At 40.8% G+C, this 106,415-nt stretch overlaps 1 protein-coding gene and 1 non-coding gene across 2 annotated transcripts; both read left to right on the top strand.

The window, feature by feature from the left end:
• The first annotated feature begins 6,306 nt into the window (after positions 1 to 6,306).
• On the top strand, positions 6,307 to 105,801 carry Wdr64 (WD repeat domain 64). The gene is made up of 28 exons (XM_052737720.1): positions 6,307 to 6,451; positions 11,528 to 11,658; positions 21,315 to 21,417; positions 23,009 to 23,112; positions 24,589 to 24,618; positions 26,245 to 26,355; positions 28,603 to 28,817; positions 31,256 to 31,390; positions 40,201 to 40,280; positions 49,868 to 50,007; positions 53,158 to 53,284; positions 56,257 to 56,405; positions 58,843 to 58,966; positions 61,436 to 61,611; positions 63,695 to 63,874; positions 74,358 to 74,488; positions 77,876 to 77,977; positions 79,377 to 79,446; positions 80,313 to 80,349; positions 81,352 to 81,488; positions 83,833 to 83,938; positions 86,574 to 86,632; positions 87,674 to 87,783; positions 92,681 to 92,869; positions 96,834 to 96,939; positions 98,825 to 98,905; positions 100,575 to 100,688; positions 105,050 to 105,801. Exons 1-28 carry the CDS (start codon positions 6,307 to 6,309, stop codon positions 105,128 to 105,130), a joined length of 3,273 nt encoding a protein of 1,090 aa, XP_052593680.1. The 3' UTR covers positions 105,131 to 105,801.
• LOC128110219 (U2 spliceosomal RNA) lies at positions 87,887 to 88,075 on the top strand. Its single transcript, XR_008218171.1, has one exon. It is a non-coding gene; the product is annotated as a U2 spliceosomal RNA (small nuclear RNA).
• Positions 105,802 to 106,415: the final 614 nt, after the last annotated feature.

Here is a 106,415-nt window from a genome sequence, read left to right on the forward strand (position 1 = left end):
CTCTGTCCTCAAAATCTTCATCGTATCTTTAAGGCTTCTAACCTGGTGTCAGCATCGATGACAAAAACCTTTGAACTTACCTGTCCTGAAAAACGTTGTAAATTTTGTATTTTAGACTTATATGATCATTTAACGAGTTCTTTTTATCCACTGTGTTTTCATAATCTACAGTAACATTTCAATGTTAGTTGAATGAAGGAAAAATGGTTTTTTTTTCCCCCAAAGCATTCATTCTTTGGTGAAGAGTCTTTTTCTCATAGAGCTCACTTTCTAGTGGTATTGGGAGAGAAGATAATAATAATCCAGTTGGTTCATATGTAAGATGTCAGATGCCATAAATGATTATAAGGCAGGTAAAATTGAACTGTATGAATACATTTTGCCCCTTTGGAGGGCCCCAAGCCCACCTTGGCACATATGTCCTGTTCATACAGTTCAATGCAGAGCTGTCTAAAAGGGACACATTTCTTTTCTCTTTCCTAATTTATCTGCCTTATGAAAATTACCCATAGTATTGTGTACTTTGATATTTGGTCCCTATCTGCTGACACTTTTATAAGAGCTTATGGAATCTTTGGACATGAGTCCCAAAATAAATCAGGCAGTATTCCCCAGTAGAACATCTCCAAAGTGACCCAGCCAGGCCTTGCTAGTCAAGCCCTGTCTGGTCAATCAAGTCTGTGCACTGTCAAGAATTCAATCGCTGCCACAGGCATCAGATGCCAACACTCATTCTTCCCTGGGAGAGTTCTTCATTGACTTATTCCTGGAGCTGATTTTGGCCATGGTAAATGAGATGTAAAACAACCTGCTGCTACCATGCCCTCACCCACCTTAGTTGTCTTTGTTGCTGTTGTTGTTGTTGTTGTTTTCAACTTAACACAAGCTTGAGTCTTCTGGGAACAAGGAACATCTGTTGAGAAAATACTTCTACTAGATTGCCTGTAGGAAAACCTGTGGAACATTTTTATTATTATTATTAGTGATGGATGTGGGAGTGTAGCTGAAAGGTTTCCAGGTCCCACCTGGCTCCCGTGGCCTCTCAGTCCCACAGCCGCTCAGACCCAAATGAACACACAGAGGCTTATATTAATTACAAACTTACAAACTGTATGGCCTACTGGCTGAGGCTTCTCACTACCTAGATCTTACATTTTAAATTAACCCATTTCTATAAGTCTACACTTTGCCATGTGGCTCATGGCTTACTGGTGTCTTTACATCTTGCTTCTCATGGCAGCAGCTGGCAGCAGCTCCCCCACTCTCCTTTCTTCTCCCACTATCTCTCTTGGATTTTTTCCACTTGGCTCCATCCTGCTCTGCCATAGGCCAAAACAGCTTTATTTATTGACCAATCAGAGTGCCATATATTCACAGCATACAGAAAGACATTCCCCCATCACTTCCCATTTTCTTCCTAAACAAAAGGAAAATTTTAACTTTAACCTAGTAAAATTACACATATCAAGCAAGAATTACAGTTACATTATCTAGACTATTTGTATTTTGCAAAATTAAAGAAGATATCCTATCTATCCTATATTTGTGAGTCTAAGGTTTCATATCTTGCTTATCTCTTATCATAACCAAGGAAAACCATAATTATAACTATCTAGTTTTCAACTACATCAAAGACCTCAGAAGGATACAGTATTATCTAAGTGAACAGGAAGAGCATTGTAAGCAACTTCCAAAAATTCTGGAATGGCAGACACAGCTGCCTGCCTAGACAGTCATCCAAAGTTCCTCTGCAATGTGGGGGTATCCATCTTCAGCCTATAGGCCTAGAGTCTCTTGGTCACGTCTCTGTGTCCTGTAGAATATCTGGCAGTCTCCTCTGCAAAGCAGGAACCTAAAGAACCATCTCATCTTGCAAAGTTCAATGGTCACCTTCCTATGGGTCCTGCATGTCCAGTTTATACAACATACTGTTAATCAATTGATGCAAGGGCATTTTTTTACCCAGTGGTTAACTTTTGCCATGAAGAAGATAAACTCCATATGGAGCGTCTTTAGTGCCCATCATCTTCCTTGAAGTAATTGGTGCTGCCAGGAGCAAATGTGTCTCATTGTCCAGAAAAGTCTAAGTTTTTAAAACATTTTAAATGCCATATTCTGTAGGTCTTCGAAGTGTTTGAAGATTACCTATCTAATTGAATTATATCTATGTATACCTAGAAAATTTAACATGACTATAAGTTTGACTATCATAGAAGACTAATTATTAATCTGTATTTCTTAATTATCCATTACAATTTCAAATGAGCTGCACAAACATAATACCTTAAACAAGAGTAGAAATATACATACAATATAACAAAATTAACTATAAATTTGTATCAATAAACTAAAATTCATAGCATTGTAAAACATTTCAAGCAAGTTGTTGCTCCTTAAAAGTAGATTCAATAACCTATCTTTTCATCCTATCATATCTATACTGTTCCCTTTTCTTCTTTAGAAAGAGATTGGTTTTATAATCAACCCCCTTTAAAAAATAAACATTTATAAACAATATTTTGGGAGTTTGGGCATAGCTTCTCATACTACTTCCTGCTAATTGTGGGTGCTGGTAATCTTATGGGGATCCTGAGAAAATTAAGATAAAATAAATAAAATAAAATTATAAAATAAATTATTGTCAAGTCCTCACTAGAGTAGTCTATGATGCTGTGTTGTCTGAGCCAGTTGTCTTGAAGCTGATTTTGGATGTTGGATCATCTGGAGACCTGTCAGGGTCAGCGGCTCTTCCTTGATCAAACCATATGAGCCTGGAAGCAATGGGAGGATCCAGTCTTGAGTTATATAAGAAAGTATACAAAACAATACACAAAAAGCAAGCCAGTAAGCAGCCTTCTTCAATGGATTCTGCTTCAGTTCCTGCCTCCAAGTTCCTGCATTGAATTCCTGCCCTGACTTCCTTCAATAATGAACTGTGATGTGGAAGTCTAAGATGAATTAAACCCTTTCTTCCCCAAGTTGTTATGGTACTTTATCATAGCAAATATCCTTCCAGCGTGTAGAATGAATAGAAAATGCCCCATATAAGGAATGGGCACTTACTAGCTACTGACTCTTCCGGAGCCTTACATTGTTCCCAGTCTTCAGAACAATAAGAAATGAAGTACTAATGCTTGCAAATTACTCAGTGTGACAGCAGGAATGGACTAAGACCAATGCAACAGAAGGTATAACATATAATATAGTGAGTGACAGTTTAACTTGAAAACATTTTTTTTAATTCATATGTTCATGTGTATGCAGGTGCCCATGGAAGACAGAAGGTGGCATTGGATTCCCTGGAGCTGGAATTATAGGCAGTTGTGAGCTACCTGATGTTGAGTGCTAGCCCTCTGGAAGAGGAGTATCTACTCTTAACCACTCCCACCAATAATGTCTTAGTATCACCCAATAATCTTGGCAGCATTCTGATTTCTAACCATTTCGTAAGATTTGTAATGTTTTAACTTGATTGTAGGAAACCTAACTACAGTCCACATACCTTCTGAACTTCTGCCATCCCTTGCTTGGATTATTAAAAAACACAACCATATGGTGATATTTTATTTGTGCTGAAATGTGGTCTTATTTGTATGTTAATAAAGTTACCTGGAGATCAGAGCTAAGAGCAAGCCACTTAGCAGAAGTCCGGCGGTGGTGGCACACGCCCTTAATCCAATCACATGGCAGCGACCTGAACCTTTAATCTCAGTACAAACCATAGAGACCTGAAGGTCTGTATAGACAGGCAGTGATGAGAAAGTCTTGTGGTTGGGTTTGGAAAAAAATGAGAAGGCAGAACAGAAAGGCAATAAAAAGAGAGGACACAGGTCTCTCTCTCAGGGGAAGGATAGCAGTGAGTGGTAAGATAAGGTGGTCTTAGCTTTTGGCTACTGCTTGATCTCTGGGCTTTTAACTCTTTATTTGTCTCTGTGTTTCTTATTTAATAAGACCATTTAGAATTACATCTACATGACCACTCATTGGCCTCTTAGCTTCTCTCACTTCCCCTTTCTCGGTTTATTTTTCACAAATATCTGGAAGAACCCTTTTCATGTACAAGTCAGAACGTGGCAGTGTTCTGCTCAGGATCTTTCCATGTCTCTCAGAGAAAAAGCCAAAGTCTTTATAATAACTCTGTGGTCTCCCTGGATCTGGCCACCACCCTGTGGATCTCTTTCTCTTCCTACACATCTTTTTGCTGCTGGAGTCTTTGTTGTTTCTTGGGTGGGTCAAGTACATGCTAATGTCAGGACATGATTCCTGTGGTTCCCTGGAACCCTCTTGCCATTTAACCACATGGCTTGCTACTTTCCCTGCAGGATTCTGCCAAATATCTTTTTGTTAGTATAATTTCTTTTCCCTGGGCTCTCTCGTACACCCCAGTGTAACCCACCTTTACTCTGTCTTCAGAGCATTTACCACTTTCTGACATACTATCTATGTGCCTGTTTTCTCTGTTAGGCTGTAAGTTCAAGACACTATTTTGCTCACTATGGAACCATTACTGCCTAAAACATCCCCTAGCATAAAGTAGGTGCTCTATAAGTACTTGCTGAATGAATGGGTGGGTGAATATAAGAATTCATGGATGAGAAATGTAGGAAGGATGGGTCCTTGGATGTTACCAAATAGTATTTTGAGAGCTTTAAAGGAGAAAACGAAGAAAGAATAAACAGTGAGGAGATCCTCTATGTAACGTGTTTATAGAGATTTACTCCCCTAATAGCTCATAGTCTGAGATGGATACCAAGGATAGACACCTAGTACTTGAAACCGAAGTGCCCCCCTAATGTCATTTGATTCAATTCTGAACTCAGAATTTCACAAGATGATTTAAAAGATAGACTACCAAGGAAGAGACCTCATCTGTCTCACCTAAACTTCCATAAGTTAACTGGTGATGAGCAGACCGAAAGGACTCTTATAAAAAGTTGGAGAGCTATCTCAGTTGATAAAGTATTTGCTGCACAAGCATAAGGACCTGAGTGGAGATCCCCAGAGCCCACATAAAAAGATAGGCACAGTGGGATAGACACCTGTAATACTAATGCTGAGCATGCAGTGACAGGTGAATCCTTAAGACTTGTTGGCCAGCCAATACAGTGAATACAGCTCCAGGTTCAGGGAGAGATCCTAAATCAAAAATTAAGATGGAGAGTGATTAACGAAAATGTCCAGCAGCATCTTTAGGCCTCCTTGTGCACACATACCAGCAAACACATCCACAGCAGCAAACACATGTGCACACACACATACACACACACACACACACACACACACACACACACACACACACAAGAAGGAGAGAGGGGGGAGGGAGGGAGATTGGAAAACTTGAGTCAGAAGTAAACAGTTGGAGTTGGTGGAACTAGATGAATTAGATATATTGAAGGAAAAGACAGTCGGAAAGCCTCCTCTCCTTCAACTGACTCCTCTTGAAAAACTCTCCCCACAAGGATGCCTTCCTCATCCATGGCTCCTTTTAGTATGTTAATTCGAGGTAAATGAATAAAGAGAAAAGAAACACAACTTCTAAAAATATCTTTATTTGTGCCAAATAAGACAGGTGATGAAGCCGGGCGGTGGTGGCGCACGCCTTTAATCCCAGCACTCGGGAGGCAGAGCCAGGCGGATCTCTGTGAGTTCGAGGCCAGCCTGGGCTACCAAGTGAGTTCCAGGAAAGGCGCAAAGCTACACAGAGAAACCCTGTCTCGAAAAACCAAAAAAAAAAAAAAAAGACAGGTGATGAAATACATTTTCATCCTCACAAATTAGAATTTCCATATCCAGGAGAACTGTAGGAACAAATGTGAACTTTATCCTCCCTAGTACCATGAGGGAGACAGGAGGTTTTGAGTGAGAAGAGACATTCATTCCGAGGAAAGTCATTGGTCTTTACCCATCCATCTTCTCAATGCATGCGCGCGCACACACACACACACACACACACACACACACACACACACACTGCAGGAGGTGGATTTCAATCTGCTGCGGGACTTACAGAGATACTGTGATGTAATTAGGTCCACATGAAGGACAATGCTCACATTATGAGGTCAGGGACCCCCACTAACCCCTCTGTCTCTCTGAAATGCAGCAGTCCTCAGCTTTCCTTCTGCTAACATCCTAGGGGCAACTCTTACTCCTTATTCCCATGGAATGGGAATTTAAAATCAAAGGAATGAGACCTAGGGCAAAAGTTGAGACAGCAGAGTGGCATCGTAAAAACTAGAAGCTTTTCCACATTGACAAATTCGCCGCATTATTTCCGTGCAGAAATAAGAGAGTCCTTATGTCTGTATGGATTCCATAGAAGACAAGGAGTTCAGCCTTGCACTGCAGATTAACAATTTCAAAGCAGCCTTGGTGGAGTTCAATAAATTGGTTGAACAGACAACAGCCCAAAAAAAGGATGAAAGAGCAGGCTTGTTTATCCCAAAAGAAGGTAAGATGGGTGATTACAAGGAAGTCCATCTGGAGTTGCTGATTAGAACTGGGAGATGCTTTAGGTCATCAGAGAAAAGTAGTCTGGTTTAAAAGCTAAGACACTGAATGGGGGCAGGGGCCCTGAATTCTTTCTCTGTCTCTAACGTATCTAGCTGCATTTGAGGAAGTCTTTTCTATCTATCTGTAATATAGAAAAGTAGATTAAATGGCATTAAGGGGTTCTTCTGCAGACACTATCAGTCACTGGCTGACCTGAGACTCTGTATAGCATAGCGACCTCATGGGAGACCTTCTGTGTCTCCGTGTTTCCCAGCTTTTGGGCACTGTAAAATGCCCTAAATAATCAAGAAGAAAAAAGTATTTTGGAGGTTCCCATATATGGTCGTATGGCCTGCTACAATGAGGCCTATGGTAAGAGTACCTTATGATGGGGCCATGTAATGTAAGTACATCTATGACAGCTGGGAGAGACAGGAAGAAACCAGGGTCCCAATAGCTCCTTCAAGGGCATATACCAAATAATCTTAACTTCCTTCCACTAGCCCTGCCTTCAAAAGGTTCCTTCTCTACCCAATAATGTTAAAGTATGTTGACCAAGCTTTTAGTACAAATGAGTCTTTAGGGACTGTTTCCAAGCCAAGGTAGACACCCTCTCATCTCTTTATCTGAGAGCATCATGAGACCTTAAGGACTTTTCTAGACAACTCAAAGTTTCCTGTTTCACTATGATCTCACTGTCTGGGACACTCGGTAGGCAGGAGTGATTTGAATGTGCTGAAGGAAGGGGAATATGGAGGATGTAGTCTTTCAGGAGTTTTAGAAGAAGGGTAAAGTTTAAAGTGTGTCCTAGCCAAGAGGAGCAGTAGGCTGTATAGTTGGAGTGTTAAGACAACATTGAAGAGTAAAGCTATATAACAATAAAATGAATCCAACAGAATAAGTCTAGTTGTTGTAATAAAAGAAGGATCCATATACCAACTACATAGACAGCTTGTAGGTGCTGGGTTGTACAGTCATGTGTAATCGAAACTCTCAACTGTTCAGACTCAAACAGGTATTGCTTGAACAGTATTTGCTAATCTGCAGGTCAGTTGAATAAGCATAAGTTCATTTGATTTGTGTGACAATGTGAACAGATAATATTATTGTTCAGTCTGCTCTGCTTGGGAAGACAATGGGCGGTAGAGAGGGGTCAGTCACTTGCCCATGTCACTTAAATGGAGGGCTCAGTCGTTTTAGGATGTTCTCCAGATCTCCAGTCTTGGCTGGGCCCTCTAAACTGCTCAACAAAGCTTTCATTCCCTGCAGGCAGCTTGCTTTTCCTCTTGCTATAATTGATTCTCCAAACTCTCATCATGGTTCCGAATCCTTGATGGGATTTCTGCTCCTCTCAGGCGAGTTTCCTATCACAGGAGAAAGCCAGGTACAAAGTCCAGAATCTGCTCACTCTCCCTTTTCTTCTGGTCCATACTTCCCAAAGCCACACCCATCCTCCCTCCTCTCCACCACTATCAATGCACTGCAACAATCTCAAAAATCTCTCTTCCCACTGGCTTTGTCCTTTGAATCTAAAAATAAACCCTGGCATCATGGCCTTGACTGTCTCTTCCCTTACACTATCACTCCATGTCTCCTCTTTGACTTTTTGCTAAATTTCCCCCAGCATCTCTGTCTCTTTCCTCATCTACTCCAGTCATGCTTCCTTCATTTTGCTGAAAATATATTCAGTACCTAGTATGGCTGCCAAATCCAGTAAATTGAGTTTCTTTTCCTTCTCTTCTTTAAGAGGTTCTCACTATGTAGCCCAGGCTAGCCTGGAACTCAATATCCTTTAATCCCAGCCTCTACAGTGCTGGGGGTTCTAGGTGTGCTTCACCATGTCTGGCTTTGTTTGCCCCCTTTTGCATCAAACACGACCATTTCACCGCAGCATTAACACTGGGCTCTGCCTCTGCTGTGAGAAGTGCCTCTTCCTCCTCCCGTGTGGCTCCTTGCCACTCTCTTCTGCCTTTGTACATTTCTCATTCTGCTTTTTCTTCTTTCTTTCTTTCTGAGTTTTTGCCTAGTATGTCCTTGCCCAAGTCTTAAGGCATGAATGCTGGCCGCCCAGTCTCCTAAGCCGTGTATCTTAGTATCTTTGAGTACGTCGTGATAGGTCTCTCAGGTTATTACAGCACCTACTGTGAGTCTTCCTGCCAAAGACTTATTCCTTCCTGTATATTTCTACAGAGGTTTTTTTCTTTAAAAACAAAAAACAAATGGGTCTGTCATATTCCTGATTTACTAACCCATCTTTAAAATCCATACGGATTGACTTGGTGTGCAGAGCCATTCACCAGTCATGCCTCAATCGACCTTTCCAGTGTCAGCTTCTGGCACCTTCAATCCTGTCAGACTCTTGCCAGCATTTCTAAATAGGTCACAGTTTTAAAAATTGTTTACTTATTTACTTTGTGAACTGAAACTGTAGCAAGTGAAGTGCATCCTCAGTCCTGAACTGAATTTCTCAAAGAAAGAAAAAAGGCAAATCTATGTTACAAATTCCACAAGGCTGGGTGACTGACTTGCTGACCACCCACCTCTGAGTCAGCATCCTTCCATCTATCACACAAAACCTTTGGGTTGTATTAGCAGGGCACTGACTTTCCCCAACCCAAAGCTAAGAACGTCAGCGGATGGCATCTAAGCCTGCAGCCAAGCTCTGCCCACTTTGATATTCCCACCCGTGTGTTTGAAAAATGCCTCGATTTATGACTTTCTTTTGTTCTGTGACTACGAAAGCTGACCACTTCCACATTGGAACATGTTATTTAGGGCAACTTGAATCAGATCCCAAGCTATAGTCACCTATACCTAGCTAAAAACAAGCTTTTATTCCCTTTGGGATAAGAGCTATTATTTACAACAACAGTTATCAAATTGTTTCTTTTGCTGTACTTTGAATGACTAATATTATATATGTCATTCTCCCAATTTGAACAACTCTCCAGTCTCTACTTTCTTTTTCAAGAGAACGGAGTGCTCTCTCTCTGCCAACACTCCCAAACTTCCCCCAAGCAAAGCCATCCTCAGCATTCTTTCTACATTTATTGCTGTCTCCGGGAGTTTGCCTGCTTTATTTAGCTTGCTGACATTGATATGTACTCCCTCCTTGACCATTGGCTTGTAAGTGTTTTGAAGGGTTTGTTTGCAAAGGTAAGGCCAGCTCAAAACCTGGTGTCAGGAGGTGTGCCTTAAACATGTGTTAAACAAACAAGTTAGCTTTGCTTTCTTTCCAAAGCTTGCAAACCCAGATCTGGGGTGCAAAGTTCCTTTCCCTGGAGTTCTTAAGATTAGATAAAATCTAATCACCTGGACAATGGCCTTCTGTGTCTGAGGGACAAGGTCTAAGGATTGAGGAGATAGAAAAGATGTAACCCTAACTTGCACCAAGCTGCTAATACTATCCAAATATGTTTGTATTTATTAATAGATATTGGAAGATAAGGGTTAACTCTTTACTAAGTTAAGAATGTTTCAATGAAGAGGTGTCTGCCTCCAAGGGAGGTGAAGTAGATAGACTACAGAGATTTGTCCTGGTTACATTACTCTTAGATCTCCCCAATGACCTAATAGAATTTAGATCATCCCATGACCTAGTCCCACCCCTGTCCCCCATCCAGGTGCATTTAAGATAGAACATGTGTCTTTAAAATAATTACTTAATCACAGGAGATGGCCAGTTCAGGCTATGTATCTGCTATTGCTAGGAGCCTTAGCTGAGGTCATCCTTGAAGATTCCTAGGAGATTCCCTTGTGCCAAGGTTTTTACCTGACCCCAAAATGCCCCCTCTTTCCAGTAGTCTCTTTTAGTACTCTCCTGCTCTGTCTCCCCACAACTTGACCACTCATGTTCCCACCCACCCCTGCCCTCAGGCCACTCACTAAATCTCTTCTATTTCCCCTTCCCAGGGAGATCCAGACATCCCCCTATGAACTCTCCTTGTTACCTAGTCTCTCTGGGTCTGTGGATTGTAGCATAGTTATCCTTTACTTTAGAGCTAATATCCACTTATGAGTGAGTACATACATACCAAGTTTGTCTTTCTTGGTCTGGGTTACCTCACTCAGGATGATTTCTTTCTAGTTCCATCCATTTGCCTTCAAATTTCCTGGCATCTTTGTTTTTAACAGCAGAATAATACTCCATCGTATAAATGTACCACATTTTCTTTATCCATTCCTTGGTTGAAGGACATCTAAGTTGTTTCTAGGTTCTGACAATAAAGCTGCTTTGAGTCTTACAGATTGTTTAATGTAGTTCTCTCTCTCTCTCTCTCTCTCTCTCTCTCTCTCTCTCTCTCTCTCTCTCTGGTCTGGAAATGTCAGTAAACATTGCCTATATAGTTTTCCATTATATGTCCGATGTTTAGCTAAGTGCAGACACATAATTAAGCTAGACTATTACTCAATATATGTTTTTGTTAGTTAAATAAGGTAACAGGATTTTGTCTATATAGTTTGATGAATCCTGTTATTTAACTCTTTCTTGACTTGAGATTTAGTAATCCCACCCAAATGCATCAAAAACTTGGCAAAAATCAAGATTCAAGTAATGGTGTGTGTGTGTGTGTGTGCGTGTGCGTGTGCGTGTGCGTGTGTGTGTGTGTGTGTGTGTGTGTGTGTCTGTCTGTCTGTCTCTGTCTGTGTGTCTATCTGTGTGCATTTACATAATATCAGATAACCAATAATTGCTCTGTGCCCAGATCTAAGATAAATTCTAAGAAAGATTCCAACTGGTAAATGTGTTCACAGTAAGAAAAAAGTAATATTTTTATCTTTGTATTCATGCACAGGATTTCTAAAATAGCTGAAACAGAAGAGAATCCTGAATACCAAAATAAAAAATGATTTATTTTGGTTGAATAATATTCTAGCCAAGGCCTAGTTATTTTCCCAAAGACAGGATCTTTAAGGTACCATTATGGTTGGTTTTATAAGCTGAGAGGAGACCATAGGGTGGGAAATGTACATGAAGTGTGAAGCTCTGCCCTTGGAATGTGATGGAAATGTTACTGTCCTTTCCCCACTGCAGAGGCAATCGATTACGAGAAGTTTTATGCCACAGTGCAGCAGCTCTTTGGCCCTGAAGTGAAAAATCAAGATGTGAAATGTTTTTACAGGAAACTCTGCAACAACCCTGATGCATCTTTCGACTGGTGTGAGGTACTTGCTTGGCGTGCACATAATTTGGAGCCCAGGTCTTATTTGACTTTGTCCAGAGCAAGCAATTAAAACAATGTGACTCCCACCAAAGCAAAATATGCAATGTGTACACAGATTATTACTGTATCTACAGCCGTTAAGACTTAGCCATAGCCCACAAGAATGTGGAGAAAACAGCCGACTAATCAGCCATAGTATCCATGAATACCTTTTTTCTTTGTTTTTAGACAGAGTCTCACTGTGTAGCCCCAGCTGACTTAGCACTCACTATGTAGACCAGGCTGGCCTTGAACTCATAGAGGGTTTCCTGCCTCTGCCTCACAAGTGCTGAGATTAAAGGCCTGCTCAACCATGGCTTGGTCTCAATGAGTAACTTTTAAGTCTTTTAAATGAATCTAGCCACTTGAACTGTCAGTGCCACTTAACAACAATCAAGATTTTAAGTGCTTCTGTTGCATCTGACAATGAAGCATTTCTTTTCAGTGGCGTCAGTAGTATTTGTACATTTTCAGGGTGCTCAACTCATCGGCATAAGAGGTTAGTTCAATTGTTCTCTTCTGTCAGGTCTTGAAATGTTTTCTGATTGGCAGGATATTGATGCAAAAATTACAAACACGCAAGTCATTAAAACATCTGGCTCACTCTCAGCAAAGAGTAGATATCATAGACAAGAGGAAACATGGTGGTTTCGAGTATTTGACTGTCACGTTTAACGAAGTTACCAGAGTTGCTGGCATCAAAGCCTGGCTTCTAGCAGCCCTAAGAACCTATGGTCAACTACCCATCCCCAACCTGTCAGTTGAAGAGACAGTTGCTTATGAAAAACAGAGAAAGGAGCTTTATTCACAGTGGCCACACTAGAAAGAGGACTAAAGGGGTCCAGAGATTCCCCCCAAGTCTGTGGGGGTATTGATAAGAAGTTTAAGTCTCCAAAGAAGGCAAGAGGGACTTATAACGAAGCAGTTCTAACCAAGGTATGGTCCAGCCTACGACTGTCTAAGCCCCATCTGTCCTGTGAGGTGGTCCAACAAGTTACTCGAACTGTGGAATCTTCCTGGGAGGCAGGTGCCTATGGTTGGCACCAGGGGTCCAGCTTTTTCCTGTCCCCAGAGTAGGATTCCTGGGAAATTTCTCTCTTCATGATCAGTTGTTTCAATAGTCTGATAGCCGAAGGGAGGGGCACAGTGTCCCTTTTGACTGTCTCCTCTCCTGCCAAGGCAGCTGCAACAATCCGACAGACATTGTAAATGGAATTTTGATGAATGCCAGACTTATGAAAGATCTGTCTTGTGTTTAACTACATATAGACCATCACAAAATTGACCATATGTTTTGTTTTAAAAAGCAGATCAATAACCCAATGAAATAAAATTTAGAAGCTTATAATATAAGACAGCACAAATCCCAAAACCAGCCAAAGCAAAAATTACTATTAAACTTTAGGAAAAATTACAGACGAAAAGCTTCTATAACTCTTTGGAGAATATAATTCCTATGAATATTCTACTAATATGCTAAAAACTGATCAGCTATCCAAATCATTTTATGAGGCTAAAATAGCAGAGTTGAACAAAGAAACCAGAAGGCAAATATTGCTTATGAACAGAGATGCTAAAGTGTTAGATAACATTTAAAAGTTAATTCCAACCAGGCGGTGGTGGCACACGCCTTTAATCCCAGCACTCGGGAGGCAGAGGCAGGAGGGATCTCTGTGAGTTCGAGGCTAGCCTAGTCTACAAAGCGAGTTCCAGGAAAGGTGCAAAGCTACACAGAGAAACCCTGTCTCGAAAAAAAAAAAAAAAGTTAATTCCAGGAGTACACTAGAAAATTTTTGAGTAGAAAAGTGGGGATGGTTTAATATTAGAAAAGCCACAGATTTCTTTCAACTATTTAAGGGGGGAAGCAATGCTAATAGAGGACAACAAAACTAAAGTTATGGTCGTAGCTGGACACATGCAGATTTTATAGTCAGTTCATTGGGCACAGCGAGGCCCAAACACTTGCACACACTCTACAGGTGATCCTGACATAGGCTAGTGACAGACACATTAGCCTTGACAGACAGCTAATGGTCTATGAACCTTCACTATTTACTATCTGGTCCCTTCTCTGAAGGTTGCTGACTCCTAATCTTTAAGATTAATTAAATTAATTAAAAAGGAAGACGATAATTGATAACAAAAAATCCAGTAGCTGCCCCTACTTTTAAAAAGGATGACAAAACAGAGTAAAAATTTAAAGGGAATTAATTGAAAAAGGAGCTTTTTTAAATTTTTTTTCTTTTTCTCTCCCTTGTGTGTCTAGAACAAATGACTATACATTTAGCAATTTAAAAAAATCATACATTATGTCATAGTTTCCATTGACAAGGAATCTGGGAAATGGTCCTAGGAAATCCTCAAAGTCTCCTAAAGCTGCAGTCAGCAGTTAGCTAGGCTGTGGTCGAATCTGGAGGACCCTTTAGGAAAGAATGAGTGTAAGTTTGCAGGTTGTTGACAGGATTTACACCCTTGCTGTCCAAACAAACTATATCCCAACATTCTAGTAACTGAGTTTCAATGCATCTTACTTCTTTTTTCCTCATTCTTATAAATACTCTTGACCTATTAAGCAAAGGTTGAACAGGTTTCAGGTACTCAACCCGGCTTAGAAGGCTTAGGCAGAACCAGATAGCTACATTAAAATATTCAAAACACTAGTGAGAAAATTTGTATCTATCCTTAATGACCATGTAACAAATTGTACAGATTGGGAGACTTTCCCACGGACTACTCTGGAATACCTACAAAGCTTGGCTCACTACAGTCTTACCTACAAAGCTTGGCTAGCTACAGTCTAATGTAAAGATTCTGCCATGCTGTAAATTCCCAAAGTACGTTCAGTTTTCTTTTTTTTTTAAGAATTGAAATATAAATTTAACTTAGTTCTTTGCTCAGCTGTGACATCAAAAGGTCTCTTGCTTTTTCTGTTATTTGCAGGTAAAAACTCTGTCCTTGATGATCAGGAACAATTAGTTCTTTTTATACGTTGACATTCTCTGTGCTGTCCAGTAGAAATATGAGGGGTGAGGAGAAGGCTCAGTGAGTAAAGTACCCACTAGGCAAGCACTAGGCCCTGAGCTTATATACCCAGAATATACTTTGACATTGTGATTCCAACTGAAACAGTTCAGACGTGTCCAACCTTTTGACATGTAGAGACAACGCTATCATCTATAAAGCTTAGGGCACAGTGGGGTTACAAAAAATGGCAGGAAAATTCTCATGGTCGAAGTAAGTTTACAGTTTTGTGTGGGGCTGCATTTATAGCTATCCTTGGTTGCATACAGCTACATGCAGAGGTTGATATGCCTAGAGAATATATGAGAATACATAATCTAGCAGAAAATAGAAATGGGAAGGAATGCAAACCATACCATAAAGCTCAAGTATCAAAAATGAAGAATTCTGATGGTCAAGTTCCCCTCCCCTCTCTTTCTTCTCTCCTCTCACCTCCCCTCTCCACCTCTCCTTTTCCTGGGAATGACATTGCAGAGGCCACACTGTAGACTTTTTCATCCTGTGTTTGTGGCCAAGTTTCCAAGATGTCTTGAAATTGGAGATTGATTGATTAATTGGTAAAGATTTCAGCTTCATTAACTGAATTTTGTGCAGTGATGTTCTGTCTTTCTGTAACCCACTATTCATGATTATTGATATTGCTAAAATCACAGTGAATTCAGCTCAGGATACATTGAATGAAACTTCAAAGCACCTTTCATATATTACCAAGGACAAGAGACCCAGTCCACTGAGCACAGGTGGGCTGAGGTGTGCATGTGCTCTCTGCCTGGATGGTTCTGGCACAACCACATACCTACATCAGGACATTCAGAATAAGAATGGGAAACATTCGGCTCATCTTCAGTGAGTGTACGATATAATAAAACTGCATGATAAAAGAGCTCTGATAGGAAAGATACCATCTGGGAAATGAACCCTTAGATGCTCTAGACCTGCATGTTGAATAGCTGCCCTTTGCCACACGGGGCTGTCAAATGTTGGAAGTGTGATTTGTCTGAGTTAAGATGTACTGTGAGTGTAAAATACATACAATTTCAAAAGTATTCTATAAAAAGATGCAAAGCATTTCACAGTGACTTTTGATATTGATTATATGTTGAAATTATATTTTCAATATGCTGAGTTAAATAAAATACACAAAGTTGATTTAATTTTTACTCTGTTTCATGTAGCTGCTGTAAGATTTAACGTTATATATATTGCTTAGAATTCTATTGGACATCACAAAAAATGTCAAAATAGGAACAGAATGAATTCTTCCTGACTATCAAGGTCAGGCTTTTACTGGCACACAATGGAAAGACGAAGAACCTTGTCCAGCCACATATGTTAGAAGACTCCAACTTTGTATTTTGGGGTAGCACCTTGTTTTTTATGTAATTTTTATGAATTCTTTGAAAACTATATGCAATGTAGTTTGATCATATTCACTCCTCCCCTAAATCCTCCCAGATCTACTCCCACATCCCTGAGTCTCTGAAACTAAGCACCTAAAACAATATCAACAGACTTCTTTATTATATATTAGCACGAAGCATTTGTTTTACATTTTTACTGACCAACACTGCTGTCTTAGTAATACAGCTTCAAATCACATACTGTAAAGAGACCCAGGACTCTTAGGTTCCATATATGCCGAGTGATAAGACATAGTGCTAGCTGGTAGAAACAGAGAATCTCTGAGTGTAATGGAGTGTGATTGTAAAGTAAATCAGCATTTTCTTTTCAGTTGTGTAGGGGAGGAATTTGAGTCTCCTTTTCTGTGACATTTGCCCCTTCTAGTCTTACACAATCTTCTTACATTCCTAAAATCTCTTCTCGTTTTCATAAATCCCAGGTTCCCATTTAGTCCTCACAACAGATCCACATGCAGGTTGTAGGAAACCATGCTCCTGCCATAGTGAGGTTGAGAACAGAGAAACCCAGACCGGTAACTGACTTATCTAAAGCCACATAGAAAGTGGGCTTTGGTTTCCGTCTGCAATTCCAGATGCCATTATCCTGTCCCATCTTTTGACTTCCTATAAACCTTATAGCTTTGACAGACCAGCCTATGAGCAGCCTCTAATGCACTTGATGCATGCAGAAGTTGGCTGACGCTCGAGGAATCTATGCAGGATGCTCAGCCTCCATTGCACTACCATTTTCTCAGTAACCATGTGAGTCATCGCCCCTCAAGGGGTGTTGCTATTCAGAGTACTGCAACCTAATCTTTCTGGGCTTCTGATCTGTCATCTGTAAAATGGAAATTCAATACTAACCAATAGACTCACTTCATTTCAATACTGATCACCTGGTTTTTATAAAGTGTCTTTCAGTTAATAGTCATTGATCAGGCCATATGAGTTGGATTCATTCTTTAAAGATCAGGCAAAATTGCACAATCTGATTCCAAAATATAAATCTTTTTGTCACAGCAATGCTATAAAAAAGTTACAATTTCTTTTCCTGAGATTTAGATGCAAGTGCACTTGGAGATTTTTATACTATTAGACTAGTGAAATCTTAGAACTAATGGAAACATAATCTAGATCGGCCCCTGCAATATATGATGAGAAAAACTAGATGTAAAGAAATGTGAATGGTGGGATTGCCTTACACTTACAAAGCTAATCAGTGAAAAGACCTGGTCTACATTTTAAACACCACCACATTAGTCTGTGTTGCTAGCAGGCAGCTGTTGTAGTTTGTATATGAAATGTCTTGATCCTCACAGGGTGGGACTGTTGAGAAGGTTGTGGACTTCGGAGAGGAAGGGAGTCTCTGAAAAGGGGGTGGGGAGTCTTGTGTTTTTTAGCCTAGCCCAGCTTCTTGTTTAGTGTCTGCGTTTCTGAGTTTGGATGCAAGGTGACCAGCTGGCTTGGTGCTCTTAGCACCCGCTTCCCTGCCCATTGTCATATCTCCGTCACCATGACAGACTATATACTGCTGGAGACATAAGACAAAACAAGCCCCTTCTCTCTTCAATGGCTTCCTCAGAATATTTTATCATAGCGACAGGAAAGGAAACCAAGAGAGGAACACAGAAACAGATTTTTAGGAGCACACTGTGAACTAATTCAAACTCGAGTCATAATATATCACATAGGATGCCAATCATGGCCCCCAAGGTAAACTTAAAGTGAATTATTATAAAGTTAAAACTGTATTTGCTAACTTCAAAATGTTAAAAGAATGTTCTACAGTAGATTAAAAAATAAGCTACATGCAAGTTTTTATTCGATCTACCTGCTTTTCATTTTCTCCATATGTTCTACACTGAACATATGTTCCTTAAGTAATCAAATTTTTTTTAAATTTCTGGAAGTATGGGGAATCTCTGGAAATTGCATTGTTAAAAGAATATTAATGTTGGCCGGGCGGTGGTGGCGCATGCCTTTAATCCCAGCACTCGGGAGGCAGAGGCAGGCAGATCTCTGTGAGTTCGAGGCCAGCCTGGTCTCCAAAGCGAGTACCAGGAAAGGCGCAAAGCTACACAGAGAAACCCTGTCTCGAAAAACCAAAAAAAAAAAAAAAAAAAAAAAAAAAAGAATATTAATGTTGTTTGTTATAATATATTTGAGAGTCATAAAGTACTCAGGCCGGCAATGTGCTTAAATCATGTTACAGTTTCTAGCTTAAAATTTAAATTTTCAAGAAAGAAACTAGAGATTCTTGAGGCTACTGTTTATCGTAAGATGACAAGAGATGTATGTTTCCCTTTGATCATAAATTTTTCTCCTTGAAATATAACCTTTCAAAATCAGCTTTGCCACCTCTTCTGATTACCTACTATATCAAAAAATTTTCCTGAATAATTTTCAATTATTTGATGCACTTGGTTTCCTTGAGAAGTTATTAAGCAATGTGATAAAGTGTTTGTTATAAGTGAAAGTAGCAAAATCAATCAGCTTTTTAAAAATTGTATTAGCATATATTAATAATACATAATGGTTGGTTTCATTATGACGTTTCTCACATTTTTATAGTGTATTTAGATCATATTCACTCTACCATTACTGTCTCTTGCCCCCTCCCACTTTCTCTAATCCCCATCTTCTTCTCAACGGGTCACCTTTCTACTTCTTGCATATCTTGTCGAAATTGGTAATTTTGGCAGGAGCAGATGTAGCATGTACACCCACATGGCTATGACTCCAAGGGATATGTATGATAAAATGCATGACTGACATGTCTGCTCAGACAGGAAAGGTGCTTACTGGATGATTTTTAACTGGCAAGGAGTTAAAGGAACCTAAGTTCTATTTCCTATACTGTTCCCAGAAACCTAGGGCCCCATTCCTCACATGTTGACATCAACTGAGTTCCTATCCGGCGCTTGGTATAATCCAAGTACATTATACTCTTTCTAATTACTAAGAAATATAATTATCCACATCCTCATATCCTGGTGATCATTTTCCAGATGGGGAAATTTCAGGCACAGAGAACTCCTGACACTGGCTTGAGATCATGTGACTAGCTGACAATAGAATGAGGATTTGAACCCAGTCCAAATCCCGAAGTGTGTAAATCTGCCTGCAGGGGGGCATTGCTGCCACACCTCTTTACACATCTCTTCTCAGACACTGATCAGACACACTGTCACCATCTCCACGATGATTCTGCAGAAATGAGAAATCAGGGTGAATGGCTGTGTGTAAACTATTTGAGGTAGCTGTAAACATGGCGCCTGGTTTAGAATTAGCAGGACCGTGTAGAATTCTCCTACCTCGAGAAATACTGGAACTTCTTCAACAGGGAGCTGAGGAATCATGGTCCTCATTGTCATTTCACTTTCTGACCTGAACGTTATCATTTCACACCACTCTCTTAGGTTACACGGACTGCCAAACATTTATTAATTGTGCTGAAGAGTGCATATAAAATAAGGGCATATAAAAGTGCCCTCCTTCCCAAGAGTCCTGGTCTCCAGTTGTACAATCAGTCACCATCCTAGGTAATTGTGAAGGGAATTTGCTGATGGCTTTAAGGGACTGACCAGTGGAGCTTAATATGGGGGCATTATCCTAGATTATCTAAGCGCTTCAAAGTACTTCAAAACAAGATAGGGAGGGGAAGGATCCCAAACAGGAAAGTGACTTGGAACTCTGCTGCTGTTGCTGACAAGGATGGACTTAGGTCTTGGACTGAATAGAAATCCCTGGAATCTAGGCAGTGTCAGCCGACAGGAAATAGGCAGATGAACCTCATGCCGACAAGCCTGAATGATGGAAAACTGATTCTTCCCGAAGACTCCAGTAAACACACATTTCTACATCTCTTCAATTCGAGCCTGCTGAGACCCATTTTGGATTAAAATCGATGAAACTATGGTTTACAAAGAGGCTTTTAAAGTCAGGTTTGTGACCATTTGTTTTGGTAGCATTAGAAAAAAAAAAGGTAATGTGGGAAGGTAAGTGGTGGGGCTGGGGAGATGGCTCACTGGGTAAAGTGCTTTCTGCCCAAGCATGAAGACTTGACCTCAGAGTCTGCAGCATCCACACCGAAGTCAGCACAGCCGCAGAGCATGCAGTCAGCCCAGTGCTGGCTGGGCAGAAGCAGGTGGATCCCCAGAGCTCTTTGTCCAGAGCTGGATGGGTGAGCTCCAGCCTCAGTAAGAGATGCTGTCTCAGAAAATAGAGCTAGAAAAAGACACTGATAATGACAAGCACATGCACGCATACACACACACACACAAAAAAAAAAAAATTCAAAATTCCTAATTTCTTTGAAAATTCTCATTAATGGGTAAGAAAATTTATTTCTGCCCATTAATAAGTTAATAGGAGTTATTTTGTTGCTGGTGGGTTTTGAGATAGACTTTTCCTGTGTTGTCCAGGCTGGCTTCAAACTGGCCTCAAACATCTTACCTCAACCTTTCAATAACTGAGCTTACAGGTTTGTGTTACAGTGCCTGGCTTACAGCTGCTAACATTTTTTCAAGGGCCTCTGATTTTAAAACTTCCATAATTTAATAATTTATTTGAAAAGATCACTTTTTTTTCTTTTTGTCGGAGCTGAGGACCGAACCCAGGGCCTTGCACTTGCTAGGCGAGTGCTCTACCACTGAGCTAAATCCCCAACCTCAAGATCACTTTTTATACTCATAATATCTTCTTATAACAAAGTAGCTGATTTTCAATCAACGCTGGAAAGTGGGCAGCTAATCAAAAGAATCTAAAATCCTTTATATTCTGAAACTTCCCTCTGCCAGGATGAAAAATCTGACCCAGTAAGATTGATAGAGGATGGTTAGGAATAGTCATTCATGGTGAACGTGCATAGCTGAGGCCCTGTCCGATGAAGGTTGACTTTATTTTTGAACAAGGGTAAGATGATAATAGAGTGTTCATTCTGAGTAAGGATACCAACTTGGTGCATGGTTGCTCCACGGAAAAGATGTCAGTCTCTCCCCGGAAATCACTCATCATCAGTGTAAAGTGTGTTGAATGTCCAAGTGTCCCTTATTCCCGGGGGACTCTCTACTCTGACATCAGAAAACAAGGTGCATTTCATCTCCCTCAGACTTTGAATCCAGCCGATGCAGAATCTGTTCTTACTTGACAGCCAGCTCTGAGACACTGTTTGTGTTTACTCTGTTTGCGATTTTAGATCTTCGGCTATTTCTCCTCTGAAGAAGATCCTCTTGCTTCGCAGCTGGATGAAGAAAATTTGGTTTTCCTTGTGTCCAGAAAACAGCGAATTGTGATTTCAGGTGACTTTTACATTTCCTTTCCCAGTTAGTATGAATATTAATATTTTTTCTCAAAACTGAGCTCTGGGAACATACTATTTCCAAAGAATCACCTTTTATTTCATGTCCTCGCTCAGTTCCTCATCAGTAGCAGTTTGGGTTCAGTTTCCAGAGAAACTATCTGTAGTTGAAACTGGAAGGTCACCCTCACTCTGAAAGATGCTACCAAATGTGATCATGGAAAGAAGTCATGTGAAGAGGCTCAGACCTCTGGTTAAGTCTCTCTGATGACATCCTATCGGCACGTGTCCCAGTGGCACCAGAAGGAACTGTGTGTCTTTACAATATTCTCAAAGCGTTCCCAAGTGAAGCTCCTCCCAACCTGCTATCCTTGATTCTTCCGCAGACAGTTTCTCTGAAACTGAGTTTGAGCCGCCGGTCATGGACAGGCATTAGCTCATCTCAGGACCTTCCCAGTTTCCAGGGGTCATCTTTTGTTGTTGTTGTCCTGGGACTTGAGTACTTCCATCCTTCTGCACCCTTGACACTGGGTTTTCTTCCCTGTTCGTTCACCCAGGGTGGGAAAGGGTCGGAAGAGATAAAGCCTAGAGCCTCTTCCTGTGTGGTGTTCCTTTAACAAGTGCACCTCGGAGTGGGGACGCAGCTCAATTGGAACAGCATCTATGGTGCGTGTCAGGGACCTGAATGCTGGAGACACTGCAGTGAAGAAAGGGACACAGCTCCCCAGGCTCATCTGTTATTTGCTCTTATGTGTCCCCCTGCTGAATGGAATACAGAGTCTGTTCATGTCCGTTCTTCTCTAAGTGTTTGCAATGATAAAAAATTACATCACCATGAGCAGACTGTGGTGGTATACACCTGTAATCCCAGCACTGGGGACATTAAGGCAGGAGGAAAGCCTGGGCTACACACCAAACTAAAATCCAAGCAAACAAAAGTTAACTCGACCTGAGAAGGATTATGTATACAGCTTTGTCCTTCTGCCTGTGGGTGGGCACGGAAGCATCAAAGTATCTAGTGTTATTTCCCCAGATGCGCAAAATGTTTTTAGAAGTCTTAAAATAGCATTAAAGCAGTTTGATTATTTTATAATGGAAAGCCTGAGAGAGTGTTGGGACTTTAGTCTGTGTCTGCCACGATGGTGACACTTCAAAGAAAAGACCGCTAAGAGATGTGAAAAACCTCAAAGGAGAAATGATTCCAAATGATGCTTAGAAACCCCATTATCTGTGAAATGTGCCCATAGTGGGGTGTGTGTGTGTGTGTGTGTGTGTGTGTGTGTGTGTGTGTGCGCGCGCACACGCTGTGAGGGGTGTGGGTGGGTGTCAGAGTGTGGAGTTGCAAGTTGCTTTGGAACTCATGCACCATATTTAGCTGAAATATTCTATATTCATATTATATCTCTAAGGATAATTAAAAACCGAGCAGTAGTTGCACTTTTTTTTAATGGCTTTATTCTAAGTTTCAAGTAACTCGGGGCTTCTAGTAAAATGCTGGCTGCTTTCCTTTTCTTCCTTTTTCTTGTTTTAGACCAATAACAAATGAATTTTAGGACTTCTGGAAGTTGACACTAATCGCATGCTTTTTACAGGCAGTAGAAGACGAGATGTGATCAAATGCATTGTGAAGGTCCCACAGTTGGATTTATTGATAACGGCATCTCAGAAAGGATTGATAACAGTCTTTAACAGTCAGGTAATTTGAAATCTTGCTATCTCCCTCCCCTTTTCTCTTCTTGTGTTTTATCTATGCATTATCCAAATGCTTCAGAAAACACAACAACATTTCAGTATTATTTACAAAAAAAAAAAAAAATATGAGGATCACTGAGCCCTGAGGTGATTGCTGAGGTTTGATGGCTGCATTTGGTATTGTTTCTCAAGAGTGTCATAGTGAATCATGTGGCATCCAACATGTAAAGGGTTGATCTGGATAATTTCCCAGATAAAACTTTAAACACATGCCAGCCAAGTAATAGAAGATGCTATGAGGATAGTGGACTTGGTGTAGATGAAATGTCTAAGATGTCTCTGGTTTTCTGTGATGTTGAATAAGGAACTTCATGGGCATCATGTCTTCACATTGGGATAAATGGATAATATGATGATCAAATTCAGTGATGAAGTAGAAACATAAATATTTCAAAAGAATGTGTGGTGGTGTGTCCTATGTTCTTCAATGTGAAAAGGAAATATGCATTCTTGCTCTTAAATACACAGAGTAAAGATTCAAAGTTCATTTTTAACTGAAGACAATGATGGGCTCTTATTGTATAAGAAAACTGTAATTGAAATAATCATTTCCAAAGTCAGTTTTAGTCCTTCAGTAACACTCAACTCAGGGAGTTCTCCAGAAGATCACAGCTAGGGCAATGAAATTGTTAGGGAAGGGCCATGTGGGTACCGGACATTGGGTGTGTGGCCAGAGTCTGTGGCTTTGGGCATGTGGCCAGAGTCTGTGGCTTTGGGGTTTGTGGACAGATTCTGCTGTCTAGCTTACTACAGACATAGCTGGGTGTGATATTTAATGTCTCCAGGTCCCAGATCTTATCCAGAGCAGTAGGTGAGAGGGGTGAGAGACACTGCTACCTACTAGTTCTCTGCACAGGTCATATCTATGACCCTTAGCCCAGTGCCCAGGACACCATTAATGGATGCTTCTGTAGAGGGCCACTAGACAGAATGTTTTAAAGATATCAAGTAACTTGAAGAGAAGTCTCTCAGACGAAGCATGCTGTGGTTTTCTACATTGTCCCTCTGCTGCTATTGCTCTATTTGGCACTCTGGGAGTGTCTTTACTGTGCTATTTTGCATTTCTAACTTTCGATAACAAATGTTGCTCTGAATAGCTAAAAAAAAAAGAGAGAGAGAGAGAGAGGTTTTTGCATGTGGAAGGAACAAAATAATAATAATATAATAATAATAATAACAATAATAATAATATCAAGAGGAGAGTCACCTTGGCTAAGCACCAACCATAGAGGTGGAAGTCTTGCTCTCTGCAAACCGAGTTGTGTTACTTCACAGAGTTAGGTGAATCTGAGGAAGAAGTCAGGAGAAAATTCTCTCAGCAAGTAAGATGACAAAGGGGAGCAAACTAGAGGGATTGTGTGTAACCACAGCTTTCTTATTCTTACTGAAGATTCTAACTCCATTTCATCTTTACTCACAGATGAGAGTTCAGACCAGCACCAATGTTACAGTAAGTACATTAAAGGATTCTGAAGTCAAGGTTAGGGCTGCAGTGATGGTTCTTCCGCAGTTCCTCAAAACATCTCAATGAAGTGCCTGCTTAAACAGGCACTGCATGTGAAGGGTTGGAGAGATGACTCGGGGGGGGGGGGGCAGGCGACGTGATCACTATGTGAGTATGAGGTCTTGAGTTTGAATCCCCAGGACACCTGTAAATCTGGACACCATAGTGTGTATCTGTTACCCCGTGCTTATAAGAGGATAAGATGGGAGGTGGAAACAGGAAAACTCCAGGAAGCTTTCAGATCAGCTAGGCTGGTATATGCAGTGTCAAATAAGAGACTGTCTCTCCAACAAGAAGGAAGGTCAGGACTGACACTCGAGGCTGTTCTGTGTCTTCCACATGAGCATCAGGATACACACACACACACACAAACACACACCCTACGCAAAGATTTGTAAAACTTTTTAAAAATGATATTTGAAGATGGCGAATTTTACGTTTATTGACTAGGCTCAAAACTAAGCCTTGAATAATAGCAAAGACCCGAGGGTTACTTCCTGGAGCTCAGTTATCCGCAGAGAATTGCTGGGAAATTAGTTACTTCTTTGGACTTTAATTAAAAGCTTCTGAGTTTTAATTAAACATTGTTTTAAAAAATTGATACCCCAAGTTATGAGAACAACACGGAAATAATCTGAGAACATTTTCAGCTTGAAAAAATGCCATAAAAAATTTGAGTGCAATTTTGTCATTCTTATTGCATGAGATGAAAAGCTACGGGGGTTAGTTTTCTGAGCCACTCCCAGCCCCCACCCTGCAGATTTATGAGAGAGAGGGGAATGCTGGAGGTTTGGGGTTTTTTTTGTTTTGTTTTATCCCTGTTTGCATGGATGCAATGAATTCACTAAACTACCAAGAGATGACAGAGTACCCGATAAAAAAAAAGTCCGGTTCTTGTTAAACTTCTCAGCCTCCATTTCTGTAATGGAACAAACCCGTTGGATTCTTGGTGGGTTTAGGGAAGATTCACGTGCACACAAGTTTCTGACACTCCAGGCAATCCAGGCTGCCGTTTCTGCTGATGCTGTTAAAAACTTCCAAGCTTGAGTTCAGCCCCAAGAAAGAGCAGTAGGTCTCAGCTTATGATCAGCTAGATCACTGATGACTAAGGGTTTTTCCAGATGAAAGTGTTAGCAGGCAACAGGGTGGAGCACTTGCTTAATCAGAGCCCTGATTCTAGCTGCACATGTAAATAAATGGTCTCACTGATGTGAACAGTTCAAATGCTCGCCCGGCGGCCCTGCTCTTCTAAGGAGGAATTCCCACACTAACTCAGTCTCCAGCTAGTGGTCCTGAGAAACAAGGCAGATTGGAGGGAGCCTTTTCCTTTCCTTATGCCACTCCAAGAAGATGCACTGTAGGCTCCGCTGCCACGTGGGATTTCTAATGTCAATAACCTGCTTCCTGCTCTCCAGCACCTCGAGGTAGAGAGAAAAGCATTGTGATTCCCAATCCCCTCTATCTTATGGTACTGGAGACTAAACCTAGGGCCTGGTGCATGCTGGGCAAGTGCTCTACCACTTGGGCATTATCCTTAGCCTTAGAGCCTCCAACTCTATGCTTTTCTGTCAGGATACCTCCTGGATTACGGGCTGCGATTACTTGGGCCAGCTAAAGCGAATCGTTGCCACCACAGAGAGGACCATTATCGTCTGGGATTATAAAGCTCAAGGGAACAGCCAGGTACTGTACCAAGAGAGATGGTACAAAGAAACGAGACTGCCTGTTCAATCCCTGTAAGGATAGGAGCCCAGCCACTGTGTAATGATTACCACGAGAGAAGTAACTAAGTAACCACTTTAGATGGAGTCCAGCATCAATACCCGGTAATGAAAGCGGAATGCAGTTTCCTTTAAGTGTTTCATTCAGGTCTCGTTTTGCTTTCAGTTTTGAGAGGGAAAAGGTAATTCTTTCAGTTTCTGCTGTTGCTACTGGATTTTAGTATTAGGTTGTTTTCTGAGATTGAGCAGCCGTCTCCCCATACCACTCAGTCTGCTCTTGACTGGTACTCATCCCTCCTCCTGCCACCACATCAAACTCGTCCGCTCTTTTATATCCTTCTACAAATCCAAGCATCATCTTTTCCGTTACGCTTGTTATCACATGCAGAGCCTTTCTCCCCAGCCCAGCATCCTCAGGAAGAGCATACTTTATAAAGTCTCAGAGGATTGCAGCCAACTCAGAAGCCCATGTCTCAGAATGCTGAACCCCAGGCTCTGGACTTTGTGCTCTTCTTGTTCAGGCTCTCCTGTTTGCACAAGTGATTTTTAACTCAGAGGAGCCTCTTCTTTATCTCTGGGCCCTCATGATTCCCTCCTTCCTGACTGCACCCCAGGTGGGACATCTGGGCACCAAGGCCACCTTTGCCCCCTGCTGGCTTCCAGCTGTAAACTTCAACTTGGAAAGACATTGCTGCCCTTTCCTTGGCACACAGTGGCTGAGCCCGGCTGGGGAGACACAAACCACAGGACATCATCACAGAACAGAACCCGCAGGTTCAGCTGAGCTGTCTGTGGTTCCTGGGTTCCTGCTAACCTTCTTCATGGCCTCGTCAGCTTGTCCTCACCAGCTTGTCCTCATATTCCTCACAGTACTCCACCATTTCCCTATTCTCCTCAGGTCCACTCTCTTGCTGGGTCCTCGCTTCCTCTGCTTGCTTCTCTTCTCCCCTCCCCTTCCCTCCCTCCCTCTGTCCCTGTCTGAACACCCGTGTATCTAACACCCCCATCTCCTGTCTTGTAGAGACAAGGCTCCACAGTTTCTCCCCCTCTCTGCCCTTTTTACATTAGTCTAATCTGGACCTCCTTCCCCTCTACTTCCTCTTTATCTTTCTTTCCACCAGTTTAGGTCAACCCCTACCCTACCCCACTACCACCTCTGCCTGTGGAACATAAAGGAGCCTCATCTGTCCAGAGCTCTGGCCTAATATGTGCTCCATCTTACTCTGTCTTCCCTTCATGCAGGGTAGCTTCCACAGAGTGAGAAGCTTTTTTGAGCTCATCTAGTACAGCCATGCCTGGAGCAATGTTTGGCACCCGGTTAGTGCTCACTGCTCATTAGTTAGTGGCTCAGGGAACCTCTAACTATATAAACTCTCACTCATTCTAAGGAAATGTGACCAATAACAAAATTTTGAACCTACTTTTCTTCTATCTTAGGACAATGAGTTCTGGAAAACCAACAATAGCTGCCTAGCTTAGGGAACCCATTTAATAGTACAGAATCAGCTTACAAGTCCTTGTTGGATATTTATGGATACACTCGGATGTTAGAATACTTTTCTCCTGATAATTCTGTATAAAATTCAAGAGCATTGCCTAGCATGGATGAGACTCTTTGAGTTCAGCCTCCAGGATTCCATAAACCAGGCACGGTGATAACATACCTGGAATCCCAGCTCTTGGGAGGGAGAGATGTGGGGGTGGGGGGTATCAGGGGTTTAAGATTTCTCTAGAACACTTAGGGAGTTTGAAGCCAGTTCAGTATTTCTATACAAAGAGAAGGCAACTCCTAAGATCCCATAGTCACCCAGCCACAGAGAGTACTCTTTCTTACCCCAAGGAACAGCCAAAACACTGAGCTGGGCTCACAGCTTTGACTTTTATTTGGTTAATTTTTGCCTAGATTTTCCAAATTCCTGTATCACTGTTGGATCTAATATGAGAAACAGCACAGAAAAAAACATTAATAATGAAGATTTTTTTCTTTATCTGCTCTCCAACACGCCCCCCCCCCCCCCGTGTGTGTGTGTGTGTGTGTGTGTGTGTGTGTGTGTGTGTGTGTGTGTGTGTGTGTGTGTATGACACTGGAGATGGAACTCAGCACCTCATGCATGCTGAACAGGTGCTCTACTACTTGCTACTGAGTTAAAACCCCAACAGTGTGGGTCAGTTAGCACGTAACTAATTCACAACATTCCTATGCTTCCAGGAGCACTATTTTGTCATCAAGCCCATGGACCACTGCCTGCTGTGTGTGTGCGTGGTGCCCCTCCCTGACCAGCTCTGCAGGGATGACATCCTCCTGGGGGATGATGGTGGGTTTGTGAACAGGTTCACTGTAAACAGCGATGACTTCGGATTAAGGCAGGCAAAAACAAAGAAGAAATTACAAACCCAGGTCCTAGACTCTAAGAATTTTAAAAGGTAAGGACATCACATGAATAATACTCCCTTTGCTCTAACAATTATGGACATTGTTCAGTTCTATACACAAACAGTGAAATGAGATGCAAAGCCCACAGTACTTCTGAGAATCAAAGCAATGTCTAATCTAGCCTTGGAGATACACACCTGTCATCCCAGTCTCTGGGAGGGAAAGGCAGAGGAATCATGAGTTTGAGACTAGCCTAGACTATGTATGGAATTCCAGGCTAGCATGTGCTACATAGCAAGATTGTCTTTCAGTAAATTTAAAAACAGAAGAGGATATGCTTCTCATCTTAAGAAACTTCCAAGACAATAAGGAAAGCATAATTAACAACTGATATTCCGTTTAAGTGTTGTTGGCCATTAAAATCTGTAAGTATGTGATAGATTGAGTTAAACTAAAAAGTGACATCATGAAATAAGCTACAAAATATATGCTTTTGTGTATTTATGACTACTTCCTGGAAATTAAATAAGAAAGTTTCTAAACATAAAAGCAATAGATACAGATTTTTAAAGAAAATGATTTGATAGATTCGACTATCTGCCAAATTGTTTTTCAGACCTTAAAAGAATAAATTTAAAAAGTAAAATGGCCTGCAATAAATGTACAAATATGAGAAACAAGGAGTTGGTACTCCTTAATAGATCTCAGAGTTTAATTTAAAAACAAAAATTCTCCTGGGCTGAAGAGATGGCTCAGTAGTTAGGAGCATGTGCTGCTCTTGCAGAGGACCGTGATCAGTTTGCCAGTGTCTATGTTGGACAGCTCACAGATGCTTGAAATTTCAGCTCCAGAGGACCTGACACCCTCTTCTGGCCTCAGTTGACACTTGCACTCACGTGCACCTACACAAAGACACACACATTATCATTTTAGTACTTATTTATTTGTACTGTGTGTACACACGAATCATCTGTTCATGACCATTCCTCAGTGTAATTGTTGCTGTGTTGAATTAAGATTAGCCCTGTTGCTGGAACTCTAAGAATAACAAAGTCAGGAAGACTGCTCCATTTCCTGCCCTATCTATCTAGGCTGTGTTGTGTAGTCCCTGTGTGGCATGCTGCCCTGTACACTATGGGCCCCTTATTTCAGTCAAGATAGGCCCAGATAATAGAACCTTTTCCCCACTAAGAGGTGGGCCACTTGTCAGAAAGGTCCATAGTCCAGTGTCATTTCCTCCTCCCATTAGATAGATATATCAGATTGAGAATGGGGAATGGGGAGTAGGAGGGATTTGAGGATTCTAGATATGGTTGAATGAATGTGATCCTACCACTGCCTGAGGAGGATAATTTACACACAGACAGTCATTGTGTCATCTATTTAAATCTTTTAAGACTCAAGTGTAGACACAGGATGAGTGTTGAGGCATTTTCTTGCACCAAGAGATCCTAAAACCTGCTAGAAGGAAAAATTATAAGACGAGAAGGATAGTAAAATTTCATAACCACCATAAAAGTTGACATTCTCAGAATTTGTTCATTTTGAGTCAGTAAGGATGTGGCCAGAAAACACTGATAGGCCGGGCGGCGGTGGCGCATGCCTTTAATTCCAGCACTCAGGAGGCAGAGGCAAGTGGATCTCTGTGAGTTCGAGGCCAGCCTGGTCTACAAAGTGAGTTCCAGGAAAGGCGCAAAGCTACACAGAGAAGCCCTGTCTCGAAAAACAAAGACAAAAGAAAACACTGATAGATGGAACATTGTATACATTAGAGAATTAGCCGATATCAAGAGTTCAAAATTAAACAAAATCTGGGATGGGAAAACACAAAAGTCTCTCTTCTATTGTGCCCCCTTCCAAGCTGCACAACATTGATACCCAGAGTTACAAATGTGTCTGTTGTCCTAGTAGAGGCCATGTGATACCCAGAATCTTACGCCAATCATATGTGAATGCTTAGAATTCTTTCATTAAAGTAAGGATAAGATGGCCAATATTACACTGAGATCCTTCTAGATTACTCTTTTCTCATTAGTTTCTTGCTGTTTTTTTGTTGTTTTTTTTTGTTTTGTTTTGTTTTGTTTGTCACTGTAACAAAATACCTGGAAAGTTCCCTTAAGGAAGGAAGGGTCTTTTCTGTCTCTGGGCTTAGAAGGGATACGGTCCATCATGATGAGGCATGCATGGTGGCGGGATTGTGAGCTTGTCACATGTCTGCTGTCAAGAACAGAGGATGACGAATGCTGACATTTATGCTTTCATTCCTGGATTGCAGCCCATGGAATGGTGTCCCCCACATTCATGGTGGTCCCTCCTTCCTCAGCTAAACCTCTTTTCACAGCATGTCTGGTGTGGTGCATAGGGCTACAGTGTACCTGCGGGCATAGCTCAGTTCAGAGTTACAATTTGATTCAAACTGAATGAAATGCTGAGTAGGGAAAAAGTGCATGTGTATCTAACATAACACCCCCCCCCTTTTCATTCCCAGCGTTAAAAGGAAGCTGCATAATGATTGGGTTATGAAAATTAGATACATTCCAGCTCTCAATTGCTTTGGATCCTGCTCCTTGGACAGTGTCCATTCATTAGTTTTGGAATCCTTGAAGAGACTTGAGGACAATATGTAAGTACAACAGTGTATCTACATGAGCATTCTGGGACTCTCAGCATTTTTACAATGATAAGTCCATCACAACCTTATAATGTTCAGAGTGGTTTTCAGAAATATCAAAAATTAGCTGTTTCCTTAGTTTGGCAGGGCTAATGAGACTTTTGTGGAAAATGAAAGTCAGTCATATAAATCTAAATATGATATGCCCTCTTCACAGCAGTTGTACCCACTGGCTATTTGGTAGTGCCTGGGGGTATAGATCAGAGCTGCAGCATATGCCTGATATTTGTGAGACCCTGGGTTCCCTTCCCAGCACTACAAAGAATTGTTTACTGGTCTAGTACATTGTAAAAAGTCAATAGACCTGTATCTATATGTTAAGCATTTTTTTATTGGTAAAAGTTTATACTTCAGAATCATTTTAGGTAGCCAGCAAACTAGGCTTATGATCTGTACGTAGCCAATCATATTTTATCTATCATAACACACCAGCTAGTGTCCTTATAGAACTGTGAGTTGGAGTAATATCTGACTCATTTTCAATCTGGTTAAATATTTCCTAATAACTAGCTATGGCATTTGAATTTTTAAAGTCTTTAAGATATTTACTACAACAGATAAACTTCAAAAACATTCTAAGGGACAGAAGCTGGGTAAGAATTCTGTATATTGTATAACTCTGTTTATTTGACATGCCTCAAGGGACAGATTTCTAGAGACAAAATGTAGATCCCTGGTTGTCTCAGGCTGATAACAGGAGAGGAAATCTCCAACAGGAACATGGGAAATTTCTAAGGTACAGAAACTTGTCTTAGTCAGGGTTTCTATTGCTATGAAGAAACATCAGGACAAACCCTAGTTGCAGTGGGAAGGGTTTATTGAATCTTACAGCTTGCATCCATCATCCGAAAGCAATGATAGGAACCTGGAGGCAGAAACGGATGCAGAGGCCGTGGAGGAACACTGCTTACTGGTTTGTTCCACATAGCTTGCTCAGCCTGCTTTCTTATGCAACCACAGGACCACTTGCCACATCAATAACTAAAATAAGAAAGTGTCCCACAGACTAGGAGTTAGGCAGACTCTCCAATAAGCAGCCAGACAGAGAGAGGTGCTTTTACTATGTGAATGTATCATATAATTTTCACAGGTATATAACATACGATGCACCTGTGTTGAATAAGTTTTATGCTGGCTAGTTTCATGTCAACTTGACACAAATTAGAATCATTTGGGAAGAGGAAACTTCAACTGAGAAAATGCCCCGATATGATGGGCCTGTGAGTAAGTCTGTGGGACACTGTGTTCCTTCCTTCCTTCCTTCCTTCCTTCCTTCCTTCCTTCCTTCCTTCCTTCTGCAGTTGGAGAAAGGCTTTTATTAGGGGTGTTTTTTCACCCCTAATTTTTAAATTTGTGAGTTTGAGTAACGTCTGCCTAATATTCGATCCAATTAAATATTTCCTAATAACTTATAAGCAAGGAAGAACAGCACACACACACACACACACACACACACACACACACACACACACAAACACAATTTCCCAGAAATCATGCAAGCAAAAAAGTAGCATGAAATACTTATTGCTGAGAAGAGAAAAGCAAAACTATCCAAACAAAAACAACCAGCCTGGAATTCTGTGCCCTTTACTTTTAAAATCATTCCTCAAATATTAAGAACTCCAAGTGTAGTAGGAGGCATTTCTGCAATCCCAGCACTTTTGGTAGGAGGACCAGTAGTTCAAAGTGATGCTTGGCTACCAGCCAACTTCAGGTCAAGCTGGAATACAGGAGACCTTAGCTAATAAATAAATAAATAAATAAATAAATAAATAAATAAATAAATAAATAAATAAATAAATAAATAATAGAATTAAAAGTTTCTCAGACAAACAAAAGTCAAAAGACTTTGTTGTGAGCAGGCCTGCTTACCAGGAATCCTATGAGAGGTTCTTCAAAGCAAGAACATGACCTGGGTGAGAAATTCGTGTACATAAGAGGGAAAAGAATGAAAGGAAGAAAAAAATGAAGGTTAAAAAAAGACTTTATTTTCTTCATTTAAATTGACGTTATCAATTAGCATCTGTCACAACATCTTTGTCAACAGCAAAGATGTCAACAACATCTTTGAGCATGTGCACATATATATGCTTGTACATAAGTTACACAACAATGGGAGCAATAAATAAGGGATTAGAGAGGAAATTAGTATTGTTTTGTTATTATAAATTACTTATACTTCTGTAAATCCGTGGACTTTGTATGTCACAAACTCCAGGGCAACCTTAGGAAGAAGAGGAAGGATGGGACTAGCAGGAAATAGTTGATATTCAAAGAAACAAAACAAAAATCATAAACCTTAATGATGAGAAATGAGCCAGACACAGAAGTGCAAACATTCATAAATACAGAAATTAAACTAAACAAAGATTGAAAGCATAAAAAGTGCAAACACATAAGATGCTCAGTGAACACAAACAAACTAAAAGGTAGAAAAAGAATGGAATACAAAAATAGGAACGAACTATAAAGGCAATAAATAGAAAGTAATTAACATAGTAGATACAAATCTAATATTAGCAATCACTTCAACTGTCAATATTAAATGCCACAGCTGAGACATGGAGATTATCTGATGATAAAAAACAAGAACCAAATATATATATATATTGCTTACAAGAAACACCTTCTTAATATACGTGCTTAATATATGTGTATGTATTAATAAATATAAATAAAATTAACATACACATAATAGGTGGAAAAGGCAAGCCAAAACACAAAATACAAACAAAAACATTCTCTAAGCTAAGTTTCAGTAAAGGAAAAAGAATTAGAAATTTAATAGAATAGACTATCATATCTCTCAGATGACTGATGACCTTATATTTTCTGTAAAAAAATAATTGTAGACTTCATGAAAGACTCACATTTTGTATTCATTACTTAGAAGCTAAAAATGTTTATTTTGGTTTATAATGTTATCACACTGAGAAATGAATTTAAAAGCTTCATGGCATGTTAAAAACAATTTCACTCCCTGACACTGGCTCACGTTCCACAAATGTCATTTATATGATGCAATTAATTATAGAGTTTTATTTAGTTTCTGTAACATAATTAACTGCTAATGAGTGTCTGCTGGTGTTTTACAGAAGTACATTTCTGAAACACAAACTAATTAATAAATAGGTGCAGCTGTATATCCAATGTGATTTTATCCTATTCTGACAATTCACAGCATGGCCATAGCATGGGGAACAACCAGGGCTGTGCATTGTGAAGCATATGTGCCTCGACCCACAGGACTTGGGTCCTGGGACCCTGGCTAAGGGTGGTGAGGGAGTGAAGACAGGACCAGCATATAGGCACATGCACAACAAAGTTGGGATCAGGTAGGCTTCTCTAATATTACCACCACAATCTGGAACCTTAGCATGTTTATTAGTTACAGCACATGAAGAGGGATTCGCTAGTCTTGGTAGGGGTCTCTGTAGATGTTTACAGTCTTAGGCTGTAAACATCCAGGAGGAGGAAACTGCCTTTGCTAGTTTTGCACACACTGATCATTCATAAGTACTCATACATGGACTCCCAAGAAAAGTCACTTTGCCACTTCTTTTTATTCTGGGCCATATGTGTAATGGTTTTGCCCATTTCCCATGGGCCAATTGGTCTTGGAATCCTCAACAGGCCATGCCTGTGTCAAAATGCACATTCACTCAGTCCACTCACTCAAGATTTCCTTCTCTCCCTACACACATGGAACCATAACAGGCCCTTGTGGTCCTGTGGAAGATGTACTTGACCTCATCTAATTTTCATTTCCAAGGAGACCAAATTTGGAGCCACAATGGTAATATTGCTGATAATTACAGGACTCTTCAAGGATATTTATAACAAGTGATGTGGTAGCCAGAGGCATGCAGTGATCCTGTAGGTCAGTCTTTAAACCAGAAATATAGCCAACATTCAACAAGTATTTAGTCAACATGTTTAAGTCATGGCCTCTGCTTACTTAAGATCTAAGTGAAGAACCAACTATGGACATGAGATCCAGGGTATTCTATAGACCTAGCTCTCATCAGCTGAGAGTTCAGGAATTTAGCAAGCCTTCATCAAACACCGCCATGGCTAAAGGTTATATGATGCAAATTTGCAACCCAATTATATTAAAAACAAAGGTAAGACAAATCCCAAACCCAACCTATTGCCTCCCATTTATTTTACTATAACTTACAATTAACTTCTTGATATTTTTTCCATCTCTAGAAAATATAAATACTATACGATGTTATATAGTTCTGTATCTTTTACCAACTAGTACGCAAGGCTATCCCATTGGTAGTGTGGAATTAGCCATGGTGGGAACAAAATATTTTATGGAGACCTGCAAACACTAGTAAGGATTAGCTCTGTACTAACTTTGGCTCCAGGTGTAAAGTAAATGTTTACCAGCACACAGGCACACCAGCACATAGGTAGATAACCATCAATGCCAAGCAGTGTGTTCAGGACAACGGCATGGTTTAGGAATACACACAAAAGTTCAGAAATGGAAATGTTAAGTGCTAGATTTTTGCAAATCCCAGAGAGGTTAAGATTTCTTCCAGCATGAACTAGAATGAAATAATGAATAGATGAATATATATAGCCATAATTTTATCAACAAGAAAAGTTACAGCAGCCCAAACAAACCCATTGTATTTGGATCTAGAGTAATGAGCTATCCCATTGCTTCCTTCTTAAAGAACATCTTTAGGATATTCTGAGTATACAGGGTTGTTCCCTGTTGTCAATGAGAACAGCATATTGTAGAAATAAAATACTTCACGTTCTAGTTCCATTTCTGTTGCAGTGGCAAACATCCTGAGCAAAAGCAACTCTCTGTATTCCCATATAGAAAACCCCTGTAAATTGTGCCAGAGGTAGAATCTGAGACTCAAAGCTATGGGAAGACCACCCCTAAACACAGAGGAGAGAGAGAGAGAGAGAGAGGGAGAGAGAGAGAGAGAGAGGAGAGGAGAGAGGAGAGAGAATCACTTTTTAAGGTCACCCTATCCTCAAATTAGAGAATGGGTTAGAAAAAGGCAGGTGGACAATGGAAGATCAACTGAGAAAGATATGGAAATTTAAAAATAAATGATAAGGATTTGATTTTAACCAGTGGAAGGAGGTAAGGAGAGAACAGGTTTTTTTTTTTTCATCATTCTTCAGAACTGATAACCCACAGGATAAAAGGAATAAATGGGAGAGATCTATTTTATTTTCTAAATCCTTACCATTTACTGTATGTCTCTTATAGACCGTGCCCAATTGCAAGCACTAATGATACAAAAAACACTGCAGGCTGTGGCTTGCTGGTGTCCTTGGTCACCCCACAGGTGGAAGGTAAGTCCCTATTGCTGAAGACACCGTGCAGTGCAGAAACGGAGCCCAGATGCCTCTGAACTAAAACTGACCCGTAAGCTTCCTCCCTGAGGAACAGCTTTCAGGGTACCAGCAGGTGCTGTGCAAGCTTCCAAAGGAGAGAATCGAGTAACATTCTTACCCAGCTATGATACCTATGAACTACAGCAATGACCAGCAATGGTACTAGAACCCTAAGAGTGCAATGGTATAACCCTAAGAATGCAAAATACTGTGACAATAACCACAGCTCTTTAACTTAAAAGTCACTCAACAGGAACAAAACCACACCCAGTACTGGAAACCCAGCTAAAATACCCAGGGCTAGCAAAGTCATGGATCTTGGAAAAGAACCTACAGCCACCACCTTACTAAGCCAGCAAACCCCCTAACTTCTAAATATCTGTCCTTATACCCACAGGTAGGTATAGTCCTCACCTTTCATCAAGGAAAAAGTTCTTTTTGCAACAAACAGAAATCATCACAGAAAAAAAAAAATCACAACCAATCAAATTGTGGAGCCCAGTCTCAATGGATATATCTATAAAACAACTCTCACACCTAAGGCTCAGGGAACATTGCAGAAGAGGATGCAGAATGATTAAGAGCCAGAGGATCAGAAAATTTCCTGTGAGATTGTTTCTCCTAGGAATGTCAGAACCCATGAAGCCTCACCAACATGACTGCCTAAACATGAGCCAAACAAGAAAGATACCAATAACCATGTCAAAGTTGAGGGAGGAAAGCCCATGCGGCCTCAAGCCTATACCAAGAGCTAAAGGATGCTGAGAATAGGAGAAATAATACTCCCTGGGGACAAGGACATCAACTGGTTATCCAATACCAAATGGTCAGGCCCCAAAACATACAGACAAATAACATTGTACAGACTGAACAGGTTGTATTTAGAAATATTTTTGTGTGTGTGTGTGTGTGTGTATGTATATATATACACACACATATATATATACAATGTATGTATATATATATATATAAATGTATGTAATGACAATTAGTGTAAAAATAGGCCATGAATTTGAAAAAAGAGCAAAAGGGTTATATGGAGAGGGTTTGGAGGAAGGAGAGAAAAGGGAGAAATGATCAGATTATATTATAATCTCAAAAATAAAAGAAATACTTAAAAAAGACTAATTCTGTTATCATCGAGTTCATGCTCTAGTGGGAAAGGCAGACAATAAACAAACAATATGAGTTAACTGAAATGAAGTAGCATGCGCGGTGGAGGGTAGTGGGAGGCAGTGTTTTGATGGCTATTCATAGGAGATCATTGCTTAAGTAGAGATCTTCATGAATGGAGGACTGGCTTTTACAAAGATCCAGAGACAGAGGGTCTTTTATCTCAGATGTTGATGCTTTGTCAGAGAAAATATTACCATATAGCTAGCAGGATTCCAAGCAAAATTAATAGTGTGTTTTGTGTGTGGCACAGGAGTATGTGAAAACCTTATGAAAAGAATTGATTTAGTAATATTTTCATGTTCTTATTTTATTTTTTACCCTCATTTTCCATTCCATTCACACACACACACACACACACACACACACACACACACACACACACACACGCATGGGCACACAAACACAAACACAATCTGTTGCAGGAAACTTAAATTCCTATGCTGCATAATATCCCACAGACCTGGTCCTTAAAAGTCACAAACAGATGATCTGGAAGGTTTCACCCTCCAACCACCTGGTGCGTTGTGGTGTTTGCTGCAAAGAATGTCTATTTCACAATAGTCAGGAGTCTGTCTTCCAGATGAATCCTGGACTTCCCACTATTTACTGTCTCTCTTGGAATTTGGTAGGTAGTAATTACATCTTTGCTGATTACAGCTAGAATCAGGAGTCAGGGAGATAAAAATATTCAGACAACCTCAGCAAACAGTGCTCCTTTGTCCATCCGATGCTCCAGGAACCTCTCAGCTGCTTACTCTTCTCTTTCTCTCTCTCTCCTGGGCCACTCTTTCTAAATTTAGACACTGAAGAGATTTCTCAAGTGATACTTGTGATCCTGTTTTCCTGGACGACCATGGCCCCTGGAGAGCCATCATAAGGGCACAGTTGGTTTCCTCCACTCCTAATGCACCATATTCCTATTTCTGCAACTTCCTATAATGAGTCTTCAGATGAAACCGTATTTATACAAATACATAATTGGTCAGCTGTTAAAATAGGAGCCAGCACATCTCCCAAAAAGGCAGGAAAGGGAACTCTCCAGAAATTTTAATTTCAGAAATGATTAGCATAAAATTTTGTGCAGACTTTTCAGAATTAGAGCCATGTACCAGGAAGCTGATGAATGTCTGCAATTAATTGCCACATAGCATGCTGTCCTGTTGTAGCGTACAAGCTGAGCCTCTAACTCGGTCACAGCTTGACAGTTTCCCACAGGTGAGCAAGCAACTGCTTAGCCTTACCTTTTCTTAGCTGCTCGACTTAGAGGCAGAATATTACAGTGGAGAGATGACAGCGGCGTTCCATAAATTTCCTATGGAGTGGTACAATACCAGTTTCTGTCCCCGCACCTAGCCTATGACTATTTGTACAACTTAGCCTCAGTTTTCCCATCCACGAATGGGAATAAAGATGTTTACAGACTTCATAAATGTTTACATTTAAATGAACTGTTGTGAAGTGCCTGGTTTGATGCCTGGAGCTCTGAGTACTCAATAGATTTACATTCCTTTTTCTTGTTAACCTGAGAACTAAGGTACTAAAAAACATTTTTAAAGACAAAATTGAATACTATCATAGCCCTGCATGGCTTTGGGCTTCATGTTCCCATATCTCAAGCACGACTCAGAAAATAATGACCCAAGGACCAAATCCAGTGGGCCAGCAGTATTCGCAGCATCAGGAAACTAAGAACGGTCTTTACATTTTTAAATATTCAGTCTGTCTTCCATTGCTGTCATAAGAGATCAATCGATATAAAAGAAAAATGGGTTATTATGGCTCACAAGTTTCAAAGTTTCAGTCCCTGATGACTTGGCCCTGTTACTCCTGCTACCACATCATGGTGGCGGGGTTTGTGGGGGAAGACGGTGCATGGTGGAGTAAACTGTTCACTTACCTCATGGCAGTCATGAAGCAAAGCAAGGAAGAGGATTTAGACACCCCAACCTCAGGTATTAGGCCTTGCCTTTTACAGGTTCCACTACCTCTCAATGTACCACATCTTAGGGCTAAGTCTTTAGCCCATGGGCCTTTGGGAAATACCCAAACTAAAACAGGGAACATAGAGATTCTGTGGCTCGGAGAATATTCTGCCATTACTTATCATAGTCACTATGGACAAATAGATTTATAAGCAATTTAGAAATGAGCCCATTAAACATAATCTATTTCTAAGCTGCAATTAACAGTTCGCATCTAATTTTGTCTTCCAGGCCTGTCAGAGAATTTGCCATGCCTAGAGGAGCCAACACTTTCTGCTACTGCGTGAAAGCGAACGTAATTGTGACTGGAGGTAAGAGGACAGCTCCCATCATAGATAACTCTGGGTTTCTCACAGGACTCTCTTTGTGGTTTATGTCCAGAAATAACTTTCTAGAATGATTTAAACGTTGTCTATTCCTTTCACTTCAGCTTCGAGGTGTGACGGCACACTTTAACAAGCCTTCCTTCAAGGCTAGTGAAGTCATGAATCCTTGAGCAGAACCTACAACCACTGCTTCTCTAAAACAACATAATCTCTAAACTACATCCTAAACATTTGTCCTTGTACTAATAGACAGGATTAGTCCTCACTTTTTATCAAGGAAATTCTCTTTGCAAAGATGAAGCCCATTACAGAAAACTACAAAGTCAAAAAACAGAGTTGTGGAGCCTAGCGTCAGTGGATATATCTATATAACAGTCCCTCACCTAAGCTCAGGGAACATTGAGGAAGAGAAGGTGGAAAGGTTGTAAGACCCAGAGGACCAGGGAGTTTGCTGTGAGATGTGTCTCTTAGTAATGTCAGAAGCTACACCCATAAAGCCTCACCAACGTGACTGCCTCAACATGAACAAGGACAATAATAGACATGCCAGAGGGCATGAGGGAAAGTTCCCAAGGCCTCAACCCTACACGGAGAACTACAGCCAACTAGGGGATGCTGGGAGTGGGAGAAATCATCTTCTCTGGAGATGATCATACCAACTGGTTCTCCAATACCAAATGGTCAGCCCTCTAAAATCCATATGAGTAACATTACTTAGACTGAGCAGGTTATAGTTATAAATATGTATGTATAGACATATATGCATGTAACAACAATTAGTGAAAAAAGAGACCATGAATTTGAGAGACAACAAAAGGAGGTATATGGAAAGGTCTGGAGGAACAAATGCTAGACCTAGGTACTTTCTAGAAAGAAAATTGCATCATGATTTCTTAACCTCTGTAGCCTCTTCCTGAGTTGGTAACTGTCTTGGCTTCTCATCTTTGGTAGAAATGGGTACACTTCCAAGCCTAGACGACAAGCCACAAGGAAGTGGAGGGGCTCCAGTGACAACCACATTGTCTGGTAGATGGCACGTTGAGCATACAGTGTTCATCTGAATTCCATTAATTGGCAAAATACCTGAAGCGATCAGTTTAAACGGAGGGAAGTTTTATTTCAGCTCACACTTTCAGAAGTTTCAGTCCCGGTGATTTGGCTCTATTACTGTAGGCCTATGAAGAGGCAGACCGTCACGGCCAGGAAACATGACAGAAGTATCCAGTTTACTAGGAAGCAGAGAGAAACAGGAAGGACCATGTTCTCAGTATCTCTTTCAAAGGCATTCTCTTAACGACCTCATTTCTTCCTACTGGGCCCCACCTCCCAAAGCGTTCACCAGTTCTCAATAGCAGTACAAACTGCCCTCAAGAGGAACATTCCAGATCCAAGCTAAAGCAATGTCTGAGAATCAGACTAGATTCTGCCCCATCAAGGCATGTCTGCAGCCAGATAAAAATATTAGCCTTGCATCCTATCAAGCACAAACCCTTTGACTGAGCAGTATTCAAGTAGCTGGCAAAAGGAGTTGACTTCTAAAACATGAATGACACATTAATCTTAACCACCTCTTTGTGCTCACACACACACAAAAAAAAAAAAGCAAAATTTTATGCATATCAGTTTTAGAATTCTTTGTAAGCTTAGCTTTGTAATCAATTCTAGGGAAAAATATTTTGGGAAAGTTCCAGGAATCATATGACTTTACTGTTGTAGATAAAGGCGTTGACACCATTAACCTCAGTGTTATTCATAGTATAAAATGCTCAACTACAGCTCAGAAATACGATAAAGTATGGGGTTTGAGCTCTCATGAAAACCAGCAAATGTCAAGCAGCATGACTGACAAGCAGCGAGCGCTTTCCAGCATGCATGGCTTAATGAATTCCCCCAGATGTGGAGACTCTAATGGTGGAAAATGCAAATTCTCAGTAACCGCAAACATCCCCTCCTTGGGACAATACCCTTGTTGATGAGTGGCTCAGCCGTGAGCCTCTACACTGCATGTGCTGCTGCTGACTCCACACGTACGTACGAGGGCTGTTTTGCTCAGCACAGCTGCCTGGGTTGAGTGTACTAGGACACTTGATGAGCTTGGGAAAAACAGGAGTTCTTCAGGAAACAAACAAACAACATGTAAAACAAACAAATACCCCCCAAGACTGGGTGTTTACAGGTTGGTGGTGGCACACACCTTTAATCCCAGAGGCAGAGGCAGGTGGATCTCCATGAGTTCGAGGCCAGCCTGGTCTACAGAGCAAATTCCATGACAGCCTGGGCTACACAGAGAAACCCTGGCTCAAAAACCAACCTAACAAAACAAACGACAAAAAAAAAAAAAAACCCATGACTGGGAACTTACAAAAACCAACAACAATAACAAAAAACCTTTATATTTTCTAAGCATTATTTTTTGACTACCACAATTTTTTAACATAATATTGTCTTCATTTATTATTTTAAGAATTAAGCACCTCATTTGGATGTTCCAAGCATAAAAACCCAGGTCTCCATGATAGATGAGGACATCATGGGAATAGGAAGAGGCAGGGTGCTGGGGAGGCTCTCAGGAATCCACAAGGTTGACCCCACCTTGGTCTGCTGGCAGTGGTCCAGAGGGTGCCTGAATCGGTCTAATCTGGTGACCAGCCTAGCAAATAACCTAGCTGTCATCATAGAGCCTTTGTCCAGTGACTGATGGAGGCAGATACAGAGATCCATGGCCAGGCACCAGGCTGAGCTCCAGGAATCCAATTGATGAGAGAGAGGAGAGATACTGCAGGCGAAGGACGTCGAGATCATGATGGGAAGATGTGCAGAGATGACCAGCCACACTAGTGGAGGCCGATGAACTGTGGACTGGTGGCTGTGAAGCCCCCATGGGACTGGACTAGGCCCTCTGGATATGGAAGATGGTTGTTTGGCTCGAACTGTTTGGGGGGCACCCAGGCAAGGGGATCAGGATCTGTCCCTGGTCTATGGGCAGGATTCTGGAATCTGGTGCCTGTGGTGTGACACCTGGCACAGCCTTGGTGCAGTGGGAAGGGGCTTGGACCTGCCTAGGCTCAGTATGCTGGGCTCTGCTGACTCCCCATGGGAGACCTCGATTTGGGGGATGTGGGGATGCAGGCTTGGGAAAGAGGGCTGGGGGGTGGGAGGAGGGAGGAAGGGGGATCTGTGGATAGTATGTGGAGTTAGTAGAAAATTTCTTAATAAAGAAAAATGAAAAAAGAAAAAAGAAACCCAGGTCTCCCACCTATGATAACTCGGGAGCACTACACAAATTTTTTTCCATGATACATTCAACAAATATCTTTATGCAACTGTTAAGGACAAGGAGCTAGGGACCGACCCATCAGACTGTGATCCTAACCTTCAAGAATTCAAAATCTAATAACAGAAGTAAGACAATTCCAGACAGTTCTAATGCAAAACAGAGTCTGAGTCAAGAAACGATGGTGATGAAGATAATGCAGGATTAAGTGAAGCATTGTCTATCTCAAGAGCTCAGTATCTTGTGACCTCATATGGCCTTTCTGCTCATTCTGGTGGCATCACATACTGTATGAGGACTCTGTTGGTATCTACAGAAGCAATAGAGCCTGCTCTGGAGGAAGACAAGGAAGGCTGTTTCTCCACAGTGCACACAGGCAAAATCCTGGTCAAGAGGCTGCCATGAAAACAATCGAATGTGTTGCAATGTGATCAATGAGCAACTAATATTTTTCACCACGCATAATCGTTTGAATTGTTGTCGTTAATGAAGACTCTATTAGTAAAAAGTTCAAATTCTCAATAACTGCAAACATTGCCCCAGGGCAATACTCTTATTGACTGGTGACTCAGCCATGAGCCCTGCTACATGTACAGCATGTACTGTTGGTGACTCAGGCAGAAGTTCTCTTCTGTGCTCTTCTTCATGGAGAGCCTCAACTCCTCTGGGAGTAGAAACACCCACTTCAGGGATGTCACCGTCAGTGTTATCATTATGTGTCGGCCAGAGGGACAGATTTCTGAACATGCCTAGTAATATACTTCTTGGCTGTTGCTGGTGAAAGGCAAAGAGGGAGAAATAACTGAATTATTGGAATTATTACTTTGAAGCGTGTGACCGAACCCCTGAAGGCTTCCTCGTTGCTATAACAATGTTAGCTTGCTCTCTACTCTCACTAAAGTAACCTTGCCTTCCCAGAGCTCACTCACACTCATAAAATGGGGCTGAACTGAATCTTGAAGATCATCGTTTTACACAGGAGGAAACAAAGAAAACTATTTGCCACAAGCTGTGCAGCTAGTCAGCTGGTGGAGCTGAGGGTGAATCAACTGTCTTCGCCTTCAGCCTTGTTTTCTCTTTTCTGGACCACTGTGATCCTGTGCATCAGGGCGCTCTCCCACACCGTCCTCTGTGATCTGAGCCAGCTCATTTCATCAAAAGTGATGCGCGGGGACTGAGTGACGCACAGTCAAGAGGAGTTTGCTAAAAGAAAGGAAAGTCTGTCTTTGATGAGTAGCTTTGTTTAAATCCTGCCTTAGAAAAAGGGAATGAGAGAAGAGAGGAAAGAGAATGAGTTAAATAAAAAGTAACAACAGGGAATCAATAACTTATGAACCACAATTTATAATATAAATGGTTTAAATAATACATCATATTGATATCGTGATTTGATTATTCGTATTTGAACTTGTCTATGAATATTTTCTCTCTAAATAGTTCATACTTGCCTCATGGCTGTATTAGATTATAAATACTTCACATCAGGAACCATACTTTATGTGTCTGTGTAGAAGCTTCTTCCAATCTCTCCAAACATTTTGTAGAATGCATTATACAAAGCAGGGACTTAGAATAATCATACTAGTGGTTGTATCATCCAGTGAACAGTCAGGATCTATTCAGTTAGATATGTGTGAACTTGTTTATTCTCACAAGGAAACTATGGTATGATTTCATTGAACTAGTAGAGCAAGAAACTTGGTTATAGAGCTAATAAGTGATATACCAGATTTCAGATTGAAACACTTAAGAGTACTAACTCAGCAAGCAACAACTGTGTACCTGTTATTTGTCAAGAATCACCACAAATGATCGGTCCAAGGCTCATCATATAAACAACAGACAGACAGCTATAATTATAGGGCTAGTGCTGCAGAAGGCTGAGGCCTGGAGAGCATGGAAAATGACCTCTTACCTTCATCAGGGACCAGGAAAGGAGACTAGGGGAAGCACTGGAGAGGAATCCAGAATTCAGTCCAAAAGCACATGACTTCTTCTTTAAAAGTAGACTTTGGGTCAGATGGCTCATTAGGTAAAGGCACTTGCCTCCAAGCCTGCCAAACCTGAGTTCAACCCCTGGGACCCACATAATGGAAGGTGGGAACCAATTCTTACAAGTTGCCCTCTGACCACAACACAACACAAGGGGTATGTGGTACACCCATACCCCACCCCACATACACACATGTGCATGCAAAATAAATAAATACAAATTTTATAATTTTAAGTTGATATTAGGGAAGAATGATATCTAGAATCTTTGTATCCTCAAAAATCTAGCAAATTTCCATGCAGGTAGTAATTTCTCAGGAAAGTTTCATTCTTGCTCTTAATATTTAAATTTAAGAAATTCCTGGTTATCTAACTTCAAATAATGTGTTACTGCATTAATAATTGAGCTATCAAAACAAAGCACCATACATTAAATAGACTACCAAATTTCATTATCTTATAGTTCTGGAGGCTTCGGGTCCAAGATCAAAGCTTCAACATGGTCACCTCCTAATAAGGGCTTTCTTTGTGCTGTGTAGGTGGCCTCTTCATGTGGTAGGGAGATGAGAAGCAAGCTGCCTGATTTCTTTTCTTATGAGGACGCCATCCTTATGACCTTATTTAAAGCTAACTATCTCCCCACGGCCTTATCCCCAAGCACCCACACATTGATGCTTATGGCCTCAACCAGATTGAGAGGGCACAATCTAGTCCCCAGCAAGTAAGAGCCATCTGAGTCCTCATTTTTCAGCCTTCTCATACTACTCCAAGATCTGAGTACCTAAATGATATAATTGACCTTCACAAAGGGACTAGACAAACAATCACCCAAGGTTCCATTCTCAGGAGATGCATGTCCTCCCTACCCTTATCCCTTGGCAGTTCAACCTCTGAACTGTGACTCCTCATAGCAACCAATGTGATCAGCTCAATAACTACTGGATGAGCTCTCCCTGTATGTTACCTGGTAGGACACCACTGTAAATCAGAAGAGAATTCTGCCTCAAAGAGGAGCCTACTAGATTATTTATTATAAATTAATAGCGAATGATTATGAAGAGGAATTGTATATTGACAGGGCACTCAGTCTTGTTTTGTTTTGTTTTTAACTATGGAGGTATTCTGGTATATCCTTGAAGATTGGATTGGGAGCGAATGAAAAGAGTAGAGAAAATACTACAATCCTTTTCCTTGGGGTCCAAGAAGATAATAGAATTATTGGAGCATCTGAATCTATCACATTTGGCTAACCTATGAATATCTAACTTCCAAGTCACCCAGTTGTACCCTGTACATAACTGGTCTTTTAATCATGGATCTGTCTACTTATACAAAAGTATCTAGCATATAAAGGCAAGTCGGTCCTGTGGGTGGCAGAATGCATGCTAGCAGATTAAGCAAAATAGATAAGTTAAATAAGTTATACATAAGATTTATGTATAACTGTCCCTTGGTTATGAGAACCTGATTAGAAGGTAAAAAGGAAAGCGTGGCACCCAAAGGTCCTCCTCTGGCTTTCTCAAGCACCCAGAGGCTTGTGTGCACCCATACCGTGAAAACACAAGCATACACTTATAGATCACACACACACACACACATGCACACGTATGCAGAAGCTGGCTAGCTTTGCTCCACATGCAGAACTTCTCTTCCTGGGCAATTTAACTAGGCTATCTTCCCCAGACTCCTAGCACTTAGGTGTGGTCAGGTACTAACTTTCAGTGAATGAACTACAAGAGCCAAGATTTAAAATGACTCAGAAAGATATTTTCATTGTTTGTGTCATATGTATATGGAATTTATTTGTTATAAACAGCCTTTATTATTTGCACAAATGCACAGCTATAATTTATTTATGTTTTAAAAGGAGTAAGTTGTGCAATGATTTTTAAAATATAGATTATTTTTAAGATATTGGATTTTCTATTTCACAGATAACTCATTAAATATCATCCTGGAAGCTGAATCATAAAAATATTACAGAATTTCAAGATAATAGTCAAGAAATTATATGATCCAACATCCTTGTATTACAAGACACAAGCTCCTCAGGATTAAATGATTTAAAGTATTAAATTATTCAGCTTAGTGATTTAGATAGGATGTATTTGGAATAATATATCAGAAAGCGGAAAGAAGAGGTTTGGGGAATGGCTCCATGTAAGAGTGTTTGCTGCAGAAGCAAGGGCACCTGAATTTGCTCCCCAGCACTCATGCAAAGCAAAATGAAGTATCATTTTAGCTGCATTAAATACTTTAAATCACAGCGTCCACATGATGGTCAGACTGATAAAGCCAATGTCCTCATGGTTGGTAGAAGCATTTTGGAAAGCAACTTGGCAATGGGTCTTAAAGACATAAACATGATTTAACATAATGTTTCTACTTTTAGAAACTCACTGTTGGCAACTAATCTAAGAAACAAAAGTGAACACACAGATGGGCTGTTCCTTACAGCATTGCTGAATAAAATAAAACAGAAAATGCAGAGTCAGAGAACAGTATGCCATAGATGATGGTTAAGTAATTATGAACTATCAATGGAAAGGTATTCAACTATGAAAGAACAATGGTATTCCATCAATTCTTGCAACATGGACATCATGCTGATGATATAAGGCACACACAGAAAGACAAATACTACATGTTCTCTTTCTATGTGATCTTAAGTCAATCTTAAAGAAGAAAGTAGTATAGCAGTTACCAGAACCTGGGCAGGGGCTAGGGGAGGGAGGGATTCGAAGTGACAGTGCATGGTTAGAAGCACACAGTTGGGAAGGAGGAATTCCTTCCAACATTCTGCAGTTTAATGGGATAACTGTGGTTGAAGCAGTCAATTGACTAATTCACCATACCTAGTAGACAGGATTTTACAATGTTCCCATCACAGAGAAAAACATTTCTGGGATAAAAGGTATTATCCTGATCTAACTATTATATAGTGTATAAAAGTGTTGAAACTGTTACAACACACACTACAAATACATGCAGTTACAGTGTCAGTCAATGCTCTCCAGGCTCAGTGAGAGACCCTGTCTCAAAAAACAAGATGGAGCACACTTGCAGAAGATACCTGAACTTGACCTCTGCCATTCATTCATTCTCTCTCTCTCTCTCTCTCTCTCTCTCTCTCTCTCTCTCTCTCTCTCACACACACACACACACACACACACACACACACACACACACAAATAAACTGCAAAAAATGTTAACAGTGATTTCCTGTAGGGAATGGAACTAGAAATTGGAGCATAAGAGGGCAGGCTGGGAGAAAGCTTTATTTATTATTTATTTATTTATTTATTTATTTATTTATTTATTTTTACAAAGATGTCACCCTTCTATACTGTTTCACTATCTTACTATGTATCCAGATTATTTTAGCAATTGAAAGACAAAATCTATGCTATGATAGTAATTACATATAAATGTCTTGTGCTTGTGGTTCTGCTGCAGGAAAAAGGAAAATGGAAAAATAAAAGGCGGATGATTTGTTCATGCTGGATATTATGAGCAGTTTGCCTCTTCCCTTGATTTCTTTTATTATTACAATGTTTGCATAATTTAAGGCTGTAAAACAAAAGACCAGCTGCCTGAAATATGTTTTGGAAGTAAATAAAGTATAAATAATGTATTAATGCATGACAGAGTAGGGAAGTATTGAATCAAGAAAAGTACTCATGAAATATTTATGGGAATTCACATTTGTATGTGAAGATACGTTCATCACAGACAGATCCAAAACAAGGCTAATGCCTTACAAGTCAGTCACAGATGAAATGCCTCTGGGGAGCTGTGGGCTGTGGTTTGCTAGAAAAAAGACAAGGATCTCACTAAATGAGAGATGCTTTCTGTGATGGTGAATTTTTATCGTCAAGTTGCCACAGCCTAGAATGAGAAGATCTCAGTGAGGGGCTACCTAGTTCCCATTGGCCTGTGGGCATGCCTATGATAATTGTCTTGGTTGCGTTAATTGATGTGGGAAAATCCAGCCTGAAAGTGAATCATGTCATTCACTACTGTGAAGAGTAGAGACTGCTAGATGAGCAATAAGCATGCATGCATTCATTTTTCTCTGCTCTTGACGGTGGGTGTGTTGTGACTGCTTGTTTTAAATTCCTGCTGCCTTTACACTCCTGCTCTGATGGACTGGAACCTGAAATCATGAGTTAAAATGAACCCTTTCTCTCCTAAGTTACTTTTGGCCAAGGTGTTTTTATTACAGCAACAGCAATAAAAAGGGGGAGACTTTTTAACTTTCAAGCGCTTGAGAATGCAAGGCCTCTGTCACTGTCGTCCTTTCTAGGAGATGATAAAGTCCTCCGGCTGTGGCACCCCAATATCAGCACTAAGCCCGTTGGGAAGCTGGTGGGGCACATGTTCAGCATCACAGAGATCGTAAGCAACGAGAAAGAGCAACACGTCATCAGCCTTTCCTCCGCAAAGGTAACAAGAAAACAGTAGAACCAAAAGGAAGCTGCTCTTCAAGTCAACTAGAGGGAGGCCTTGCACATGTCTGCATACACACATGCGCACATGCGCACATGCACACATACACACTTGCATGCATACATACATGCATAATTTTTCTCTGGAGTAACTGATGGCTGCTGAGAAAAGTGACATCAGCATAGAGAAGAACAGCCATTGCACTGTTCCTTTTGACCGCAGCATGAGACGGGACATGTTGAAAGACAGGTGTAAAACTTCATATTGGGAAGAAAGATGGTATTTTCCTCTGTAGTAGAACACCAGAGGCTCCGAATCTAGCTAAGATCATCATCATTAAGGAAAGGAAAAAACAAAGACTTCCGTGTTTTTCTTTGTTATGAAACTGATTTAAATATTCTGGCTAAAGTAATACAGAAAGAAAAATAAGTTATAAATGTCAAAAATGAGAATCTTGAATATTTTGCAATATATTTGAAAAAACATATTTGTTTGATTGAATACAATTTATTTGAAAGTTTTAGGAAGAATAGTTCAATAAGGGTGGTTAGTTATAATAACAATTTCTTCTATCGTCTCTGAGATTCACTGCTACTTCCTTCCTCCTAACTTTCTTCTTTCTTTCTTTCTTTCTTTCTTTCTCTTTCTTTCTTTCTTTCTTTCTTTCTTTCTTTCTTTCTTTCTTTCTTCCTTTCTTGTTTTTCTTTCTTAATAATCTACTGAGTTCAGTCAGTGCTGACCATGTACTCCTAGGTATAGAACCAACCACTGGAGCCTGGTTGACCTACCAGGGCTACACACTCAAAACAAAACAAACAAACAAAAAGAACTCACTCCCTCTCCTAAAAGTCACCAATGGTCAGATTCTCTGCTAGGAGTGGGGATTTATGAGTCCCTCCCCCAAGCATTTGATGTTTAAATGATGTGTGTGCTGATGTCTTCACCTCATTTTTTTACTTGCCAATTATCACACAGGGGAAAAATGTGAGAGCAAGACAACAAAATTAGCAAGTCTTGTTCCACATTGCTAACTTTTTTTTTATATATCAACTTACTGGTAACAACTAAATAAGCACATTTTGCATTGAATTCCCTATAAGGACAATGTCAAATACTTACCATCCATTTGTAGTACAGCTGTACATAATCCATTTGTACTTCAGTTACATACCTCAGTTCTCAAATGTACCATCTGTCCATGATGATGAGTCTCAAAGGGGTTTTATCACCTCACACATGTCCAGGCTCCTTGCAATGTAAAATCATGTAATCCATTGAGTCAGCACCATTTGGTTCAGAAATTAACTTCTTGTGGCCATTGGGTAAAGTTTAGAAGGGCAGGTCAAATCCCAGACTCCCTTAATATATGATAGACTAATCTATTCCTAAATTGCTCACTCCATCTAAATGACACTGTTTCTAAAGATGGGCTCTAATGATGATGTTTTCACTATGTCTCAATGTTCATGTTTCCATTTAAAGAGTACTTATGGTGCAACATAATGACCCATCTCTTCCCTATTATCCATCTGAGCTTGGCTGCAGTCAGCAGCAAAGATATTGATAGCACTTTCACTGGTCATTACACTTGAGTGAAGTGCCTCTCCCAGTTCCCCAGTCACTGTGTGTTCATGGATTATGAATATCTTGTTAGTGTTGTACCTTTTCAGACTAGGATGTTCTCTTGTCTATAAATATGTCACCAACTCCTAAAACTCAGATATCACTCTACTCATATTATGACAAACACTCATCAAAGTGGGGGAAAAAGAGGTATTAATACCTTTGACTAATAGCAACTGACATGAAGCTTGCCAGAAGCCATTGCTGAATCTAAGCATGCATCCCTTGGTGTACAGAATGCTTAAATTTTTGATTTCCTTTATCATTACTTATTAGTTGTTCCTTACAGAAGGTTTTGGCCAAAGCCTTCTCTTGTCCTTTTCTATGAGATTTTGTGGCTAGCGACTTTAGCTCCCCTCCGCACCTTATTCTCAAAGTTAATCAGCCTCATAATTCAGTGTTTTTCCCAATGCCAAAATGATCCTTTTGTTTAATTCTTTCACTCCCAATTTGTTTGAAAAAAATCAGCATTTTAACTCTTACTGCTACAAGACTGTGAAATTTTTTTGTAATTTATGTTCACTTGTGCATATGCAAGATTTAATTATGACTTGTAAATATTCCATTCTGTCACCCCAAGACTTGTTTAGTGAAAGTGGAAATCTTGTATGCTTGTCCCTTATACCAACTCAGCCTCTTTCTGAAATGGTTTGTCCTTGTTTTCTTCCTAAGCCTCCCCAGGGCTGACTGACTTTAGGTAGGCTCTCCCAAGCTTTGACACCAACACCTTCGCTCAAACACTGCCAGCTCGAGCTTGGAGTTGTTGACAGAGAACAGCAAGCTCCCATAAAACCTCCTCAGTATCACTGCTCTTTTCTCTCAAAGGCACTAGCATATTACAAACACCTAAGAGTGGCATCTTTATGCATCTGTGCCATTATATTTTCTTCTCATTTATTTCTGCCTTTCTGTCCCCACAGCTGGTTCCTTATCTTCAGACAGCCTTCCTTTCTGTTACTTCCTCTAATTCCAACTTCCCTTAACATTTCTTCCTCCTCCCTCATGATCTCCTTTCTCGTTTGATGACTTGCATACACACACATAAATATGCATTCTCAATTTAAAGTCTAGTTTCCATATAAGAGGAGATATGAAGTACTTTTTCTTTCTGAGTCTGGCTTATTTCACTTAACATGATTTCCAGTTGCATCTATTTTCTTGTGATTGTCATAACTTCATTTTTCTTGATGGTGGTACAAAATTCTATTGTGTATATGTAGCACATTTTCTTTGTCCATTCATCTCTCAATAGATACCTTGATTAGTTCTGTTTCCTGGGCATCTTGAATAATGGAGGAAAATCCTGTGACAAAAGATAAACCCTTAAGCAACACTTTGCAGCCAGTTACTCATGTTGATAAAACAACATTGGAACTAAGAGCCAAGTTGAAACATAGCACCTGTGTGCTCACAATGTAAATCGCATTTCACTGCAAGTTTATAAGATGACAAATCACTTGAAGACTTAACTGTCCGGAGTGAGAACAACGGTGTGTAAATTGGTGAATTCTGCTCATTTTCCAGGTCTTCCGGGTGTGGGATATACAGACTCTATCAGTATTGCAAGTCTTCCATGACAGCCAAGGAGGGCCAGGAGACATGCAGATTTATTCTATGGTGTATGATGCCAACCATGGCATGCTCATTACAGGTATGTGTACCGAAAGCATGATAAATTAATTTCATGTCTTTTACATTTTAAAAAAAGATAGCTCTTGAGTATTTACTATGAAAACACACACAAAGAAAAGAAAATGACTAACCATGGTTCATGACAATATAAATATTTACTTCAATTTCTTATCGTACGTGAGTTGGTGAAATATGCAACCTCTTTTTTTATGAAAATACCAGGTCAGTTATATAAGATGATGAGCCCAGGTGAGGCAAAAAGGGATGAGAAAGCTCCCACTATGTCTAGGGCTCTGGTTTGCTTCTTGGATGCAATAAATTGGTATTTCATAGGGTAGTGATCCTAGCATGTACCAGCATGAACTTGTTTTCTGATGCAAGACAGTTCTGGTAAGCAGTTGGTCACTCTGTAAGATGGGTACAGACCTTCTCAACTGCCTTTGCTTCCAGATAAAGAGCAGTAGAGAGAGAGGCCAGAACCCATGAAGATAGGTCCTAAATACAATGCATTGGTTGCCAAATTTAATGGGTTTCTCTCTCTCTCTCTCTCTCTCTCTCTCTCTCTCTCTCTCTCTCTCTCTCTCTCTCTCTCTCTCTCTTTGACAGATACACTAAAAAGACAAAGAATCTTGTTAGGCATGTAGGTTGGCTACTGTTCACATATACAGTTTTCAGCATTTAGGAGACAAATGGTTATATTAATAGTAGCTCTGCCCTCTGGAACACTAAGCCAGAATTGCCTTTCCTAAGCGTATTACCACTGACCACCTGCTCTGAGTTCCTGGGGGATTAATTAAGGCAGGGAAGTGATTGGTGCTGTCTCTGTTAGGGAACATAATTATTTTTAATTTTGTGTTGTTTATTTTTCCTGGGTTAGAAGAGAACCATCACTTCATGCTCAATAAATAATTTTCCACCCTGTAAAATAGAACTTAGTTTCAGTTGTGAATGCCTGTCCTCTATCTGACCTCCTCTGAAATGAACATTTTAATGTCTATACACAAATGTCACCTCTTAATATCCAAACTTGCCTGCTTGATTATTGGGTTCAATTTCCATCCCAATTATCATCAGAGTAAGAAAAGGCTAAAATACCCAGACAAAGAAGAAGAAGGAGAATAGAAAAGCCAAGAATTCTGTCCACTCTTATACACTTTTGGTGGTGTTCCTATTTGCAAAAATACTGAGATCTGTATATTGCCTGATCATTAAAAGTACAGCCCTCACAACCTCACACAGACATACATGCAGGCAGTGCACCAATGCCCATAAAATAAAATAAAATATTTTAGAAAGCACAGTCATCAGCTTGATATCAGGATTTCATCAAGTGCATTAATTTGTGCTTAGATTCAAGTGACATCAGGTAGGGTAGTTTTATGAGCCATGTGGACAGCAACACTGCACTCAATGCTTGGTAGAACACATTGTTCCTGCCAGTGCCATCAATACGCTGGTGATGATGACAACAACTATCTGTTGCCCTTTTCACTTTTCATTTCATCTGCATAGTCACCCTTGGAGGCAAGAATTGGTCACTGAAGTTTTATAAATGGCCAAGCCAAACCTCAGACAGTTGAACTGACTAGTAAGATGTTGAAACAGACTCCTGAATCCTCATTTTTTCTTTTCCCTACAACAGGCCAAAAGGGTAGAAGAGTGTCAGTTCTTCACCTGCAAATCCAGCTATGTTAACTGTTAGTATCGTGTTTAAGGACTTATGGAAAAGTCTCCCCCCCCAACCCCCCCACCATGTGCCTTTGAGAGCCTGATGCCCATCCATCACATTTCCCAGCAGTGGTGTTTGGATTGAGTAGTATTACCTGATGAGCCATCTCAGTCCTTTACACATGGACAGACTGTATCACAGAATCTAAACACCTTAGTAACGGCTGCTATGACTTTGAGAGCTTCTGTGGAATGATTTGACAAAGTCACTGCAGGGTCCACAGTGGCAAATGGATGTCCACATCAATAAAGCTGGAAGAAGTCTCCTATTCTTAGAACTTTGGTTTTTGTTTCAACTACAGAATGTGCTGAGCTGTGGTGGCACAGGCCTTTAATCCCAGCACTTGGGGAAGCAGAAGCAGGCAGAGCTCTGAGTTCTAGGACAGCCTGGCCTACAGAATGAGTTCCAAGATAGCCGGGGCTACACATAGAAACCTGTCTTGGAGGGAAAAAAAACAAATAAATAAGCAAAATTAACTACAGAATGCTTTGATATGTTTATCAGTATTTCTAGACTTTACACTAAGCTAAAGCACACATGATTCTCATTTTGCAATTTAAGTCCTACACATAGAAAAATGCCCTGGCCTTGCTAACTACATCTTTTAGTATGGTTATTTGAAAATTACTTTTACTACTGATGTTGCAATCACTGGCCTGCAATCATTCTCATTCATTATATTTAATCAGACCATGTTCACAGCATGTGTTATCATTTGTTGGCTTGAAGAACTCTCTGACTCAATTTCAATCACCAGTGCAAGCAGAGGGCTGGTGGACAGCATCACCGACGTGCACACATTGGAGAGGCACACATTAGCGAGCAGGGAGCAGACTATAAAAACGGAGGTCAGAATGACCTGTGTTTGAAGGATAATGAAGTCTCTGATGAATCCTTTCCCCTGACTAAATCACATTTGCAGTGTTTGTCAGGGATAGGCAACAGTATTCTCACCTTATTAAATGTTAAGGGACAGAACTTTTATACTCTAATCTCACTGGCCAGCTAGCTCCACACGTAGTTGGTTGGATCAAATCCTCTATGAAATTCCAGACTTCTGGTAATGACAATTTAGGGGTGAGATGCTTTTGCAATTTTTTTCATTTTTTACTTCATTTCATTTTTAAGATGTGATGTTACTATGCAGCCCAGGTTGGCCCAGGACTCATGATATTCCCATTTCAGTCTCTAAAGTGTGGGATTACAAGGATGCATCATCAACCCAGCTTTGTGACATCCTTCCTACTTTCCTTCCTCTCCAGGATCGAGTGTTATAGACATGTATCCTTTGACCAGGATGATACAGGACACAAAGCAGGTTCCTCACACTCACGAACGAGAAATCAATGTCATGCTTTACAACAAATACTTCCACCAAGTGCTCACTATCTGCTCAGAGTCTATAATCAAGGTGAGCATGTAATGACTCCGTAGACAGGAAAAGGCAGAGTATGTGAAATATTATCTTCTTACAGATAAAACAGAATTTTATATGTAGTGATACATAGACTGAGACAATATATTGAAACTCTTTAAGTTTTCATGAATATATGATAAAGAAGTGTTTTAAGCCAGTTTGAGCCACATGTTTGATTAAATAAAGTCAAATTAAAAAATAGAAAATTTAATAATGTTACATTTATATATTGATTTTGTGTGGAAAGGGGTATGTGTCTATGGAGACCAGAGGACAACTTGTGGGTGTTGATTCTCTCCTCCTACAATGTGGGTTTCATGGATCAAACTCAGGTCATCAGGCTCAGTTGCAAGCATGTTTACCCCCTGAGCCAAATAGACATTTTAAAGGAAATACATTAAGGAGAAAGAACTAGCCTGTATTTAAATTTCACTAGAGGTTGTATGCTAAGAAGGAAAGGAAAGACGTTTAGTAGGCATGCACTGTAACTCTTACTGGTGCAGGTTATGTACCAAGACCACAAAGTCTATGATCTCCATTAAATCTCATGCAAGATCTTTGCAGATAGACAAAGCCTTCTCTTCTAGAGATGGGGAAGACAGGGCTCAGAGATAAGTGACCTGCCTCAGATCCTCTGTTCTCATAAAGGCTGGATATGAGCCCGAGTCTGACTGTGAGCAGCCATGGCCTTGGGCTCTGTACCTCTAGCCATGCCCACTGCTGTGTTGAGTGGCATAGAACTTAGCCATGATAACTATGCTTGTCGTTACAACCACTGAAACTCATCTACCAGTGATACCTAGGGGCGTTTCCATCCTGTTAGTTCATGAATGCACTAAGCAGAGGCCTATGGACCTGTAGACAGCATCCCTCTGGGAACCCATCAAATTCCTTATATTTTAACCTTCTGTGGTCAGCTGCTGGATATTTTCTCAAGTTTGAATCCCCTGAACTTGGTTAATTATCAGAGGACTTTTTATTTTCTGCTGCTACAGATAAAATAGACTAAAATAAACCCTGCCCTGCATTCACATAATAACATAAAATAAACCCTGCCCTACATTCACATAATAACGTGCTCTTAAGCATAGTCTGTCTTATCTTCGCCAATAGAAGATGGAGAGAATTGTCTAAGGGAATTTTTCTACACTATTAGATGGAGAGGGATTGTAGTTCAGACTCGGAGATGGGCAACTTCAAGACCCATTTATGCAGGGACCCACATTCCTCTCTCTGTCCTCTAAGAACACTGTCTACACACAACACTCAGAGACTGAGAACGTGGCCTCTGGGCCAGACTTACTTCGTGTGCATCATGCCTCTACTACTCCCCGAACAGTGGCCAGCATGCAGCCGTGAGCCATTTCTTCAGCTTCCACTCCCTCTCGCCTGGCTGTCACAACTTTCCTTCTGTTCCCTGGGAGAAAAGCACACCTACCTCTGGCCCGCAGGGTGTATTGCCCCACCCCCACCAGCCCCAGTGCTCACAGCTGCTTCACTGACCAGAACATTTACACCTGAACTTGGTGCAACCCTAATGTAGGAGAGATGCAGATCATAGCTCTATGGGTCTGTCCTCTGTGTGTTTCCAATGAGAGGGATTGATGAGCCATGATGTTTCTGGACTTTTCCCAATACTGCCAGCCTGTTTCACAGATGGTCTGTCTCACTCTTACTGCAAACCCTTTCTCTGTCACTGTGTCTCATATCTCTCGTCAGAGAACCATCTAAAATGACCAGGGAGCTCTTTCTTTACAATTTGCCCACATATTATGCTGTTCACCACACTTTTGTTCCGTGACCCTTGGTGTCACTGAGGACTTAACTGAGCACTGTTAATTACTGTATTTCTATCCTGCTGCCACCTTCATTTCACTCTTATAGTAAGAAGGGAAATTTTCCATTACTGTGACAAAATACCCGAGACAATCAACTTAAAAGGAGGAAATATTTGCTTTGGTGCATGGCTTTGGAGGTTTCAGTTGCATGGTGGATTAGCCCAGTTACTTTGGGGCATTTGATGAGGCAATGCATTGTGGTAGGATGTGAGCTAGACCAAGATCCTCACCTCCTAGTAGTCAGGGAGTGAAAGAGAAGAAGGGAAGGGGCTGAGGGCTAGCACCCCTTCAAAAGCATGCCCTCAGTTTTGTCTAAAGTTTCCATGGGACTACAACCAGACATTGCCTTGGCCAGTGTGATGCTCAACAAACACACTCAGGAATAGCACAGTCCCTAATAACAGGAGTCAACTTTCACAGCTTGCCTTTGAGCAAGCCAGCACTCAGGGCAGGGTCCTGGGGAAGGTGCTAGCTTGGTGTGTCACGTACTAGTTTGAAAATGGTAAAAAGAACTTTGTTCAGAAATGAAGGGCAGATATATGGAATACCTGTTTGTTTGTTTTGTTTTTTGATGTTGTTTTATTCTTCTGTAGGTATGGGAACTTGAGACTGGCCTCCAAATATACCAGATTCTAGACCCTCATGGCTTCAATATTGAACTAACCTGTGCAGCTATTGATGAGAGTGGATTTCTTTTTGCCACAGGAGCATATAATGGTGAGACTAGTGTTCAGAATATGACATCTCCACCTTGGTGTCGTGAGAATTTGTTTAGGAATCCCTAAGTTTAGGGGGTTTAAGGGTAAATGTGAATCCAGCTGACATAGAGACAGTCCAGAGAGATGGCTATGCCTGGGTAAATGCCAAGAGTCATATTTCATGGCCACTAATGTCTGGATATTGATGTGATAAACAAACCAGTAACTTACATTCTGTTTACATGACTGCTGCATCTATGTGCAAAAGCCTTCACATAATGATACATGTGTGTGAAAATAGCATAATGAAACCCATTACTTTGTATGCAAACTTTAAAAAAAAAGGTCATGAAAACACAAACCAAAGCCTCAAAATATTAAGCACTGATACATTGGCACACAGAGTATCACCTACATTTTAATGTGTCTAGCTACTTACAATGAGCTAATACATTAGGGAAAGCCACTTTACACTGTAGTTAGAAATGAAAAGACTTTTACAGATACCACTGCATTTCAGCTTTTGGTGGGAAATAGCCGTGTTGTGCTGACTCGTTTTATTGGATGCCTTTTATGTGCTGTTAGCTAAGAGGCAGTCATTAGACTTGGAATCTCTTGCTGCTGCTGCTGCTGCTGCTGCTGCTGCTGCTGCTATTGCTGCTATTGTTGTGTGTGTGTGTGTGTGTGTGTGTGTGTGTGTGTGTGTGTGTGTGTGTGTGTGTGTGTGAGTGAGTGAGTGCACGCGCGCACGCACGCACGCACGCACGCACGCACGCACACTTGTATGTGCTGAGAATTGAACCTGGGGCTTTATACATGGTACCCATACACTCTGCCTCTGAGCTACATTCCCAACCTCTAAATTATTTTTACTCATAGTATATTTGGGAACCACACAAAATATTCATCCAGCTTTGGTGCAGATTGCCTAGAGTTCTGTAGTGGATATACTTCTATCCTTAGGCTCTATGATGGTACATGAAACTTGGGGGACTTTGGGGCTTGGATGTGACTGTGTTTCATATTTCTTCTTCTGTGGAGCACTTGTGGGAACTAGAAAGCTACACACTGCCTCACCTTCCCACCACATCTTGTTCTGAACACCTACAAAAGATCTGCTTGCTCTAGACGGAGTGACCAACTGTGTGCACTATGCAGAATCTATTCATTCTGGGGTATATTTGATAAATAAATGCTTCCTCACAAACCGGTTGATGGAATGAGCCGGCACAGGATATGTGAAAGTCGGATATATTAAAATGTGAACAGAGGATAACCAGCAGGAATGCAGTCATGAGTGCAGGATTAAGGTAAGGGAATGCATTGGCATACAATGCACAGAGACACAGCATTCCTCTCTAAGGAGCGGTGCAGAGGAACGCAGCCTCACCATGCCACAGGCACTCATCACATCCATATAAAAGTTACTAGTACTTTTAGTCCATATATTGTTATTTACAAACCTTCATTGCATTGAGTGGTTGGTCTGGTTTGAGGTCTCTGGTTTTTGCTACATCATCAATACTGGACCCTCACTGGAGCTCCTTTTGGACATCCTGTTGCTGTCCTGTGCCATGGAGATCCTGTAACTTTGGGTCAGCAGGATGAGCCCCTTCATGTGCTCCAGCAGATCATAGATGGGGTGGGTGATGGGATGGGCCAACTCAGTTCTGATTCTGGGTCTGGGTGATTGCTGGGTTGGTCAGCCCACCAGCTCTCCTTCATCCTCACACCAGAGTGAGTGCCCCAGTACTACCCCAGCTAGTTCACCATATGTAGTAAGCAGCAAGGGGTTGGGCTGATTCTCCTGGACTCACATAGCTCTTACCACTGTACAACATATACTGGGTAGTTCTTGCCACTGCAGGCAGGGTATCCAGGGTATAATTAATGTCTGGTGTTGGTAATGATGGCGGTAGCCTGGTAGAGGGGCATACAGTCAAATCATTGCATGTCTAGCAGTATTGGTGTTGAGGACTGAGACATAGGGGATGTTGGGCTTATGGGAGAAGCGGGATGTAAGTAGATAACTACACACTGCCCCACTTTCCCAACTCACCTTATTCTGAATGTTTACCAAAGATCTGCTTGCTCTAAGATAGAGAGTATGACCAACTGCATTCATTACCCAGAATATATTTATTCTGGGGTAGATTTTTAAATAAATACTTCCTCACAAGCTAGTTGATGGAATCAACAGACATGAGTTTTCCGACATAAAGATTAAGTGACCGCTAGGCCCCACCTCCTAAAGGTTCCATAAATAGTGTCAAGATGGAAACCAAACCTTCAGCACCCAGGCCTTGGGGGAGCATTTATCCAAACCAAAGCAGACACCCACCCTGTGCTGCTCACTTCTTGGATCAGCCTGTGGCAAATCAATCATGTAGGGCGACTGGGGGAAACGCAGCTGCCAGTGTCCCCTGAGCTACGAGCCAGGCTGTCTGCATGCCATCTTACCTACAAAGCCTTTTCTCCATGCCCTCAGGAACAGCTAAGATCTGGGACTTTGGCAGTGGGCAGGAGATGAAAATGCTGACTGAAGGGAAAGACTGGGTAGAGGACGAACATGGCCTGCTGCGCCTGTTTTTCCTCAAGGCCCAGGTGAAGCACCAGTATCTTGTCCTTGCCCTGGAGCGCAATGGGACTGTCAAGCTAATCCAGGTTTGAATCCCACTTCCACGCTTGCTCTGCAGACAGTCTCCTTGAGGGAAATCCAATGGTGATCCTCATTTCTCTGCCTCTCTCTGTGTCCTCCTCTTTCTGTTTCCATCTCTGTCTCTACATCTCTCTGCCTCTCTGTGTCTCTGTGTACCCCACCTCTCTCTCATATCATGGTTTCATGTAGCCCAGACTGACATTACACTCTTGATTCTCCTGCCTCTACCTCCCTAGTGCACACAGATCACCACACCCACTTGCTCAATTTATGTGATACTGGGAGTTGAGTGTAGGGCTTTAATCATATTAAGCAAGTAATCTACCAACCGAACTACATCTCCAGCTCTGCTCAACTTCTTTTGGCAATCAGTTGAGGATAGTGCTTAGCCACCAACTTTCCTGTGATGCTCATAACCAACTTTGCTCAAGTCCAAGCAAATGACAGAAAGCTCAGCTGCCCAGGCCCAGCATCCCACCCATCACATTCTTGCTTTAGCATCATTTAGGATCCCTTAAAATGGTTGTCAGAAAGGTTGGACTGATATACATCTACCACCGCTAACATTGCCCACACCCTACCTCGGCAATAATTCTCGAAGGCTCCTCCAGAAGGCTCCCCAGCAGATTTTGTCCGTTATGGCCTGTAAAGCATTCAAAGATGCTCAAGTCACTTTTTCCATTCCTCACCAAAATGACTTGTTTATTTTAAGGTTAATGGTGCAATCTGCTCAGGGTTGTTTGAGGAGGTTGGAGATAGGCTAATTTATTTTCCCTGTGAATCTATTACCACCTAGGAATACTAATGCCTTCTTCAAATTTAAAAAGAAGCCAACATCATTTATCCTGCCTGTGTGGCCCTCACCCAGTCAGCTAGACCTCAAGGACTAACATTGCCTTTGTTGTTCTCCTCTGGAAGCTAGGAGCGGAAAATAAGTCTTGAATAGGATTTCAGTGATGAAGTACAAACATCGACTGGGATGACTAATCTTTTTAGCTGAGAGAAAAGAAGGAGCATCTTCCCCAGCCAGTAGATTCTTCCCCTGTTGTCTGCATATTTCAAAATGTGGCTGTAGAGGAAAGCCTTGGCAGCCCACATAAAGCACAATGTCACTCACCTTCTGGAAGTTGCTGTAATCAATCATCGGAATGTCAGTAATCATAGATGCTCACTGTACTTGAAGGGCTGCAAAATGAACCATGATTCTGGGCTTGGGATGTAGCTAGGTTGGTAGAGCGCTTGCCTTAAGCATGCATGAAGCTCGAGGTTTGATCTCTAGCATCACATGAACTGGGTGTGGTGGCACACACATGTAATCCTTGCACTTGGGATGTGGAAGTAGAAAGTCAGAAGTTCAAGGTCTGACTGGGATATATGGGACCATCATATATCAAAAATGTCTTGAGTTCTGCCCTAGCCACTTCCACTTCAGTTATTCTGGTCCCCTGTGCAGAACATTAGACTAAGCTTGGTAAGAATTGAACACCTCATTTTGTATCTGCATTCTTGCCCTACCCATAGTAAATGTCTGTAGTCCATCATTGAAGGAAGTCAGGACAGGAACTCAAAGCACGAACTGATGCCGTGGCCATGGGAAAGTGCTGCTGACTGGCTTGCTCCTCATGGCTTGCTCAGCCTGATTTCTTTTAGCACCCAGGACCACCAGCCCAGGGGTGGCACCACTCACGGTGGGTTGGGTCTTCCCCACATCAATCATCACTAAAGAAAATGCCCTGCAGGCATGCCCACAGGTCAATCTGATCAGGGCATTGTCTCAATGAAGTTTCCTCTTCTAAAAGGACTCCAGCTTGTGTCAATTTGACATACAGCTAAACAACAGATACAGAGGTGGCTTAAGGCATGTACCTGTAGAGATAATAAGACTTCCATGACTAACAGCAGATTAAGGTTTCTGGTTACTATAAGGAATGAGAAGCAAATAAAATTGTGTTTTGAGTGAAAAGGCAATGCTTGAGAGTTGATGATGTAGGATGATGGGGTACCAGTCTGTGTTTGCTTTATTTAAGAACAGCTCAAAGGAAATAATTCATTGATTTTTTTTCACTTACTAAATTTCTTCTGCACAAGGGAAAAGAGGATGATCTCTTCCTTGCGGTGATATGGGAGCTACCTGATGCCATGCCTTACCTACAGTATGGGAGCCATATTGTACATCTGAAAATGTCAACGAAAGAGAGGGTGATGGCCATTCCTTTCCCAGATGTTGAGTTAATCGTCCAGAAAAGCTTTGCTCAACAAACTAATAATGTATGTTCTATTTCTTTTTACAAAAATATTTTCACTGACAGTTCCATGCAATGTATTTTGATCATATTCACCCCAACTCCTCTTCTTAACTCCTTCTGGATCCACTCCTACCTCCCTATCCCTTAACTTTGTGTCTTTTTTTTAATTTAATAACTCATAGACTCCCAATTTGTGTTGTTCATGTACTTCTGGCTATGGGGCCATCTGCTAAAGCATTGTTGACATACTAGGAACCACACCCTTAAAGAAAATTGATTTCCCCCCTCCCTGAGAATCCATCAACTGTCCATTAATGGAGCGGGGACGGCTTGTAAAGCACTCCCTCTCCCACTCAGATTGGAGATTGGGTTGATCTTGTGCGGGCAACACCAGCTACCCTGAGTTCATGAGTGCAGTGGTACTGTCATGTCCAGAGGACACTTTCACTCCTGCCCTCCCTCATCTTTGGCCCTTATAATCTTTCTGCTTCTTTTTCCACAATGGTTCCCGAGCTTTGGAAAGGGGCTATGAGATAGATGGCTGGGCACTCCATAGTCACTTATGCTCTGCAGTTTGACTAGTTGTAAGTTTCTGCAGTAAGTGCCACTGTAACATGAATTGCTAAACAGTCTTATTAATAAAAAAGAGCCAGATATTGAGGTGAAAGCTGAAAGATCAGAGAAACAGAACAAGCCAGCCACATTCTTACCTCTATGAAATCCTCAGCCTCAAGAGAGTGAGTTCCTGTTTATTCATGCCTTATATACCTTTCTGTGCCCTGCCATTTTCCTTCCTTCCTAGTGCTGGGATTAAAGGCATGTGCCACCACGCCTGGCTCTGTTCCCCATGTGGCCTTGAACTCACAGAGATCCGGATGGATCTCTGCCTCCCGAATGCTAGGATTAAAGGCGTGTGCTACCACTGCCTGACCTCTATGTTTAATATAGTGGCTGGCTTTGTCCTCTGATCCCCAGGCAAGCTTTACTTGTTAGAGCACAAATAACATATCACCACATGCTATCCACTGCACAAAGAAAATTTGCTGATGAGGTCTGAGGGCTGCACCAATCTTCGTGTAAGGAGATGTGAATTTAGAGGGCAGTTTGATGCCATCACTATTTAGCACAATAATAGTTACAGGTTCAACCCCCAGGGCCCTTGAACTCTCCAACCATACATGGGTTTTCTCCTGTGGAGTGGCCTTAAAAGTTGAATTCTTTAATTTTTAACTTTTTACCTTTTGTCACTGAGAATTAAAAACATATACAAAACCACAAAAAATAGCACAGTTAACTTCTAGGCATTAAATCTATTTTGTTTATAGCTAGGTTTCTTCATTCTTCATACACTTACCATCTATGGGTATTAAAATGGATCTTCAACATCATAGTGTCTTTTCAGCCTTAACTATTTCAGTATATATTTCTGGACAATAATTATTTTTAAAATGGCAATAGCATTGTTTTATAGACATGTTTAACATGAAACATATAGAGATATCTAATATAAAATTACAAAATTTTTATATTATATCATATCATATCATATCGTATCGTATCATGTTGTGTCATATCATATCATATCATATCATATCATATCATATTATATTATATTATAATGCATTTAGTCTTCAAGCCAGAGTTCCAGTTTTCCTCAGAACTTCTTGATCTTTGTTTCAACCAGGGCCACACAAGATCCATTTGATTGACAGATATATTAAATAGCTTTTAAAGTATGAATTTCTTTTCCTCCTTATGAATCTGTGTACTTAAGAAAGTGGACGTTATCATGTCCTACTCTGGAGTCTGTCTGTTGTACTCTCCTGATGTCATGTAAGATCTTCCACACTTGCTGTGATCTGGGAGTTAAAAATGGTGGATTGCACACAAATTTAGCTCGTTTCCTTTTTCCAGCCACATTGCTTAATAAATTTTATTTTTAAACAATTTTTATACAGCACATAGGTTCAAACCTATGATCACAGCAGTCAAGAGGCTGAAGCCTGAGGACTGCCATGAATTCCAGGCCAAACTAGGATACAGAGGGAGACACTCTCAAAAAATTTTTTAAAGATAATTGATATCTATTCTTTATATAAAATAATAGATTTTATAATGAGAATTTTATTTGTTTAAGTACACCATATATTTGAACATACCCACTCCCCACTGCTTTCTTTTTTTCCCCTTTCCCTTTTTATTGGTTTCCTCTTCTTCATATCTTTTACTTCCATGATATATGTGTACACATATTAAATATATATTATATATACATATATTACATATATGTATACAGTATACAGATTCTTAGACAATTTCATTGGGCTAAATAATAGTATTTTCAATGGATATAACTAGGAAAGTTTTATCAGAAAATATATCACTCCTAACACTGATATTCCCAATTCAATTTTAGAGTAAATGGCTTTCGCTACTTTTGTTTTATTTGATAGCTCTTTTTCTGACAAATTCTTACATGCTTTAGCTGATCTTTATTTAATACACCTATGCGATATCTAGACTATCTTTTATTATGTTCTTGTATAGTATAGTTGCAGGAAAATAATAAAACCATCAGCAAGACGATTAACGACACAGTTAAGATTTTCCTTCCTTTGCTGTGCTTTTTGGGCACAGGGTACATGTGACTTGGAATGTACCATCAAACTAGGTGTTTGGAAAGTACTTGAGACAATTCCTGTGCTACCAAGTCTGCACCCAGTTAGATGTACTTGTTGCACTTTTAATTTATCACTTATTAAATGTTTATTTACTGTTGTATGTGTATATATCTTGTGTGGGCAGCTGTGGAGGTCAGAGAACAACTTTCAGTAGTCACGACTTTCCTTCTGCCATGTAGGTTCCAGGAGTTAAACTCAGGTCATTGATCAACTGAGGCATATTATTGGCCCTGATTTACTGGTTTTTTATTATTTTTCCTTGTATTATGCAAAACATGCAACAGTTATAAAATAAAATCTACACAACCATTTCTATTCTGAGGCACACAAAAAAGGTTATCCTCATTTTTTTCTTTCCCTACCACTTTGTTCTGTTACAGACCTGAATAGTTAAATTTTTGTTTCTGAGTTCCAGGTTTATGTCTGTGGTGTTATTTTTTAAGATTGTAATAAACAGTCATACTTAGTTCTCTCCTATTCTTTCTTAAGGAAAGAACAGAATGCTATACGTATTTGTGACTCTTCGTTTATCTCATTTAATAATATATCCTGAAAATAATTATGAGCTTTATATAGAAATCTTCATTTTTTTCTTTTGTAAAATTGATTATAACACACACACACACACTACAATCTATCACCTCAACCAGTTTTCAGTGTACATTTAAAGGCCTTAACTGTGTTTAAATTGTTGTATAGTCACCTACCATCTCCAGGCATTTTTAAACCAAATGAACAAAGAGTTGGTTTTTTGAAAAGATAAAGATACACAAAACCCTAACTAGATTATCAAAAAGGAAGTGAGAGAAGAGCTAAATTAGTAAAATTAGAACTTAAATAGGGATGTTATAACAGACCTCAAAAAAACCAGAGATTCATTAGGGAATGTTTTTAAAACATATATTTCAAAAAAAAAAGCTGGAAGATCTTTTTTTTTAATGAGTAAATACTAGACATGTGACCTACCAAAATTAAATCAAAATGACTTACACAGATCCATAATTGGCAACATGATTAAAGCGGTGATAAAATTTTTCCCCACAAAGAAAAGCCCAGGACTAGGTGGATTTACTGCTGAATTTTATTAAACCTTTAAGGACAAGCTAATAGCAATATACAAATCTTTCCACAAAACTGATAGGAAAGGAACAAGTCAGAACTTATTCTGTGAAGCCAGTATCACCCTGATACCAACATCAGATCACAAAAACAGAAAACCATTGGCCAGTTCCCTGACAAATGTAGTTGCAAAGATTCTTGTAAATCACATTGAAGAACAGATGGAGACAGTTATACATCATGACCAAGCTGGCTTCACAGCAGGGATACAAGGCTGATTCAATACACTGGTTAGTATGCACATGTAAAATAACACATCAATAAACTTAGGATAGAAATAAAATGATTCATACCAATAGACCTAGAAAAGGCCTTTGAAACGTCCAAAAAGCACTTCATGATAAAAGCCCTGAATAAAACTAGTATTAGATGTAATATATTTCATAATGAACACTATGTTAAGTGGAGAAAGTCTAAAAAACATTTCTCTAAAATCAGGAGTGAGGCAAAAAGTGCCTACTCTCATACCAACGTTATTTAAAAAAAAAGTCCTTGAAGTCTTGGAGTGTTGTGGGAATATCTCTGGAATAAGCAGTCTATACCAATGAGTGTAGAAGAGAGCCAAAGCCAGCATAGTTCCTACAAGGCTTTGATCCTGGGTCCAGTTTCTATTCCCACTTTATACTCTAAAACCATAGGTGGGAAAGGCAAGAAAGCAGGTTTTAAAGAAGCTACGTGGCAGTCAGCAGATTCTTTTTTTTAAAATATAATTTATTAAACTTTTTTTATTTTATGTGCATTGGTGTGAATGTGTCAGATTTCCTGGTACTGGAGTCAGACAGTTGTGAACTGCCACGTGAGTGTTAGGAATTGAACCCAAGTCCTCTCAAAGAGCAGCCAGTGTTCTTAACCACTGAGCTATCTCTCCAGTCCAGTCAACAGATTCTTAAGGGCAAAACTCCACTGTTCCAACAATTTCTCCAGATCATTCTATTTCAGGTAGCAAGAGAAGTCATACTTGGCAATTAGGCAGTACACACAGAGCTTTAAGTAAATCACTGTAGAAGACACACATACTTCACAGATAAGCAATGGAGAAACTGGGCATGTTCATCACTCAGGGTTGTCTCTTCAACAGAGGAATTGAATACCTGTTTTCCACCCAGAAGGCTGGGAGTGGATGTTGTTAATGACGTGGTGACCTTTCCTATCTGTAGAGCCAGACCTCACCCCAACTCCCCAGAATGCTTATCCTAGACTCTGTATTCCTAGACCTTTGTGTTTTAGCTTTGCTTCTCAGTCAATAGAACCCATCTTTAGGGGAGATGTCACATGACTTTATAGCCTGCTGACCTCTAGGCTATCTCAGTCAGGGACCAATTCAGATCCTAGGTCGTTACACTGTAGAACCCATCTTCATGATCACATGTACTTTGAGTTGAGTTTTGATGTGATTATGCCTCCTTGTGAACCAGGGTTTGTATTACATCAGAAAACTTGTTTCCAAATTGTACTGTATTTAAATATGCATACAATAAACCACCTGGTGTTAGGTTCCAGAATTTTCAACCCAACATTGGCTAAGTCATGCTTCTTCCTCACTGATTCCTTCTTGCCTCACTCAATTCATTTCCCTGTTGGTTATAGAGCTTCCAGGGACCCCCACAAATCACTAAATAAATGAATAAGTCCATATCTAATAATTGGTCATTTCTACATTATTCTACTTCAATGGAAATAAGGTAAAAAAAGGAAAGAAAAGAAATACAAATTGGAATGGAAGTAAAATACCCTCATTTGCAGATGAAATGGTAGATAATACCAGAAATCTCTGGCCTAGGAAACATTTTCAGCAAAGCAGCAGAATACAAAATGAACATACAGCCTTCTACATACTGATAATCAATTTGTTGACAAAATTTCAAAGAAATATTACAATTCACAATAGATTTTAAAAATACTTAGAGACATATTGTATGAAATTATCAAAGAATTACTAAAAGTATTTTTAAAATACCCAGAAATGACCAAGGAAGTGAAAGGTATCTACAACAAAAACTTTAAAACATTGAAGTAAATTGATAAACCTAGACAGAAAGATTTCCCATGTTTATGGACTGGCAAAATCCATACTGTAAAAATACCTATAAAACTAAAAGCAATGCATATTCAATATAATCTCCATCAAAATCCAAGTACATTATTCACAAAATTTTATAAAAATATGAAAATGCTCCTAAAATTCACATGGAAGCACAAAAGATTCTGTCTTAGTTAGGGTTTCTATTGCTGTGAAGAGACACCATGACTGCAGCAACTCTTATGAAGGAAAAATATTTAATTGGAGTGGCTTACATTTTCAGAGGTTTAGTCCATTATCATTAGGGTGTAACATACTGGCATGCAGGCAGACATGGTGCTGTGGAGAAGGAGCTGAAAGTCCTACATCTTGATATGCAGGCAACAGGAAGTGGTCTGAGATACTGGGTGAGCCTTGAGCATATATGACACCTCAAAGCCTGCCTCCACAGTTCCTCACTTCCTCCAGTGAGACCACACCTACTCCAACAAGGCCACACCTCCTAACAGTGCCACTCCCTTTGGGGGCTATTTTCTTTCAAACCACCGTGGATTCCCAAACAGCCAAAACAATGCTAAGCAGAAAGAGCAGTACTGGAAGCATCAAACACTTGATCTCAAATTATACTACAATGTTGTTGTTTGCTTTTGGGTTTTTTTGGCTCTTTGGGGGGCATACCACCCAGCTCCCAAATAAATACACACAGAGACGTATTCTTATGTATGAATGCCTGGCCTTAGCTTGGCTTGTTTCTTACTAGCTTTTTTTAACTTTAAATTATCTTGTCTATCTTTGGCTTCAGATCTTTTCTCTTTCTCTATTCCTGTATATCTTTTTTTTCACTTCTTACTCCATGTCTGGCTGGGTGGCTGGGTAGCTGGTCCCTGAAGTCCTCCTCATTCCTCTCTTGTTCCTTGCTCTTTCTCCCTTTCTCCCAGATTTCTCTATGTATTCTCTCTGCCTAGCAGCCCCGGCTATCCTTTCTACTGCCTCGCTATTGGCCATTCAGCTCTTTATTAGTCCATCAGGTGTTTTGGACAGGCAAAGTAACACAGCTTCACAGAGTTAAACAAATGCAACATAAAAGAATGCAACACATCTTTGCATCATTAAACAAATGTTCCACAGCATACACAAATGTAACACATTTTAAAATAATATTCTACAACACTACCATGCCATAGTATCAAGAAGGGAATGGAACTAGCATAAAACATGTAGACCAATGGTCTTAGGACCCAGAGATCTATGCAGCTATACTTACCCAATTTTTTTTACAAAGGTGCCAAAAACACATATTGGGGAAAAGCCAGCCTGTTCAACAAATTGTACTGGGAAACTGAATAGCTACATGCAGAAGAATGAAATTAGATCCATATCTCTCACCTTGCAAAAAAAATCAAATGAAATATGGATCAAAAGATTGAATATAAAATAAGAAATTATGAAACTGGTAGAGGAAAACAAATCCTGTGAAGTTTTCCTATATATTGACAAATCTCCTACATGGCAATTATATAATTTTGCATTTTCACTACTACATAAGAGAGTGCATATTTCCCCACAGTCTTACCAAGCATTAAAAAACAATTTATATGAAAAAATATTTAATTTGGCATATTTTAGTGGCATTTTTGGTAAACTGTGAGTTTACTTTCCTGTTTATTCATGGGGTATTTGCTCTATCCTCTGTTCATTCATGAGGTACTTGTTATATCCTCTGCTTATTCATTGAACATTTGTTATATCCCCTGTTCATTCAATGAGCATTTGTTTTATCCTCTGTTCATTCAAGGGGCATTTGTTATATCCTCTGTCTATTTTTTGATACAACCTGTTGTCATTCCCTTTTTACATTGAATATTTCCCATATATTAAGAACATGTATGTGTAAATGATATTAGAATGATTCACTTTTTCTGCCCAGTTAATGTATCATTATAGACCTTTTTGGTTGTTTTTTGGATTGGGGTGTGTGGGGGGGGGTTGGCTTTGCTTTGGTTTTCATCTGTTTGTTTTAAGAAAATGTTTCATTGTACATCTCAAACTGGTCTTCCTCCCTTGATCTACCTAGAGCTCAATCACAGACACAGTCCACCATGCCCATCTCTGTCATACACTTTTAACTAGGTTTTTCAAAGTCAGTTCACCAAACTGCATCTTTTCTTTTTGTAGGTTTGGAGCTTTGCTTCTCACCTTGCTTGGGAAGCACCATTTGGTTAATCATGAATGTACCTGTTACCGTTACCTTGTTGTTCTAAAATACAAACAAGGAGCAGACATTGTCGGACTTTTTTCTTTCAGGATAGTCTCTAAATTCCAAAATTGTAAGCAGCCTGAAAGGAGGAGGCACCCTCATTTCCCACAACACAGGAAAATAGAGGTCTCTCCCAATCCTGACCAGTTAGTAACTAGCAAGGGGAGATCTCTCCTGATCCTGATGGGCTGGTAGCTAATGAGGGATTTCAGAGGTCTCAGTGCAGTCAGTCTCTGAATGGCAGTTTGTAATCCTGGCATTCAAGCTGAGACATCAGGGTCAGGAGTTTGAGACAAGTCTGGTATTCTCTTCATTAATAGTTTATTATAAAATATTTGAAAAAATTATAAACACATATAAATGTCTCCCCTTAAATGTAATTACTATTTTTCAATGTTTACTTTATTATGGATCTATTTGTGGATCTATCCTCTACCCACCCTCAAGTTCACCTTATTCAAAAAATGTATTTCAGAGTATATTTCAGAAGAAGTAGAAGCTGTAAATAGATGCTGCCTTGAATGCTTCAGTATATGAATCAGTAACTGGAGTCCACTGCTACTTTACAGAGTTGTTTTTAGTGGAATTATTGAGGATTAGAAAGGAAAACTAGCAAGATACAATTGTAGCATTCAATGAGCTTGATGAGAACTTTGTACAACCCAAATCTCTGTCAAGACAGAGACTATGACCATCACCCCAGGCACCTGCCATGTCAACACTTACCTGATTCTCTTCCGCATAAATTTGTTGTCCACATGCGACAACAGTGGCTCCCATTATGTATGTATGTTGTTGCCCTCATTTAGCCCAATGTTTCTGAGATATGACCATGTCATGATACATGTCAGCCCCACATCCCTTTACTACCGCAGAATTGTCTCAGGGTGCTTGAAATGTGTTTGACCACCAAAACATGCATAACCACTAGGGCTCAGAGACCTTTCCAAATATTTTAGAAGTATCTATACATATTAAAATAGACATGTTAATAGAAATTGTCTTCAGAAAGTTATTTCTGTGACATGCTTGCAAGCACATATATCTGAGGATGAAGTACCAAGGTGTTTGGTTGAGAGTTAGGACAGGGAAATAAGGAAGACATCATTTGTTTGCTGTTTGCTTGTTTGTTGCTTGTCCTTAAAAATATTTAGGCCTTTTGATTGTTTCAAATGTGTCTTCATTAACTTTATTAATATACTTTAATATTAGCTTGAAGTACCCCAGCTTCTCTGCTTTTTCAGGGACAAAATGGTCAGATACCAAAGCCTTCAAGAGGACTGCAGGTTATAGAAGGACCAGTGATATAACTGTAATGTAACTCACAAGAAAATGACAAGGCTTGTCTTATAGAATTTGAAAACGGTCTATTGGATCATTTTAATATAGAAAAGATATTGTTTATCTCATATTGAAGCAAATGTCACCATAGCACCGACTGAACTTGAATTGCATTGGTAGTTTCAATAAAAAAAAAAAAGGTTTCATTGTTAGATTAAAGAGCTTTGAAATTAATACATACAATTCCTAACACTTCAGAGATGGAGTCTAGCCTACCTCTTCCAACTCTATTTGTCATTGGAACTAGGTTTGGACATATGTATACACTGTATCTGAAATATTGTATATAGTCAATAACAGCAGAAAGGTGAGTGCACAGTGAGTTGGCACCAAGGCACTTGCCAAGTAATTGCACACGTGACAAAGAATTGAAAAATTATCACTTTAAATCAGATGATAAATTAGTGAAGTACAGAAGTGGGGCTGGAGAAATGACTACATGGATAAAGTGTTTGCTACACAAGTCTTACACATGTCCCCAATACAGTATTTTGAGATTGCTCAGAAATTAACACATCATCTAGGTACTTTAAATTCTCATGCATATCTCAGATCACAGACACCATCTTTAATTCTGTATTCTAAGAACCTAAGATGCTCAACAAATATCGGAGGCAGGATAACTGCAAAGAAGCACATGTAACAATACATAGAAAAAACTTCTATATAGTTCTGTGCATCAGAAACTGGACAGGTAGACTAGCCAAGTGAAAGACTAGAATGTCAGTGGGAATAGCTAATGTGCACTGTTTTTGTTTTTTGTTTTTTTTTTTCAAAGAAGACTGAAGGGAAGATTTTTTAAAAAATAGAAATAGTCTAATGGTTGGTAAAGCAGAGTAAGTCAAAGCTAAACCAAAAGGGGCCAGAAGAAAAGAGAATGTTTTTGTTGTTTCAGTGAATTACCCAAGCTAAATTTTCTAATGCTAAAGGCAGTTGGGGGGGAGGTGGTAATAAATTTCTTGCTCAATGACTTTGAACGTACTATGACACTGCTTTAAGTTAATTACAATTACACTGTGCATGTATAACATTTTAATTAGGCTGACTTTGCATTCCCACCAGTCTACATCTGTGTCCTTGTTTTTAGAATCCTGCTGTCGATGTTGAGGTCAACTGCATTGATTTGTTTCAAACAGAGGGATATAATTTGATAGCATGTGGAACCTTAAATGGCATGATTATCTTATGGAACTTTATAACAGCTTCTGTTAAAGAAATGTAAGTGTTATCTTTGCCCTAAATAATAGGAGTTTAACTGCATAAGCATCTAAATATCAAGTAATACCTTCAAGGAAGGATTTTCTTGGAGGTTATCTTCATAAGTACACTATGTGCTGAGAGTCTAAATTCCATAATTACACAAAAACCTTAAATATGCATATATCCGAAAGATTTCTCCTTTACATAAATATATGGTCCTTCCATGTTTAAATTTATTCCTTCAACAAATGGGTTTAAATTTAATTTTTTATTTTATTTACCTGTGTATGTGGGTGTTTTGCCTGGTACCTGGCAGAGACCAGAAGAAGACACTGAACACTTTGATGCTGGCATTAACAGTTGTGAGTCAGGCTGTGGATACTAGGAATCAAACCGGGGTCTTCTAGAAGAACAGCCAGTATTCTCAACCACTGAGCAATCTCTCTATTCCCAACAAATATTTGAAATGTGTAATAACTTGACACACTAATATCCACAAGCTTTCAAGTACACATATCCAATCATTTCCTAGCACTTCCCGTCCGATCACTCCCCACTCACATCAAGCTGCACAATTCCTGACCTGCCCCTCCATCAAACTTCTCCTCCCTCTCTATTCCTACTGCCACCAACATCTACTCACTTACCAAAGACAAACGATGATAGATAGGCATTCTAGAAGGCTTTTCTTTCTCATTCACATCAGAGTATTCAATTTATTACATGATGACTCTAGCAAGGACCAATGTCGCAGGTGCATCCCGGATCTCAGTCAGTTCTGTTAAGATGTTCTGAATCATGACTGGAGCATTTACTCTCCCCAATTTACTGTCTCTAAGTGTTCTTGCCATTTATTTAAAGTAACTAGCATAATGTGTTATCTGTATATATGTATGAACTGTAAATAATAGACTGTCTTGACTTATGTTCTTGGAGGTGTGTACTGGGACCTTGTAGGGACACCCTCTGTCAAGGGGGCTTGTAAAATTAATTGCAGATACAAAATGGACAACAATCCTAATAAACCAAAATAAAATCAAGTCTATCTTGGAGAAAAGGGGAGTAGGGTGGAAAAAGAGGAAAGCACATAAGGAATCTCTACCTCTAGTCAGAGGACATATACTACTGGTCTACCTGGAGCACACCCCTTTTCATCAAAGGTTGGCTCCATCCTAACACTCAGTGCCTGCCCTTGGGCTTCTCTTCTGCACTGTGTACTTGTCATTTGATACCTATGTCTGCACACACTGGGCAGCTCCTCACATTCTTATTAACAGTTTTCACACCAAAAGGTGTCAGTTTCTGTCTGGCTCACTACTGAGAAGGAAAAGAAGACAGATGAAAAAGATCAGTGGTGATGCCACCGTGAAAGGAGGGGGCAGCTGTCCTGAGCTATTTCCAATTTCAAGGTAGCAATCCTTCTTACTTAAGAACTAGACATTTTGCCAAGGGATGCATGCAAAGCTAGTACTCAATAAAAGAAAGCAACTCTGGTGGATTATGTATCATGTCCGTTTTCCATAGGCAGATGATTATTTTAAAACAGTAGGGTCCTGGGAGATAATTCAGTGAGAACAGGACTTAACTGCAAACACAAGGACCTGAGTTTGATCCCTGAAACTAAGTATAAAAAGCCAGGTGTCGTGACACATATTTATAACTTCAGCACTGCAGAAGTAGAGACAGGTGGATCCCTGGAGCTTGCTGGCAACCAGCCAGCCAAGCCTACTCGGCAAGTCCTAGGTCAGTGAGAGATCCTCTCTCAAAAACAATAGGTCCTGTACCGGGGAGAAACACAGAGCTTGTTCTTTGGCCACTACACATCTATATACACACATATTTAGGATCACTGGAGTCTTTTGGAAAAGAAAGACACAACATCCCAAAACTGTGTAAGGTAATATATTCCTAGCTTTACCAGTTATAAAACTAAAAATTATTCCTATATTTGTGGTGGAGGCCATTTCCACTATTTTATTTATTAGTTAACTTTATATGTATAGGTGCTTTGTCTGCATGTATATCTGTGCACCACCTGCATGTCTAGTATCTAGAGAGGCCAGAAGAGGGTGTCAGATCCCCTGGAACTAGAGTTACAGACAGTTGTGAGCTGCTATGTGTGTGTGCTGGGAAGTGATCCCAGGTCCATTAGTACTCTTAACCATTGAGCCATCTCTCCAACCTGCCATTTCTTAATATACCTCATTTTGTCTGACTCCTTCCCCAGTCAAAGAGAAAGAACCATTCTCTCTCGAGAACACCATGATTTGGTGGTTCAAATTTAATAATGTTTCTTGCTAATTAATAATCTGTTTCATAATTGATTGATGATCAAATATATTTAAAACGGTTGAGCATAAAAAAGTCAGCATCAAATTTACAAGCTTCTTGTTTGGTCTTGGCCCCATCCGTACAAGACTCCTGCACCATAGTGTTAGTCTCCTTCCTGCTACTGTAAAAAATCCCTAAGATAATAAGAACAAAGATTTGTTTGGGCTCATGACTTCAGAGGTTCAAGTGATCTACTGACCCTGTTGCTTTGGGCCTGTGAGAAGTCATCACATCAGAGTAGTAATGAATGATAGAGCTTCTCATAGTGAGAAAGTTAAAAAAAAAAAAAAAAAAAAAAAAAAAAAAAGGAAGAGGGTGCCTGATCTCTCTCAAGGATCTGCTTTCCAAAGAACTAAAAAAACTTCCCACTGCACCCCACCCTTAAAAGCTCAACACCTCCCAAGGGCACCGATCTGGGAAGCAAGTTTTTAAAATATAGATCCTTGGAGGATGTTTCAGATCCACATTTTAGCAATCACTCATCAGCTCAAATTAGCAGGTGTCATTTCCCTTAAAGGAAAGGGGCATGTTGCTAAGAGGTCAGTTTGCCCTAAGGGATGCAAAGTGATAGTTAAGAGATATAGCACAGAGTATAGTGTTGGTATTGAGAGACTATTGTTCTGGTCTCAAGACACTACCTGGAAAGTCCCATGGGATCTGGGTCCATGGAAAACTAGAGCAGCGGGAGCAGGGTAATCTCTGGATTATCTGCTCTTGTCCACTCAGTTTTAAGATCCTGGGGTAAGGCACCACATTTCACTCAAATCTATCCTTCCATATGTTCAGAGTAGAATTCTGCTATTTAAACTGTATGATACTTCCAGATAGTCCCTCTACAGGATGAGACACTGTGACCTATAGGTAGGAAATCTGTCCAGTTAATTGGATTAAATACTTATAGATCATCTGATGATCATGTGGTTCCACAAAGCCTTGATAACAAGGCATATTTGGACTTTCACTTCATGTGCAATGATAACATTTCAAGTAGCTAGATATGCATGGAAATTATGCAATGTGAGGCGAGTTTCATAGTTCATGCCATTTACTAGGCAAGGACATGCTTGTTTTCAGATATCGGCCTGAGGACTGCTTCTCTACAGACCCTGACTTGGACCCCAAACGCTTTCGGATTAATGACATAATGTTCCTTTTCCGACCTCCTGACTGTGTAAGGTAACTCAGAGCTTCATGGTCCAGTAGGGTTATCTGAAACCCAGGTAGGTGATGTGAGCTACCCACATGCCAGCATCAAAGAAAGGACAACTGAAGGAAAATGTGTGTTGAGCTGACTCCTTTGTTTCAACATTCCTCACTGTCACAGTATTGTGACATATTGGTGGGTAGACCCTTACCATGTCCCTTCATTGTGTGGACCCTTACCATGTCCCCTCATTGTGTGGACCCTTACTATGTCCCCTCACTGTGTAGACCCTTATCCTGTCCCTTCATTGTGTAGACCCTTACCATGTCCCCTCATTGTGTATACCCTTACCATGTCACCTCACTGTGTAGACCCTTACCATGTCACCTCACTGTGTAGACCCTTACCATGTCCCCTCACTGTGTAGACCCTTGCCATGTCAGCCTTACTGTGTAGACCCTTACCATGTCTCCTCACTGTGTACACCCTTACCATGTTACCTCACTGTGTAGACCCTTACCATGTCCCCTCACTGTGTATACCCTTACCATGTCACCTCACTGTGTAGACCCTTACCATGTCCCCTCACTGTGTAGACCCTTACCATGTCCCCTCACTGTGTAGACCCTTACCATGTCAGCCTCACTGTGTAGATCCTTACCATGCCCCCTCACTGTGTAGACCCTTACCTTGTTACCTCACTGAGTAGACCCTTACCATGTCTCTTCATAGTGTAGACCCTTAGCATGTCACCCTCACATGTGCCTTTACCACAGAAGTAGAAATGGGAAATGCTCATTGGCACTTACTTTTGGCTAAACCTAATACAGTCACCAAAAATGTGCAGCCAGTTTAGGTCTTGGAGGGAACAGCTGGAAAAGGCATTGGAAATTTCATATACTATCCAGTGTAACTGGGCAACCTCCATTCATTCCTTCAAGAGCAGAGGGTTGTTTGTTAAATTTCTAATAAGAAGTATTTTTTCCTATTTTCTACTTACATTTGCTTTAGGAGTCTGTAGTTTTAAGCAACAATGCTAAACAAATCTCTAGAGGGAAATGAAATGTTTCTGTGCTATAATTAGGGTTCACTCTTTGGTGAGTCAGAATCCAGCACCTTCCCTATACATTGTCTTATAATTATATCAAAACTATAGTTCAATCTAGTGTTAACACTGAGCCAGGCCAGGCTTGTGTTTCCTAGACCCAGGCAACAGCGATACCCCTTCAATGCTGAAGCTCCCCAGCATTCTCTGTAACACCATACTAGTGAGCATTCATTACACTGGATGTGAGGTGTAGCTCACCTCATGAGTGGGTGAGATAGTCCCAGGGATGAGGAGGAAATAACCACCTGAAACTGAAACAGAGCACACTGAGTTCTGTGGACTGTCTGAATCTTCCAGCCTGTGTCTCCTCCATCCCTGAACAGGAGATCAAGTCAGGATTCCATCTGCTCGTCAACCCAGTGTGACTCAAGCAAAGGTCCGCAGAGCAGCAAGGTGAGTGCAAAGTAGAGATGGCATCTTCCTGTTACAAGCAGAGGCTCAGAAACAGTGGCTCTCGGCCCTTGTGTGTACATCTATGACGTATGTACATCTATATGAACATGCAACATATTTGTTTTCCCTCAAAATCAACAACTACATTGTTTTTCTTCATTTATTTTCAAGGTCTTCACATGTGTGACCAACCTATACATGATCATTAATAAATAAGTGTATTAATAAGTTACACCTATTGTTTTTATGCTTGTAAGATAACCCAATGATGCTGAGCTTCTCTTCTCTATTATCATATTTCACATGTGGTGCAATCAGACCACAGCCCATAATATAATGCAGTGTGGTCTGCTGTCTTCTCAGTTCTGATTGTACATATTTTTGCAGAGTGCTTTTCTAATCAGGATTTTACTAAGTCAAGAGGTATTCATTCACATGAGAGGTATTTTGAAAGAACTAGTGTGGTAGAAAGAAAACATGCGTGGATAGAAAAGCCAGCAGAGCCACGCTTCAATCCAAGCCCTCTGTACACTGTCCGACTTCTAGCCTTGTCACTAAGGCCGAGGTTCTGTTTCCTTACGGGTAAGACTGGGAGAATAAAGACACCTGGTGTGGCTGTCCATAGAATCAGAGCCAATGCACACCAAGAACTGGGCGTGTACCGGGGGCCAAATCACTGTCACTAGTACAAGCCACCAGGGACTGCCATTGTTTTCTAGCTCTTCTATTTATGACAATGAAGATGTCTGCAATACATTAACATTAGTACTTAGGCATGTCAATGCAGCTCTGCAAAAGCTGCCCATCTACTAGGTCTCATCCCCTTGTCATGTCACAGAAACGTTTTCTCTCTCTTCTCCATTCAGGGAAGTAAACAGAGTATACATGACACGGAGGTCAAAGGTCAGTATCAGCGCTCTTCTTTAGAACCAAGCAGCTGAGTCTTTTTTTTTTTTCTTGCCTTTATGACACTGGGGACCAAGCCTGGGACCTCACACATGCTGGGCAAGCACTCTACCATGGAGCTACAGCCCAGACCAGCTCCTTAGCTCCTTTGCTCCTTTGCGACAGTAACTTTGTGCGACAGGATATTCCTGATGTACTCTTTCTGTAACTGAGTATTGAAGTATTTGGGGGTCTAGGTAGTGTAATGCTGTGACCCTTTAATACAGTTCCTCATGGTGTGATGACCCCCACCCGTAAAATTATTTTGTTACTATTTCATAACTGTAATTTTGCTACTGTTATGAATCATAATGTAAATATCTGATAGGCAAGATATCTGAAATGTGACTCCCTAAGGTTGGACTAATGGGAAGAATATTAAAATAATGCCTTTTAAAGGGCTCAACGGGAGTGAGAGGGAATGAGAAAAGTAATACAGAGTAAATATGACTAATATATATGCTATACATGAGTGATATTGTCATAATAAAACCTGTTATTATTGATAGTTAATATATGCTAATTTTAAAAGGATAGTGTGTCCAGAAACATTCTCAATATGAACAAAAACAAATGATACTTTTTATGCTAATTCTAGATGTTTAAAATCCAAAGTATGACTGAACTTTTTAGTCTCCAATGCATTTTGCTAAAACTTATGCTAGACTTATAAAACATCCTAGATGTTTTAAAACTTTCACAAGGCTAAAGCCACCACATGCAGAATCTTCTAGAGGCTTTTACATTAGGAGCCCAAATAAGCCTTTTAGATTTTTTCCAGTGATCCAGGATTCCATTCTACAAAGGCCTTTCTATTTCCTTCCCTGTGAATTCTCTAAAGGAAAAAAAATTGAGACAATCCTGTATTTCTCTTCCCACCCATCTCTTCTTTGGTGTTCCATTAAATTTGAAACCCCAAGGATTACAAATACCAGCAGAGCTTATGAGTTTCTCTACCAGGTGAGCAAACAGACATGGTGGGAGAGCAGCAGCCAGTGAGCAGAAAACAGCCCACCCCCACTAGCTCCATGGAAACACAGCCTCCTATCCTGGTCACTGCACACGAGGATGGACATCTCCGCTTGTGGACGTTGGAGGTGATGAAGTTTGGGCTTGGCTGGTACTCAAAAGGAATGGGATGATAAAGAGGATAGTTGTGCCTTGCAGCCTTCTTCCACATGGCATCCAGTTCAAACATTCCACTATTCTAGCCAAACAGATGGTCTTTCAGTTCCATCACTGACTACTGCCAAACTATACACTAGGCTGGTTCTACTACTCAAGGCATTAGTTCATCAAAACTGTTAAGAGTTTCAAATCTTTTAAGCTGAGCTGTAAATTCATGGTAATATTCTATTGGATATTTAAATGAATGTCATCAGTAATGCATTCTATAAAAGGATGTAAGGGTCTTAGTCAATAAAGGACTGAAGACCCGAGTTCAATGCCTAGAATCCACATTAAAAATCTGAGCATGGTAGAGCACTCTTATAAATCCAGTGCTGGGGAGGAAGGATCAGCAGATGCCTGGAGCTTGCTGGCCAGCCATCCTAGCCTAGCTGGCAAGCTACGAGCCAGGGGGAGATCTTGTCCCAAAATAAGGGGAATGGTGTTCCTGAGGAGTGACATCCAGGGTTGTTCCCTGGCCTACACACACATACACACACACACACATACATACACACACACACACACACACACACACACACACACACACACAAACACACACTCATATTTTCATGCCATAAAACAGACTATAAGAATGCTGACACATAGCCTATAAGATACTTTTTCGTTATCTTTATCTGTGTGTCTGTATGTTTATGTATGTCTGTGTGTGCGTGTAGGTGCAAGCATGCCATAGCAGTAATGAAAAAGTCAGAAGGAAACTTGTGAGAGTCACTTTTGCTAACATGTAGGTCCTAGGGATCAAATTTAGGTTGCCAGGCTTGGCAGCAAGCTCCTTTACTGGCAGAGCCCTAATATAAAACTTTAATGATATAAATTATTAAAAGATGGTATTGCATCACTTTGAGTGTTCTTAAAATTTTTTTACCATGAAAAGAGCAGCTTTAATTTACCAGGAGATTTCAAGTGATTTTTGATGGAGGGTGGGCATCCCAAATTAAAAGTACAAATTAAGGAACACAAGATGACTCAGTGGGTAAAAATCAGTTGGCACACAAGCCCCAAAACCCGAGTTCAATCCCAGGAATCCCATGTGTAGGTGGAAGAAGAGAGCCAGCTCCATAAATTGTCCTCTGACCTCCACACCTGTACCCTAACATACACACATGCACCCCAACACACACATGCACCCCAGCACACACACATGCAACACACATGTACCCCAACACACACATGCAACACACACATGCACCCCAACACACACACGTACCCCAACACACACACATGCACCCCAACACACATACACATGCAACACACACACACACCCCAACACACACACATACAACACACACACTTGCAAAACACACATGTAACACACACGCGCGTGCGCAACACACACACATTAATAATTTTATTTTTTAAAAAATTCAAAGTAGGAGAGGAGAACAGAAGAGGATGAAAGAGTTGTGAGTAGACTGCCCATTGTGACTCTGAAACTCTTAGAGACACAAGAAGGTGTGAGTGCTGTGATAAGGCTTCTCCTATGGAGAACCCAGGAGATGGCAACAGTGTTGTGTGACCCACACTGAGATCTGAGAACACAGAGCAGCAAGGCTGTCTGCCAGCTCAGTCCCAGTCTGCCCACGGGTTCTGGCTTCCTAGTGAAACTCCCATCTTGAAAACACAAACTGCCTCCAAGATGATCTTGGAATAAAATGCCTTTTTTCTGTGATGAATAAGAAACAACAGACGATATCCAAAGAAAGTCTGTGAAAACAGCTGCTGACTCAAATTCTATTCTCAGTCTCCAGAGAGATAAATATATATGGAAGTCCTTCCAAGGGCTAGCTTATACCACTTCAAAACAGTTTATCTGGGCTTGAATCTCTTGCAATCCATTATTAATAATCAGAAATATGTTTTCCTGGCATGTAAGTATGCCTGTTGAAATATGCCTTGTAACCATGGAGTTATATTTGGCCCTAATGGGAATGCCTGTGTAAGGGGAGACCATATAGTTGAAATCTCCTGCAAGGAAGTGTGTGAAAAGACCCATGGATAACACCAAAGAAAGAGGAAATTAACCATCAGCGGATAGTCACCCATACTTTGAGTTATCCATACTATTCATTTCAAAGTAATAAGTCCTCGTGGATAGCATCAAGTTATTTTCAGTATGGAATAGAAAATCCTGTTAAGTAGTAGAGCTAAAAATTGAGATGTCTTGGGTAGAGTGAAGTTTAACTTTAATATTGAGGTTTTATAGAATTTATTATAATGGAAGACATGTTGTTTGCCTTGTCCTTTGTTCAGGGGAAGCTTCTGAAAGACATACTGCCCTTCACAAAGCACTCAGCCATTTCCCTGACGTCACTATACACTGATTCGTGCTGCAGGACACTGCTGGCCGGGAATGTGGGTAAGTCCTTGTTCTGGCAGATCAAGCTGCATCTTAACAATCTATGTGATATAAAAATGGCTCCAAGAAACCATGAAATTTACGGGGACAAATGAAAGTCTCCAAGAGGTATGCTCAAAGTGAGAAAGTTTGAGATTCAAGAATACCAAGCAGCATGGCCGTCTGCCAGCTTTTCCGCTTGTGGCATGTGTCCTCCTTACGGGTTCTCCAGGGCCTGGATTCGGAGTCCTTATCTAGGTAGTTCTTTGTATGGATGACATTTGAATACAAGTGAAATCACCCATGAATTTTTCTTTCGTCTTACAAAGATGTTGCTCTTTTTTTTTTATTATTATTTATTATGTATACAGAAGAGGGTGCCAGATCTCATTACAGATGGTTGTGAGCCACCATGTGGGTGCTGGGAATTGAACTCAGGACCTCTGGAAAAGCAGTCAGTGCTCTTAACCTCTGAGCCATCAAGATGTTGTTCTTTTAGACATCCTCAGGACTTGCCTTAGACACTAAGACTCTGCTGGGTCTCCTGGTGGCTGAGGCTCCAGGATCATGAGATTGGACACTGCTACAGACTGGTGCCTGGCATGTTCCAGGGTATCAGCTAATGCCAAATGGCTGCATACTCCTATTTCAGGGCAGGGTCCAAGGCTCTATCCCCCACCCACAGGATCTGGGCCAAATAAATTTATTTTTTGTTTGCTTCTTTGAGACAGGGTCTTTCTATGTAGCATTGGTTGTCTTAGAACTGGCTATGTAGATCTGGTTACCCTTGAATTCATAGAAATTAGCCTGCCTCTGCCTTTTGAGTGCTGGGAATATAGGTGTGTGCCACCATGGCCAGCCTACAGATAATTTCTTCTTCTGAAATTCTAGAAATTTTCTGATGGAATTTGGGGATCTCTTTTATAAAATATCATACCATCTATAAATAGGAATAAGTCTACTTATTTTGCTATTCATAGCCCTTTGATTTTCATCTCTTGTCTTATTGCTTTAGCTAGGACTTCAAGCACTATATTGGATAGAAATACTTAAAGTGGACACCCTTGTCTTCTCGATCTTTGTGGGAATGCTTTGAGTTTTTCTTCATTTAACATCATGGTGGTATTGATTTTTTTTATGTGTTAGCTTTTATTATGTTGAGACATGTTCTCCATCCCAAGTCTCTCCAGGGATTTTATCTTAAAGGAATGCTGTATTTTTCCCAAAGGCCTTTTCTGTATCAATTGAAATAATCATATGATTTCTGTCCTTGAGTCCATTATGTAGTCCAATTTTGTTCATTGGCTTACTCCCATTGAACCATCAATGTATCTCTGGAATGAAGCCAACTTGATCATATTAATGGTATTATGGATGTGCTCTTGAATTCAGTTTGCAAGTTTTTCTTTTCAAGAATTTTTTTCTTCTAATGTTCATCAAGGAAATTGGCCTATAATCCTCTTTTTTTGTTGGATTTTTATCTGGTTTGGTATCAAGGTAATTGTGGCTCATTAAAAAGAGCTTGAGGGCCGGGCGGTGGTGGCGCACGCCTTTAATCCCAGCACTCGGGAGGCAGAGCCAGGCGGATCTCTGTGAGTTCGAGGCCAGCCTGGGCTACCAAGTGAGTTCCAGGAAAAGGCGCAAAGCTACACAGAGAAACCCTGTCTCGAAAAACCAAAAAAAAAAAAAAAAAAAAAAAAAAAAAAAAAAAAAAAAAAGAGCTTGAAGTGTTCCTTCCCCTTCTTTTATGGAACAATCTGGGCTAGTATTGCTATTCATTCTTTCTTTTTTTAATTTGAAATAGGATTTCATGTAGCCCAGGTTGGCCTCAAAGTTACTATATAGCCAAGGATGACCTGGTTGAATTGTTAGAAGGTCTTGTTAATAAAATCAAACCCAACCAGGTATTGGGGTGAATGCTGGAAGATCAGAGAAGCAGAACAAGCCACAGCCACCTCACCTTGCTAATTTCTCAGCTGATCCCTCTTCCTCAGACTGGAAGCCTCTGTGTCCTTATCCAAATGGATCTCAGCTGAACTGCTTCTCAAAAGCCTGAAAGCTTAACCAGTCTGTAGTTCCTGGTCCTCACGCTTTATATACCTTTCTGCTTTCTGCCCTCACTACCTGGAATTAAAGGCTCACTTCATGGGATTAAAGGTGTGAGTTACCATGCCTGACTTTTTCCAGTATGGCTTTAAACTCACAGAGATCCAGGTGGATCTCTGCCTCTGGAATGCTAGGATTAAAAGAGTGAGTGCCACCATTTTCTAGCCTCTGAATCTAGTGGCTGTTCTGTTCTCTGACCCCAGATAAGTTTATTAGGGTGCACAATATTTTGGGGAACACAATACCACCACAACCTGGTACTTCTGGACATTGTGCCTCTACCTCCTGAGAACTAAGGTTACATTGGATGTACCACCACACCCAGTTTTATGCAGTGCTGGGGATCAAACACAGGATTTCTCCATGCTAGGCAAGCCCTCTACCAAGCTATATGCCAGAACTCCAAATTTCCTCTTTTATAGCTAGTTTCTCAGATTCTATTCTGTCTACCAATATAGTGCCTGAATCAAAATGACTTGTCATGCTGGGGACTGTTTTCCTAAAGAATATAATATCTAATTAAGGACTCTAATGTTTAAATTTTATACAGAAGGACACGTTATCCTTTGCAGTATTAGTTCCTTTTTGGATGCACCTCATGATGAAAAGGTATGAATTTTAGATTTCCACTTAAATAAAGAAATCAGCTCATGTTTGTTGAGCATTTTCCTAAAGCGCACACACAAATGATGGAAATGCAAGTGCCCCCCTACACTCCAGGTACATATTCTACTGTAATTTAAGCTATATGACCCCAGTCTTTGCTTGGGTGGATGCTGTCTTAAGACAGAGAAAAACCTTTGGATGACCAAAAGCTCTTGAACAGCTCTGAAATAATATGAAGTAGGAGAGCGCAGACTTTTAGCAAGTCTTTTTAAGAACAGATACAGGAAACTGAGTCAACAGTCTAAGAAATTATTCTCACCCCTGCTAAAGTCTCAAGGAATAGGAGATGCACAGGGGAAATGCAAGCCCCCTAGGACTTTGGTCACACAGATAACTCTGAGTACATGGCCCAGGGAAAATGTGGCCTAAGTGTGCCCATCGATGAGCAGAGAGAAACATACAGAGTGTGTTACTGCAGAGCAATCTGTAGGAATGTCTTCTGAAGCACCTTAGGGACTCTAAACTTGAGAACAAATGTTAAAGATAGACCTTCTTTAGGTCTATCAGTTGACCCTCACACTGCTTTTGAAAGAGAATAAGCTATGCCTATCCTTTCTGCCAGTTCCTTACAGCAGATGCCTCTTACTCCATACCCCATGCAAAGAAGAATGTAGTCAATGCTTTCTCTAGATAAAATGTATAAGTAAAAAACGTCTCTTGGCCTTCACCTTCCGGATCTGCTCTCCCTCTCTCCTAATGGTCCTTCAGCATGTCTCCCACAACTATCAACCATTTGCTAAAGTCCACGACAAACTAATAAAAATATGAGCTTCCTTCTCCAGCAGGGGTATGTGCAGAGTAATAATCCTCTAAAATTGGAGTGGTTTTGGTACCTCGGTAAGCAAGAGAAAAACTAATCAGAGTAGAGACTCAATCACCATCTATCACACTCACTCATAAATGTAGCTCTTCAATGAGAAATGATTTTGCTTAAGATTGTATTTTGATTCATTCCAAGAGATATGTCTTCTTGTTGCCATCTAGAAATTCAAGCAGCTGCTTTCCTGGCGTGCCCACTCTTTAGAAATTATTCAAGTGATCTATGTGGAAGACAAGCAGCTGGTGCTTACCGCCTCCATTGATGGCTCAGTGAGGTAAACCCAGACGGGTCCATCCTGGAATCTCAGGGTTTTTAGCGTGCGAGGAGTAAGATTTGAGGCTAATGTTGATATGTTTGGTTACAACGCAGTGCTTTGGATCAATTCTTGACCATTTGGCTAAGATCAAATATGTATCTATTTTTATCAGCTTAATATCGGATACATCTTCTATCTGAGGACAATATGTTAAATAGATTTGGGATCTGAAAGATGGGATTGGAGCTTGTGCCACCTATTCCATGTGTCCACCTAGTGTCACAGCATCTCCATAAGTGGTACACCCCCAACACGGGATTTCAGGAAAAGCATAGCCTTGGTACACTTATTGGAATAAATTTATATGTAAACCAGAAACGTTATACAAAAAAATCTTTGTGAAAACCATCACTGACTTGGATTCTTTTTCTACATCCAGGGAAATGAGATGCTATAGTCCTCTATGGAAAAAGGGCAGAGACAAGGGTCTCAGAATCTTTTTTTTATAATGTTTGCTCTTTCACAGACTCATTAAGAAATACTTCTTGTTAAAAAGTTCTGACAAATATTTGCAGTAGAATTGGGTTTTGTGGGGTTATTTCAGAGAATTGAGCAGGATAGACAGCTCAGAGAACTAGACTCATACCTAGGGAAGGTCACAGAAGGTGGTTTAGGATCAAAAGTTTAAAAGGTAGTCATAGGAAAGAGTATGGAACTAGGTGGAGTGGGGCATACCAGCAGTTCCAGCTCTTTGAGGGATAAAGAAGCAGAAGGATCTCTTAGGCTCAGGTATTTTAAGCTAGACTGGGCAACCTTGTCAGAAAGAGAGAAGAAGGGGAAGGAAAAGGGAGAGGAATGAGGGAAGAGGGGAGAAAAGTGAGTAGGAGAGTGGGGAGAAAGGAAATAATAGGAAAGGGGAGACAAAAGAAATGAAGGATATAAAGACAAAGGAAGAAAGGAAGGAGAGAGGGGAAGGAGGGAGGGAGAGAGGAAGGATGGTAAAGAGGATAAAGAAGGAGGCAAAGAGGGGGGAGGGAGGGGAGAGGACAGGTGAGGAGGACAGGAAAGGGAGGGAAGAGTAAAGGAGGAAAGGAAGGAAAGAGGAAGAGGGAGAAGAAGAGGCAAGAGTAGAAAGGCTTGAAGAGACCCACCCAAACAAAAGTGACCCAATAGTTAGAGACGGGAGCAGCCTTGTTAGATTAGTGTGGTTGACTTTTACATTAGCCGGCTTACTTGAACTTAACTAATTCATTGTAGTCAGTGCTGAGCACAGGGCCCAAAACACAAAATACTAAAAATACATACACATATATAAAGAAAAAGAAAGGAAATGTCATGACATTTCTGGAGACAAACTGCTGCCTACTTGAAATATTTTAAAATCGTGGCAATGAATTATGCCCTTGAAAGAATGGAGTTAGACAACATTAGGAGATCTAGAGAGGCTTCGAGTGAATCAGAGACCAGTCGAAATACACATGAAAAGGAAGGACTGTTTTATATTGTTATCAAGGTCTTTAATCCCAGCACTCGGGAGGCAGAGGAAGGTGGATCTCTGTGAGTTCGAGGCTAACCTGGTCTACAAAGCGAGTTCCAGGAAAGGCTCCAAAGCTACACAGAGGGACCCTGTCTCAAAAACAACAACAATTAAAAAAAATTGGAAACAAGTGGCTTAAGATTGAAAGCCATGTGGCAGATCAAATAGAGAAGACATAAGCTTCAACTAAAGGAGGAAGTGAGGGATCCATGTGGAGAATGAGACCTGCCACGTGCAACCAGAGGAACCCTAAAGCCATTCCAGATAGAAGTCACTAGAAGAACCCTAATACGGAAATAAGATCAAGATGATTCTGTAGGAGAGGCAAATGGATAGAGCTATTTCTTGTGTCAGAAAAAATGACCAGTTGCTTTATTTGTAAGGAAAAAAAATGTATCACTATAAATGCCATTAATGACTTGGTTTTTCTGGTCTTTACTTGGGCTTATTTTCAGTTACCCATCAACAGAAATGTTTGATGAAGGTTGTAGTGCATATAGTTGTGCACTCATGCGAGTGTGACTGCACATGTACACATACTAACCACATAGGTATATATCAGCCTTTTTTTGCTATGAGAATTGCCCTCTTGACTCAGTCTTTTTAGGCTGCTATAACAAAGCACTTTAGAATGGGTTGTTTACAAACAAGAGAAATTTATTATTCATGGTTCTAGAGACTGGAATGTCCAAGATCATATATCAGCACATTGAACAGTTAGTGCTTATCCTCTGCTTCATAAATGTCATCCGCCTAACTCCTAACATGGTGTATGACCATCAGCCTTCCATCATTACAGCAAAGCACTTGATTATATTAACTTAGGGGTGGAAGGTTTTAAGCTCGTGTGTGTGTGTGTGTGTGTGTGTGTGTGTGTGAGTGATGGGGGTGCACACATGTGCTGTGGTACACATGTGGAGGTCAGAGGACAACTTCATGGAATCAGCTCTCTCCTTCCACTTTTCTGTGGGTTTAGACTCATGTCATCGGGCTTGAGCAACAAGTGCCTTTTCCCTCTGAGCCACATCAGGGCCCACAAGGGATGTGTTATTTGGGCTCAGAGCATCAGAGACTTCACTCCTGAGTGGCAAGGCTTCGATGTTTCTAGGCCTGCAGCGAGACAGAGCCTCCTGATAGAGGGGTGTGGTGGAGGAAAGCTGCTCACTTTTTGGTGGCTGGGAAGCACACGCAGAAAGGGGCTATGCCATGACTTTCAAAGGTGTGTCTCAGTGACCGGTCCACCTAAACCCCACTGCCTTATAACCCACTTAACTGTGAACTCATCCACTGAGGAGGTCAGCACCTACATGACCTGGATCTACTCTCCAGCACCAGCACTTGCTGCTAAGCCTGAGGATCTGAATTTGGTCTTGGAAACCTACATGTTAGAGAGGAAACCAACTCCCACAACTTGTCCGCTAACCTCCACACAAGCACCTGTTTATATACACCCAATAAATCAACAAATATGAAGTTTTTAAAGGATGAAGGGCATGCATAAGGATAATTTGCCTTGTCCTGTGATGCTCTGGGCAGCTTTGGAACTCTGTAGAGAGCCCCTTCTAGCATGGAGGACATCACCCTACAAGACCAACCAGTTTTGAACTTCTCAGTCTCAATACATCATGCAGTCAGTTATAGAAAGAAAAAAAAATAGCCTAAGGCAGGAACTAATTCTGTTTAGGAAGGTGGACTCCTCATGACCTAAAGACTCCATTCATTAGGAATTAGGGTTCAGCATGACTTTGTGGGGACACAGACATTTAGACTAATGTATTGTTGAAGCCAGTTGTCCTTGGCCTGGAGAAATTATTTTTATGATTCCTTTAAGTGGAGCACTCCCCAGATACTCAATTCATAGAGCTTGTCTCTATTAATAGCTGTCTCAAAGCGCTGCCGCCCTTGTAACTAAGCCACATCCTTTGGCTAATATATGCTGCCACGTTCTCAAGAGGCAGGCACTCTAGCATTAGAAATCTTGTTTATGAAAAGATTAGGACTTGTCAATGAAAAAAAAACATAATTGAGACTTAAGTCTGGGGCATAGAGCAGGAAATTGGAAACCTTCCTATGGCTCAGAGTCCATGTCCAAGGCCCAGGACATCAGGTGGGGTTTTTCACTTGGGACAGAGCCATGAGGAATAGGAAACACTGTGAAGCAGGAAATCAAGTTGCTTTATTATGGGCCTGGAACAGAATTCATTTAGCCTCTTAGTCTTCTTGCTTTTCTGTTTAAAAAGCTTGTTATAAATGTTCTTAATAACTCTATTTCCTTATTGGTAACAGCTCTGGGAAGGCCGTGCTACTTCAGTAATGCTCTAAATTAAAATATAGGAGGTATGTAACATGCTCATGTTAAATCTTCAGACAGTGTCCAGTATGAGACACCTCAGCTGGTCACCTCTGCTTCTGCCTCCCTCACTAGCTACTTTCTCTGAGTGAGTCTGCTGTTCTGAATTGTGTAGAATCTACTCTTGGTCCCTTTAGGTTATTCTCCTTCTCAATCATTACAGCAGATCCCTTGGTTAGTTTTGAAACTAAGACATAAAGAGATGTCTGTAATCCCAGGACCTGAGAGGCTAACACAGGAAGAACGGTATCTTACTATGTGAGCTTGTCTAGCTTGTCTAGCCAAGAACTTCCTATAAATCTCTGGATGGCTAGACTAGGCTACTTAGTGAGATCTGCTCTCAAAAAAAAATATCTAAATGAAAACAAACAAAGACACAAAACATCTCTCTGTAAGACACAGAGCACACATTCCTGCTAATGGTATTCTATATTAGTTAAGTCCCCTGGGCAAATTGGAGCTTCTTGGGGCCAACAGATAGGGAAATAATACAAATGGGTAAAGAATTTTATTATTTATCATTCTCTACTAGAAGCATCCCCAGATCTCTTGTCTCATGAGTTCTATTGGTGATGATTTCCTAAATAGACAGATGAAACACAGCCCACTGTAGGATCTACTTTAGCTCACAGACTCCCAATGTGGGTTCTGGTCAGCTTGTGTTAGCAGGGTTGTTTGGAGAGAAGTGTCTTCCTTGTTTTCTAGCTTAGATCAGTGAAGATTGCTGGTACAAGTTCAAATTGGCTAATGCCAAAAAGTTACAGGTTAGAGTTCTGACTTGTAAAAATGTTTACATTAAAGGCTCAGAGTGCAGTCTGGTGCTTATCTGGTATGCTTGAAGCACTGAGCTCAAAAATAAAGTCTTACATAATGATTAGCTCAGCAGCATTTGGGGGAAAGAGTCCTGAATGAACTTTACTACGATCCTTGGTAGACCAATACAGTTCGTGTGACGTATGACCTGTGATCAAGCTCACTTCTTCTGACCACCCCAGTTACTTCCCCTCTCTTCCTCGACTCTCCTTCAGGCTCTGGCATTCTAACAGCGGTCATTACTGTGGCTATTTCGGACAACGAAGAATGTTTGATTTAACTCTAACAACTGATGTCATTTTGCCTTGTGATGTTAATGAATATCCCATAGAGATAAAAGAAGAAAGCAAGTTCACAGAGAAGCAGCAGAAATATGAATATCCTCTGATATTTGACCGTGAAAGGTGAGAACATTCGGTTTCCTTTCAATGAACAGATAAGAATTAAATTATTACTATGTGGTGGCACGGCAGTAGAACAGGGAATTCAAAACCAAAACTTTTCAATAATTGTGAAGCCCCATGCAAGAGAGAAATACATAAATAAAAACTATAATTCAGTGCTGTAGTCCTGAGAACACCTCATTGTTAATAACCAATGAGCAATACCAAAGAAGAACAAAAAAAGTTTGTGTCAGCAGAGCCACCGAGTAACTCGAGACCGTGATGTGATATAGTCCTAACTGTGGAGCCCAGGGTCGGGGGATGTGGGGGAGATATGGGAGATGAAGCTGCAAAAGTCTAATAGAACCAGAGTCCCGTCTGCTCAAACCTGCGATCTCAGGACTCCCAAGGCTTTCATGGGCTACCTAGCAAAACTCTGTGTCAAAAAAAAAAAAAAAGAAACAAAAACACAACAATAAATGGGCTGAAGAAGTGGCTCTGGGGTTAAGAGCACTTACTGTTCTTACAGAGGACCACAGTTCAATTCCCAGCACCCATATCATGTGGCTTACAACTATCTGTGACTCCTAGCCTCCAAAGACACCTGCACACGTGTGTATGTACTCACATAGATACATATATAAATGTAAAACTAAAATCTAAAGAAAAAGAAATCTACAGAGGTCACATGACCAAGTCTGTGAGCCAAATTGAGAAATTCAAACCATGGACCTCACTGGAACAGGGGTCACACAGCAGGGAACAGGGCACAAAGGAAAACCCGATGGGTTTGGTTTGGGACAGGGTTCAGTCTACAATGCTTGTGGTCCGTCCAGGTAGAGCAGATGCACTCAGGTCCGATCCGCCTAGACATGCTGAGAGTCCACGGCTGTAGACAAGGATTTGAAGTCAGTTATCATAGTAATATTTTCACTGTGGATAAGGCATTCAGGTACCATGTCTTGAGTCAGAAAAACAGAAAACTACTGAAGAAATAAAGAGAAGGACTGGGAAGAGATGGGTGTGGAAAAAAATCTTAAAAGAAAAGAGCTGACATATAGGAAGAAAAAAACCACAAACAAGCAATATAGGGGAAATCGAGGGAGAGAGTGTGTAAGAAAGCAAAGCAGAGCTTTTGTAGTGTACAGGAACAAAGCCACGCAACAGAGAAGGAGGTATTGGGCTTGAGGCCAGAAAGTCCTTGATGACCCTGGAAGGGTCATTTCATTGGAGTGACAGGAGAAAAATGACAAGGCAAAAGTTAAGAAAGCTACAGGTAAAGTTAACTTTACCTTTCCTTGTATATTATTTTGAGTTTTTTATTAACATTTAATAATTGCATTTATTATGTATTACAATATAATATTTTGGCACATGTATTTGTGCCACACATATAATATGTACTTAAAATGATGGTGATTAGTGTTTCCATTTTGGCTGACATTACTTTATGCTTGGAGCCTTCAAGGTTCTTGCTGATTATTTAGGAAAACCAGTCAACCCAAGTACCCAGTAGCTCTAGGCTTGGTAGCATGTGTCTGTAATCTCAACAGAGGCAGAAAGATCAGTGAAAGTTCAAGGCCAGTCTGGCTTTGTAACAAGTTTCAGGCCAGCCAGAGATACATAATGAAACCCTATTTCAGAAGAACAACAACAATAAAAAAAATATACGTAATAGAGCTTATTAAAGGCTGAGGAAGGAGGAAACTGCATGTAAAGGAGGAAAGGGGAGCTGTGGTAACAGTCATCAAAAATACAATTAACATAGATTACTTTTTAAAGGAAGTAAGTAGTTGTAAGCATTGCAGGAGAGACTGTTTCAAGGGTTTGTTTTTTGTGTGAAAGCCTGGGGATGCTCAAAGGCATGGAGGAAGGGAAATGGAATGTAAGGAAGAAAGCATTTTACAGATGTCATCTCTTGCTTTTTGACTGGCCTTTGTCCTAGCAGAAGAGACTGCCGCTCATCTGAGCTAAGCTTATACAGTAGACATCTAAATGGCCAGCTTAAACAACAACAACAACAAAAAAGATCTGCCTAGGCTGGTGATAATCCTGTAAATCAGAACTTGGAGAGCCAACAAGGATGATTCCCAAGCAGGAAGCCTCTGAGGGGTTGTCAAAGAGCAGTTCCTTTAGGAGAACCCTAAGTCAGTCAAAACCGGGAAAACCAGATGCCATCGTTTAATATAAGAAAAGCCAAAAATGGTTGGAAATAAGAATTGAAGCTAAGAATGGAAACCACAGGACTCAAAAATATACAACCAACGTGGGAAGAATTGGGAAGGTCTCCAGGTGACAGAAAAGCCCCACCAGAAGGCTCAAGGCTTGCCTTGGCTGGCCAGGAAGGAGCAATGGGAAGGAGCCTGGCTAAAATATAAGAGATAGACTTGTAGAACGAAGCCCATCAGGATGTAGCCAAGTTCAGCCACGAGAGATGATTAGCCCTATCTTGGGGGTAACTTTCCAGACTTGAATATCCATGTAGCCTGTATTAGTTACTCCAGTTCCTGCTGTGACCAAATGCCTGGCAAAGGTAACTTAAGGAAGAGTTTGTTTGGGCCCAGGCTTCCAGGGTACAGTCTGTCTTGCCATGGAAGTCATGGCAACAGGAGCCTGAGGCAGTTGGTCCTGAAGCAGAGAGTGATGAATGTTGATTATGTCACTTTCCCTCTTGCATTCCATCAGGACCCCAGGCCCTGGCATAATGCTGTCCATATTTGGAGCATGCTTTCTCACCTCAATCAACCTAATCTTGGATAATCCATCACAGACAAGCCCAGAAGCTTATTTCTTGTGATTCTAACTCCTGCTGAGCTGACAATATTAACTATCATGTATCTTAATACTTCAGATTCTGTGTTCTAGTTTATGGATGTGAGTCTCCTTTACTCATGAGTCCTTTAAAGGACCATAGTTTTGCTTATGCATCTTTGTATCCCCAGAACTTAGCTCAATGCCAGCATCCAAGAGGCACTCAAAAAATAGTTCTGAAAAACTAGTAGTGACTATTACAAACACAGGGGACAGGCCTAAGTAGTAGATACCAAAGCATCAAAGGGTCATCATGCCTTGGATAATTTAAATGTATGATATGTGCTTATGCTGTGTTATTAAAAGATAACTTTGGCCGGGCGGTGGTGGCGCACGCCTTTAATCCCAGCACTCGGGAGGCAGAGCCAGGCGGATCTCTGTGAGTTCGAGGCCAGCCTGGTCTCCATAAGCGAGTTCCAGGAAAGGCGCAAAGCTACACAGAGAAACCCTGTCTCGAAAAACCAAAAAAAAAAAAAAAAAAAAGATAAATTTGCTCTGTATAGCAAATTTAGCAAATTAAGCCTTGTTCTAAAGAATGACTTCGTTACATTACATTTGTTTATTTGTATGGGGAGAAACAGAGAGCTCATGCCACAGCAAGTCTTGGAGGTCAGAGAACAACATGCAATAGTCGGTTCTCTCCTTTCACTGTGTACATCCTGGGAATTGAACTCAGATCACCAGACTTGGCATCTTCACTCAATGAACCATCTCCCTGGCCCCAGAACAATCCCATCTCAAGATATATTATTGATTGCTTTTTTAAAAGTGTTTCTAATGCTTAGCTATGGCTTTCTAAATATATATGTAAATAAGCTTTAACTGTAAAGGAAGCTTCCCAAGGTTACTCAAAAGTCAGGCCTTGAATTTATAAGACTTTCCCCTCATCCTGACTACGTAGGGCTCCCCGCAAATGACAATTGATGATTTTAATTACATGGACAATTCTGGCAGAGTAGAATTGCTGTAGTTTTCCCTCGAGGGAGATCTAGGGAGCAAAATGGAATAAGGATTAGGTAGATAGTCAGTGTTTCTGGGACTGGTGCCATGAAAGTCAGGCAGTGTGGGGAGCAGAGGGGAAGGACACAAAGACAGGGTGGAGATTTGCTCACTTGGCAAGGAATGCAAGTTATAGCTATGTGCTTGACTTTTTTTGTTGTATTTTTGTATGCAGATGGAAAAAAATGAGCTCAATGTCTTTGCTTTTCAAACGCACACCTCCCAAGCCCTTTGAAGTGCAACACGATTTTAAATTTTTCAAGTCTCTTTCTTCTCCGAAGGTAGCTAAAATAACAAAACTTACCTTTACTTTTGAATTTTTGAATCCAAATATTCCCTCTCCTGTAGCAGGCTAGTTTTCTGTTGTTACTCTTGCAAACCGCCACAGGTATTTTTTTTTTTTCTTTTGGAATAAACAATACAAAGCAATTACCTCTCAGATTTGTAGGTTAAAAGGGAAAAAAAACTAAAATGAGAGCAGAGTGCTTGCCTATAATCCCAGCATTTGGGAAGTAGAAGAAGGAGGGTCAAGAGTTCAAGGCCATCCTCAGAGACCTGTGGAGTTCAAGGTCTGTCTGGGCTAGATGACAATTTGTGTATTATTATTTTTTTTTAAACACTGAAATGACTCTCATAGGATTGAAACTAAAGTGTAGACAGAGCTGTGTTGTTTTTTTTTTTTAAGATATTGAGGTGGTTGGGGAACCCACATTCCTTAGTTTGTGTACCCTTCCTTCATTGTCAAAGTCAGAAATGCAGGTTCTCACTGAGCACATTGTTATGGGGGGCCCTGACTCAGTAGGAAAGGTTCTGTACTTTGAGGAGTCAAGTGATTACCTGGGGGCACTCAAGTAAGTCAGGAGAACCTCTCCCCTCAAAAGTAAAGTCCGTGCATAGAACTCCCAGGTTGAGGGCGGGGAAATAGGGTGTAGACATCACTGGTGTACATTCTGTATTCATAGGCACATTTTGTTTACAGGGCAGTCTGAGAAAAGTGAGCTGTTACTATTTAACCATGCTAGAGGATGGATGTAGTGTGAGGTTCGCCAGAGGTCTGGGATTAATTAATTGATTAAAAATGTATTTCCTCTGGCTCGCCCACAAATAGAGCAAGCACACGTGTCTGGATTAATCTCTAGTCCACTACTGCCTCGCTGTCTACCAAACATATTTACTGTCTTCCTGAGTTTTCTGTCCCTAATGTGCAGTTCATCTGGGATGCCCTCGACACAACCAGACTGTGTCTTCATCTGTCCGAACCCACCCTGTCTTCAGAACACTTCTGTATGAACACTGTTGGCATCTGGAATATGAAAAAAAAAATGAGTAAAAAGAGAGTCCAAAAACTGCTTTAAAAGCTTGGATATTTCACTAAAGAAAAAGTGCAGGCCAATAAGCACACAAAAGACACCTAACCTCTTGAGTACACAAGTAAATACACATCAATAGCACTGTGGGATTCCACTTTAGACCTCCCAGGGTCTAAATAAAGAGTCTGATGACACCAGAAGCACTAATCTTCTGGTGGCAGTCATATGACCTGGTAGAGAGTCATTGAAAATCAATGTGGCATTATCAGAAATGGTTGAAAATAGCCATGCCCTATTATGTACATTGGAGCTCAGGAGATGGGCAGAAGAATGCTAGGGTAGGAGGTTAGCTTGGTCTACATAGTGAGTTTTGGGCTGGCCAAGGCTACAAAGAGAGACTTGTCTCAAAAATCAACACACACACACACACACACACACACACGAAACAAACCAAAGGTGAGGTGATAAATGAAATATTAAATAAATTGTTTAAAATCCTTAGAAAGGCTTTGTAGAGTCCTTGAAACACTTGAATATCCTAAATTTCTTCCCTTGCCTTCCTATCTTCCCACCTCATTGGTCCAGTGAATGAAAAGACTTCAATGCCAGTTGAGTTGAGATAAGATTCACTTGGAGTCTCTGATTAAACTAGACAGCTTTCTGATCATTTCCTTTTGACATGTGGTTTACAGTACCAATAATATGATAGTCAAGCTTCCTTTGGGGTAGCTCCTTTCCCTAAATTTATCATCAACAGAGAACTTGCCTAAGATCTTGCATTAGTGGGTCAGGTTTTTGATGGGTATTTGGTGTCCAGAACGTGCCCTTTCTAATAAATCATTGCATTGTTTTGTAGATTCGCCGGTATGCTTTGGAAGGTTTCATGACAGAAAACAGAGAGGCGGGGATTGTTTTTGGTTCTCTGCCTATATACAGGGTAAGTCAGAAGTTTCTATAACTAGGGTAGTAACAGGGCAATACGAAGTCTGACTTCTCATTGCTGACATAATCAGCCCACGATGCTTCCATAAATGTACTGGGTCCCATCCTAGGCAAGTCTTGAGTTATGTATGTCAGTAGCTTGAACTGCTCATCTCTGCCATTGCACATAAGAGTGATTTTGTGCTTTGATCAAGTGGTTTATACCTCCAGGATAAAATCCAAATGCCATAGAGTAGCATATAAACCTTCTATGATCTGGCTCTGCCAGACTTTTGGACCCTGTTTTCTACCACATTCTCCCTGTACTGTCTCTATATTCCAGCAGGCTTGAGTACCACTGGATACTCCATCATGGTGCCCATGCTGCTATCTGCTCAATAGCCATCAGATCTCGTGTCCAAGTCTCCACCCCCAGATAACCAGTGTTAAGTAACTAATGAAAAAAACAAGAAATAATAAACCAAATATGTCACTTAATGTCAACACAGAGCTTCAACATTACTTATCTTTATGAGGACTTGTTTATTGTAGTAGATAACAAAGAACAATGATGCTGACAGTCGTCAAGAATTAACTGGGGAGATGGTTCAGTCATTAAAGGGCTTGCCACACAAGTATAAGGACTTCAGTTTGGATCCCCAGCACACACACACACACACACACACACACACACACACACACACACACACACAAATTGAACACTGTAGGGTACATGTGTAATCCCTGTGAGGGGGCAAGGGGATCAGGAGCAGAAACAGAAGATCCCTGGGGTTCTTGACCACCTAGTCCAGTTTAATTAGTGAGGTTGAGGTTCAGTGAGAGACTAGACCTCAAAAAATAAGGGAGTGGGGCTGGGGAGATGTCTCAGTAGATAAAGCACTTGCCATACAAGCACCAGGACCAGAGCGTTCAGATCGTCAGAGCTCACATAAAAGCTGAGAAGTCAAGGCAGCTCACCTGTAATCCCAGTGCTTAGGAGGCAGAGGACCCAGGGCATCTGCTAGGCAAGCTGGCTAGCTTGACCAGCCTGAACTGGCAAGCTCCAATTACCCTGCATCAGTAAATAAAGCAGAGAGTGATCAGGAAGACAACTCATATCAGTCTTTGGTCCCCATAAGCATGAGTGCACACATACACCTGAACACTTATACACACACACACACACACACACACACACACACACTGAATTAACAATAAGGTAATATACACCTATATTCCCAGCACTAGCAAGGAAGAGGCAGAGGACTGTAGAGTTCAAGGCCAGCAGGGGGCTGAAGAAAATGACTCAGTGGTTAAGAATATTTGCTGCTCTTCCAGAGACCTGGGTTCAATTCCCAGCATCCACATGGCAGCTCACAACTTCCAATAACTCCAGTTCCAGGGGATCCAACACCCTCTTCTAGGGACTGAAGACACCAAGAACATGCATGGTACACAGACATACCTGCAGACAGATCACCCAAACACAATCAAAATTTTTTTTTAATTTAAAAAAATAAAATAAGGCAAACCAAATTTACACAGGGAAAAAGACAGAACAATGGATGTCTGAAAAGGAGCGTGTGCTTGAAGCAGATGGACCTCTCCTGTGACACCCCCTCCTCGGGTTTACATTCCCAGAAATAAACACTATAAATGTGCTTAACTCAGTCTGTGGTTTACAGGTTCCGAGTCCCACAAGCCTAAGGTTCCTTCCACTCATTGGCTCTGAAGCGCAGAGAGATTCGGTAGAGGGTGTTCATGGGAGGAAGAAGGGCACTCATGTTCAACACGATAAAGTAAGTTATGTGCACCCCACAGAGCACTCTAGTTCCACACACACATACGTATTTTGTTTTTAAATGCTTCTCTGCCCCCCAAAAACATTCTGAGCCTACAATTATGTCAGTGTGTATTTTCATGGATATTCCAGATGTGTACAAGTTTAGCTCAGTGAGATTAAAGTCATGTGTTTGTTGGGTAGAAGTGAGAGGAAAATCAAATACAACCTGTGGGTCTGAACAAATGAGTATAGATGTACACAGAGCCAAATGTACAGTTAAAAGCCTAAGAGGTCAGAGCAGTAGCTAACAGCTGATACTAAAAACCCTTTCTTACCCTTCACTGCTGCTGCTGTCCTTCCCCTCAGAAAGAGACCTACTTCCTGTGTATCTGTCTTTTTATTGACTTTCTGTTCTGCCTTCTCATTGGTTGTAAACCCAACCACATGACCACCTCATCACTGCTTGTCTATACAGACCTCCAGGTCTTCTATAGTTGGTATTGAGATTAAAGGCATGTGTCTCCATGCTGGCTGTATCCTTGAATACACAGAGATCTGCCTGTCATGTGATTGGGATTAAAGGCATGCACCACCACCACCTGGCTTCTGCTATGGCTTGCTCTTAGCTCTGACCCCCAGGCAACTTTATTTATTAACATACAAATAAAATCACATTTCAGTACAAATGAAATATCACCATAAATGAGGCTATCCTGGTGATCACCAAATAAGTTCTTTGAGTGGCTTTAGAAGCCAAGCAACTGGATACAACATGGCTATTCAGTGTTACTGTCCTCACTGTGGAGTCTTACTGCAGTTATGGTGGCTGTGGGAGCCCTGGTATCAGTGAGCTTACCAGCAGTGGTGGTCCCCATGCGTTAATAGGAAATAACTGCAATTTTTCAAAATTAAATGTGTTCTTATAAAGGATTCTCTTAATTTTTTACAATTGAGTTAAAAGAAAATGTTAGGTCTATCTTGCATTTGGGCAGTTAATGAAGTACTAAGCCCTAGATCTTTCCCTTCAGATTTCATGATCAGAGCTGATTCCAATAGCCCTAGAAGTGTCCATGGGCCTGACTTAACCTTCATTCACTCATCTATCTAATCATCAGCATGGATCCTGAGTTAAGAGAAAGATGTAACCCAGTGTATGGCTTTTATTGTCCATTGCTAACTCAGTAACTAATTACGGACACAGTGCCAACAAGACTAACCACTTTAAAAAGCTATTTTATTATATCAAGATGAAAAATGTCTTCATAATTTAGTTAGATTTTGCACTGAATGGAACTGTGGATGAGTCCCATTAATCAGCCTTGCTATCAATTATTTGAGAAAGAGCTATTGGCAATAGAGGCGTTTTCTATAAAAATAATTTTTGCTTTTAGATATAAGGAATGGATGAAACATCATTTTATATGTAATCCAAAAGTAAAAGGTAAAAAAGTTTATCTGTGTTGGGTTTTACAATTCATATATTTAGTGTCCCATATTTTTATTCTTTACAATTTTATCTAATCTGATAGTAAATAAAAGTTTATTTTCCAAGCAAATACAAAGCTTAGAAAAAAAGATGTCCACATAGGTCTTAAGAACCAGCATAATGGAATTAAAACTTAGTCATGGCTAGAAGGGCGTGGGTTGGTAACTCAGTGGTAGTTAACTATCAGGCACAAGGCCCTGGGTTCATGTAGCAGAAATCTTAACAGTTCTTATTAATAAAAACTAACCTGAGGCCAGTTATTGGGTTGAATGCTGGAAGATCAGAGAGACAGAACAAGCCACAGCTTCCTCACCTTGCTAGTTTCTCAGCTGATCCTATTTCCTCTGACTGGAAACCTCTGTGTCCTCATCCAGAATGGGTCTCCGCTGAACTGTGCTGCTCAAAGCCTAAAAGCTTAACCAGCCAAATGCTTCTAGTTTCTGGTCCTCACGCCTTATATACCTTTCTGCTTTCTAACACCACTCCCTGGGATTAAAGGCTCGCTTTCTGGGATTAAAGGCGTGAGTCACCATGCTTGGCTGTATCCTTGAACACATGGATTTCTGCCTAGCTCTGCCTCCCAAGTGCTGGGATTAAAGGCCTGTGCTACCACTGCCTATCCTCTATATTTAATATTGTGGCTGTTCTGTCTCTGACCCCAGATAAGTTTATTAGGGTGCACAATATTTCGGGGAACACAATACCACCACAGGTTCAATCCCTAAGTGCCACAAAAATCAAACAAAGGGCCAGGTGTGGTGGCACACAACTTTAATCCCAGCACTCAGGCAGAGGCAGGCAGATCTCTGTGAGTTTGAGGCCAGCCTGGTCTACATACAGAGTTACAGAGATGTCAGGGTTATGTAGTGAGCCCCTGTCTCAAAAAAAAAGAAAGAAAGAAAAAGAAAAGAAAGAAAGACAAGAAAATCTTCAAAAAAGTCGAAATGTGGAGAAAACATAAGAACATGAACTCCGTGGCATGTAACCCATTTTCAAACTTAGAGAAATGCCTAGTCACAGAGAAATGGCTATACTGAAGACAGTACATATGCCAGCGTACTCCATTCTTACCATTTCATTTCAAGTGAAAAAACTGTACTCAGTTGCTAAAGTGCTTACCCTTCGAGCATGGGGACCTGAGTTTGGACACTCAGCACCCACATAATAATCTGGGTGCAACGGTGTATGTCTGTAATCTCAGTACTGGAGAGATGGAGACGAGATTGCTGGGACTACGGACCAGTCAGTTTAGCTACATTTCTCAACTCCAAGTGCAGTGAGAAAAAATAAGACAGTGAGTGAGTGATCGAGGAAGACACCTGACGCTGACCGCTAGCACACACACACACACTCACACACACACACACGCACACAGACACACACACACACACAATTCAATCTGATGATACAATTGATAATTACGGCTAATTTTACCTTTAAATTAATGTGCCAAGTCTGAGGCTGTGCGCTTGGCATGCACTCTTGTATCTCTGCAACGGTGCATTAAAATTAACACCCCCATTTTGCAGGTCCAAAAACTGAAGCATAGGGCATAAACAACTATCAAAGATTCCCAAAGAACCTGGTGATAGAGCTGGGATTTAAACCTAGAAGCTTGACTTCAGAGCCTCAATGTTTAAATGTAATGCAGTATAACTTGGAAGTACGGGAGCTTCTGGGATCTCCTGGTGGGAATAAGCTCTGAGAACACACGAACAATGACAGCCCCCTCGTTCAGTTTTATTTTCCTCCCTACCCTCATTACCATCGGACTTCCTGTCATATAGTAATTCTGCTTTTCTACGATGGCACCTTGGTTTTCCTTGAACACTCATTTCTCTTCATTGTCTACTCTGCTGGATTGTAAATCCCAAGGGTATACCTTTGTCAGACTCATTCTCTCAGACTCACACCAAGAAGGAGCGAGAAGCTGCTGAGTAGTGGGCTTAGGGACGAAATGAAGGATAGAAAATGGCAGAGAGGAGGACACCTGAGGCACGGGGACACTCCATCTGCTGGAGTGTGCATGTCATAAAGGGGCCTGAGCCTCCTAGTTTGTCTCAGGGAGAGAGAAGCGGAGATACAACCTGTTAGGACCCAGGTGTACAGGACCCTTGAAGAAAAGGCTGGGCCTCGGAGCTTTCTGTCTCTTTCCTCACCTTGCATGTCTCCTCTTCTCTTCTTGTGTTACAAAATTTTGTAACCAAATCCCAGAAATATCTCAGAAACATATGGTGTTCATCTAGTGTCTCTTATAAGTGCTGATCGAATGTTGCTGACAAAAATGTGTCTAACTCTATGTATCTATCTATGGGTTTTCATTTGTGTGTGTGTGTGTGTGTATGTCTGTGTGTGTGTGTGTGTGTGTGTGTGTGTGTGTGTGTGTGTGTGTGTGTATGCACATGCATGTCACAGCGTATGTATGGAGGTCAGAGGAGAGCCTGCAGGAGTCAGTTCCCGCCTTGCACAGTGAGATCAGGGGACAGAACTCACACCGCCAGGTCTGTACAGAAAGTGCTGTCAGGAGCTGGGCCATCTCACTGCGCCAAGGTGTGCTTTTGGGATCTCGTCATGTAGCCCTGGCTAGCCTGGAACTTGTTATGTTCCAGGCTGGACTCATACTTGTGGTAGATCCTCCTGTCAACCCTTTCAAGTCAGGGTACATGGGTCCTAGAACGGAGAAGCACCCTATTAAGTAGCTGCAAAGCTCTTCCAGGACCCTTTGGGGGTCTTACCTCTTCCCATCAACACTCTTCTGCCTGGAGACACACAGGATTGTTGAAATCACTTCACTGCTTGTCTAAGAGGATGAAAACTCTTTAACGGTGCAAGGGGGGAAACCTGTCTTTAATGCTTTTATTTCCCTGATGAATGTCTCCTTTGTTCCACAGTCACGGAGGAAAAGCCTGAAAAGAAATCTCGTCCCACAAATAAATCTGGCTTCGTCCTTCTTCCCAGTCATGCCCAAGTGAAGAGGAGCCTCAGAACTGGCTGCTGTACAGGAGGCCCGAAGTCAGGACAACATCCCCATCTGTATTTCCAGATGAGGCACCACCGGATGGTTACACATCCCTCTACCTCGGGCAATCCTAGTAATGGAGATTCCTCCACGGGGTTCTGGTGACCTCAGCCCTGACAACAAGCAAACAACAGCCTGCAGCCAGTTTGCCAACTTCCTTTACACACGGAGAAACACATAACAGATGGGCCGTGTCTCTTGTCATGGTCAACAAGATGGCACAAAGAAACAAATGAAATCAGTAGCATAAATAGACCCCGAGTGATACGGTTAGTGATGGTTAGTTCTTCATTTCCACCTGTTGTTCACCCTAATCCGTAGCCAGAATTAGAACGTGTGCAGTAAGAGGAAAACTGTGTGTGTGTTGTGCTGTGTGTACACAGAGAGGATTATCAGCGTTGTTTCTTTGTCTAGTTGAAGTTGAACCTAGGGGCCTGACATGCGAGGCAAGTCAGCTCCATCCACAGCCATTTTCAGATAATGTCTCATTAGGTTGATCTGGGAGGCCTTTCATTTAAGGTTACTCTGCTTCATCCTCCAGATCTTCCAGGAAAATTGTTATTAAAAACGAAAAACATCCCTAGCTGGCCCTTACTGTTTGTCTGCTTCAACGAGGGGAGTGTCACCTGGGAGATGCGTAACTACAAAAGCTGATTGATTGAAGAGAAAGAACATCAGTGACACGGAGAGGCTGAAGTGTTGCCAGTCCAGAGCCAAATTATCTTGGGGACATCTCTAGTCCCCTTAGTAGCCATTTATTGTCCCCCTCTATGCATGACTCAATCAATGTCTGTGGTGACCATTAGGTAAACCCTTTGGAATGTATCAACAAACTCCTAGTTTCTGCCAATCGAAGGGCTAAGAAAGCTGTCCGATGGCATCGAAGGCCTAAGGCCGAGTTTTCCCCAACATTGCTGGAACCTGCCTACCTGATGTACTGTCTTAGTTACTGTTCTAGTGCTGTGAAGAGAAACCATGACCAAAGCAACTCTTACAAAAGGAGGCATTTAATGGATGTCTAGCATACAGTCTCAGAGTGTGAGTCTACTACCATCATGGCAGGAAGCAGAGAGATAAGTGTGGCACTGGAGCCATAGCTGAGAGCTTTACATCCGGATCCACAGGCAGCAGGCAGAGAGACACTAGGCCTGGCATGGGCTTTTGAAACCTCAAAGCCCACTCCTGTCAACACACCTCCTCCAACGAGGACACATTTACTCCAACAAAACCACACCTCC

Source organism: Peromyscus californicus, unplaced genomic scaffold (genome assembly GCF_007827085.1).
Source record: "Peromyscus californicus insignis strain IS unplaced genomic scaffold, ASM782708v3 Scaffold_14__1_contigs__length_90479793_seg_2, whole genome shotgun sequence".
In the NCBI taxonomy this organism is placed as follows: Eukaryota; Metazoa; Chordata; class Mammalia; order Rodentia; family Cricetidae; genus Peromyscus; species Peromyscus californicus.

Coding starts and splice junctions, on each gene's coding strand:
- Wdr64 (XM_052737720.1), top strand. CDS start 6,307: ATGGATTCCATAGAAGACAAGGAGTTCAGCCTTGCACTGCAGATTAAC. Junction 26,356..28,602: donor AAGCTCAAGGGAACAGCCAG/GTACTGTACCAA, acceptor CTATGCTTCCAG/GAGCACTATTTTGTCATCAA. Junction 92,870..96,833: donor CTGATATTTGACCGTGAAAG/GTGAGAACATTC, acceptor TTTTGTATGCAG/ATGGAAAAAAATGAGCTCAA.